This window comes from Phyllostomus hastatus, unplaced genomic scaffold (assembly GCF_019186645.2).
Source record: "Phyllostomus hastatus isolate PE091 unplaced genomic scaffold, TTU_PhHast_1.1 phas_contig_40, whole genome shotgun sequence".
In the NCBI taxonomy this organism is placed as follows: Eukaryota; Metazoa; Chordata; class Mammalia; order Chiroptera; family Phyllostomidae; genus Phyllostomus; species Phyllostomus hastatus.
Window position 1 is genome coordinate 41,502,856 of NW_025333872.1, and position 101,515 is coordinate 41,604,370.

Genomic DNA, 101,515 nt, shown 5'->3' on the forward strand with positions numbered 1-101,515 from the left:
TCTCTCCCTCTCCTTTTCCCTCCCTTCTCCTCTAGAATAAATTAAAAATATTTTTTAAAAATAAGGAAATAGGGAGTATTTGGAATGTCATTTTAGGTGGCATGTGAGGGAAATCCTTTCTGAGGAGGCAGCACTTGACAAAAGCCTTGAGTATTAAATGTAAGAGTGAGCCCTGCAGAGGTCCAGGGGAGAACATTACTGGCTGCAGTCTTGCAAAGGCAGAGCTCCTGAGGCCAGGCCAGCATGGCATGACCAAAGAAAAGCAAAGCTAGTGTGTGGGGCTAAGAGAGAGTGAGAGAAAATACAAGTGGTGAGAGAGGGAGTCAGAAGCCACAGTGAGCACTCGGGATTTTTCTCTGACAATATAGAAAGACATTAGAAGGTTTTGAGCAGGGCAGCAATAGGATCTGATCAATATTTTTAGTGATCATGTTGGTGCAATGTGGAGAATTAGAATGTAGAGGGAGGGACAGGGCACAGGGAGCCCAGTTAGGAGTCTACTGAAGTATCAGGTGAGAATTAAACTTGGGTGGTAACAATGAAGATGGGATACATGGTCAAATTTGAGAACACATATATCTCAGACAGGATTTGCTGATGAATTAGATATGAAATGGGAGAGAACAAGATGAAAGGATTGCACAAGGTTTTGGCCTGAGCCACTGGAAGAGAATCATTTAGTGAAATGGGGAACATACAAGGGATGAACCAATTTGGGGAAGGCAGTATTCAAATCTAGATCACCTAAGGAGTGGGATATAGACAGAGAAATCTGAGGATTGAACCCTGCAATGCTAAGGAAATGAAAAGGATTAGGCAAAAAATGACTAAGAGATGCTAGAGAGGCAAGACAAAGTGGGGAGCTGGAAACCAAAGGTGGGGGAAGGTGTTTAAGGAAAAGGGAGTGATCAGTTGTGTCCAACGGTGCTGAAAGGTCAAGTACAGTAGTCCCCCCTTACCCACAGCTTCACATTCTGTGGTTTCAGTTATCCACAGGCCGGGGAGGCTCAAAAATATTAAGTGGAAAATTCCAGAAATAATTCATAAATTTTAAATTGCATGCCTTTCTGAATAGCATGGTAAAATCTCTTGCCATGCCAATTGGAATGTGAATCATCCTTTGTTCAGCATCTCCATGCTTTAAATGCCACCCACCCCTTAGTCACTTACTGGCAGTCTGGGTTATCAGACTGACTATTGCAGTATCACAGTGCTTGTGCTCAAGTAACCATTGTTTCACTTTTTAAAAAAAGATTTTGTTTATTTTATTTTTAGAGAGACGGGAAGGGAAGAAAAAAGAGGATGAGAAATATCAATGTGTGGTTGCCTTCCGTGTGCCCCCCTACTGGGGACCTGGCCTATAACCCAGGTATGTGCCCTGACTGGGAATTGAACCTGCGACCCTTTGCTTCGCAGGCCCATGCTCAATCCACTGAGCTATACCAACCAGGCCTCACTTTTATAATAATGGCCCAAATGCACAAGAGTTATGATGCTGGAAATTCATATATGCCAAAGAGAAGCACCTTTAAGTGAAAAGGTGGGTACAGTACAATAAGAAATTGAGAGACTACATTCATATAACTTTCATTACAGTATATTGTTATAGTTGTTCTATTTTTATTAGTTATTATTTTTACTCTCTTACTTCTCCTATTTATAAGTTAAACTTTGTCGTAGATATATCTGTTTAGGAAAAAGCATTTGGTATTATTCATGGTTTCAGGCATCCACTGGGGGTCTTGGAATGTATCCCCTGCAGACAAAGATTGTACTAAAAATTGAAAAATGGAACTGAAAACTGATCATGGGATTTGGCAGTTGGGAAGTTATTGAAAATATAGTTTCAGTGGAGTGGTGGGTGGCCAGAAAGCCTGATGATAGCAGTTTTTAAATGAATCTGACAGACTTAGAATCAAGTAGTACTAATTACAGATCTTGGGTTAATAATTTAACCTCTCTGCCTGTCAGTTTCCTCATCTGCCAAAAGGGAATCAGAACTCCTTTCTCATAAAATGTGGTACTATTAAATAAGAATTAAAAAATTCTTAAACTACAGGGCAGGGCAAAATTAGGATTACAGTTGTTTGTATGGAAAATAATACAATAAACAATAAATAATAATACAGGAATGAACTGTGTTTCAGATATAAACCTACTTTTACCCTACTCTGTGTCTGTAAAATCTACAGAAATGTCTTTGATACTGAACAAAAGTAAGGTTCAGCTGCCCATCGCCACCACAGGCAAATTCCAGAGACAGAGGTTGGTGCGGAAGGAAAGAGGCCTTTATTAAAATGTTGAACAATTTGGGAGGATGGGGGACTCCTCATCTTCAGGCTCATCACTTCTGCAGAACACAAACAAAACCCAACTGTTCCCAAAACACCAAAGCCCAAAACAATGCCCAGAATTCCCACTCCATTCCATTGTAGCCTGAGGCGGCTAAGCTGGTAGCTGTCTAGCTTCAGGCTCCCTCCTGGAATTTGCATTTGTTGTTCGAGCTGCCATTCACCACTGGAGTTGGCTTCTAGGACGCCAACACTCCAGCTAGCACATCTGCCAGGTGGGTCCAAAAGAGTGCTTGTCTCCCTTCCCTTGGCTTTTGCGTCCCAGCCCAAACTTCTGAGCACTCTAGGAGAGTGCAGTCACCTCCCCCGCCCCCGACCAATCCATCTTTTTCCCAGGCTAGACTGACAGTTTTCTTCTCCCGCACAGCACCTGCACTTGCCGCCATCTTCACTTCTAAGGTACATGTGGATGCTCCTCTGGTCTCACCCCCACCCAGGAACCAAAAGGGAGCAGGAGGGCTTTTCCTTTAGCCCAACATTTCACTAGCCTTGTGCACACTCAGCACAGTGAATTCCTCCTGCAGCGTCTTTGTCCTGGGGGGTGGGGAATCTGCCGTCACATAACCTGCTGGCTTGGTTACCAGGGCAACATGGTGTGGCATCTGGAGCCCCTCTGTTCTGCTCCTGCTCACACTCAGGACACCAGCCAGGATACACTGGTATTATCTTAATATGTTATCGTGTTTAATAAAATACATTTTTAAAAGTAGAAAAGAAACAAATATGTATTAAAGGGCTATTGTAAGATACGTACTTTGCATATTTGATCTCATTTAATTTTGACTAGTCCAAATATAAACACTCTAAAGGGTTATCACCTTTTTAAAAAAGAGATAAAACCCAATATTACTTATTTAACTTTCCATATGTGATTCTGAACATTGCACTTCTGGTATTATTGACATTATCAGTGCTTAAAATCTGTCTGGAAGGATTTATGTCTGACTGCAATGTATACCTTAAATATTCATTTTAGAGAAAGTAAACACTCACTCTCTAACACATTCAGATAAGATGACCTTGTGGGGGGGCTTTCCTAAAATGTAAAAAAAAAAAAAAGGCTCTGGCCGGTGTGGCTCAGTGAATTGAGTGATGGCCTGCAAACCAAAGGGTCTCCGGTTTGATTCCGAATCAGAGCACACGCCTGGGTTGCAGGCCGGATCACCAATAGGGGACACTCAAGAGGCAGCTGCACACTGATGCTTCTCTCCCTCTCTCCTTCTCTTCTCCTCTCTCCAAAAATAAATAATATCTTTTTTTAAAAAAGGAAAAAAGAAGACCTGGTTTCTTTCAAAGACATGTTAACCAATCTAGCTAGCTATGTACACACACTACCCTGATATCAATTTGTGCAAGTCGTATAGTTGTTTCTGTGGTTCTGTAGGTTTTGGCATTTTAATTTATAATAGTGTTTTCTAGTAAACTCCTGGAGCATTTTCTCCCTTACATTTTTGAGAGGAAGTGGCCCACCAGCCCAAAGCAGATTTGCCCTTCGAAACTACCTCAGGGTTCAGAGGCTGTGCTTCATGTTTAAGGAACAGCCCTCTCTCACAGATGGGGAAGTAAGCTATCTCAAACTAGAAGGGGGATTTCCACCAAGAAGTGAGATCTAAAAAGCACTATTTTAAAACTGTATAATTTTGAGTACCATGGTATACTGTTGTTCCAGAATGTATACTTTTCAAGCACAAATGCTAAACCTTCTCCTCCTGCTGCTTCTGAACATCTCTCTTCCTTATTCAAGACCCTCCCAGGACTTGGCGTCTCTTTATTTTTAGAGACACTCCCCCAGATAAGGTGGTTTTAGAGGTGGAAGACCAGCTGTGCTGAGGATAGACTAAGCACCCAGGCTCGCAAAGTTGCGCAGTGTGGTGGGAAGTGTGCGGAAACAAGTGATCCAGTTTTTAATTCCATCTTCACTGGACTGACCTTCAGGGCCTCCAGTCAGCATGCCATGGGCTCATCCAGGGCTTTGTTGTCCCTGTGTGAACAATGTGGACTAGGAGTGCTGTCAAGTTCATGCTGTCCCTGAGGACACTAAAGCGTAGATATGCGGAACATACAATGATGCTGGGTTCCTCTGAGGATGTGTCAGAGGAGAAAAGGGTAGATATTGAGGATAATTCATTGTTTGATTTCTCTTGGGAAAGAAAATTATGCATGGTGCCTAAAACTCTACCTACTCATTGCGAACAAAAAGAGGAGCTGGGGCTATGTAATAAATCTGACAAGTCCAGTGACCAAAAGTAACCACAGAGTGATCTAATCAGAAATCACCAACTGGGCAGGTCACAGGGGGTCGTCTGACCCAGGTCCATAACAGGTTTACCTTTGCCTTAAACTAACTCTGTCCATTGTTCTTGTGTATCTATGTTAACACACCTTTGAAGTGCCAATACAATCTTTTCCTCCAGACCCCTCAAGGGAACAGTTAAGATTTTGTTTGCTGGCATATCATTGTTTTGACTCAAATAAACTCATAAAAATTCTTTACATGTTTGGACATTCTTACATTGACATAGTGTACAAATTCATACTAAGGCAGTCTAGGGAAAAGAATTAGTACCTTGATACCAATGAAGTTTTTCTTCCCATAAAACTTTTTTCATTAATTCCCACCCTTTCACCTCTCCTTTGGCAACCCTCAGCTTGTTTTGTTTACTTATGGGTTTTTTTCTATGTTGTTGTTTTTTTTAATTCTACTTAATAGTGAAATCATATGGCATTTGTCTTTCTCAGTCTGATTTATTTCACTTACCATAATGCCCTCTAGGTCCGTCCACTTTGTTGCAAATTGCATGATTTCATTCTTTTTACTGCTTAATAATATTCCATAGTGTATATATATCATATTTTCTTTATTCAATCATCTATTGATGGACATCTAGGTTGCTTACATGTCTTGAGCTAGTACTACTAATGGTGCAATGAACATAGGGGTGCATATACCTTTACAAATTAATGTTTTTGTTTTTTTCATATAAATACCCAGAAGTGGAATTGCTGGATTATATGGCATCTTCATTTTTATTTTTATTTTTTATTTATTGATTTTAGAGATCAACAGGAAGGGAGAGAGAGGGAGGGGGTGGGGAGAGAGAGAGAGAGAGATTGAGATTTGTTGTTCCACTTGTTTATGCATTCATTGGTCAGTTCTTGTATGTGCCATGACCAGAGATCAAAACCACAACCTTAGCATATCAGGACAACGCTCTAACAAACTGAGCTACTCAGCCAGGGTTAGTTGTAATTTTTCCTATACTATTTTCCACAGGGACTGCAGTAATTTACAATCCCACCAGAAGTGTCCTGTAGTCCACTTCCTTACCAACACTTGTTATTTGCTGATTTATTGATGATAGCCATTCTGACAGGTGGGAGATGATTTCTCATCGTAGTTTTAATTTGCATTTCTCTAGCTGATTAGTGATTGTATGAATTCCTTATATATTTTTTATATTAACCCCGTATCAAATGTGAGTATCTTCTTCCTTTCGGTTGTTTGTCTTTTCATTTTGTTGATGATTTCCTTCACCATGTAAAAACTTTTTTAGTTTGATGAAGTCCTATTTGTTTACTTTTTCTTTTGTTTCCCTTGCCCAAGGAGACATAACCAAAAAATGCTAAGGGCCTTAAAAAAGTTTACTGCCTATGTTTTTTCCCTTAGAGTTTTATGGTTCAGGCCTTACATTTAAATCTTTAATCCATTTTTAGTTTGTTTTTGCATATGGTATAAAAAAGTGATCTGATTTCATTTTTTGGCATGTATCTGTCCAGATTCCCCAGCATCACTATCGAGGAGACTGTCTTTAGCTCATTTTATGTCCTTGCCTTCTTTGGTGTACATTAATGGACCACGTAAGCTGGACTCCCTCTTATCTTCCATTGACCTACCCATCTGTTTTTATACCAGTGCCATATTGTTTTATTATTGTAGCTTTATAATATAGTGACATCTTTCTCATAAAACTGTTAAAAAAATTGAGTAAATTTGTCCACCCTGTTCTTTTTGCCATCTGACATCCCTTCTCTTTAACCTCCCGTCTCCATTTGACCAATTTCTAAACATAACATTTATATTTAGAAGGAAGGGTTTTATTGAGTCATTCTTTCCAGAGTTCCCTGCCTCAAAGGTTTCACACACAAGCCCAGTGACAATAAAATGTTAATGCAGCTAGGTTGGATACAACATCACTGACGTACAAAAGAAAATGTTGGAGGTGGAACTTGAAATGACTAATGAAAGTACCTCACTCTCCTAACTTAGGATAGTCTCGTTTGAGGTAGTAATGTCCAATTAGAGCTGTTTCCCTTTTTTCTTCTCAAGATGGTATTGGCAGGGTGGTGCTTAGGTGACCTCATGGTGGCTCAGAACACACCCCGCTCCCCCACCATGCTCGTCTCTGGATTGTCACCAACAAGCACTGCAAGTACACTAGTATGGTCTTGTCCTTAGCTGCCAGTCCCAAGGTGTGGTCTCCTGGCTCCCTTCCTCCCCCCACTCCCGTGGTTGGCAGGAATTTTACTTGCATCATATCTGCCTCCTTACCAGGGCAAAATTTGTGAACACTTACTTCCCAGAGGCCTACTGGCAGGTGGCAAATGGACAACATAATTTCTAGGATAAAGGAAAACACACATATACACACACACAATCTTTGTCACATTACTTTGCTTTCTTTTATCACTCTCCATTGTCAGAATATCAGCTTTGGAAACTTGTGGGGAAAGGAGCCTGGAATTTGGGGTTATTCATAGTAGAATGTCCAGGAATTTTCTTTTTGCTTACCACTGTAACCCTTGTGTCTAAAATAGTACATGGTTCAGGGCAGGTGCTCAATAAATACTTGTTGAGTGAGTGAGCGGCTGATCACATCTATGGTATATGGATTTATCCAGGTCAACTTTCAGAGACAATCTTGTTTCCTTTATCTATGGGCAGAGCAGCCCATAGAAGCTGACGTGCTGTTGACAGCAATCACCAACTTGGAGGTGGTCATGAAGCAATGGATCTTGGTGTGGTATCTCAGGAACAGCGAGAAAGAGAATAAATGGCCCAGTCAGTGTGGCTTAGTTGGTTGGAGCATCATCCTGTAAACCAAAAGGTCGTGGGTTCAATTCCCTGTCAGAGCATATGCCTGGATTGCAGGTTGGAGCGCATATGAGAGGCAACAGATCAATGTTTCTCTCCCTCTCTTTCTCCCTCCCTTCCCCCCTCTCTAAAAATCAGTTAAGTATGTCTTCAGGTGAGGATAAAAAAATAATTAAAAATAAAGAAAGAGAACAAATGGGGCCCAATAACAGATCTAGAGGAGTAGTCCTCAAACTTTTAAATATCAGAACCCCAGTATACTTTAAAAATTGTTGAGGACTCTAAGAAGCTCTCTTTATATGTATATGTCAACATTTACTGTGTTATAACTAAAACAAAACTTTTAAAATATTAATTTACTTAAAACTAACAGCAAATATATATGTTAGCATAAAAATATTTTTATCTAAAACATAGCCATATTTTCTAAAACAAAAGTTAATGAGAGGAGTGGTGTTGGCTTTTTTGCACATGTCTTGTGTCTGACTTAATAGAAAGCAGCTGGATTCACGTATCTGCTTCTGCATTCCATCTGCTGTGATATGTTTTGGTTGAAATTCAGTCTCACACAGACATGTATCTGGAAAAGAAAGAATTTGAGGGACTCCAAACATTCTCCGACCACATTCTTAAAACTGTGGTCCCGCAGCAACCGTTGTTATGGAAGCCCCAGCCCTCCAGGGACCCTGGACCCTGGTATTAGAACAGGGTCCTGGTTATCCATCCTTTCTTTTTCTTTTTTTAAATCCTCATCCTAGAATATTTTTATTGGTTTTAGAGAGAAAGGAAAGAAGAGAGAGAAATATTGATGTGAGAGAAATATGGATCAGTTGCCTACTGAACACGCCCCGACCGGGGATCAAACCGCAACCTAGGAGGTACACGCCCTGACCAGGGATGGAACCCACAACTTTTTGGTATATAGGAAGATGCTCCAACCAACTGAGGCACCTGGCCAGGACTGTTTCTCACTCTTCCTACCTCCAGCCTCTTTGCTTAGAATTGTACAACTCTTCAACAATGTAAAAACACCTGGTACTCCTGAGCAGGAAAATTGGGTAAGATGTGAGTTCCTGAGGGAGTGTGCTGGTCTTTTGGAGAAGGGAGTGGACTAGACATCCTAGAAAGGGGCTGAGGGAAGAAAACACATCATGCATTTTCAGTAAGGAGAAGAGGTTGTGAAGTTCAGGCACATTTATGAACAAATGTGTCTCAGTGTCTGGGCTGCAAAAAGGAAACAAACAGTGAAGCTCACCCTGCTGGGTGTGTGTCAAAGCAGCTGGTTCTCAAAGCGGGAGGAGCTGGTGTACGTAATTATATTCCTACCTACCTCTGTATCTCATTGGGCCTAACTGGCAGGATCACAGCTTTATCAACATTAATTGAGACACTGGTGGAAAGACAGCAGAATCTACCAGGTGCAGCTCTCAGACTCAGCAGGTTGTAGTGGCCTTGTCACCATGGTGGGAAGGCTTCAGGCAGACACTTGTTTGTAAGCCCTTCACCGTGGGCCAGCCTCACTGCTAACACCTTCACTCTGTACCTTGCCTATCTGATTTATAGAGGGAAGGTACAGGTAGCCAGCTGTCAGTAGCCCTGGCCTGGCCCCAGATACCACCCATCTTCCACCACAAGTGGCCGAGCTCTCCCTGAGAAGGCGTGTGTATATACAGGCCTGAGTGACCGTATGGGTGTGCGTGGACTGTGTGCTGCTACAACTAAAGGGAAGAGCCACACCTTGGAGTCTTTGGAGTCTTTTGATAAACTGATAAGAAGTCCAAACTTGTACCTGGGAATTTCCAAGGCTGTTTCTTTTTCTTTTTCTTTTTCTTTTTTTTTTAATCATTTTTTTAAAGATTTTATTTATTTATTTTTAGAGAGAGGGGGAGGGAGAAAGAGAGGGAGAGAAACATCAATGTGCAGTTGCTTCTCATGCATCCCCTACTGGGGACCTGGCCCACAACCCAGGCATCTGCCCTGACTGGGAATCGAACCAGCAACCCTTTGGTTCATAGGCCATCACTCAATGCACTGAGCTATACCAGCCAGGACTCCAAGGTTGTTTCTTAAATACAAAGGAATAACCTTACCATTTCTACTGCACTTAGTCCTATACTGACTTGTGACGTCTTTTGCATTATTGTTCTGCACTGCCATTTAGGTGCCTGGGACCACTATCTTGTTCGGCACAGTTATCTCCAAGCTTCAAATAGCATTTCTTACCTAGAAAGCATTTAAGTTTGTAGTGAATGCAAGTTAGGTGAATGAATTCTGGTGGTCTTATTTAATGTATACCCAGAGTATGTGCTTTTCATACATTACACTATTTAATTAAACTGCTTATGTAACACTTACCTCCCCCAGAAGGTATATACACTTTTTGAAAGCAGGAAATGTATATTTATGGTTGTTTTAGACATTCTACACAACACCCTATGTCTATGTATCTTATGGAAATTGTTCTTCAAATCCTTCTAAAAGACATATTTGATAGTATTAAAAGCTATATCTATTTATCATACTGCTACAAGGTGGGACCTGCTTACTTTTTTCTTTTAAGTCCCACTAATGGTTTTAGGATAGAGAAAGGTATCTGTTTATGCTCTAATAATGGTTTTTACTTTTCAGAAAAAGTCCCAGTTAAAAAGGTGTGTTTCACTATCTATTATGTAACGAAATTGGAAAGCATGTTAACATACCAGTTCCCCCACATCATTTCCAACCAGAGAAGCTCTGCTTTTATCTATTTGGAATTCAGGGGGTTCCATGAGCTTTTACCTGAATCAGGGCAGCAGCACCAGCTATAGAAGATGTGGTATTTCAACAGAAATTTTGACAGATGTTAAAATAGCAGATGAATGAATTAATGGAGAGCCAGACAGGAATTTTCCACTTGGAAACAGAAGATTTCTATGTCTTTCCAAGAACTCACTTTACCTATTAGCTCAAAGAAAAAGTTTAATACATGTTTTTAATATAAGAGCTTTATTGAGATGAATTCGCATACCATAAAATTGACACTCTGAGTTCACAATTCAGTGTTGTTGGGAACTGCCTTGCCTGGTTTCAGAAGCTGTAACCCCACCAAGGCTAAGGCTGAGGGAGCAACTTTGGACCATAAGCCACTAAAGAGACAAAAGCTTATCTCCCGGGCAGGAGCACCGCTTCTGCTCCTTTTACTTCATCCATATCTGGCCCCCAATGCTTAGTCAGTTAGCCAATGATGGGTAAGGTTCCCCAAGGGGGGAATGATCTAAGACAGGCACAATCATGTGGGAAGCCCTCAAGGAAGGACTTGGGGGGCTACAGCAAAAGGGGGTGATGGACCCTCACCCCTCGGCTTTGACAAAGCCTGAGTCCCCATTCTGTCTTCAAGAAGTCTCCTAATCTCTTGGCTGCCTTACTTCCCCTGCCTGACCTAAGCCTGGAACAATGACAGAGGGTGGTGCAGCCCTGTGCTAGAAAGGGTGGGTTCCCCAGGTGATCGGGCCTAAGAAAAAATATGTAAAATCCTGTGAAACCTGCTTTGTTTAGAATGCTCTCAATGAAATAAGGGTCCAAGCAAGAAGTAAGTTTGTTCCTTGAAGTTTTACAGCTCTTTAGCTAGCTGACCCTGACTCAAAATAGGCCCTCAGAGTCCTTTGTTATCTATTGTTTGATCCTTCCTGCCTGACAATGATTAATGAGCTTTATCTGTATTCCTGTGCAAATGAACCCAATAAAAGCCCATTGAGGACAGGCTCCTGGCCCTTCTCCTTTGAGAGATCAGCCACCTTTCCTCCCCAAGCAGATCATGTCTTGGTAGACTCATTCTCATTTGTGGGGGATGGGGGCGGGGGGCACACTGTGTATTTAGCATATTTATGTAATTATGTAACCATCACCACCATCTAATTTTAAAACATTTTATCAAAACAAAAACTTAGTTTTTATCCCAAAAAGAAACCCATGCTCATTAGTAGTCACTCTCTAGTCCCTCTTTTCCTTCCCAGCCCTTGGCAAGCACTAATCTTCTTTCTGCCGCTATGAATTTGCCTTTTCTGGACATTTAATATAAATGGAGTTGTACAATGTGTGGCATTTTATGTCTGGCTTCTTTCACTGAGCATAATGTTTTCAAGGTTCATCCATGTATAACATGTATCAGTATTTTATTCTCTCATATGGTGAAAGTGCTATTTCATTGTTTGGGCATGCCAAATTTTGTTTATCCATCTGATACTTGATGGACATTTGGGTTGTTTCCACCTTTTAATTATTACAAATAATGCTGCTATGAACATTTATGTATCAGTTTGTGTGCATACATATGTTTTCAATTCCCTTGGTTACATACTCAGGAGTGGTATCATTGGGTCACAAATAACTCCATGTTCAACATTTTGAGGAACTGATAAGCCGTTCTCCAAAGCAGTTGCACCATGTTATACCACTAGCAGTGGACAAGAGTTCTAATTTCTCTACATCCTCATCAATATCTGTCATTCTCTTATTTATTCTAGCAAGCCCAGTGAATGCAAAATGTTATCTCATGGTGATTTTATATTTGCACTTCACTAATAACTAACAATGTTGAACATCTTTTCATGTACACATTGACCTTTTGTATATCTCCTTTGGAGAAATGTCTATAAAATCCTGTGCCCATTTTTAAATTGGGGTTGTCTTTTCATTGTTAAGTTATAAGAGCTCTCCATATATTCTAAATACAAGTCCCTTTTCAGTATAATTCAATATAATTCACAAGTAATTTCTCCATTCTGTGCATTAGCTTCTATATTTAACTCTAAACCTTGGAAAATTATTTCACTTTTATCATTTGTAAAATGAGAGTGTTCAGAAGATCCCAGGATTTACAAATTAGGGTGCATATACACTGGGAGCAGACATCAGCAGCCCCAGAACAGAAGACACCAAGGGTTCATGTAGCTCATCTTCTAATATGTCAATATTATTGTACTGGCCAAAAAGTCTGTTTAGTTTTTCCCATAAAATAAAGGACACATTTTTTTATTTTCACTAATAACTTTATTGATTTGGATATTCTGAGTATGTCAACTATCTGCTCCATGGTATTATATTAATTATTCTCATTAATTGTCTTGATTTGATCACTATCAACTTCAATTGGTGTACCCAACCATGGAGCATCCTCTAGTGAGAAATCCCCAGCACTAAACTTTGCAAACCATTTTTTTAAAGATTTTGTTTGTTTGCTTGTTTTTAGAGAGAGGGGAAGAGAGGGAGAAAGAGAGGGAGAGAAACATCAATGTGTGGTTGCCTCTCACATGTCCCACACTGGACACCTGGCCTGCAACCCAGGCATGTGTCCTGACTGGGAATGGAACCAGCTACCCTTTGGTTCTCAGGCCGGCACTCAATCCACTGAGCTAAAAATACTGCCTATTTTCTTCTATCTTTAATATTAAAATGGCTACACAAATATTAACCAATTTTGATGTTTTTTTAAAAATGCACACTGATATGACAGCTGTCACAATACAATCTAACAAAATTGTTTCAAATGAAGTTAAAGACAACTAAGGTCTACTAGAGCCATCTAATGGAAAAAAAACAAAGAAACTTTTTGGCCAACCCAATATTTAAAGATTTTAGGGTAAGCAGAATCTTGCTTTTCCATCTGTGGAAGTCTAGAGAGAAGAAAAACTGTGCTAAGCAAACAGAAATTTTGACACTTTTGAAAACCAGGTGGCAATGGTATTGCAGTTGTATCAAAATACTCTGGGAGCGTGGACTTTAGAAAGATAACTGGGCCTAATCATTGGAACCTGTGAGCTGAGCATGTGACTTTGCAACAAGCCTTCAAGAGCTTTTTAGAAAGCTGTTTTATGGCATTTTAACTCCTAATCACTTAAAAATCAACACACAAATGAGCTTCACTTCCTGCTGCCATTATCTTTTTAAATTTTTATAATTATTATATTTACTAGATTGTGCTTAGTTCCACTTCCTAACATGGTCAGTTCCCTGAAAAATACAAATATGTCAAAGATCATGGTTTTCTTTATTGCTAGTGTCATTTTTTAAATGTACTTCTCAGGATATAATAATTTCGGAAAACTAAATTATCGACACCAAACATGGATAGGAACAGGAAGTTAAAGTGGAACCATAAAACAATTAAATGGAAAAAACAAAGGCAAAATAATAAGGGAATGTTAGAATAACCTTAAATCAGGGAGGGTTGAAGTCAACATGGCATTGATTGTTCCTGGGGCGCTCCTAGATAAATTTGAGAGGATAAAAGATAATAATTAGTACCTCTTCTACAGCCACAACTACTGGGTCATTAGAAAGGAGGATATATTCTTAGGCATTTATTTAAAATATGGGTTTTAACCTGCAGTTAATGGGAACAAAAGAAAACTTTCCTTTTTTTCCGTCATAATAGTTTAAATTTTTACTACCTTTTTTGTATTCTCTTCCTTTTTTATAGCACCTTGATTGTGGATACTCCTAATGCCCTGAGGCTATTGTTTAGAGGGGCTTTTTAAAACCTTTTTCCATTCTCTGTCACTGTGCCCTGCAAATTCTTTTTATTCCTGTTTATTTGGCTCCTCAGAAATCAGGTGATCCTTGCCTGGCTGCTAGTACTTTAGAGTATAACAGTAAGAAGCTGATTGTAAACATGTGTTATTGGCTAATCAGCATCAATACTGATTGCTATATCCAGGCTCTGTCTTAAAGAACCCCTGATGTCAGTATTTATCCTGATCACATTATATGCACTTGTACATTTGAAAAGTAACTGTAATGTGTTAACTTACTAGTTAGGCCAAAATATCACCCTCTTTTCTCCCCTGAAACTCAAAAATCCAATAACATCATTTTACATAGAGCATTTATAGCAATGAGTCATATTTGGCTGCAAGTCATAATCAACATCTCAGAGAAAACTTGGCCAAATATCAACATCACAACTTCATTCGGAGCTTCTCTGTGAAAGCAGTGGTGGTTGTTCCTCAGCTGTTCAATCCAAACATTCCTTTGGTCTTTCTCTCTGTGTTCAGGAATACTTTAAAGTGACATAATTCAGGGAATGTCAGTTTTATCTTCTTGTAAAATCTTAAATTTTTTAAGGATTAAATAGGGATGCAGTAAAGATAACTCAGGCAATGTTGATTTGTTCTGGACAAACCCTAAATCTGTCTGATGTTATAAGGACATGGAAATATTATTTCTTAAGAATTAACAGAAAATCATTGGCCAAATCTCACTTTTCTTTTTAAGTTCTGGGGTTTCAAACTACAAACAGAAAAAACCTCTACACAATTTCACTTTGGCTTGAAAATTATAATCATTTATTTCTCTAAAACAATTATTCTTTTTGTAACCTCCTACCATCATATATTTGAAGGAGCTCTAGTGTCTGAAATTGTACTTTATCATAACCCTAAGTTCAAATACTGTAAAAATTGGGGCACTGCAGTATTTTCTAAAAATGAAATATGCTGTTCTTCTTATGGAACTTTAGCTGACTAGAAAGATAGGATTAAATTGACTGTGCTGGGACCTGAACAAATAAAGGAGATTTGTCAGGATATGTTTCAATCCATTTTCCTCAATTTATTTTAAATTACTTAGAAGTAGTTTAAGTCTTATTTTCTTAAAATGTCAAATGACATAGCCAAAAGTAACCAGATTGATTGGAGGCAGTGGTTTCCATGGAGGCAAAAAGATTTCTATGTTTTTATACTAAACAATAGTGAGAATGCTTTTTCTATCAGGGGTTCATAGGCAAGTAAAAAGAGCTTAATTATTTGGGGGTTCTTTTGTTTTTAAGAGGCAAAACTAAACTTTCAGTTAATTTGACTTTAAAATTAAGAACCTCAAAAATAAAACCTTATTAAACCACAGAAATCAATTTTCTCTTCAAAGGGCCCCTTTTGGATTTTCATGTTCCTGTCAAGGCGATCTTGTCTCTCCAAATGAGCCATACTGGAAGTCCAGGAGCCATCTCTTTCACTTTCCCTGCTGCTTACCTCTCCTCACCCTCATACTTCCACCCTGTCTGTCTCCCCAATAGACTCATGTTGTCAGTCATCAAGTTTCAGGCTTTTATTCCCATGTCCATCATTCCATTTGCTCAGAATACCTTAGCCAGAGTCCTCAGGTGCCTCAAAGGTAAGTTATTGCCATTTGTCTCACTGCCTCTACTCGATGGAGGAGTTTCAAGCTTATTTGCCTAAAGAGTCAGGCAAGTAAAGGAGTGAAATGAACTGGATGAGCACAGGCATTATTTTTAAAACTCTCTACTCAGACAATTGTCTCTTCAGCAGGGATGATGAGACAGTGTTGCCAGAAATCCAGCTTTTCCAGAAAAGTCAGAATCCCCAGAGGTTCCATAGGTTATCTCACTTCTCTTGGATTCCTGGAATTCTAAGTACAAGAAGAAGGATGCTTTGTACTTGGGAGATAGGTTATACAACGTACTGAGTTGGCCATATTTCTCGAAGTGGTCACTGAAGTGGCCCTCAATGACTCCTGACAGGTGTCTTGTCAACCTGGCTAACCATCTGAGCCAGGATGATGATGATGATGAATCATCCAATCATCCAGTCTGGAGCAATCCAAATTCCACCAGTCAGTTGTGCTCTCTCTGGAGCCTAAATTTGAACTTTAGGTAAGCAGTGAGTTAATTGGTAGTAACAGTGGAAGTAGAAATATGCAGAAAACAAACAGAAACAGTGGTTGAGTCATAACAGTGGCAGGGCATTAGAGTAAGAATCAACAAACGTCTGAGTACTGGGGTTGCACTCGATCCTGAATTAATTTTGAGTTTCCAAAGTTCATTCAGGTCTGTTAGGTACTATACTGTAATTCCAGTTCCTCCAAAGAGTTTTGGGTATAAAAATTTTTCTGGAAAACAATATGGAATTTCCTCAGGATATTAAAAATGGAACTGCGTTTTGACCCAGCAATTCCACTGCTGGGAATATACTCTAAGAAACCCAAAACACCAATTTAAAAGAATATATGCACTCCTATGTTCATAGCAGCACTATTTATAATAGCCAAGATTTGGAAACACTAAGTGCCCATTAGAAGATGAGTGCATTAAAAAACTGTGGTACATTTACACAATGGAATTCTACATAGCAGTAAAAAAGAAGAAATTCTTACTTTTTGCAACAGCATGGATGGAATTGGAGACTATTATGCCAAGTAAAATAAACCAGTCAAAGAAAGACAAATATCATGGGATCTCACTTATCAATGGAATCTAATAAACAAAATAAACTCACATGCAAAATATAACCAGAGACATGGAAACATGGAACAGACTGACAGAGATCAGAGTGGAGTGGTGAGGAGGGGACTGGTTGAAAGAAGGTGAAAGGATTAGTCAAAGAACACATATTAAGGACCCATGGACATTGGTGTGGGGGTTGATTATAGGAATGGGGGGCGAGCTGGATGGAGGGGGAAAACAGGGGAAAAGTAGGACAACTGTAATAGCATAAACAATAAAACATTTGAATTACAAAAAAGAAGTTTTCCTAGGATGCTATGAGTCCTGGTATGTAGTCAGTCTTAGTGTTTTTGTTATGCTTGTGTGTTATTACTTTACGTAACCTGAGTGAATTCTTCCAATGGGGAAAAAAACCCTAACATTGTATACAATGCTTTTTTAAAAAACGTAATTTTACTCAACCTTGATAAATTGTAAAATGCTTGTCCAAACTACTTCTCTTCTGTGGTCCTCTGCCCCTGTCTATTTGTACTGTAGTAGAAAATTGTTCTGGAATAATTATCAAGAATACTATTTACTTAAGTAACATCAATAAGTCAATAAAAATGTGCTAGTATTCTACAGGGTGTATTCTGTCCCACATACTTACCCACACACACACACACACAGCATTAAGTTTTTGATGGCTTAATCCAGAGTTGTTATAAGTGGAGATGGACCACAATGTCCCAAGTTTTACAGGAGCTGGAAGCATGAGAAAGATAATAGCTCTCCACCAAATACTGTGGACCAGGAATTATGTTTCAGTTCTATTCTTTTAATATTTAAGGTAGGAGATGAAATAAAGATGATGATGAGAACAGTAGGAAAAATAAAAAAATAAAAAGGAGAGAAAGACATGAGAAACAAACTAGAAGTAATTAGATTGTCAAGGTTAATGATGTGATTACAAAAATGACAACTGGTTAGACATAAAAGGATATACTTGAGGGTACAACTGCAGTTTGGGTGAGGAGTCAAACATTTAAGATTCTGTTGGGAACAAAATGACTTTTTATAATGGAATAAATGTTTAAAATTATTTCATAGTGTTAGAATTAAATTATAATTTTTTATTTTAAGTACATTTTATTGATTATGCTATTACAATTGTCCCACCTTTTTCTCCCCTCTAACTCCACCACCCTGCACCTGCCCTCCCTCCAGCATTCCCCCCCTTTAGTTCATGTACATGGTTCATGCAAATAAGTTCTTTGACTTCTCCATTTCCTATACTATTCTTAACCTTAACCCTCTCTATTTTGTACCTACCAACTATGCTTCTTATTCCTTGTACTTTTTCCCCCACCCTCTATGTGATCTCCATTTCTGTGATTCTATTCCTGTTCTAGTTGTTTGCTTAGTTTTTGTTTTTGTATTTTTAGATTCCATTGTTGATAGTTGTGAGTTTGTTATCATTTTACTGTTCATAGTTTTGATCTTCTTTTTCTTAGGTAAGTCCCTTTAACATTTCACTTATTAAGGGCTTCATGATGATGAATCCTTAAATTTTACCTCATCTGGGAAGCATATTATCTGTCCTTCCATTCTAAATGTTAGCTTTTCTGGATAGAGTAATCTGGGATGTAGGTCCTTGCCTTTCTTGATTTTGAATACTTCTCTCTTCCCAGCCCTTTCTCACCTGCAAGGTTTCTTTTGAGGAATCAGCTGATAGTCTTATGGGAACTCCTTTATAGGTACTGTCTCCTTCTTTGGGAACTGTCTCCTTCTCTCTTGCTGCTTTTAAGATCTCTCCTTATCTTCAATCTTGGCTAATGCAATTATGATGTGCCTAGGTGTGTACTTCCTTGGATCCAACTGCTTTGGGACTCTCTCAGCTACCTGGACTTGCATGTCTAATTCCTTTGACAGATTGGGAAAGCTTTCCTTCATTATTTGTTCAAATAAGTTTTCAATTTCTTGCCCTTCCTCTTTTCCTTCTGGCACCCCTATGATTTGACTATTGGAATGTTTAAAGTTGTCCCAGAGGTTCTTCAGCTTCTCTTTATTTTGGATTCTTGTTTCTTCATTCTGTTCTGGTTGAATGTTTATTTCTTCCTTCTGTTCCAGATCGTTAATTTGAGTCCCAGTTTCCTTCCCTTCACTGTTCGTTCCCTGTATATTTTTCTTTATTTTGCTTCATATAGCCTTCACCTCTCCCTCTGCACTCAATCATTTATTGTCTGTACTCAATCATTTCTGTGAGCATTCTGATTACCAGTGTTTTGAGTTCTGCAACTGATAGGTTGGCTATCTCCTCATCACTTATTTTTTTCTGGAGTTTTGATCTGTTCTTTCATTTGGGCCATATTTCTTTGTCTTGGCACACCTGTTATATTGTAAGGGGCAGAGCCTTAGGTATTCACCAGGTGCTGGCAACTCACTTTGCTGCATTGTGGTGCTATATATGGGGGAGGGGTCAGAGAGGGAACAATGCTGCCTCCTTGGATCTCACCTCACTTTCATTCACTTCCTCTGCTTATCACAGGTGGATTGTGCACTTTGAGGTGCTGATTCCTGGGTGGGTGGGCTTGTGTACCTTCTAGGATCCCGTGTGCCCCTCTAATGAACTCTCCTGTGAGAATGAGATTTTCTCCCATGCCACAATCCCCTCAGGTTTTTACAGCCAGAAGTTTTGAGGCTTTCATTTCTTACACTGGAACCCTGGGTTGTGCAGTCTGTCTCGCTCCCCAGTTGTTCCTCTCGGCTTATCCGAATGCAAATGTGGGATTAGCCAGTTACCAGCTGCCACCTTGCCATGCCTCATCTCTGCCCCAGCTCCCTGTCTCTGCCCTTCCTACCAGTCTGGATGAATATTCCTTTCTTAACTCCTTAGTTGTCAGACTTCCATACCTTTCAATTTTCTGGCATCTCTGGTTGTTTTTTGTTTTTAAATTGTTATCCTTCTTTTGGTTTGCAAGAAAGCAAAGTATACCTACCTATGCCTCCATCTTGGCAAGAAACCTCAATTATAATTTTTTAAAACATCAGTGTAGACTCATGACACTAAAAAAAAACGTCTTCTACCCTGGCCAGGTTGGAGTGTTGTTCTGTGCACCAAAATGTTGCCAGTTAGATCCTAGTCAGGACACATACCTAGTTTGAGGTTTTGATCCCAGTTGGGTTAATGTCTCTCTCTCCCTTCCTTTCTCTCTAAAATCAATAAACATATCCTTGGATGAGAATTAAAAAAAGAAATGTCTTCCAATTTTGCCCAATAAATGGCCTACCAGTGATATTATCCTAATCACAATCTGTACTCATGCAGTGTTCCTTCCCCCCACACACCTGTTTATTTCAAACATAAATATTTCCTTTTGTGTAATGAACAGCAAATAGTTCAAATAATACTGAACACGAATCATTGACTAATACAAGGGCTTTAATGTGAAACAAATTTTTTTTAATTTTAAATTAAATGTATTGGTGACATTGGTTAATATTTTTCTAAAAAAGCAAATGAAAATAAAGGTTATATACAAAAGGGACCTGGAATCTATAAGGTGATTTCAGAAATTAAATCAGTTAAAAATCTATGGTGAAATCAGAACTTTCTACCTCTGCTTTGAGAAGGGCTATTTATTATACAACATTCAGTCAGTTGAAGATGGATTGGTAGAGAAGTACTCATGTGGTGTTCTGATATTCACCCCTGATGCCCAGATTTTGCCACTAATATATCTCTTCATTTAAAGGAACAAGGGTTTCTTATAAAATAGCTTATTCCATGTTTTGGTTCAAAAAAAGATCAAGATAATCTGGAACATCCTGTTGTTCATATAAAGCAAGAATGTTTTGCCCTGGTTAGGTAGCTCAGTTGGTTAGAGCATTAACCCAATACACCAAGGTTGTGGGTTTAATTTCAGGTCAGAGCACATACACAAATCAACCAATGAATGCAATAAGTGGAATAACAAATCAATGTTTTTTTCTCTCTCTCTCTCTCAAATCAATTAAAAAATAAAAAACACTCTAAAGCAAGAATGTTTTTAAAAATGTTTGGGAGAAATACTGAAGACTCCAAAGAACCATCTTTAAAAGTCTCTCACTGGGTCCTGGCTGTTGTGGCTCAGGGGACTGAGTGTTGGCCTGCTAACCAATGGGTTGCCAGTTAGATGCCCAGTCGGGGCACATGCCTGGGTTGTGAGCCAGTTCCCTAGTGGGGGGCACATGAGAGGTAGCCACACATTGATGTTTCTCTTCCTCCCTTCCCTCTATCTAAAAATAAATAAATAAAAATCTAAAAAAAGTCTTTCACCAGCCAAGCTGTAACAGTTTGAGCACAAAGGGAAAATAATTATAGATAACTGAAACTATGTAAATCTCTGAAAGTCCTTAGTGATTCTCCAAAGAAAAATGTTTATAATTTAGTAATAGGTAGTAGCTATAAAAGATAGTGAATGTGATAATACATATGTTAATTTTTTAGAAGTTTAATAAGTATAGAGTTATATATCTTGGGATTTTTTGAAATCTAAAGCCTATATTAGTTTATAAGACATGACTCTTCTCTAGTTGCAAAAGTGGGGAGGAATGAATAGAGGGAATTGGGAATCAGCCAACTAGTCCTTAACCAGAAATATTAAGTATACCAAGAACAGAAAGAAGTACTCCACATCATTGACAACAAAGTAAAAAGGAGATTCAACATAAAATCAACACTGGGTCCAAAATGACCTAGTAGAAAGAGAATTCAATACTGTGTTTCAAGATGATAGCATATCATATGTACTAAAATATAGCAACCGTCCATGCCTCATAAAAGATGAAATTTTTCAATGGTACTATTAATAGTAACAAATTAATGAGACGAATCAGTTTCTAAACAGTCTATGTAAATATATAATGATATTATATAAGGTGGCCAAATGAAACATTAAAAACACAACATTTGGGTACCCTGGTTGGTGTGTCTCATTGGATTGGGTGCTGGCCTGTAAACCAAAGGGTCGCCAGTTCAATTCCAGGTCCAGGGCACATGCCTGGGTTGCAGGCCAGGTCCCCAGTGGGGGGCCATGTGAGAGGCAACCACACATTGATGTTTCTCTCCCTCTCTTTCTCCCTCCCTTTCCCTCTCTAAAAATAAATAAAATCTTTAAAACACACACACACACACACACACACACCATTTTGGGAGAGGCATAGGGTTGCAGTCTGTAAGTGGCAAGGATTTGAAAAGTTTTATCAATATATAAAAGGAGAGCCAGCCAGAAGGCACTCCAGGCCTGTGATCCAACTATGATTCAATTGGTTAAAACCTCAACTGTTCTAAATAACATGCTTCTTCTTTTGGTTTTATAATATATAACATATCTCTAGTTATAAATAGATCCTACTTATAATAATATAACTAGAATTATGTATCTCTAATATATTATTGTACCCTGGGGCTGCCACTAGTCCTTTTTACACCTTTGTACCAGTAAGAAAAAGACACACCTCCAGTCCTCCGGGTGGTCCAGCTTCCAGTTAGATGACCTTAAGAGCAGAGTGAGAGCTGTCTTTCAGTTCCCCCTGCCTCTTCAGCCAGGCACTCCTATGCAAAGTATAACCTGCACAGGTCTGCTGATCCTCTTAGGAAGATCTAAGAAATAAACATATGGTAACACTGCTGCAAGCCCAGAAAAGTTTAAGTGTAGGCATAATGAAGATATTAATTTCAACCTATGGTAATAATACTTTAGAGGCAACTTAAGTGTCAGTGTAAATTTTGTCATTATTCTGAAAATTTGTGCACTTTTCTTGCTTTTAAATATAAACCTTATAATTTTAATTAAACTTTCCAGAGTATGTTGATGAAGTAAAGTTTGTAATCAATGCTTAAATGTCAGGGAAATGTGTATTTGTTAAGTTTAAATATTTTGATTTCCTGGTTGTGTTCACTGCTTAAATGTTAGGTCATAGATTTGAAAGATTAATAATTTGAGCACTGAGGAAAGTATAAATTGGAGTGTTTCTTTGTTCACACAGGTGTCACTTGAGGTTTAGGCATTTAAGGTCTAAGTCACAATAGGTAGAGGAGGTGAAAATAAAGTCACAGCAAGGGAGGGACAAAAGACATTCAGAGCAGGAGGAGAGAAAGATTGTGTTCAAGATAAAGAAAGGGAGAGTAGGAGGACTGAAGCAAAATGAAAGAGACAAAGAAGAGGGGACAGGAATTCAGAGGGTTCTGAAGTGCTTATGCTAATAAACTGCTTATTTCACACTCAGCCTTTACCTCTTTGTTTTTTTTAATTCTTTGTTATTTGTGGTATTTACCTCTTTTCCCCACTCTTGAATGTCAATTGTTTATTTAAAAAACAAACAAACTCCTCTAAAGAAACTGTTGAATTAACAAAAATAAAACCAAGGCATGCACTGGAACAAAAAGCTTCAAGAACCCTGAGAGACCACCCAAGATTTACTTTACCCTTGGAATGTCTTGTACCCCTACGATTAGCCCTTGGGGCCCAGACAAAAGCATCTAATATTTTCCTTTATATCATATAGCACAGATGAAACCAGGTTTGAGTATTAACATAAGACTTTAGAAATTATATACAAAGAGTAACATAAAATCCAATAATTTGTCTCATAAAACCTGGATTACTCTCTTCTGATGGGCCATTCTAGCTCACAGTCTCTTAGTGGAGGCCACCATTTTAGCACCATTCACCCACATGGCTACAGCTGCAAGGTTTCTTTTCCTTCCCTTCTCTTTCTTCCTTTAAAAAAAATTTTTTTATGAAAGACTTTTTGAGCCAAACCAAGGATATATGCTGGGAAGCAAGATGTCAAATGCTCTTGCAAGGTTACCTTTTTAAAAGTACAGAACCCAGGGTCTAACAGGAGGCCTACCATTCAGGCCTCAAAAGGAGAATCTAAGTACCACACAATAACTCACAGGCAATATAACAGGTGTATCTGACCAAGGGCTTCACTGAACTGACTGCCGATTCGAAGTCCCCTGGAAGACACATTATTCCCCATGATGATGTTATATTACCCTAAGATAAAGTCAGACTCTAGCCATGGATGTCCAACCTGCAGCCCACAGGTCACATGCATCCCAGGATGGCTATACATGGGGCCCAACACAAAATCGTAAATTTACTTAAAACATTATGAGACTTTTTTGTGATTACATGTCACAATGTATTTAATGTGTGGCCCAAGACAACTCTTCTTCCAGTGTGGCCCAGAGACACCAAAAGGTTGAACACCCCTGCTAGGCCTTGGGATATAGGAAAAAGAACACTGGATTAGGCATTGGGAATTCACATGATTTAGTCCCTGATTCATGGTGTAACCCTTAAGCAAGTTACTTTACCTTTAGAGGCTTTTAAACATCACATGTGAAATAGAACCTTTCTCAATCTACTTTATAGGGTTAGAGTAATCCTTTAAAGAATTAAAATAAAATGAGAACAGATGAAAAAGTAGAAGCTTTTAAAAAGAAAAGAACAGATTTACTCATTCCAAGGTTTTATAATATTTGCCTGATCTTCTCCACCAACTTTTGCCATGCCATGCTCCTCACCCAATCCTAAACCCAACTTCAATTTACAGGCCCAAAAATTCAAAGTAAAGGTTTTCTAAGATCTTTTACGGCTCTAAAAGTATGATTCCCTTTCATCCAATGAACAGGGGAGCTTACTATGTATTAAGTTTTGGAAAGAAAAAGCAAACAAAATCCAGCAAATATGATAAAAGTCAGTAATCATTAACGATAGAATGTAGCACTAAAAGTTTGTATAAAGTTATTGAAACCTTATTCTGCATATTCCCTGCAAAGTCCAACCTTGTCCCCAATCATAAGACACTTACTGAGTACTACAAAGCTGAAAAATATTGCTTAGAGACTGTGGTGGGTAGAGAAGTGTGAGGTTTTTGGGTTTTTTTTTTTAACTTTTTAGAATTTTGAGAGAGCTAGAGAAACATGTTTGTTGTTCTACTATTTATGTATTCTATGGTTGATTCTTGCATCTGCCCTGATCTGGGATGGAACCAGCAACCTTGGCTTATCCAGAAGAAGCTCTAACCAACTGAGCTAATTGGCAGAGAAATGTAAGATTACTGGGATGTTCTAAAAACTTACAATCTAGTTTGGCAGGCAGTATGGATGCTGAAACTTTTTTCTTGCCAAACATGGACTGGAGTTCAAATTATAATACTAATTTACTCTATTTCATAGGCACTTCTTACCTTTCTAAGCCTGTTTCCTCTCCTGTAAAATAAGGACCTAGTTGTTGGGGTAATTTTAAGTACATATGAGATAATTTACGTAAAGAACCGTTCCTTGTCCGTATGTGCTCATTAAACAGCCACAAGCGTTTTGTGTGTGTGTGTGTGTGTGTGTGTGTGTGTGTGTGTGAGAGAGAGAGAGAGAGAGAGAGAGAGAGAGAGAGAGAGAGAGAGAAAATATGCCGGGCCGAGAAATAAGCAGAGCGAGGTTCCTATCAACACACAGCTAGGAAAATACACTAGGTTGAAGAGCTACTTCGGTTTCTCCTTAGAGACGCAAGCCTCCTCCATTGCTTCTTATTCAGTGTCAGGCGCCTTTTTGCGATCCCAAAGTCTCACAGTTCCTTAAGTATGAAGGCAGAAACATTTCCAAAGCCCAATTACGGATTTATGGAGAACTTTTTATACATTAAGGGGCGAATTTCAATCAACTTCATTCCTTTAATTCTCACTCGGATTACCACGGCTAACGAGCATTTTTGCTCATCCGAGTAAATGAAAAAAACGTGAGCTACACTTGACCAAATATAAATGTGGACTGATTTCGTTCACGATTGCTAGGAGAGAAACCCCCAAAACGTACTTTGAAATAAATAAAACCGATAATGCAATTATGTTGGGTTTATGATAAAACAAAGCCCAGGGTCATTGGCCTATGTGATTCCGGATTCCTTCTCCCTCCCTCTCGCCCGCCAAACCCATTCCCAAACTCAATCTGACCCCTGCCTAGGCTGCGAGGTGCGGGAGCGTCGAAGGGGAAGGGAGGGGGAGGTGGGGCTGGAAAGGAACTTCATTGTTCGCGGGGCCGACTCTTCCCTAAAGAGCCCGTTGGCAGCGCCTGCGCATTGCGCGTTCTTTGTGCCCCTCTGCAGCAAGCTAGTTGTTTGTGTGTGTCTTTCAGAGGTGGTGGGGGCGGAGCCGCGGGGGTGGCATGCCCTGTCGCATTCTGATTGGGTTTTTGCGGGGAGGTGGGTGGTTGCAGGGAGGAGCTTCCGATAACAACACTTGGAGCTAGAGCTGAGGCTATTTGTTGCTGCGCCGCCACCGCCCGAGTCCCTGTCCGCGCTCTTCTCGGGCTCTCTTAGCAGCAGCCGCGCCGCCTTCATCTCTGGCTTCGCTTGCTCCTTCTCTTCCTGCGGAACCACTTTCTTCCTAGCGCCATGACTGTCGTCTCCGTCCCGCAGCGGGAGCCGCTTGTCTTGGGCGGCCGCCTTGCGCCCCTGGGCTTTTCCGCCCGCGGTTACTTCGGGGCCTTCCCGATGGTGCCGTCGGCTCCGCCGCCTTTACCCCGGATTCCGGACCCCCGAGCACTGCCCCCCACCCTGTTTCTCCCTCACTTCCTAGGGGGGGACGGCCCGTGTCTGACCCCTCAGCCTCGCGTCCCAGCACCTCTGCCCAACTGCAGCCTCGTCCCGGCGGGGGGCACCCCTCGGGCCGCTCCAAAGAAGCGGCGAAAGAAGAAGGTGCGGGCCAGCCCGGCGGGGCAGCTGCCCAACCGCTTCCACCAGTACCAACAGCACCGGCCGAGCCTGGAGAGCGGGCGGAGCTCAACGGGCCGGAACCGAGCGCAGGAAGTCCCGGACCAGGCTGCCGCCTCGGCCCCGGGTCCTGGGACTGCAACCGAAACTGAGGACGCGAGCCTTTTCCCTGGTCCGCTACCTCCTGCGGTGCCTGGCCAACCCTCATTTAGAAAAGAGGTGAGTTCATGGGGACTGTTGAAGAATTGTGGACCTTAAATGGCCACGGCCAGGCTGTGGGTTTAGGGGCCCCGCACAGAGGGGGGCCGGGATAAGGGGCGGCTGTTTACTCGGGAGGGAAGTTTCCGTGACGCCTGGTCCGTTCTTGCCGAGGGTATGAGGGGGAGGGGGAGGCGGAGGCATGCGGTGGCGTTAGTGATTGGCTCCCGAGGACCAGCCAATGAGAGGAGTGGCTGCGCCCCAGCAACAGCCCGGATTTAGAAGCCTGGCGTCGTTCCAAGGGGTTTCAGCTTTCTGGACGCGCAATGGGGTGGGGAGGGATGGGGGGCCGCGGGGCTGACGTCAGCGCGCGCTACGTGCGGAGCGCTTCGGCGCTCATGAAGGAGGCGAGGCCGGGTGGGGGTATTAGAGAAAGGGTCGGGCCAGCTTTTTGCTTCCTGACGGTGGGTAGCTCCAAGACTAGTGGGCGACTCGCATACACTCCCACCCCTAGCGAGGAATTAGGAGTGGGCTACACTGGCTGGATTTCTTTTGGCTTGGATTTTTGCTGAGCTGTTAGGGCGCCGATCCAACTGGGGCTCTGCCCTTCGCGTGGCCGACCTACTTAGCTGTAGTTAACTTTTCAAAGTTGACAGGAGTGGCGGCAGAATTCTTGCCTCTTTGAAACGATATATTTTGTGTCCTAGTTTCAGATGAACAGAATTTATTTAACAATTTTCACTATTCTGTACCGGATTTCTTAGTAGAAAATGGCTTAATTACTTGTGTTCGGACTGAAATTGTCGAAAGAAGAGTTATCAGCCGAATTGACCTCATGCTGTCCAATTGCCAAGCTGTTGGACTAGGGTAAAAATAACTGACTTGCCAAATCAGTTAACTAAATCAGAATAACTCTAACTCGAGTTAATCAGATGAACTCTATAATCAGATAACTGATTAGCTAAAATGATTTGAAATGAAAGTAATTTTTATGTCAAAAAACGTTTTGACTTAAAGCTTTAATAATGAAATGAAAATTAAGTTATTGCCATCTTTTGAAAATCTGTTGTACTGAGTTTTGCAGGTTATCAAGCTGTGCCCTTGGAAAAATTAAATTTCTTCAGCGTAATTCCTTATATTATTTTTTTAAGTTCCTTTCAAGTTTTAAAATCCCATGGTGGTTCTGAAATACTACAATAAAAGGGAGTTTTTGCACTTCTTGATTCCTGGTTAATAAGATTCCTTTTACCCCCAGAAATGTATTAAACCCAGGAAGCTTTGCTAGCATTTTCCCTTATGACGTGAAATGTTACCTCGTGTTCTTTGTTACTGTGTTCTGCTTCCCTACCACTTTATATACAAGTGTTGGAAGGGCCGTGTCATCTAATGGATGGTTACTTCATACTTTTCATCTGGCTGTACCTTCCTATAAGGATCACTTGAGTTAAGTGATTAGAATGTGTGGTCATGTTCTTGAAGCAGTTGTGAAACCAGAAAGTAGGGGCAGGCAGGAAACTCTCCCCGCCGGCCCCCGCGCCCCCCCCCCCCGTTTGTTTTAACTGGAAAAGATGATAAAAAGTGTTAAGTATTTCAGTACTTTGAGGTTTTAGTTTAGTATTTAAGTATCTGAAAAATTTTTAGAAGCTAGTTACTAACCATTACCAAAACAACTTCACCTAAAATCAAGCTCCTGCTAATTAAACTTTTATTTCAAAATAACTTTTTTTAAAGTATCTGTCTTAGAGGTAAATAATAGTTTTACTTTTCACGAGACTCAAACAACCAAAATTGAAAGCATTAGAAAATATTTCTTGGCAACATCCTATTGTAAAAACACTGACTTTTGTCAGAAACCAGTTGGCATTACTTTTCTTTAGAATTATAGAAACATGGACTTGGGGTTACTTTGGGTTTTTACTCTGACATTTTAGAACTGGCTTATACATTGCACACTGGTAGCAGTGGTAATTATATTTTTGGTGGTTTGTGCATATTTGGGCTTCCAGTGATAAGTGCAGCTAGCCTCTTAACGTTTTTAACCAAGACAGTGGACTGAAGTACAGGGTAACTTTTAAATATACATATGAGAGATATATTAGCTATATAGTTAGTGAGGTTAATGACTGGTTTTTATCATGAGACTGTATTCACTTTTATGTTCCTTGTCTTTGCAGGTTTTAATATCAAACATGGGAAAATCGGAGAAAATTACCATTCCCCACGGGCAGCTTGTTCATGGTATGCACTTGTGTGAACAACCAAAGATAAACAGACAGAAAAGCAAATATAACTTGCCACTAACCAAGATCACCTCTGCAAAAAGAAATGAAAATAACTTTTGGCAGGATTCTGTTTCATCTGATATAATTCAGAAGCAGGAAAAAAAGTCTTTTAAAAATACTGAGAACATTAAAAAAAAGCATTTGAAGAAATCTGCATTTTTAACTGAAGTGAGCCAAAAGGAAAATTATGCTGGGGCAAAGTTTAGTGATCCACCTTCTCCTAGTGTTCTTCCAAAGCCGCCCAGTCACTGGATGGGAAGCACTATTGAAAATTCCAACCAAAATAGGGAATTGATGGCGGTACACTTAAAAACTCTCCTAAAAGTTCAAACTTAGGTCTTGGATTTCAGTATCTATGTGAAACATAATTTTTCCAAAATTTCTGGACTCTTGAAAGAAAACTGGTACAAAAATGGCAATTTCCCTTGTTGCAGCCTACAAGTGCAAAAGATGAGTTTAAAAAATTACAAACAGCTTGTATTATATTTTATATTTTGTAAATACTGTATACCATGTATTATGTGTATATTGTTCATACTTGAGAGGTACTTATAGTTTTGTTATGAAAGTGTATTTTGCCCTGCCCAAATGGTAGGTGTTTTGTATATATACAATGGAGAAATTTTAAGTGTGTGCTAAGGCACATGGAAGACCAATTTGCACAAGGTACCAAGAGATTTTTCAAGAAACAGCTGTCAAATCTTAAGGTGAAGATCTAAATGTGAACAGTTTACTAATGCACTACTGAATTTTAAATCTGTGGCACAATCATTGTAAACATGAGGTTTGTCTATGTTTCTCTAAATTGATTTCTGCCTTCTGACCTATAATTACTGGAAAACTCCTATTCTCATGTTTACCAAACTTAATCTCTGATTTTTGGTTTGTCCACATTCAAATTTAAAATACCTCTAATGTTATTGCCAACAAAATTGGTTGTAATCAAATTTTTAAATAATAATTTGGCCCCTTTCTCCCCCCTTTTAAACTAGTCTGGACTCTTTGTGTGTGCCTGTTTTTCATGTTTGAATGTTTGACTAGGAGGTAGATTTTAACTTTCACTTTACTGGCTAAACGTCTTTAACTATACCTAATTGTCCCCTCTCACTCTGGAATTTAGAGGGGCCAGTAATTACACATATCACTTAAGGGAGAAATTCCCCGTCTTACAAACAGAAATGGTTGTGGTTAAAAGTAAACTTGATCAGTTTATAACTTAGAATATATTTATGTATGAACTTTTTCAGAAAGTAAGCATTTGACTTGGCTGCACCATACATTTTCAGTGAAAGAAATGATACTTGGTTTACTGAGTTTATATTGATAAAGAATGGTGGTAGTTGATCCAAGCATACTTGATGTTAAAATAAGTGGAGATTTGGATACTAAAGTTAGCTTGAAGATAAACACAACAGCTTATGTATTTAAAGTTCAAACTTTGTTCATTTACTCAGTAGTATATTTGTAAGGTCTATTCCAGTAAGAAACAATTTTCCCTATGTAATTTTTAGTTATAGAAAGCTAAAGTTAATCTTAAGTAGGAGAAAAGTTTTATTGAATGGGCAATATTTAGATATGAAAGGGGAAAGAGTGTTAAGAAGGTATATATAGGATTCTGTAAGATAGAATAAAGGTGCTGCTATCCTTTCTAGAAAAGTAAACAGGACAGTCTTAGGCTCTACCTTCCTGTGCCACTTGGTTCACATGGTAGGGGAGGAAGACATTTAACTTTCCTGCTCTACAGAGGTGAGTAGTGATGTGGGCACCTTACTTAGAATTACTGTCGAGCAGTACGAGGAGCATGGTAACTTGTGTTATAGCAGTCACAAAATCAGAAATAGATTTGCTGTCTTGTAGATGTAGCACACTCCTTTAAACTCAGCCAGCCATTATTGGCACTGGCTATATCTAACATGCTTTGTCCTTATATGTATGTATGTGGAGAGAGCTGTATTTCATTACATCTATGGGTGTGTATATATACATGAATGTGTGTATATACAGGTGGCTTTAAAATACGCAGTTATAGAAGAAACAAACTAGTAGAAACCATCTTTTTTTCCTAAAGAGGTGAGCTTTCAGTTTTCTAAAAGACTTTCTAAGTGTCAACTGATAATGGCTAAAAATTCTTAAAGTTTTAACATAAGGAAATAGATATAAAGTAGTAACAGGTTTTAATAGTTTGAAGAGTGAACAAAATTGGTTGAATCAGACTAGATAATGCCTAGTGAAAAGGTACGAACAAGTAGTTTTGGTGTTACAGTAAAATACTACTCAGCAGCCTTAGTCCCTTTGAGCTGCTGTAACAAAATACTAGAGACTGGGAATCTCTGGATTTGGTGTCTGGTGAGGGCCCACCTAATGGTGTCTTTTTTTTTTTTAAGATTTTATTCATTCACTTTTAGACTTTTAGAGGGGGGAAAGGGAGGGACATCGGTTGACTCTCACACCCCCCTCAACCAAGATCCTGGCCTGCAACCCAGACATATGCCTCAGGAATCTAACTGGCAACCCTTTGGTTTGCAAGACACTGCCCAACACACTGAGCCACACAGTCAGGGTTAGATGGTGTCTTCACTATGTCCTCACTTGGCAGAAGCATGAGGGTGCTTTGTGGGGCTCATTTTGCACAGGCACTAATCCACTGAGGGTTCTGCCCTCACGTCTTCCCAAAAGCTTCATTTCCTAATACCATTATCTTGTGGTTAGGTTTCTGCATTAGACCACAGTACAGTTCAATTTTTCAGTCACTTGTTTTTCTCCCATTGGAGACTTGTAAAACTCTTTCCCCAATATTCCTGTAGTGTGGTTTTGTAGCTTCAGGCCTAAATTTTAGTGGCCTGAAAAAGGGCTTGTAAAGAGGTGAAAGGTTTGTAAGTGGAGCATACAAGTGGGAAAAATTGTCACATCAAAGTGGCACTTCCACTAGAACAAATCAATATATGCTTAGTATTTCATACTGAAGTTGCTTTTAGAATCTATACAATTTGACACCAAGTGTATTAAACTTGTGCCATTGATGAAGTGGTACTATAGAAAGCTATGATTCGCATGAATCTTCATGCTAAGTATCAGCATGCCCCTTGTAAGCAGATAAAGGAAAAAGGGAATAGAAGGCCAAATTACACAAGGTTGACAGGAGCCATTCTTTCAAACTTAAAAGGGTGGTAAGTTAAAATGTAAATTTTAGGATGGTTGATAAAAAAGATATAGAATGTACTACGCAAGTAATTTTGTAAGGACTAGTGTTTGTTTCTAGGCCTAGTACTACATAGTCATCTCATCACAGTATTTTAATGGAAAGCTACTATGCTGTACAAATGCGGGGCTTGACTAAGCTAAAAGTTAACAGTATAGGCAGGTGAGCAAGAAATAACTAAAGTACAGGCTATTATCCCCCATAATCCACAATGAAATGCCTGAAGAAAAAACAAGTCATCTTTCTCTCTTGAAAGCTAGTGACTAATTTAAGCAATAGTCTAGTTGGGAATTGGACACCTTAGAAGGTGCATTGAGCTGGGCCTTAAAATATTCAACAGTATTTGACATGCAAAGAAGAGGAAAAGAATTGTCAGGAAAGTCTAAGCAGTGAGTGAAAAAATGTGGACTATCTAGTAGCTCAAAAGAAGTGCAAGGAAGACTATATTGAAAGATGTTGGGGTAGTAACATGAAGGGCCTTGAATGTCATGCTGAAGTTTCAACTTAATCTTGTAAGTATAGTAGAGCCATCAAAGGTTTATGAGCAAGGGAATGGGTCTCCTACTTCAAAAATAAAACATGAACACAGGATGGGGCAAAAGCGGGTTGAGTTTTGAGTATGAAAACAACTGTAAACTACTTTTGCCCCACCCTGTATAAACAGCTTGGAAAGGGCTTGAGACAAGACAACCACTTGGTATTTCAGTAGTTTAAAATTAGAGGAAAGAGCCCAAAGGATATCAGAGGGAACACAGAGGCATGGCCTTTGGGAGATGTTTAGGAAATAGAATTAAGAATTGAGCAGCGAGGAAGCTAAAACTAGCAATTGGAGAACTGGAGGGGGATCAGAATTACAGAGAAGATACTTTGGATTTGCATGTTGAACTTGGAGGTGCATGTAGGATATCCCCACTTGGAAATGCAAGTAGAAGATAGGTCAGGCCTAGAGGTATAGCTTTGTTATTGTGCACAGCAAATTAGAACATGAAAATGAAACTGAAATATTTTGTCTCCCTATAGCCTCTCATTTTTACTCATAAACCTTAACATATTTACTGGTATACTTAACCATTTCTTTCTGCATCCTATGGATTCTCAACATAGTAAATTAGTTGAATTAGAAAGCATTTCCTTTGAAACTGTTAAGTGGTGGGTGGTTCTCTACCTACCTGTAAAACCCTGTTAGTGGACAGTTCTAACTTAAGTTCTGATTTCTTACAGCAGAGGTCCAGCTGATGAAAAGGAGGAATAAAGCTTCCTTCCCTTTTCTTAGTCCAAGATTTGAAAATGGGTAAAACTGATTATTTATAATTATTTTTGTACATCTGCTTTCTCCTAATGACGCTCCCATTGTATTGCTGAATACATTATCCTTGAGGGTGGAAGGCCCTCCAACTCCCATATGCAATTGATAGCTGCTTCAGGTTGAAGGAATCATATTCTTATAGTTGGGTTTGAAAAGTATCATCCTCTACGTATTTAAATTTTTGAAGGACTTCGCTAAACTAAATGCATTTTTGAAGGACATTGGTAAACTAAAATCACAGATGCCTTAGCCTTGCTAAGCATCTGATTCCTGCACTAACTTCTCCAAGTTTTTTGTATTTCATTCCTTACACTCCTCAACTTATAAATCTTTCAAAAACTCCCAAATACAATGGGAAAGAGTATGTCTGAGGCAAAATTATCAGCACAAATCACATAATTCACAGACTAGTTTTTAAACCAAAAGGAAATTTGAAAGTACATTTTACAGAACACTAAACCAAAAAAATTAATCTTTGAAACTTTCTTGAAAGTTTTAGGTAGGATTCTCTGAAGGTTATGAGGCAGATGGTGTTTTTTTAGAGAGGAACATCGATTTGTTGTACCACCCATTTATGCATATGTTGGAACCCATGACCTTGGCATATCGGGATGATGCTGTAACCAACTGAGGCACCTGGCCAGGGCTCGAATTTTTTTTTAAAAAAAAGGCATCAAAGATTGGATTGCCCTTTTCCATCAGCTTTCCAAGGGTCCTAGTCACCGCATTCAGCCCAGTCTCCTTAGCCATCTATTACTAAGTTCCTGTATCTGATGCTTGAGACCAAATTCTGAATTTCAAAATCAAGAAGACAGAATTTTTTGTGGAAGGCACTCAGCCAAGGTTTTCTGATCATTCTTCAGCTAACTGGAATGCCCCATTATGAATATTCCAGTTTTCAAAGTTTTACTATGTTCAAAATAATTAGGGAAGAAATTAAGGGGTGGTATATATGTGTGATGAAGTATAATTTACTGTTAATTATAAAAACAAGGTAGTGAGTATGGAAGCGTTCACTGTAAAATTATTTTTGTTACTCAAGACTTATAACAATAGGGGGAAATTAAGACTGCTTTGCTAGTTCACTGCAACATTACCCAAGTGCCAATAATTCTATAAGCTTACATGTAGCATACAGCACAAATAGGTTAATCTGAGGTTGTAAACTTTCAATTTCTTGAATGACTTTCTTTGCACTTTCAAGTAAGCTGGTTAGTTTTGACACTTCTATACCAAAAGTAACTGTAAAGAACTGAAATTTTAGAGAAAGGATAATGTATTTAAGCATTGGCTTATTTGGGAAATATGAGTGGACATTTAATGTTAACAGATATTAATGCTTGAAGAAGCTTTAATTAGGGGAGGATAAAAGAAGTATGTGGAAACTATAAAGATTCTAAAGGGGATTTATAATAACTGCCCATGGTTTAAGAGGAAAGTTAAACTACTTAAGATGGAATAACTTGAACTTCAAGAAGTGAAAGGAAAGTGTGCGTGTGATTCCTGAGAGATGAGTGGGTGTCGCTGAAAGGCTGGTTAGCACTGACCAGCAGTGTTAAGGCTGTGTGCAGTCCTTAACACTTGGTTGGTTCCTACTCTTCAAAGCCTTTAATGCTGAATTAATACCAATGGAGCTAATGCAAAGCTAGAAGTATTTAAATTATTCCTTAAGTGATGTAGTTCCACTTTCCGTTATAGACGGAAACTACAAAAATACAAAAATACAAAACTACAGCCTCTGGTCAAAATAAATGAAGGTTGGACTAAGTGTGGTCACCAAAACCTCTCAAAGTATCAGTTATATTTGACTACTGACAGGCAGCTTAGAGCTCAGTATTAATTTTTCATCCATCATGTTTTTAAGTGATTTTTTTAAAAGAACCCATTTATAGATGACTCGGTAAGAGTAAGAATTTAAATAGTATAAAGTGCAAAAATAATGTTAATGCTTTTCCCTAAGGTTCTTATGAAATTATATAAATATTTCAGTGTTCAATTTAAATAACATCCCCCCTCATTTTTAAAATATAAGGTTACTCAGAAAGTTTGACCATCTATATAGCTTGTCAATTTTGAAAATGTCAACAGAGTACTTTTTCTCAAGGTGTGAAGTGTTACTACAAAGCAACCAGCCTCGCATATGTAACTGGAATGGTTTTTAACATGCATCCTCCCAGAAAAGTTTCCTTACTATTAAAAGACACAAGCTATCATTTAGATTTGGAGGACTATTTTATACTGATTTTTCTTGAAATTAAAATCAATACAGCATTGTAAATCCTAAGCTAAGGATTTTTCTTATAAGCTAAGAAAACTAGAATGTAGTTCTGTTTGGAAAACAGGTGTTAGAAGCAAAGAATTCTGGTTTTCCTCAACCTACTTCTAAGAAGCTATTTCTAAAAAGCATTAGTACTTAGGCATTTAGTTCATAGAATTATACTCCAAAACTACAGTAGTAATTTTGCTTGTTTCAATCACACTTTTTTGAGGAACACTCCTACACAAGCTGTAACACACATTAAGATCTAAGAGTAATGAAGTCTTAGAAGAGTCAGTCCATTTCTAGGACTGTCTAGGCATTCTCTCATCTGAAGAGACCAACCCTTTAAATTTTCTAAATGCATTCTGAAAGAACCTGATTTTATTTGAAATCTCTTTTATATACTGGTTTATACTGTAGCTTATAAACTAACATATAGGTTGAATATTGTTTTGAATTATGTTAACTAAATATACTAAAATCACACTTTAAAAAATGGTACCCAATCCATCCACTGAACATCCATCTACCTCCACAAATTATTTATTTTTATAAATTGAGTGGTGGTATATCCCTACAATATAAATTCAGGAAATATTAATCATAAAACTCTATAAAATTAGGAAAAATACTATCAAAATACTGTATTAACTTGAGAGAAGTTGAATCAACCTGGAATATCTAACACTTTATCACAGTATTATATTTCTAAAAAATCTTTTTGACTAAATTATACTTAATTTGTAAACATCCTTTGAAAGGTATACAAGATATAAATTTCCCAGAGGGCCTAAATCAACCCGGTAAGCCAATGCCAGCATTTAATGCTATGACCCTAAACACCGTATTTTTATCAAGGGAGTGATTTAGATGCTAAGGTGCATAATCCTCAATAACTTGAAAATGTTTTACATGTTTTTATATATGAGTTCTGACTCAAAACTTACACATCTCACTGAACCCCACTGGTCCTTAAATTCTTGGGAGTAATGAAATTGTTTGAAAATCCAGAGCCTAGACCTGAAGCTTAGGTTCCAGGATGGCAGGTTATGATCCTCTACACCACACCATGCTGCCATAAGTAGCATATTTTTAGCTATATGAGGTCCCAAATACTTTACCACCCTGTTTGGAAAGTAAATCTAATTTTTAACTAAGAAATCACAATTTTAATTTAGTTTAGAAGAATTATAAATTTATTTCTAAATACCTTTTTTGTTAAACTTTGACTAATTCTGCCTCTTGCAGTGGGATTAAAATAAAGACAAAACTCCTTATTAATCTAATAGAACAGTATGTCTTAGAATAGCTGTATCTCAAGTAAACACTACAAGTAATATCTTAAGTCCTGAAATTAAAAATTTATGTTTAAAAATAAATTAGCCCAGTGGCACCAGATTAAATCCTAGGCTCCAAATAAAAAACCTGGCATATGCCCCCATTATCTGTTTGCAGCTGTAAAATAACAGCTGCTATACAGAAATTGTTTATTATTCATGGGGAGAAAGAAAATAAGCCATTGCAGTGGCCATCTTTATTCTCATTAACTTTTCCTCTATGATTATGAACAAATGGAGGTAGGTGGTGCCCTACAGTAAAGTTGGGAAGTATCTGATTCAGTAAACATTATCTTTAAAGGAAATGATTGTATGTGTAAAGCATTTGCTGTATTTAACAATTTTGCCCTAAGTATCCTCTCTTAAATGGCCCAGGAAATAATTCTGTAACAAAAGTGAACCCAGAAGACAATTTTCCTGCATACCAGTAAAACTGCCAATTTCCACCACTGAGTCACAGAAACTACTTTCACTGAAGCTTATAATCACTTCTTTTCCTAATTGTACTCTTTTCCCTCTAAACATTATTTTAGTTTAGCACGTTTCTGTCAAAAACTATTCTATACCAAAGAGACATAGCACAGTAGTCAGGGAGAAGCAATCTGGAGCCCAGTCACCCTCCACCACCCGCCGCCCCCCCTCCAGCTCCAAAGTCTAACAGCTGTTGACCTTGTGCATGTCATTTAACCTCTTTGTTCCTCATTTCCCACATGTGCAGTGGAATTTATTTCATAAAGCTGTTATGATGATGAGTGAATGACGTAAAACTTACAGAGCAGTGCCAAGCACATAGTTATATGCTCAAAAAAGTCTGAATTATCATCATCCCAGTTTTTCCATCAAACAAAATATCTTCCTAAATAGCCTCGGCTCAGGGGGTGTCCAACCTTTTGGCATCTCTGGGCCACACTGAAAGAAGAGTAGCCTTAGGCCACACCTTAAATACACTGCAACACAATCACAAAAAACTCTCATAATATTTTAAGTAAATTTACAATTTTGTGTTGGGCCAAATTCATAGCTATTCTGAGCCGAATGCACCCATGGGCCACAGGCTGAACCCCCTGGCCCCAGGGATTACAATGGAAAACCAAATCAAAGGTAAGTCAAATGATTAATCATGTTCAGAAACACTGTCTTATTAACCTATTCCTAAAATAATGATTATATGCATAGTAAACACATTATTCAAATCATAGTATTTGGAATGAGTGCATATATGTGTGTGTAAACCCAAACATTTATTTAGAAAATATAAAAATTTACTATTAATAATTGTCTTGCTCTTTCTTCCATTTATCTTTTAAATTTTCACTAATGCCACATAATTTTATAACTAAATTTTATTATAGCTGAACACTTCAAAGAATTGTAATTTGTAAATAACTTCTGCTATGATTAATAGAGAAATTCTATTCAGGAAGTACAGTATACATGAATTTATGGTACTTGCCCAAATATTACAAGTACATAAATTATTTTGTTAAGTTGTTTCTTACACATGGGATTGAAAATGCAAAGAAAAATGGAATTTGTATTCAAAACAAATAGAAGCAATGCTGGTTCCTATATGTGAAAACTGTAAGACAGATTTTCTTAAGCACTATAGATACAAACATTAACTGTATGGGCGGAGAACTTTTTAATATAATTCAACAAGGTACACAAGTAGAACTCTATAAATATATCCCCTATAATAATCATAATTATCACAAATACTACCAAAACCCTCTGAAAAACATAAACTACAAACACATTTTAAAGAAATTCTCAGTCTTAACTACTACAAAAGCAATTAATAGCAGTAAAGTTATTTGGTTTAAAAACTGAAGGGCAGTGTAATGTAAATCCGAATACTGCAAAGGTGTTTTTTGAGGCTGCAGTCTTGAGTTTCTTAATACAAGGTACTAAACACTTTCAAAAGTAATAAGATGTATTCTGTACAATTTAAAGTCTTCACCTAGAACTTTAAAAAGAAAAAAATTAAGCAGTAGATGAAAAGTAGGTATGTAGAAATAATGGTATAAAATATGATTTTTATACAAAATGTACCACTCTTTAAATATATAAGGCTTAATATGAATATATTTGGACTATGAGTGTTGCACGTAATTTTTAGAGTAGTCTCAAACCATTCAAAATTCGGTGTTTTAGAACATTTTGCTATTTCTGAAGTGCATGAACATAGTACTGGATTCAATTTAATGTCAACTTACCTATGCTTTTCCATCTCATAAAAATAAAACCTTTTTTTTTAAGCTCAGGAGAGAATCTATCTTTTGAATGCTTAATCTCTATATAAATGCAACTTTTTAGGAATGTCAGAATTTTAGAATATTTATCCACCAGGAACTGGCCCAAGTTTAAACAGAAGACACAAAATAGACATAGGTGTCAAACAGTTTGCCTTATACAATTGTACAGTCATAACCACTTTTTACATGAAAGTGCTTTAAAGTGAAAAATATTTTGTAAAAGGTATTATTGATATTACGAATACAGTAGTCTCCCCCTTATCCATAGTTTCACTTTTCCATAGTCTCAATTACACATGATGAACTATGGTCCAAAAATACTAAATGGAAAGTTCCGGAAATAAACAATTTACAGCTTTTAAATTGCATGCCATTCTGATCACCTTGCTTTACCTCATTGTGTGGACACTATAATCATCTCACACCATCACAAGAAGGGTGAGGACAGTACAGTCTTTTGAGAGACCACATTCATGTAACTTTTATTAAAGTATATTATTATAAGTATTCTATTTTATCATTAGTTGTTACTTCTTACAGTGCCTAATTTATAAATCATTGTCACAGGTATGTATGTATAGGAAAAAACATAGTAATATATAGAGTTTGGTTCAGTCTCTGGTTTTAGGCATCGAACCAAAGCGGTCTTGAACATATCCCCATTGATAAGGTGAAAACTACTATACTTAATATCCAAGCAGAATTTTCTAAATTAGTTCAATTTCACCCATTTTTTTTGAAAAGTACCCTTCTGCCACAGTGTAAACAAAGAATGATCCATAAAGTGGTGACATCAGACACATAATTTGTGGTGTGGTTCCTTAAACTGAGATCAAATCTTGACCCTGGCCAGGTCGCTCAGTTGGTTAGAGCATCATCCCATACACCAAAAGGTTACAGGTTCAATCCCAGGTCAGGACACGAACCTAGCTTGTTGGTTCAATCCCCGGTCAGGGTGTATATGGCAGGCAACTTATCAATGTTTCTGACATTGATGTTTCTCTATCTCCCCTCCTCCCTCTCTCTCTAGAATCAATCAACATATCCTCAGGTGAGGACTGAAAAAAACAAATTTGAAAACAAATCTTTATTAACCCAAAGCTAGAGAGGTTTTATTCTTGCACATGCCCAAGGTAACTAATATTAACTCACATTTTCTGTAAGCCTTGAGGATTTTTATTTAACATAATGATAGGTTTAATAACTTATATTAAAGACTACCTAGCACTCTTCTCTTGTTCACCAACTGTTTTTATGTCGATAACTCCGAGATCTGGAATGTGATCGAAAATGAGAGTGTTTTGCTGTTTGTGCTTTAGTTTCAGAATTGGTATACCCTTTAGGAGATTTACATGGGGATCTTGCTATGGAGTCAGAATGTCTTCCATGTGATCTTGATTTTGTTCCTGAGCTAGTCTGCTTTTGAGGTGAACTTGATTGTGATTTTCCCATTGACTTGGACCTTTTTTCTAAGGACTTGGACCGTGACCGTCCTCTAGAACCAGAATTCCTTCTTGGAGTTCTTGACTGCCTTGCTGAGGTAGACCGCCTCGGTAGTGATTTGGAGCGAGATTTAGACTGGCTATAAGAAAATCGCCGGTGTCGAGACCTGCAAGCATCCACAATGTTAGAGTATACATTTCATACAAAAACAGTTAAGAGATTAGAAAAAATACTTTTAGGAAATTATATACTTTACATAATATTAGTTATGCTTTTATTGGCTAAGTTGAAAGAAATAACTCTGATTTTATTATGCATGCTTTGGTTTAAATATTAAAAGTTTGTAATGTTTATTATACTAGAACATATAACCAAAAGACTTTTACTTTACTAGATATATCTTATGACACGGATCAGTTCTGGAAAATGCCCTGCATATTTAGTTTGGGTTGCACAACTCCTAAGAGGTTTGAAAGTCTAAGGGAAGAAAGGTAAAAGAGAGAAAGGAAATAATTATGTAAAGTTTATCAAATAATGCTTGTAACAACCAATACCTAGAAGTAGGACATCTGAATTCTGCCATGATAAAAATAGCTTCTAACAGCTGTTTTCAGACTAACCTTCCCATAGAAAACAGCTATATGAAAAAGTCAGACAACATTCATAAAACAACTGTTTGAAGGCACCAATACAAGCAGAACTTGAGTGGTGATAAGCTGTAGCTCTTTTATTCATACCATTTTCCTAATGCCACCACCATGAGGGAATTGAGCCCACCCAGAAAATCTCTAATGAACAACCTGAAGAGACAGAAGTTAGAATTGATGGGTACCAAAGTGGCTGAGACTTGAGAGGCAAAATCCCAGAGATGAGAGAACTGCCAACAAACAAGCACAAAAAAGAAACCTAAAATCTGCCTATAAATTCTCAAGTCACTGGACATCTAAGCTATGCACGCACAGGATGAAAATCCCAAGAGGTAAGCAAAAAATGGCAGCTGAAAGATTCAATAACTGAGCTGAAATTTTATCAGACACAGTGCTGGGGACAGAGGCTGGAGTTCAAGTCCCCAAAAGGTCAAGAGCCTTAAGTAACCCAGGCTTCCAATTAAGAATCTGGAGGGGCTGTACCCTTCAGGTAAGAGCCATGCCCTATGAATAAACCGTAATGCTGAAATAGATCAGCCTTAACAATGCCACAAACCAAGCTTTGAAAGGACCAAGGTGATCTGCCAATACTCTGCATGCTAGAAGAAAATAACTTTCTTTGAAGAACGGTAGCACTTGAAAGCGTCTACAATTTTTCATCAACAATGTTCAACATCCACTAAAAAAATTATGAGGTATGTGTAAGATACATTAAAACGACTAAAAACTAGACCAAAAATAATTTGGATATTAGTGTTATTCAGACAGGAATTTTAAAAATTACTGGTATGTTTTAAAAAATAAGAGAAATAAAACACGAAAAAGCTGGAGAATTTCAAAAGAATTTTAGAATATAAAAAACAAATGGACATTTTGTAACCAAATATATATCAGAAATTAAAGTCACTAAATGAATTTAACAGTAGTCTAGACACAACAGAAGAAACAGTGAACTGAACTGAAAAGTTATTAGAAAAAGGCTATACTGAAACACAATAAGATAAAAAGAATTTTAAGAAATCCAGAACAGAGCATAGGAGATATTTAGAATATAGTCACATGGCCAAAAGGAAAAACTGAATAAGGCAGATGCAGAATCTGAACAGATAATGTCCTAGAATTTTCCAAACCTAATGAAAAGCATCAATCACAATTTCAAAAATCTCAGTAAACTCCAGGTTAAATAAGTACAAGGAAAACTACACAAGGCATATCACAGTGAAATTGCTGAAAAGCAAAGTCAAAGAAAAAAATTTGAAATCTGCTAGAGAAAAAGACATCATCTTCAAAGGGGCAACATTAACAATGCCAGCTGATGATGGATATTAAAACAATGGAATGGGCAAAATGGAGGCACAGGTATATAGGCTTTGCCTCCTTGCACAAACAAAAGAAACAACCAATTTAAAAACAAAAAACAACCAGGACTGCCAGAAAATTGAATTGTACGGAAGTCCAACAACCAAGGCGTTAAAGAAGAAACATTCATCCAGACCAGTAGAAGAGGCAGAGATGGCAGCCGGAGCAGAGGACAAACAGCAAGACAGCAGCAGGTAAGGTGGCAGCTGGTGGACTGGGCAGCCCCACATTCACATTAGGATAAACCAGGAGGAACTGGGAGTGAGACATACCAAGTAACCCAAGGTTCCAGCACAGGCAAAATAAAGCCTCAGAAACTCTGGCTGTAAAAACCTGTGGGGGTTGTGTTGGCAGGAGAAACTGCCAGTCTCTTGAAAGTGGGGTGCCAGCTGAACAAGCAGCATTGTTCCCTCTCTGGCCCTCCCTCACAAACAGTGCCACAATGAAGCAACCTAGGCTGTCCTGCCTAGGCTCCACCGCTTATAACATTAACAGGTGCACCAAGACAAAGAAATATGGCCCAAATGAAAAAACAGATCAAAACTCTAGAAAAAGAACTAAGTGACAAGGAGATAGCCAGCCTATCAGATGCAAAGGTCAAAAACACTGGTAATCAGGATGCTCACAGAAATGCTTGAGTACAACCGCAAAATAAAAAAAAAGTGTAGGCAATACAAAGTGAAATAAAAATATACTGGGAACCATCAGTGAAGGGAAGGAAACCAGGACTCAAATAAATGATCTAGAACAAAAGGAAGAAATAAATTCAACTGGAACAGAATGAAGAAACAAGAATTCAAAAACATGGAGAGGCTTAGGAACCTCTGGGACAACTTTAAATGTTTCAACATCTGAATCATAGGGGTGCCAGAGAGAGAAGAGAAAGAACAAGAAATTGAAAACTTACTGGAAAAAATAATGAAAGAAAACTTCCCCCATCTGGTGAAGGAAATAGACATACAAGTCCAGGAAGCTCAGAGAGTCCCAAAGAAGTTGGACCTAAGGAAGTACACACAACAGGACACATCATAATTACATTACCCAAGATTAAAAATAAGTAGAGAATCTGAAAAGTGGCAAAACAAAAGGAGACAGTTACCTACGAAGGAGTTCCCATTAGACTACCAGCTGATTTCTCAAAAGAAACCTTGCAGGCAAAAAGGGGCTGGAAGAAGTACTCAAAGTCATGAAAGGCAAAGATTTATGTCCAAGATTACCCTATCCAGCAAAGCTATCATTTAGAAAGGAAGGGCAGATAAAATGCTTCTCAGATAAGGTAAGGTTAAAGGAGTTTACCATCACTAAGCCCTTATACGAAATGTTAAAGGTGCTGATCTAAGAAAAAGATCAAAACTATGAACAGTAAAGTGACAACAAACTCATAACTATCAACAACTGAACCTCAAAGGAAAACAAAAATGAACAAAACAAACAACTAGAACAGGAACAGAATCACAGAAATGGAGATCACATGGAGGATTATCACTGGAGAGGTGGTGGGAGGAGAATGGGGGAAAAGGTACAGGGAATAAGAAGCTTGGTAAGTACAAAATAGGGGGAAATTAAGAATAGTACAGGAAATGGAGAAGCCAAAGAACTTATGTGTACCATCCTAAGGGGGGAGGGTAATGCTGGAGGGAAGGGGCTACAAAGCAGAGGTAGATAAAGGGGAGAAAAAAATGTGACAACTTTTAATAGAATAATCAATAAAGTATACTTAAAAAAGTAAAAACAATGGAGTGATGTTATTACAGAAAAAAGGCGGGGGAGTCCTTACCAACCTAGAAATCTATCCCCAGCAAAAATATATTCTTCAAAAATGATTATAAAATGAAGATGTTTCAGACAAGCAAAAGTTGAAACAATTCATCGCCAGCAGACCTACAGTATGTATAAGAATACTAGCACTGGCTGGGTGGTTCTGTTGGTTAAAGCATCATCCCATACACTAAAAGGCTGCAGGTTCAACCCCCCAGTCCGGGCACATGCTTACATTGCGGGCTTAATCCTCGGTTGGGGTGCACAGGGGAGGCAATCAATCAATGTCTCTCTCACATCAATGTTTCTGTTTCTTTCTCTCTCCCTCACCAATAAACATATCCTCAAGTGAGAATTAAAAAGACATACTAAAAGTTTTTAGGGTGAAGAAAAACAACCCCAGATAGAAGCATGGAGCTACAAGAAGGAATAAACAGCACTAGAATGTATAAATATATTAATCCATAATACATTCTGGAATAAAAGCAGTCCTTTAGAAATTATTAAATTTCAGCCTTAGCTTGGTATCTCAGTTGGTTAGAGGATTTTTTCCAACATGCCAAGGTTGCAGGTTCAATCTCCAGTCAGGGTATCTACAAGCAACAACTAATGAATTCATAAACAAGTGCAACAACAAATCAATGATTCTCTAGTTTTCCATTTTCTCTCTAGGAATCCATAAATAATATTTTAAAAAAGAAATTATTAAATCTCATTCTTATGGGACACAGTTATAGAAAAAAAGAAAATACTGTCCTTGAAAAAATCTTACATGGAAAATAATGGATGTTATTTAAACAAACTTTGAGCTGGAGACTACTGCTAAGTAGTAGGGATATAAACATGAATAACACAAAAATCTTTGCTTCTCAAAAAGCTCAGTCTAGTGATAGCAACAAACTAGTTTTCCATACCTACTGAAGGCAAAATAAGAGTCCTGTTTTTAGTCCAAGGTAATATCACATATACAGTATATATGTATAGTACATTATGTCAGGCTTATACATATTCTCTCTCTCTCACACATGCAGACACATACACACAAAATTTGATCCTTGTGAAAACCTTTAAAGTTAGGTAAGATTTACATTCTCTGTAATATAATTTTACAGATTAAAAAAACTGAAGTCAGTAAGGTTAAACAGTGATCTTATAAGTAGTACGAAGCAAAGCAGCATTGTCTTGCATGAAAATGTGGTTCTTTCTATTTTTGATACTCCATGATGATTAGGGACAACAGACTTTTTTTGTTTTTTCTCCAGCCAGGTATTATACTTTACTTGAACTAGAAGGCAGAAAATGATGTGAATAGCCACTTTTTTATATATTAACCAGGAGAAAAACTGGTTAACTAAGGCTATAATGCATTGGGAAACAATATATTCTTAAATAATCAAATGGGCAATTTCTTTTCTTTTTCCTTTTATAAACTGTTTTTCTACCAAGACCACTGGATTATTCAGTATGCTAAGACAGTGCTACTTTAGGCACAATATTACATCTCCTTTGATTTTTGATATATAAAACTGTCATGTTTATGTACTATCCATATCATTCTAAGTTTAGGTAAACTATACATATATAGTTTATACTATTTATAGTAACACATACAGTCTACACATGTATAGTATATAAATAGTAAACAGAGAGATATAAAATTCATAGCAATGTGAATGAACTATTGAACATCAATCCCTTAACACTATTTATGTCCTCTGTAAAGCCAGAAGCAACACCAATGGTATTGGTGTGGTCTGCCTATACACAAGGCATGTAAAATTTTTTTAAATCTTAATTTGCTCTTACCATATTTTAAGCCCTGTAAATATAATTTTGTATTTGAGTATGGAAACTGTATATCAGAGTCTAAATCTCAATCAATGAGAAAACTAACTGTGGGACAAGCTGGATGATTCTCCTAGATGCAAGGTCTATATTCTTATGTATATTCTTATATAAATCTCTCGAGTATAACTGTTCCTAAATATTTCTTCACCAATCTCAGAACCAGTCAATCCTGACCTGGATCCTCCTGGCTTTGAAAAGAAGCTTAACGCTTCCTCCTACCTTCATGCCTCCGAAACATAAGCCAAATTCAAATCTGGTTCATCCCCAAGGAGAGGTACTGATCTGACGTGTAGGAAATTCAATCTGCCTGGCTGGTGTAGCTCAGTGGATTGAGCACAGGCTGTGAACCAAAGCATCGCAGGTTCAATTCCCAGTCAGGGCACATGCCTGGGTTGCAGGCCACGGCCCCCAGCAACCACACATTGATATTTCTCCCTCTCTCTCTCTCTTTCTCCCTCCCTTCCCTCTCTAGAAATAAATAAATAAATAAATAAAAAGAAATTCGATCTGACTTGCAGGGCTCTGACTAGGCTGGCCACATTTTCTAGTAATAAGGATTCTTGGATTTTAAAAAGTCATAGAATGTGGATGTGGTTCTCTCTTCCTATTTTTTCCTTCCACTTAACTGGAGGCATTGGCAACAGGCCACTTCATACTCTTCTTTTTAGAACTAGGGACTCCAGCTCTAATACATGTATCTTCTTTTGAGCTTTTTCTTGTCTGGGCTCTTAAGAGTTGAGGAATGGAAGGACTGGAGCGAAAGTGAGCAGCCCTGATGATCAGCTTTGATTTGAAGCTAAGTGGGCCTACACAGCTTAAGTGCACTATATAGAGTACAGAAAAGCTAACTCTTTTATTACTCACAGAAAGAAGATACTAGTCTAAATGGTCTGATCATTCTTTAAGAATAGAATCCACCTTAAAATTCTACATGAAGTTCTCTATGAAAACATTTCAGCATTAAAACTCAAGACAAATAGTACAAATGTTTAAGAACTTATACATGATAACACAACTTGTTATTATTTCAGTAACTTCACCCAGCAATTAATTTCCATTGTGATTTACTACTCTAAGAGAAACAAATTCCTGGGTAGCAAAATAAGTAACTTGGAAATATCTTTTTCTGAAAAATCTACTATTTTTATGTCTTCTTCCTTCAATACCACCATACTTGGAATTTATTCTTGAAAATAACTTACTTTTTATAAATATACTGATTTACATTAATTTTAGTGCCAGCCTCCTTCCCTTTTTTCAGTCATTGGAACTCAACATTCTTAACTGCTGGATTTATTTAGGAAATTTTTATTTATTTAAAATTCCTCACTTTTATTTTCAAGTATACACTTTTTAATTTTTTTCAGTATACATTATCTTTTCATTAAAAAGGTTCAATCTGTCACGACATAAAAACACTGGAAGGTATTTAATAAACTCAAGTTAATCTTTCCTTTCTAAGTTAATCTTTCTACAAAAGATGATTCATTATGAGCATTTAACAAAATGATTCTGGTAGCCTGTTTTTCAAAACCCTTAAAAATGTTTTCCAGGAAAAGTATGAAATTAAGTTTTCAATCCTCTTGGTGTTTTGTACTCACTCTTTAAGGCTATCAGACCGCCTCCTATTTCTTCCCCACGAAGAACTTCGACTTCGAGTTCTCCGTTGGCTGGGGCTTCTAGACCTCCTATGATCACTTGGAGAACAAGGGTGACGTTCTTTTGATTTCATTTGGCCTGGTGCTAGAATGTGAAGTAGAAGATTTATAATTCATTACCTGAAAATGTCCATCACAGCCACTCAACTCATTTTGCTGAATAAACATGATGCAATGTTTAGTCACACTTACTTTTGCGATCACCTTGTGCAAACTGTATTTCAATTTGACGGCCACATACCCACTTTCTATTGAGGTTATAAAGAGCATCTTCAGCATCGCGAACATCTTCAAATATGACTAGCTGTTAAGGACACTTTGAATATCACATATCAAGTAAAAATGTTATTTTAAAAGAATTATTTATATGACATGAAATTAATAGAAAAAACAAGTTCAAGTTATTAAGCTCACATCTCCAATATGAATAATCAGAAAAAATTCACTTTTATTATGAAAATAAATGCTCACTATAATGTAAAAGAGTGAATCTAAAAATAAACAAACATGCAACTATACTCTTAATGTATACATTAGTGCAGCTGTAGTATGCATGTATAATTTCAAACATGTTATGAGAGAGGAAAAAAAAGTCCAACATTGACTAAAACTCACTCCCTTCTTTCAGGCAAAAAATTCACCAGGTTTTTCACTGAAAAAAAAAAAATCAGCATGCGAAGACTGTATTCTGAAGTTAAAATAACTTTCAATAAAAATCTTTTTAATTTTGACATTTCAGAACAATTACTTATAAACAAAACTGCACACACAACTGAGCTAAAACATATTTTAAAACTGATCCAGTCCTTTAAAATGATCATATTTACCTTTGAATCTACTACTTTAAAATACCTTCATGCTTTTATTACTTGGGGTGTAATTATAGAAGAAACATAAAAGCAATCTGTAAACATCAATTACATATATTGGTCTGTAGTAAGCCACTAAACTCCCTTATCTATATAAATTATATATTAAACCTAACTAAAATGGAAATAAGCTATATAAACTGAATAGCTATATTTCAGATTATTCACTGGTTTAAATTTTTAAAAATAGAAAACAGAAAAAGCTCAAGAAATGTAATACAAAATGAGACTTTGGCAATTACCTCAATGTCACTTGATCTTGAACCTTGACTTTTACTCTTTAAGGCGTGCAAGATGGACTTTATAAGAGACGAAGAACCAACAAAATCAGACTTGGCTTTGACTCTGGAACTCTGAGTAAATGTAGGAAAGCCGAAGTCTCAACCTGGTGTTGGCTTTGTCTTTTCCTTGATAAAGACTTCCCCTCTTCCAGGTCTTTATATTTGTGTCCACCCTCCCTCTTTACTCCTTGACGCTTGAACTTTAGGTGCCTTTTGTCTCGCCTGCTTGGTTTATGCTTGATTCTAGCTAACAGGTTGGTTCAAACTGGGGGGCGCTTGCCAGCTACTGTGGACTGCTTTAGATTTTCTGAGATAAAGAAATAAACACATTTAATTAGGCAATATTAATATCGTACCATATGCTCCTGAATACATACATGTAATATGCACATGTATGTAGTATATTCACATGCACACAGTAAAATAAAGGATATTGAACATAAGCAAATCCTCTTGGGCGGCGGGTGTAGAAGTCAAGTGGAATGTAAACGTCTACTATAGGGCCATACCGACCAAACTCACGACGCAAGTCCTCAGGCCTAAATTGTTTTAGAAATAAGGCAAAGAAATATGAATAGCTGAATTATAGTATCATGCCCACAGAAATCCAGTTGAAACCCTCAAAAGAAGTACATTATCTAGACTAGCATTATGTAAAATTATCTCTCATAAAACTCACCCAAAGTTTACAAATGAAGGAAAAAAAGAAAGAAGAAAAATTCTCAAGCCTCTGCTTTTGGAGACTCTGGTTCAAGAAGTCTGGATTAGGAGCCGGAAATCTATATTGCTACAAGCACTCCGGGCGGCCGTTATGCCTAATCAGGTTGGTGAAACACTGACCCAGCACATCCACCCTTGACAGTTATCCCTATTACAAGATTTTTCAACTGTTGATATAAAGTTCTAACTATGGACTATTTCATTAGGAACACATTGATTTGCTTCACAATTTTATGTTTACATTAATTTTGTTTTGCAAGCACAAGAATTACATTTTAAAGAAGTCCTAAACTCATTTCCCAGGCTTCAAAAAAATGGACGTTTTATTATTGAACATAAGGCAAAATAACTACTATATTATCAAATTTGACAAATATTCTTGAGCTTCCTATACACCTTCTACTGTGATAGGTATTAAAGAGGGAATATCAAAGAAATACATTGCCTACTTGTCTTTATGGGGCTATAATTTAATTGAAGAGACAAGATACTTAATATTGATAGCTTACAGTTACAGTGCATTTGTATGCTAGCTTCTGCTCACCCTAAGACCACTTAATTCTCACAACAACTCCATGGCTGTTTACAGATGAACTCACCTAAGATCACTGAGCCAACAAGTGACAGAGCTAGAATCAAACTCCCCTACTCTGACGCTAGTCTGTGTTCTTAACCACCATAGTGTACCATCTCATGGAGACCTTAAGAGATTCAGCATCAACCTATGGGCACAAAACATGGCTCAGAAGAAATAAGAGAACTTCAAAACACTGTACAGAAAAAAAAAACCAAAACCTTAAAAATGACTGCAAATGTCCTAGCTTGGATAAATGGAAGAAAGATGGTGTCAGTGACAAAAACTAGCTGGAAAACAGATCAAAGAGGGAGGAGAAAGGCAAGAGAAGTTTTCAGGTTTAGAAGTATAAAATTTGAGGTGATAGTGGAACACCAATTAGCATTCTATAAGCAACTGAAAATTGTGACTGTACAAATTATATTAATTAATTTTATTTTCATCTCAAGACTAGAAGTCAATGATTAAAGTTAGAGATGTGGACTTAGGAATTATTATATAAAGATTCAACTAACACTGACTATGTAGCCACTATATACCAAGCAACGCAGTCAATACTATGACACACTTTATTTTTATGATTTAGTATTTTTATTTCACTCAGTACCCATTATAACATGTTATCTGCCTTCCCTGAGAGACTAGAGACTACTGGCTTTAGAGGACAGTGACAATGTCTTTTTTTTTTTTTTTCCATTTATTCATTCAACAAATACTAAGCACTACGGGCCAGCCTCTAAAGTCTAAGGTATGGTGGAGAAAAGAAAAACACAATTCCTGCTCCCATAAAACATGGGCAACAGGGTAAAGATTCTCAACCACTCCTGAATATTGGAATCATTTGTGAAAAAGATGAAACAGGCACTCCAGCCTGATGCATTAACCCTGGACCTAATTAGTGCTCCCCATGATTAAGTCCCAATTATTATTAAATTTTTTAAGGGCTTCACAGGCAACTCTACAACTCAGAGTTGAGAATCACTTCTAATGCAGGTGTCTTCACCACTGTATTATCTCAGTACTTGGCATAGTTGCTTGGCACACAGTAGGCATTCAATATATATTTGCTATGTTAGTGAGTGAAGGATACCTTATTGTTACCATTTAATAGAGAGTAAGGGACGTTACTTTGCCAAGAGGTACACACAGTCAATAGCAAAGCTAGAACCCAAATTAACATCATCTAAGGCAGTCAATCCTAACCAAATGTAAGTGACTGACAGAAAAAGATTCTAGATGGTAAAAAGAAGGAGGCTGGAGCAATGTGTACCACAGAGGCCTGGAGTCCCAGAAGATAAGGGTGACAGAAGTCCAAAGGAACAAATCTTCTCAAAAGAGCTGGCTCCCTCCCATTCACTGTCTCCACTACCTCACCTGCTGGCTGTTGTTTTCTTTTATTTTTGTTTATTTTTTTGTATTGGTTGTAATCTATTTCAAAACAAACATCTATGTATCCACCAACAAGATTTATTATATCTCAATATGTGTCTATTTGTCATAATTTTTAGTGTTTTCTTTTAGAAATGAGATATTGGGTTGGTCAAAAAGTTCATTTGGTTTTTTCCATAAGGTGGCTCTAATAGCACTTAATTGTCTTTAACTTTCTTCAAAACAATTTTGTTAGATTGTATTGTAACAGCTGTCCTATCAGCATGCATTTTAAAAAAATGGGTGAATTTCAGTGTAGCCATTTTAATATGGAAGATGGAAAAAAATACACATTTTCAGCATATTATGCTTTATTATTTCAAGAAAGGTAAAAACGCAACTGAAATGCAAAAAAAGATTAGCACAGTGTATGGAGAAGGTGCTGTGACTGACTGAACATGTCAAAAGTGGTTTGTAAGTTTCATGCTGGAGACTTCTCATTCATTAGACAATGCTCTACGGTTGGGTAGACCAGTTGAAGTTGACAGTGATCAAATCAAGACATTAATTGAGAAGAATCAATGTGACACCATGCAGGAGATAGCCAACATACTCAAAATATCCAAATCAATAAAGTTATTGGTGAAAACAAAAAAATGTGTTTTATTTTATGGAAAAAAAACTACATGGACTTTTTGGCCAACCCAATATTAGCAACAATCATTGGTCTTCACCATTCCTCTGCATAACTTTGTATTTTTACTGCTAATGCATATATCTATAAGTACACTATTTTTAAATGTATCAAATTTTATGTAAATTGCCTCCAGCTATTTTTATTATTTTGCACCTTGCCTTTCCCTCCATTGAGACTTCTCCATGTAGCTCTAGTTCACTCATTTTAACTTTGTATTGACATTTTTGTGAATGAACTACAATTTATTCATCCATTTTTCTGTGCATGAACATTTAAGATGCTTCTTTTTTATTAAGTCGCAAACTATGGTACAGTATACATTACAATCTGTGTGCTTCCTAGAGCTCTGCTAGAGTTCTCCTGCCTGCCTTCAACTTCACATGTTCTCCAAAGTGGCCATATCAACTTATACTCCTCAAAATATGCATAAGAATTCCTACTGCTCCACCTCCTCATTAACAACTCTTAATCCTCACCATTCTGAAAGATGTAAAGTGAATGGGTGCCTCCTGGTTGTTTTAATTTTAATTTACCTAATGACCAAGGAGGTGGAACATCTTTTCAAGCTTATGGGTCATTAATTTTGTGTTAATACCTGGAAGTCGTGTTTCTGGATTAAAGAGGATGTATATGTTTAACTTTTATGAAACTGCCAAAAAGTTCTGCAAAGTGGTTATACCATTTTATAATTCCACCAGTAAGTATTAAGAGTTTCATCTGTGCCAATCTTTGTCAGCACTTCGTATTAAGTCTTTCTAATTTTAGCTGTTCAAGGGGCTAAGTAGAATCTTACTTTGGTTTCGATTTGCATTTCCCTTATGACAATGATGCTGAGCACCTTTTCTTGTGCTAACTGGACAATCAAATTTTTCTTTGTAATGTGCCTAAGGCTTTTGCCCATTTTAATAATAATGTTTTTTGTATCAGTTATAAAAGTTCTGCATATTTTCTGAAAAAGTCCTTTGTCAGATACAGTATTTTGCCACATATAATGTGTTCCTATGTTTAATGCACATCCTTGTTTTTGGCCCAAACTTTCAGAAAAAAATCTTTCATTTTAATTTTTTAATTCATTCATTTATTTATATTTAGATACTTGTTTTGTATTATAAAGGAATTTTAGCATTTATTTTTTAACATATTATGGCACAACGTATTTTATGTACCAGTAACAAATTTATAATATTTACGTATCATTAGTACTACACATGTATTAATGCACATCCTTATTTTCCCTTAAAAATTTGTACAAAAAAGTGTGCATTAGAGCCCTGGCTGGCATAGCTCAGTGGATTGAGCGTGGGCTGCAAACCAAAGTGTTGCAGGTTCGATTCCCAGTCAGGGTACATGCCTGGGTTGCAGGCCATGACCCCCAGCAACTGCACATTGATGTTTCTCTCTATCTCCCTCCCTTCCCTCTCTAAAAATAAATAAAATCTTTAAAAAAAAAAAAAAGGTGTGCATTATACACAGCAAAATATGGTATATGTTTTGTTACTATTTTCTCATTCTGCAGTTTGCCTATTTACTTTCTTAATGGTATGTTTAATAAACAGAAAGCTTAATTTTGATGAAATCTAATTTATTAACAGTCCTTCTCCTTTTATGGTAACTGCTTTCTTTGTTCTTCATGAAATCTTTGCCTATGCCCAGGTCACTAAATAATCTCCTACATTTTCTTCTAAAAGCTTCACAGATTTATCTTTTACATTTCAAATGATAATCCAGTTCAAATTATGATGTGAGCTAGAGGTTACAATTAATTTGTTTCCTCTATGGATATCCAGTTGTTATGGCATCATTTGTTGAAAATACTTTATGTTCTCCACTAAACTACTCTGGTGACTTTGTCAAAATTAATTGACTCCATAAGTGTGGATTATTTACCGACTTTACTCTGTTCTACTGATCTACTTGTCTACCCTTAGGCTAGTATCACACTGTCTTGATTACTCTATCTTTTTAGCAAGTCTTTGAGTCAGGTAGCATTAAGTCGTCCAGCTTCAATAACCTTTTTCAAGACGCCTTTGGCTATTCTAGATCCTTTACATTTTTAAAATAAACTTGTCAGTTCCCATTTTCTTTTAAATCCTTTGATCAAGAACGTTTTAAACTACTATATAATCAATTTGGGAGAGAACTGACACTAAGAAAAATGGAGTTTTCAAAAGAATTTTTATTTTCAATTGCTGCTTTTAATATATAGAAACAGAATTTCAGAAGTTTAACTTATATCTTGATAAGTTACTAAAACTCATTATTAATTACTGTAGTTTTATGTCACCTAAGAACAGGAACAGATTTTACTTCTACTTTAAAAATTTTTGTCTTTTATTTTTCTTGCCATGTTGCACTGGTTAGGACCTGCAATAAAATGCTGAATGGTGGTTGTGAGCATAGGAATCCTTGTCCTGTTCTGATCTTAGATAGAAAGCATTCAGTTTGTACCATAACTATGTTAGCTGTAACTTTTTCATAGGCTAAGCAAGTCCCCTTCTATTCCTAGTTTGCTGAGACATTTTAGCATTCTCAGTAAATTCTGTTTAATGTTTTTACATCATTACGAATGCTAACATCAATATAGTCTCATATATACTGTAACCAAAGAATACTAAGGACGTTCAAGAGAAATACTTGTTCATTGCTCCCAATGATAGATCAACACATGGTATTATTTATCAAAAAGGGATTGTTATGTTTAAGACTAGAAACTGTATCTGAGATTTTTTAAAATTACTCTCCTACACAGTAAAAAAGCAAATATATCAAAATTCATATTCTTCCTGATCCACCTCTTGTTTTACTAGTGAAAAGAAACATAACAAATTATAAAGTTGTAAAATGTATTTTTAAGTCTTTCTTTAGTAGTTGTGCTCAACTGCATTCCTAACAAATTTTATGCTAACCCACGTCTCTTAATGTCTTGTCCTTTATCATATATATTAAAATGGTCACTTCAAAGAAACGCTTTAAGTAAAATTTGACTTTATATAAACACTTTTACTAAAAAAAAATTTAAAAACAGGAAAGAGAAAAACCACTTAAATGAATTTCTTTCCAGGTTCATTTTTTTGTATAGTTTTTCCTTTCTTCATTTTACGTAATTGAAATCATACTGTATATCACTTTATACCCTTTTTGTTTTGTTTTCACATTTATCCCAATGATTTTCTTTATAAGCATCCTAAATGTTAAAGCTAACTTTAATGTCTAAGTATCATATTGCTAGTTAACTTACGCTGTATGTCACCTTGCACAAAAAGCTATTAATATAGGTGACATGTGTGATTCTACTTTCATACTACTATTCAGCAGCTGTGCAATGTTAGGCAAGATATGGAATCTCTCTAAGCCTGAGTTTATTATCTGTAAAATGGGATTATGAAAAAACATATATATACAGGATGACTGTAAAAATTTAGTAAGTTATTGTAATATGTGTAGTTTTTAGTATAGCACGTGGCACACAGTGAGTACTAAAAAATGTTAACAATTATTATTCTTTCATCAATACAATCCTCTGAGATTTTGATTGCCCCTAGTAGCAGAGTTAAGAAGTGGCGAAAAATGGAAAAGGAAATCAATAAATTTCAATTATCAGTCTTGATTACTCAGGGGCAGAAAATCTAGGTTAGAGGTCATGCGTCACCTGCATGCTGTGTCACCTGTATCAACTGCTTTATTTGGCCTGCACAATATTTTAACATTTTTTAAAAAGTATTGAAACTATCAGTATTTTACACCTTTTATTCTTTGAATTTTTATAAGAGTTTATTTCCACTAAACTAAAGACAACTGCCAGGAGGCAAGGTCTCAAATGCAATATTTTACAGCTTTCAAATCTATGAATTTCATATGATCAACTTAATAGATGCTAACATTTTGAAACAGCATTTACACACACAAAATAAGTTTCTGACTTCTTTGGAAAATCAGGAAGCTACAGCAACAAGGTCAAAAGTCTCCACAGTAGTTATCAGCCAGAGCTTAGTAGCAGCTGCTGACACCATTAGCACATATTCTTTTCCATTTGTCACAGCCCATACCATCCTATTGTGCTTTATAACCTGAGAGCTTCACTCATTCATGTTGCCCTGGCTGGCCCCTGTGACCATTAGAATTGGAAACCTCTCATTTTTTGCACACACACACCTCTGGAGCGGCATGATGCTTATTTGAGTATTCACGGGGTCTCTTTTAACTGTGGGTGTTTTTTTTAACCTTACCCAAATTATAAATTTAGGTTGTTTTTTATGTAATGAATTGATACACAAGTTTAGAGAAGAAATGTGATCACAGGCATTTTTTAGATGTTAATTAAGGTATATTAACTCAACAGTCTACAGTCGTGACATATATAAAAGGGATCAAATAAAAATACTTAACAGTAACTTTTCAAAAGCAAATTATGATTACAACAGATGGTTCTGGAGTGAAGGACTACAATATATTTGTAGCTATAAAGCCCCAGGGTAAGTCATTAAAACTCAGAGCTTTATCTTTCCGTTATGTACAGTAAGATAATATTGCATACCTATGAAGGCTGGGGAGGAGGGCTGTAAATTAAGTATAAAGCTCAGTGCAATGGAAATGTCTATTAATGATCCCGCCCCCTAGTCATTCCCTCTGGCTCCTACTAAGAGAGAAAGTGTTGTATGAAGTTTTTTCTTATGATCTATGTTTAGGCATTACGTGGACAAAAAACTCAATGGAGCAGGGACGGGTTTAGAGTGATAATATCAAAAATCACCCAGGAAAGTCTATGCAAACCATTATAATTGGAGTTTATACTGTATTCAGAACTTTAAAGAAAACCATATAAATCTCATTACTGAAGCTATCCTTTATGTAAAGAACTGAGTAATAAATAAAATTTAACCAGCACCACCTGTAAGTAGACTAGACTGAGGCCAAGAAAGGCCCAAGGTACGCATCATTTTGTAATACGTTCTCATCAACCCCAATTCCTCTTCATCTAGAAGGTTAAGACGCGCGGCTTTATTGGAACACGGCGACAAAAGGGCTGAAACGCAGGCACCCGCCCGAGCGAAAACACACACAACCAGAGGAGGCAGGGCCCTCAGCTCCGGGGAACGGGGCATCCTGCGCTCCACCGGGTCCCCTGGAGGGGGGACCCGCACCTACCCGGGCGGCAACGGGGGCGCGGACGCGCTCCTGCACGGCGCCGGGCGAAACGCCGGCCTGGAGGCGAAGGCGCGAGTCCCGCCCAGGCCCCGAGCAGCCGCCAGGCTCACACCGGCCCCGGGAACGGGGCCTGAGCGGGAAGCACCGACCGGGCCGGCCAAAAAGCGCGGGGCAGCCCTGGCGGGCCGCGGCCGGGCTCCGAGAAGCGGCCGTTACCCTGCCCCTCCCCCGCGCCCCGACCTGCGGGCGCTGCCGCTCACCTGGTGGCGTCCGCAACGTTCCTGACGAACAGGGAGGTGTTGGGGGGCCTCGTGTAACGAGACATGTTCGCTTCCTCGTTCCCTCCGAGCCTGCCCGCGGCCGCCGGGCTCACTCCGTCTCTCGCTGCCGCCGCCGCAGCTCCGCGGGCCCCCAGCGCGACCCCCTCCCCTCGGCCTCAGCCCCGCCAGCGCGCAGCCGCAGAGGCGGGTGTTGGGGGTGGGGGGTGCGGAACGACGAGTAGGTCCGAGCAGACCAAGCGGGGGTGGGGCCCGAGGCCCAGGGTACCTGGGCGATACAGCAGCCCTGGAGGCCCTGGACCCGGGGGATGAGGAGTGGGAAACACGGGGTCCGGGTCGGAGGAGATCTAAGAAAGGGGGCGAGGCGGAAGTCCGCGGTCCGTGGGGATGCAGGAGGAGGCGGTGCTGGAAGCGCGGGTCTGGAGAAGGGAGAGGGGGCCCTGCGGCTCCGGGAGTTAGGGGGCATCTGAGAAGGGGGCTGTTTAGGAGGCCCGGGTAGGAGTGGCCCTAGTCAGTGGGCTGTCCCAGTGTCCCGGGGTCCGACGGCCTCGGGGGGAGTGGGTAGGACCCGTTTCCCGGGAGCGGGCAGCGCCGGAGGCCTGGTCTTGAGGAGTCCGAGGTGCGGACAGTTGGTGTCAGAGGGTGCCAGGAGGTTGAAGGCCAGAGGCGTCCTAGGTGCTGAGGTCTGTGAGCCGGGTGTTACAGAGTATCCCGGGTGGGGGTGGGTAAATGTGAAGGGGGTGGTCAGCGGCACAACAGCCCCAGAGTACGGGGGCCTTCCTCCCTGCATCCTCATCCCTGGACTTTGGCAATTGTTCTGCTTCCAGCCCCTTTAATCTTGAGCTTTATTCGGCTTCCAAACTATAAGGATTTTTCCCCCAGTGTTTTGAATCTTCATCCATTGTAGAAGTCCTCCCTTCTGTGGGGAGGATACTTCCAAGAGCCCAGTGGATGCCCGGAACCTAGAGTAACACCAAGCCTTTTATATACCGCTTTTCCCTAATGTATTTATACCTATGATGTAAAGTTTAATTTATAAAGTAGGCACAGTGAGAGATTAACAATAGCTAATAATAAAATAGAGTATAATATACTGTAGTAAAAAGAAATGTGGATTCGGTTTCTCAAAATAGCTTAATGTATGGTACTCACTCTGATGATGTGAGATGATAAAATGCCTACTTAATTAAGTGATGTGAATGAGGTAGCATACAGCTGCTATTGACATTCTAACCATATGTCAGGAGGAGGATCATCTGCTGCTGGTGATTCTGGATCATCAGGTTATGAGGATGTCATGATTGGCTGTCAGGAGCAGATGATGTGGATGACTGGGGAAATTTAATATTTTAGAGCCATAGTTGACTTGGTAATTGAAATCGTGGAAAACAAAACTGTGAATAAGGGGGACTACTGTATTCCTTTAAGGGATGCTATTCAGCTGTTAGTACAAGTGAATTCAGATGTTTATTGAGCATCTACTATATACCAGGCACTGTTCTAGATGTGGGATATAGCAACGAACAAAAGAGGCCAAGGCCCAGCCCTCAAAGAAGGATGAACAATAAAGGAATAAACAAATGAATACATCATGTAAAAGAAAGCAATGAAAATGCAGTGGCAAGTAAGCAAATTTAAATTACCCTCTCCCTCTTGCTCCAAAATGTTGTAGCCCAACCCTTTCTAGTTATCTTTGGCTGCTGTGGTTGGCATAGCCTGTTACCCAGGACTGTAATCAACTAACTTGTAATTGTTAATGGCACCCCCTTTCATTCTCAGAAGTGGTCAGTTTTAGAGAAGAAATAATGTGGTCACCCTACTTAGCCCACAGTGGATTCAAAAACTGACAGTCCCAAGGTTTGCAAACACTTCTGTAAGAGTGACCCTTCATTAAAAAAAGAATTGCTATGCAAGCAGGCAAAGGGCTAGACTGGGGATAGAATGGGGGGGGGGGTGCAGGCACACATTCCTATTCTCATGGAACTTACAATTTGGTGAGGAGGCAGAATCTAATAATCACATTAATAAAGATATAAACAATGATAAGGGTTGTGCAAAGAGTCATATAATGCCAAGAGGGGACCTTATGTGGCTTGGCAAGCATGGCTTGAGAGGGTCACTGAACTTCTCCCTGTAGAGGTTTTGGAGATTTGAAGAATGGAGACGGACAATTCATGCACTGGAATAGCATGTGCAAAGGCAGTATAGGAAATCAAAAGAAGCAAACAGGAGCATAAAGCTGGAGAACAGGAAAATGAGCCTGGAGAACAGGCTGGGTTTATAGTAGGAAAAGTGTAGAACATTGCCTGTATTTTCTCCTAGGACTGGTGTAACAAACTACCACAAAATCAATGGTTTAAAATGGCAAATTCTCTCACAGCTCTGGAGGCCAGAAATCTGAAATCAAGCTGTTGGCAGGGCCATACTCCTGCTGAAGTCGCTAAGGGAGACTTCAGTCTCTGGTGCCTCCAGACACTCTGGCTTGTGGTTGCACACCTGTAATCTCTGCCTCCATCTGATATAAACTCTCTGTGTCTTATAAGGACACTTGTCATAGGATCTAGGGCCCACCCAGGTAATCCAGGATCTCATCTCAAGATCTGTAATTGTATCTGCAAAGACCCTTTTTTTCCAAACAAGGTCAAATAAGGGGGAGTTAGGACTTGGACATATCTTTTCTGAGACCACATCATTCAATCTACTACACCGATCTTGCTGAGAAAAGAGATTTGACTTAATAGGAGGTGGCAGTTATGAATACACCTATTCCCTGACATATTAAGTTTATATATATATATATATATATGCATGTTCATATATAAATATTTTTTAGTAGAAGCATTACACTCAGATATTTTCTTTCTTCATAACTTCAGTACTGGCAGATTATTTTTAAAATGCTTTTTATAATTGGAAAAACCCTGCAAAGCTCTTTACAATTTGAAAGAAAAAAAAGCTTTTACAAGAGTATGTGAAAAGACTTACTGTGGATTGGTAGTGAGTTTTTTTCTGTTCCTTTTGATGAAAGTGTCTGAGGAAAGGGTATTAAACTGGAGGGAGGCTTAATTGAAAACTTTAAAAGTATCTGGAATTCATTTAAAATAAGTTGTGGAAATAGTAACTGGGTGAAGAAATGGATGTGTTCATTAGCTTGACTGTAGTAATTTCGCTATATATCAAATCACGTTTTACACCTTAAATGTATACAATTTTTATTTAAAATAACAGGTAAAATATGTTGTTGAGCCAAAATATTTATGTTACATAAAAGGGTATGCCCTGTTTCCAAATCTGATTTGAAGCAGCCAAGTGCAAACAAGTGTAAGTAAACTGCTTTCTAGTTGGAAGACCTGAGGAAGGACATTGTCAGGCATAGGCAACAAAAGAATGTTATGCAGTGTCCTTAAACCAGCTGAGATGAGTAACTAATGAAGCTGTTTTTAGGTTTCCCTTGGCATTTAAAGAAGCAGGGAGATCTTCCCTTTTGCAGCCATCACAGAGGCACCAGTAGTCAAAGTGAAGTTCAATCCCTTTGTGACTTTGGACTGGTGCAGGAACTGTAAAAGGCATTTCAGTGTACCTTCCCACATTTGCAGGAAGATTATAATCTGTCTTCTCTTTCCAAAGAGCTGAGACAGAAGTACAATGTTCAATCCATGCCCAACCAAAAGGATGATGACATTCAGGTTGTGCGAGGACATTACAAAAGGCAGCAAATTGGCAAAGTAGTCAAGTTTACAGGAAGGAATGTGTCATCTACTTTGAATGAGTGCAACAGGAGAAAGCTAACGGTGCAACCATCCATGTGAGCATTCACCCCAGCAAGGTGGTCATCACTAGACTAAAGCTGCACAAAGACCGCAAAAAAATCCTTGATCATAAAGCCAGATTTCACCAAGCAGGAAAGGAAAAGGGCAAATACAAGGGAGAAACACTTGAGAAGATGCAGGAATAAAGTAATTTAATATATAACTTTCATTAAAATCTTAAAGTGAAAAAAAAAGAAAACAAATAGGGAAGAGACTGAGGTCAAGACAGAATACCCTGTTTGTCAGAGGACATAATCCCGTTTACCCTATTCACAAACATTCTTATTTATCCTAAGTCCTAGAATTTAGTGAGGTGCCATTTAGTAAACTGTCACTTTAATGGATCGTTGTTTGAAGGCACTAAAGGGTACCCACAGGCTTTGGAGAGTCTCTAATTTCTGGAAAATGGGTAAGGTTCTCATCAGAGACTATCACACTTCACCTCACTTTTCAAGAGTAAATAGATTTTAAAACTTTCATCAAAATTACAGTTCCATAAAGAATGCAGTAAAAGAAAATCAGAATCTTTGTCAACTTGTTAAAACGTGTCTTAGTGTACAAGTACTTTAAAATCAGTAGTCTATAAGTTATGTTGAAAAATAGAGGCACATATGCATCTGTTTCTAATGTTTGAACCTTTACTCCCGAGTCCTGTCTCTGGGGAAGGTGCTGATAGCTAACTTATCATTTAGCATCTGAGCACTTAGGCCTCACCGCCTCATTCTCTATTGTCCACTTTAAGCCAGCTTCCTCTTCTACCAGAGTGTGTGGACACTCTGGAGCATCTATTCCACATGGCAGAGAGAAGAAACACAGAGAAATTGGCTAGAATTTACATTTTACATGTTTTTTTTCATGATTTTTCTCATGATTACATGTCTATGAGACTTTTAAAATTAATATTGGTGATAAAGTTTTACATTTCATCAATAGATTTTGGAGAAAAAAGTTTAAAAGAAGAAAATCATTGTTTCTGGGTTATTAGTAAAGTTTAAAATTCAACAGTTCCTGGTGCATAGTAGACCATCATAACTAATACTAATTACCACAGATAATCAAGAGATGCCAAGGCTGGTTTGTAAGACTGAGCAACACATACTTGTTATTCTAAAGTAATCCTATAGTACATTTTCTTCCATTTTTTAAGTGGGTCAAAGTAGGCTGATTATCAAGTCTGTAATTAAGGAGTCAAACCATGAAAGACTAGTATATTTTAATCCAACTAATTAGTTTTGTTTTTGACTGTCATATTGGATAACTAGAACTGATTGGAAATTAAATTGTATTTGGGTATATATGAGCATCTTAAAATTTGTGTGATGAAAAGTGCTCTGAAGATATAAATTCAGGATTAATGAAGTCACCTGATAGTGAATATCATCTTATGCTGTGAACTCCCCAACAGATGGTGCTAGCTCTCCTCAAGTAAGAGCTGCTCCGGTCTACCCTTTCTTAAAGTGTTCCATGACCCTGAAGGTGAAGAGTGATGTGATTTGTATAGGATGTATTGTAAACACTCTTCCATTGCCTAGAAGACATCATTTAGACATCATTTCACACAATCCAGCTGGAGAATCTGTGATCGTATCCTTTTGTAAATTTGATTTCTCCCACTGTAACTCTAGGAAATAATTTAAAAGATCATCTGTATGGTAATAATGGATATTTATTACCATTATTACTAGTGTCATATTTAACTTTTTCAGAAAAGCCAGCTTAGAGATCGCTATCACTAAAAAAATGACACTGGGTCCTAAAAATTTGGAGGTGGAGGTTTCTTCTAACTTAATTTGACAACTGTTCAGTGATGTACTGTATGTTAAGCATAGGGCTAGGAACTGGCAAAGAAAAAAGAAGTTATGGCTCCTAATTCTGAAGGACCTATTTCCCAGACTTAAAGTCATTTCCATATATCCTACAAGATTTTTGCCATAATGATGTACTACCTTGCCCTAATATGCTTACTATTTTCCTTTAAATTTAGCTCACTTTTATTTTAAAAGAAAACTTTATCACCAATATTAATTTTTAAAAGTCTCATAGACATGTAATCATTAGAAAAATCATGAAAAAAACATGTAAAATGTAAATTGTAGCCAATTTCTTTGATCTAAAAAGTTTCAAAGCCTGAAAACTGCTCTCTCTTTTGAAAGGGAAATTAATTACACAGCAAAAAGCTATTAAAGACATACTAACACCAAACTAAAAACTTTCTTCCTAATGTAAAAGAGGAATATGCTTATAGTATACAATTCAATATTTAATACTGCATCAGGGTAACATGTGAAGCCATAGTACCATCATCAATAGTAAGCGTTCTACACTTTGGGAGACATTCTAGCTGGAGAGACACACATGTAAACAAACCACATTATACAGTTTTGTTAGTGCTACGTAAAGACATTTCAGAGTACTATGTAGGACATGATGGAAACAGATTAGTTCTCTATGGGAAAGTTATTTTAGAGACAACTAATATTTGCATTATTTATTGAAGGATGAATATAAATATCAAGGAATAAAAAAAAGCCAAGGCATTTCAGGGAAAGTGAATGAGAGGAGCAAAGGCACAGTGTGCTGGGACTAGTACCGTGTACTGACGTCTAGGGGAAAGAAGAACGAAGGCTAACAAGGTGGAAATAGAGATTAGGAGCTAAACTCTGAGAGGCTCTTGTATGTATACCATGCCAAGGAGCTTTGGCTTAATTCTTTTGGTAATGGGGCTCCATCGAAGGTTTTTAAGAAGGGGATTATGATCAGATCCGCATTTTATAAGGATGATTCTGACAGAAAGTTGAGGCTGTATTGGAGGAAGTACGATACAAGCAGAGACTGGTATGAGCAGATCAATTAAAAGGTTCTTGCAAGTGACATATTTTCTCTTTAAAATGTTTCTTGAGAAAGACAAATATTGTATAACCTCACTTATATCTGGAATCTTAAAAAAATCAAAGCTTATAGATACAGAGAACAGATTGGTGGTTGCCAGAGGTGGAGGTGGGGGTGGGCAAAATGGATGAAGCTGATTAAAAGGTACAAATTTCTAGTTATAAGAAAATAAATCCTGGGAATATAATGTACAGTATGGTAACTATAGTTAACAGTACTGTTTTGTATAATTTAAAGTTGCTATGAGAGTAAATCTTAAAAGTTCTCATCACTAGAAAACAAAAATTTATAACTATCTGTGTTGATACATGTTAACTATTGTAATCATTTTGCATTATATATATTTGATATATATATATCAAATTCTTATTTTATACAGTAAGTCCTCACTTAACATCCATAGGTTCTGTGACTTTAAGTGAAACAATGCACAACAAAACCAGTTTTACCATAGGCTACTTGACATATACAAGAGTTAAGTTCCTAGGGCATCTCATTAACATAACAAAACAAAGTTGATTGAAACAAGGAAATAATGCTATTCCAGGACCTGCTCTACATTTAAAATTAACACGTTATATATGTCAATTATAGCTCAATTAAAAAAAATTCTTACCTTTGTCTACTGAAAAGGCTTAGAAACAATGACTAGTCTAGTGCCATTTGGCACTCCTAGAGCCCAGGCTATAGTCTCCAAATATCACGTTTTCCCAAAAGTAATAATGACTTTGAAAGAATGTGAAATGCCCCATCTGGGACAGGAGACACATGGGATAAGCCTGGAATATCTTGTCATATCAGAAACAGGACTTCTGGCCAAGATGGAGTTATAGGTAGAGACGCTTTTCTTCCTCGCACAATCAAAAGAAGGACAGCAACAAGTTTAAAAACAAAAAAAACAACCATAACTGACAGAAAATCAAACTGTATGGAAATCGGATAACCAAGGGGTTAAAGAAGGAACATTCATCCAGACTGGTAGGAAAGGCGGAGACAGGCAGCAGAGGTGAAGAGAAAGCATGGTGCAGCGAGAGACCAGGCAGACAAAGCAGCAGCTGGCAGTCTGGGTAGTCCCACATTTGCATGCAGATAAACTAGGAAGAACAACTGGGGAGAGAGATGGAACCCAGGGTTCCAGTGTGGGGAAAGAAAGCCTCAAAACCTTTGGCTATAAAAAGCTGTGGAGGTTGCAGCAGCAGGAGAAACTCCCAGCCTCATAGGAGAGTTGGTTGGAGAGACCCACACCATCCTAGAACATAGCAAACCCACCCTCCTGGGAATCAGCACCAGAAGAGCCCAATTCGCTTGTGGGTAGCGGAGGAAGTGACTGAAGCCCAGCAGAGAGCAGAGCAAAATGCATTGTTCCCTCTCAGACCCCTCCCCCACATGCAGCATCAAAATGCTGTGACATGGGTTGCTCTGCCCTGGTGAATACCTAAAGCTCCACCCTTTACTATGTAACATGCAAGCTGAGACCAAAAAGGCCCAAGTGAAAGCACAGATCAAAGCTCCAGAAAAAATACAACTAAGCAACAAAGAGATAGCCAACCTGTTAGATGTACACTTCAAAACACTGGTAATCAGGATGCTCACAGAATTGGTTCAGTATGGTCACAAAATAGAGGAAAAGTGAAGGCTATGAAAAGTGAAATAAAGGAAAATGTACAGGGAACCAACAGTGATGGGAAGGAAACCAAGACTCAAATCAACGGTTTGGACCAGAAGGAACAAATAAACATTCAACCAAACAATCCAGAAGAGAATGAAGAAACAAGAATTCAAAATAATGAGTAGAGGCTTAGGAATCTCTGGGACAACTTAAATGTTCCATCTGAATCATATGGGTGCCAGAAGGTGAAGAGAAAGAGCAAGAAATTGAAAATTTATCTGAAAAAATAATGAAGGAGAACTTCTCCAATATGGCAAAGGAAATAAATAGGCTTCCAGGAAGTCCAGGAAGCTCAGAGAGACCCAAAGAAGTTGGACCTAAGGAAGCACACACAACAGGAGATATCATAATTACATTACCCAAGATTAAAAATAAGTAGAGAATCTGAAAAGCAGCAAGACAAAAGGAGACAGTTACCTACAAAGGAGTTCCCATTAAACTGTCAGCTGAATCCTCAAAAGAGATCTTACAGGCAAGAAGGGGCTGGAAAGAAGTACTCAGTCATGAAAGGCAAGGACCTACATCCAAGATTACTCTATCCAGCAAAGCTATCATTTAGAATGGAAGGGCAGATAAAGTGCTTCCCAAATAACGTCAAGTTAAAGGAGTTCATCATCACCAAACCCTTGTTATATGAAATGTTAAAGGCACTTATCTAAAAAAAAAAAGAAGATTAATATGAATAGTAAAATGACAACAAACTCATAACTATCAACAACAAAACCTAAAAACACAAAAGTAAAAATGAACTAAGCAAATAACTAGAACAGGAACAGAACCACAGAAATGGAGATCACATGGAAGGTTATCAGCAGTTTAGGAGATGGTGTGAATGGGGGAAAAGGTGCAGGGATTAAGAAGCATAAATAGTATGTACAAAATAGACAGGGAGAGGTTTAGAATAGTATAGGAAGTGGAGAAGCCAAAAAACTTATATGTACGACCCATGGCCATGAACTAAGGGGGAGAGGGGGATGCGGTTGGGAGGGGGATTCAGGGTAGAGGGGAATAAAAGGGGGAAAATGGGACAACTGTAATAACATAATCAATAAAGTATATTTTAAAAACTTCAATGAGATACTAAAAAAAGAAAAGACCAAGAAGTTTGAGAAATGAATCCACAGTGAAGGTCGTTATTAATCATGGTTAATAATGGTGTGCAATAGTCAAGGTGTACACATTGAGAGAGGAATCTCTTTAAAGACCCTCAAACACAGGATCAATTCCAAGATTAAAATGTTTTATCAATGAGGGTAGGGAAGCAATGAAAAGTCTCTTCATTTTCCTGAACCATACATAACCTTAGGAGAGAAATATTCTCATCCAGCACAAGCAGGGCTACCTCCTCACTGGGTTGTAATATACAAGCCCTAGGGAATCAGGGCAAAGGCGAGGCTTCTTCTCTGTAAGAACTTTACTGTCTTCATTTTCAGGAACAGCTGTGGTCAGCAGAGAAGCTAATGTCACTGCCAAGAGGGAGGGAAGCCAAAGGAAGCCTCAAGGAACTGAGTACCAGAACATTCCAAGCTTTAAAATAGCTGCTTTCACCTTGTTGGCCATTTAAAGGTATCCATACCAAAGTTAAAAATGAGTGTAATAAAACCTAACCCAAAAGGAACAAGTTTTTGTCAGACATTTTTCCTTAATCCTTTGTTTTTATTTTTGTTTTTTAACATATTTTAATTATAGTTGACATACAATATTATATTAGTTTCAAGTGTACAAATAGTGATTGGGATATTTATATAACTTATGAAGTTTTTACCCAGTAAGTCTACTACCTAGCTGACACCATACATAGTTTTGACAAGATTATTGACTATTTTTCCTATGCTGTACTTTCCATCACTGACTGTTTTTATAACTGGCAACTTATGCTTCTTAATCCCTTTCAACTTTTTGACCCATAACCCAATGCCCCTCCAGTCTGGTAACCATCAATTTGTTCTCCATATCTATGAATTTGTTTCTGTTTTGTTCATTTATTTTAAAATCATATGGTATTTGTCTTTCTCTGTCTGACCTATTTACAAAAGCCAACATAAGGAGGCAATCTAAGTGTCCATCAATAGATGAATGAATAAAGAAGATGTAGTACAAATATACATGCAATGGAATATTACTCAGCCACAAAAAAGAATGAAATCAATCCCTTTGTTTTTGTTTTCCAGAGTTTCTTCCTCATCTTAAATTTTTCCTCCCTAATCACTCGCTGAAGTGGTTTAATTCTCCTCTGGGTATAATCATTATGCATAACAGATAATGTAGAAATGTACTTTCCTTATCTCTCCCACTTTCTTTATCACCACCTCTAGTCTCTCAGATGGCAGGTGTCACCGCCTCTTGACATGACTATCACACATCCATCAACTTGCCCCAACTGTCCCATTGCCCCTATTTTGTTTAATGACTTTACCATCTACCCAGCTGTTCATACTACAAACCTCAGGTATCTTTCCTCCTCTTCTCCATCATGTCCCCCTCCCCCAAACACATTCATCACGCATAAAGTCTGGCTACCTCTGCCTGTGGGATTTCTGGAATCTTGGGACTTTGCAGGGAACTTCTACCATGTCTCATACCAAAATCTCTCTTTCCAATTCATCCTCCTTGTGGTCATTAATTATTCTTCCAGAAGAAAAACCTGGTTTTACCTCTCTGGTGGATATAATATTCAATGATTACCCATTGTCTAATGTTTAATTCCTTAATAATGTATACACAATTTCTCTATGTCCCTTCACCCCCAATCACAACTCACCTTTTGGCTAACCTACTCTCTTAGTTTGCAGCTTTCAGACAAATGACGGACAGTTGTTTGTTTGTTTTTCAAGACATTAACCCAGAAGCAATTTCTTAAACATGCTATCTAGTAGATGATATCTGTTAGAGAGATGTATGTCTGGAGATACTATTGAATATCTGGGGGTTGGGGGGACAGGTTAGGGGGATGCTGTTAAGGACTAGGAGGTACCTTAAAGTGACACTGTATTTGCCTTGCTCTGCATGCTGATGGTGGCAGCCCCAAAATCATGCAGTGCCAGGGAGTGGTTCTAGAGAAAATTGTTCAGGTTGCAAATATTTTTAAAATGGAAAGATAATAGGAAAGATTTGTGTGTACTTTTGGAAATTTTTTTTATTCTATGTTTTTGAAAGCTTTAATGTAAGGGTTTTGTTTTGTTTTCCAGTGAAATATCTACATTATCCATATGGATGAAATAATTTTAACGCTTTTTATTCCTTCCCCACCTCAGCACCTTCTGTTTGCCTTTGCTCTCTTTTAATTGTCTTCATTTTATTTTTCACTTCATTTCTTTTTCTGTGTTGTCAAAGAATTTTTTTCTTCTCATTTAGGTCATGCTTTGAAAATCTGTGTTGGGGATCTTATTTTATTATATTATTTTATCCTAATTAAAAATATAAACCATTAAAATGATTTTAAAAAGAAATACTGATCATGCAAACAGTTCTCCAAAAAATGAAATCCCAGACCTAAATAAATAAATAAATAAATACCATATCTATCTGTTGTCTTGCCAAAAGGACTTCTGTACCTGAAGTCCAAACTAATATCCAGTATCATCTCATAAATTTGGCTAGTATATCCATCACAAATCATGTTGTTTCCCCAGCGTAAAGAAAATCCTTGAGGTACTCTTCCCACCAAAGCACTCATTTGTCCTAAGTTTCCTCTTCTGAAAGCTGTTGAGTCCATTGTGATGGCAGCTGGTTATTTGAGCAGCAAAGGAGGTATCTTTATACCTTAAAACCAGTCCTCTAATGAAAACTATCTCTACCCACTGCCAACTCCACTCTGAAACAGAGATCAAAATTAACTTCTTAATACTCAATTCCAGGTATTGTGTTATTTTTTCAGATATAGCAGCAGCTAAAGGAAGGGACACATTCTAATTTTTGTGTTTCTAGTAAAAAAAGTTACAGTTTTTTTCTACAGCAGTACCTAGTTAGACAGTTTTTAATATAATGGGTAGAAATGAAGGTAATAGTAAGAAATACTGACCTGACCAGATTTAAGAAGGTCATATATCTAATACCAACAGCTTTCAGAAGCCAGTGTTTCTGCCCCTGAACTCCCACAGGTAAAGAACTGAGAAGTCTAAGGAGAAGCATAAAATTGTCTATAGGACAAAAGTATCTATAGGTAGTGAGCATAGTTGAGTGGTTAATTACTATTATTACTCAATCAGCTCCTGAGATTCAAGAAGAATAGTCAGCCAACAAATCTTTGTTGACAAGGAGGAAGGACTGTATTGCCACCATACGTGTTAGGTGCTGAGAAATGCAGGGGAAAACAAACAAGTTTAAAGACCAGAGAGTTCAAGACATATATTCAACAAATTGCCACCATTTGTTAAATAAATTAATTCAAGGGTGCAAAGAAATACAGTGGTCAACAGAAACCTAACACATACATATATGCATGTGCACACACATGGAACAGAGCTTGAAATGAAACTACCATCCCAAGTGACAGCTTTGCTAGTTCATAACAAGCAATATAAATAACAGCTTCTATGTGGAATTTACATGTACCCTTTCTCTATCTTTGTTTATAGCTGCTGAAAAGAATAAGCAAACATGGGTTCTACTGATGTCACAGATAGAGTTAGTTGTTGAAGAGACATGATTTAAAATGAGTGATTGTATATGTTCTGGTATGTGGCCACTGGAGCCAGATTGGCTTCTGTTCTATATTCAGTATTTTACTTACTAATCTGTCATCTTGGATGCTGCACCAGTAAAGCAAAGATGAACAACCACATTAACAACCACATAGGTAATTGTAAGGGTTGAATGAGTTAATACATGTAAAGCACTTAGCACATGTAAAGTGCCTGCCACGAGGTAAGTGCTCTACAAAGGTCACATACTGATTGGTTTTGTTTATTTGGGTCAACTAACTGAACACAATAGTATCAAATCTCAATATTATTTTTTGAGTAGGGGGTATTTCTGTCAGAAGTATACCAGAGTAAGATTTAATAAGTATAGATAAGGGGGCCCAGAAATTTACCACCACATTTGTTGCCTTTAAGGATAAATTTTAGTTAGAGTGTTTACTGAATGACAGTATTTTCAGATTTAGAATGTGACATTAACTCTGATATTGTTAGCAGTGAAAAACTGTAGTAGGTAGGCAGTCCTCATATATATTAGCTTCCTTTAGACTTATTTTCAGAAAATACATTTGTCTTATTATCTGAATATATTGTGTCCCATTTAACCTACTTGTGACAAATTAAGGAATAAGATAGTAGAATAGGAAAAGCTTGTGGAAGTTTTTAATATGTATGTTAGTACAAGAAGACCCTGGGAAAAGACCCAGGACTGAGAATCTGTCTCCTTCAGCAGTAGGGAAAGAGGTGGCCCCTTGCAGTGTGATAATTAGGAGAGTTTATTAAGGGAAACTTACATTGAGGTGGGTCTTGCGTGGCTTCAAGACAAAATGGATCCCTATCCCACTTGGCATGTGCCAGAGAATTACATAGGACAAGGTGAGATAGTCATGGATACCAGTGCATGGATGCTACCAGGTATGAAAATTACTTCACCTGCCTGACCAGGTCAGGACAATGGCCTGCTCCAGGAACCAGGATGTAGCAGGAGGCAGGAGAAGGGGTTCTGGTAAATCAGGATGAACATGGATTACAACCAGTCAGTGTCTAAAGGGGAGTTTGTGGTAAGAATCTCCTTTCTGGCCCCAGGGCTAGCTCATGCATCACACTGAAGTAATGCCATGGAATGGTCATCTCTCCTCCACACTGTGGAACACCTTAGAATATGAAGTTCTTCAGGGCTATTAATAGGCATGGCATCATGGACAGTTTTTCAGACTTTGTGCTTCACTCTGGGGAAAGAATTTGGCATCTTGAATTTCTTCACTGGGTAACTTAGAACCCAGTTGTGTGAACACCAGCTGCACATATCATGTTACCTGAGTTCAGCATCAAAGTTATAAATGAAACCAGTCACATGTTCTTTCAAAGCTACTGCTAGTCAAAACAAACATCCAAATAAAACAAAGTAGTATGAATAAGTATGACCATAAATCTTTTTATTAGCTCTCTGGTTTGGGCTTTTAAAAACCTCATTTAGCTCCGACTGGCATGGCTCAGTGGATTGGGTGTCACTCTCGCAAATAGAAAAGACCTGGTGGGATTCCCATGTGGATACATGCCTGAGTTGTGGGCCTGGAGTTAGAAGCCTGCAGGAGGCAGCAGATCTGTGTTTCTCTAGCACATCAGTGTTTCTCTCCCTCTCTATCTCCCCCACTTCCCCTCTCTCTAAAAACAAATAAATGAAATCTTTTTTTATTTGCCAGATGGCAGAATTTTATGGTTTTATCAACACAAATACAATGTGTACACAATCTGTGTATTCATTTTCTTCGCTGCACAGCCTGGCATTGGGATAGGTGATATGATGGCAGCTGGGCCGCTGATGGCAATGGGAAAGCATTGCCATTCTTTGAGGAGACGTTAGCAATCTCAGCACAGTAAGATTTGTTGCATATCAGCAGCACTTCAAGCTCCTTGACCTTGTGAACCAGGAACTTCTGAAAGCCACTGGGCAGTATGTGCTTTGTTTTCTTGTTGCTCCCATAACCAATGTTGGGCATCAAGATCTGGCCTTTGAATCTTCGGTGCATCCTACTGTCGATACCTCTGGGTTTTTGTCAGTTCTGCTTAATTTTAACATATCGGTCTGAGTAGTGCTGGAGGAACTTCTTTGTCTTCTGACAATCTTGGGTTTCACCAGGGGTCTGAGGGCAGCCATGGTGTTAAGTAAGAGATGCTTGCCACATCCGTATACAGCAGGGAGGAGGAGAGAAAGGTGGTGTGGGAGGCCTGATGGGACTAAAATCTTTACAAAAAAAACACAACCCAGTTTAAAAACTCATTTAAAATACTTAGTTTTACTCTACTCAGACTATACTGGTTAATGCATGTGTGCTTACTATATTCCAGATGCTATACTAGACACTTGCTATATTAATAAGTTTTTATTCTAATAAAAAAAACTATACTTACCACATGGACAAAAACTAGGGGGGCGTGGAAATGGGAGGGAGTTGGTGAGGGCTGGGGGGGTTTACTGGGATGGGAGTAAAAGACAGAAAATTGTACTTGAACAACAATTAAATAAAAAAATTAACTATACTTGCAGCTTTTAAATAATGCAGCAACCTCAAAGGGTCAGTACCAAAAACGTAAGTATATAGAGTCTACACACAAGTGTTCTTTGTAGTTTTATGAACTAAAAACCTTGTAGAATTTTTTATTACTGTTTCAGAAAAGCCACCGGTGTTTTTCAAGGGACTGTGTTCCACTTGGTTTGTCTCTAATCTCTATTAACCAATAAAACCGATCTCATTCCGCAGCTGTGGGAAATAAACAATAACGGAAAAGTACTAACTTTACAGCTTCATTCGGTTGCCTGAACAGCGAAGGAATAGGAAGAAGAGTTCCTCATCCCCCGGTACTTCCTATCGCTCTGCTCCCGGGCTTGGCCTCAGCCGCTTCAACCAGGCCGGAGCACCTGCACGCTGCAGAAGGGGTGGACCAAGTCTCCCGAGTGGCTGGAGGCGGGGTCCCGGGGTTGTGGGACCGGTCTCCGGCGAGACGTGCAGCCGGCCTGCGCGCACCCCAGGAGTTCTCGCGGCCTCTGGGAGCGTGCGCAGGCGCGAGCTGCGCTAGAAAGAACCGGTCTAGGTGGCATTCGAGTGGAGTGCTGACAGGTCACCGGCTTTGGGCACGATGGGTCCTGGAGAGGAGCTGCCTGTGGAGCTGGGCGCCTGCGGTGGTGCCTCTGAGTTGGAGCTGCTGAAACTGCGCGCTGCGGAGTGCATCGACGAGGCGGCCGGCCGCCTAGGGGCCCTGAGCCAGGCCATCTGGAGCCAACCCGAGCTGGCCTACGAGGAGCAACATGCCCACGGCGTGCTAACGCGCTTCTTCCAGTGCGAGCCACCGGCCGCCTCTTGGATGGTGCAGCCGCACTACCACCTGGCCACGGCCTTCCGCGCCGAGTGGGAGACACCGGGGGTCCATGTGTCACAGAACCCTCTGCACCTGGGCTTTCTGTGCGAATACGACGCACTGCCCAGCATCGGGCACGCATGCGGCCATAACCTAATCGCTGAAGTCGGGGCGGCGGCGGCGCTGGGCTTGAAAGGGGCTCTGGAGGCCTTCCACGGGCCGCCTCCGCCGGTAAAGGTGAGGGGGGGCCCGGGCGTGGAACTCTCATCACCTGGCCGGGCGGGTACCTACACGGGAATGGAAGGACCTGGCGCGCATTCCGTGCACACCTGTGTCCTCCTGCCCCAGGACTGGTACAGCACTAGGCTACCTAGCCTCGCCTGTGCCGGAAGGCAGAACCCTTGGATAAAACTTCAGGACTTTCGGATCTAGCGACGTTGCAGATTTTGGGGTTTCCTCTTATGTTGTTGTAAAGAATTGTGTGGGTTCTCCTTTATGAAAGAACTTAGAATCCAGCCTTTAAATACATATATTTGATTATGCTATTACAGTTCTCCCATTTCCCCCCTCTACCTGATGGCGCCATTCCCTCATGCAATTCATGTCCACCCTTAGTTCATATCCATATGTCATGCATGTAAGTTCTTGGGTTACTCCATTTCCTGTACTGTTCTTAACATCCCCCTGTCTATTCTGTACCTACCAAATGGTACTTCTTTTTTAAAATTTTATCCTTTTTTTATATTAATTGTTGTTGCAGTACAATTTTCTTTTACTCCCATCCCAACCCACCCACCCAGCCTTCCCCTCCTCCCTCCCATTTCCACCTGCCCCTAGTTTTTATCCATGTGTCCTTGATGCTTGTTCCTGTAAACCCTTTCCCCTTTTCCCCTGAAATTCCCTCTCCTCTCCCCTCTGAACACTGTTAGTATGTTCTCTATTTCAGTGTATTTGGTTATACTTTGCTTGTTTCTTTGTTTTGTTCTTTAGGTCCCTGTTAAAGGTGAGATCATATGGTACTTGTCTTTCACTGCCTGGCTTATTTCGCTCCAATTTGTACTTCTTAATCCCTGAACCTTTTTCCCCATTCTCCCCCTTCCCCCTCCCAGCTGATAACCCTCCAAATGATATCCATATCTATGATTCTGTTTCTGTTCTGCTTGTATGCTTAGGTTGTTTTTTCAATTCAATTGTTGATAGTTTTGAATTTATTGCCATTTTAATGTTCATAGTTCTTATCTTTTTTTTAAATATGTCCCTTTAACATTTCATATAATAGTGGTGTGGTGATAATGAACTCCTTTAGCTTTACCTTGTCTGGGAAGCACTTTATCTGTCCTTTGATTGTAGATGATAGCTTTGCTGGATAGAGTAATGTAGGTTGTAAGTCATTCCTTTTCATCACTTTGAATATTTCTGGCCAGTCCCTTCTAGCCTGAAAAGTTTCTTTTGAGAAATCAGCTGACAGTCTTATGGGAACTCTTTTGCAGGTAACTGTTTGCTTTTCTCTTGCTGCTTTTAAGATTCTCTCTTTGTCTTTAACCTTTGGCATTTTAATATGATGTGTCTTGGTGTGGTCCTCTTTGTGTCCATCTTGTTTGGGACTCTCTGTGCTTACTGGATTTGTATGTCTATTTCCTTCACCAAATTATGGAAATTTTCTTTCATTATAATTTCAAATAAGTTTTTGATTTCCTGCTCTTTCTCTTCTTCTCCACGCCCCTATGATTTGAATGTTGGTACATTTGATGTTGTCCCAGAGGCTTCTTAGCCTATCCACATTTTTTTGGATTTTTTTTCCTCTTGCTGTTCTGATTGAATGTTTCTTCTTCTTTTATATTTCAAATCATTGAGTTGATTTTTGGCTTCATCAGCTCCACTGTTGATTGCCTGTAAATTTTTCTTTATTTCATTAAAATGTCACTTTCATTTCTGCCTGGGTCTTTTTTCTGCTGTTGAAGTACCCAATGAGTTCCTTGAGCATCCTAATAACCAGTGTTTTGAACTCTGCATCTAATAAATTGCTTATCTCCATTTTGTTTAGCTGTTTTTCTGGAGTTTTGTTCTGTTCTTTCATTTGGGCCATATTTCTTTGCCTCATCATTTTGGCAGCCTCCATTTTTGACAGCCTCCCTGTGTTTGTTTCTGTGTATAAGGTAGAGCTGCTTTGACTCCCTGTCATAGTAGCATGGCTTATTGTAGAAAAAGCACCTGTAAGTTGGATGGGATGGAGCCTTAGGTAATTGCCTGGGCGGGGAAGCCTGTGTGAACCAGGTTCATGGAGCCTCCAATGTGGTGTCTCCCTCCTGCTCTGTGGCTGTGTGGGGGAGGGCTCTGAAAAGGGGACAGTGAGGCTGCCTGGCCTCTGGAATTTTGTCCAGGAGGAAGCTGTCCCCTGGCCCTCACCCTGATGCCAGACACTTCAGTTTTTCCCTGTTTGCAACTGGTGCCCTTCAAGCCTTGCCATGGTGTACCTTGGTGCTTGAGTCCAGAAGGAGCGAGTCTGCAGGCCCTAAGTTGTAAGTCCATTGTGGTCCCTTTTAGAGGAGATGCCTGAAAAATCCCAAAGTTTCTTCTGCTGCCCCAACCCCCACTGGTTTTTACAACCAGAAATTATGAGGACTTGACTTCTTAGCACTGGAACCTAAGGTTGGGTGGTCTGGTGTGGGGCTGGATCCCTCTATCCCCAGAGGTATCCCTCCCTATTTTTATCCACCACAGGTGGGTGCCCATTTTCTGGATAAATGTGGTTGTCAGACTTCCAAACAGCTTGATTCTCTGACAATTCTGGGTGATAGTTGTTTGTTTTTTAAAAAATTTATTTATTTATTTTTAGAGAGATGGGGAGGGAGAAGGAGAGGGAGAGAAATGTTAATGTGTGGTTACCTCTTGTGCACTCCCAACTGAAGACCTGGCCTGCAACCCAGGCATGTACCCTGACTGGGGATTGAACCAGCAACCCTTTGGTTCACAGGCCGGTGCTCAATCCACCGAGCCACACCAACCAGGGCAGGGTGATAGTTGTTTTGTAGTTTAGTTGTAATTTTTGCTGTGGTTGTGTGAGGAGGCAAGCCAAGTATACTTAGACCTCCATCTTGACTGGCCCAGCCTGGTTTTCCTTAGGGCTTATTTTTGGTAACATTTAATTTGCTGACTAGGTTGTGCAATTTCTAGTGGAAGTGCTTATTGTAGGGAAATTATACAGCCCCTCTTAACATTAGGTTCCCCAAAAATCTTTTGTTTGTGACAGACGTAGGGTATTATCAGTCATTAAAACTACCAAACCTCTAGAAATATACCAAAAACAGAGAAGTGAACAAACATTTACTGCGTAACTAATTGATCTTTCTGTTAATGTTTATTAAATGGTTTTAATAAATATCTCAGTTCTTTAAATAGGGAAATGTCATTTATGTTTGTCATGGAGCAAGTTTAATCTTGTGTTACTGTTTTCCCAGGTGGTAAATTCTTTATTCTGTGAGCTAAGATGCAATCATCACCATTCAGGTTAAAGGAAAGACTAATGTTTTATTTTATTCTTTAGCCGATTTTTTCAATACCAGTAACCTTTCACTGTTATCCTAACATTTCCATCTTTTGTGACTTTTTCTGTTTAGGTGCCTTCTCTTTTCTGCCCCTGGGGGTTTGTTTTTAAATCTGGTTAGGTTTTTGTTCTGTTTGGGATGGGGCATCCTTTGCCATTGCATGAAAGCCTGGAGAGATGTAGCTTTAACTGGGGTTATGATAAATTCAGAGAAGTCAGCAAGATTTAACTTGGAAGTCATCAGATACATGGTCTTGAAAGTATATTAGTTGTTTATAGATCATTTTTCTCTGCTTTAAAATTGTTTGAGGAGTTAAACGTAAATATCAAAGTAAAATGTTTATTCTGCAAAGTTTTGTTATTTAATTAGGTGTTTGGTGACCAATAAATCTGCCTGGTTGAACTATTGGAATCGAATTAGTAATTTTGTGTAATAGCTGGCTCTTTCTAACCATAGTCTTAATATTTATTTAATACTCTTCATAAAAGATTAATGAATTACGTTCTTTTAATGAGGTAGTTCAGTAAGAAACAGGTCTGAACATCTAGTCCCAGCTCTCCCTGAAAACCTGCTCTGTGACCAAGAGCAAGAGTAGACACTTCACCCTATGCCTCAGAACCACCCTCCCGAAAATAATGATACAGATTGCTCCCTACCTCTCACGGTTGTTGTGAGGAAAACTAATAAGGGAACTTCCTCACAAATAAAGTGCTTGTGAATAATTATGTACATGTACTAAAAGACTTTGTCAAGAAAAAGCTTTAAGAAATGAGTCAAAGAATGTTGAGGAACTTAGTATATAGTAATTATCTTTTTCATTTTTGTCAGTAGTTATATAAAATTGAGTTGTAAAATTAGGAAAAGTTTCCTGTAATAGCTTTAGTACATACTTCACACCAAACTGTATAATAATGTAAATTAAAACTTGTGATTACTTTAGCACCGTCGATGTATGCCCAGGCATTATTTAAGTGTCAGAGACCCAACACATCTCTACATAGTTTAAGCACTGTAATGTAGACTGTGAATACATGTGCAAGAGATGCAAGGGAACTTGTTTGATATTTGCCTACTAGAATTTTTTGTTGTTTTGTTCTGACACAGGTATTTCCTTCTAGGTAATTGTCCTGGGAACCCCTGCAGAAGAAGATGGTGGTGGCAAAATTGATTTAATTGAAGCAGGGGCTTTTAAAAATCTTGACGTTGTTTTTATGGCCCATCCATCCCAAGAGAATGCTGCCTATCTGCCTGATGTGGCTGAACATGAGTAAGTAATCAAATTGCAGTAAACTTCGTAGTGGAAAACAGACTATTAGAATACTTTAATGTCTTTTTTTTTTCTTTTAGAAGAACAGAACATTTATTGGCTTGTAGTTTGGAGATGTGAAGTCTGAAATCAGGTGACAGGGCCAAGGTCCACCTGGGACCCGTAGGGGAGGATCCTTCCCACCTCTTCTGGCTTCTGATAGCCTCAGACATGACTTGGCCTGTGTCAGCATAATTTTAATCTCTGTCTTCGCATGGCTTCCTCTCTCTCTTCACACCGTCTTTCCTCTATGTCTCGAGAATACTTTTATGTCTTAACTGGAGACTAAAACTCCATATTTATAGATTTAAAAAGTAAATTGAGCCCTGGCCAGGTGACTCAGTTGTCTGGAGCGTCATCCTGTACACCAAAAGGTTGCAGGTTCCGTCCCCAGTCAGGGCACATACCTAGGTTGTGGGTTCGATCCCTGCTCCAAGCATGTACCGAAGGCAAACCAATCAATGTTTCTCTCTCACATAGATGTTTCTCTCTCTCTCCCTCTCCAAAATCAAGTAAAAAGAAAAATATCCTCTAAAGGAGAATTTAAATAAATAAATAAGTAAATACATAAATAAAATGAATTGAAAGATAATGATACTATATCTTCATTTTCATTGAATCATCTGCTAAGCCTCTTCCAAATGAGATTTCATGTGATACTCATAATTGGGTTATTGAAATAGTGCCTAAAAAGTATAAGAATAGCAAATGATATGTTGACATTCATGTTCTATTTTGAACTGAGAGTTCTGGTTTCTGGAAAATAGCCTTTGATATGATTTGCAAAAGACAGCTTTATTAGACATGGGAAGAAAACACACTTCTCTAGTTTACTTATTTTAATTTGAATTTTTTGCAAAGATAAATTCCTGAGCAATAATAGAGAATCTGACTAGCCATGGATTTTAGTGGAATTTGACAATCTATGCTTTTCTGATGTGTCTGATGCTAAATCCTGTTTTAGATTGTTTGCTATGTAGAAAAGCTCACTTTTGGGGGTATCTAGGAGCATGCATTATTGAAATGATTTGAATTTTGTGGACCAGAACTTTCAGCCACTAGAGCTTGTTTTCAGAGGGTGCCTATTATACCTGTTCTGGTATCTTTGTTGTTATCCCTGGGAATTAGTGCTGTAACAGTAGGAAGAATCTTTCTGCTCTGGTTTCAAGAGTAGAGTACACTAGTATACCTCTGGAAAACCTTAGTGATCTGAAATTTCCTCCAGTGCCTCTGGCTAGAAGGGGCCTGAGGTGCAGGCAGGCTTCCCAGCCCATTAGCTTTCCAGGACTTAGGGTTAGGCTTCTTGGTCTTGATCCTGAACTCAGTCCAGTTGGCCTCAGGTCTTTTCTTAGTGTCTGGCTTCTTAGATTTTTTTTTTTATTGGCCATCTTTTCAGATAGAAAATAGAGGAAGAACAAAAATTAAAATTCAAAAAGTTACTTATCTGTTCATCCTAAAAATCTCTAACAATAAATAGATGTCCCTGCTGACCACCTTTCCCACATCTAGTCCCTTTTCTAGAGGTAGGTATCCTTCCAGGGCTTTTGGGTGTATTTATGGACATTAGTAGGTACATATATGAATTAAATTTTAAAGGAGGGTTTACACCCTGAAGTATTCTGCTAAACAAGTTGTTAGTCTGGTTATTGCTTGTTAAAATTAAGCAATATGTCTTGAAAATCATTCCATATCATTTTGTTTGAATATATGCTTTTAAAGCCAAAAATACTAGTACTGATACAAAACATTAACATTTATTTTCTTAAAGTTTATTGTGCTTTAATTCTGAACCATAGAAGAAATGTGCTAGAGTCATTTTCATAAAGGACATCCTTTTGCATTCTATAAATTTATCATTGTTCTGTTAAAATGCCAGTTTTAGGGTGATGGTGATAAGATGGAATTAACAAATACTGTAAAATCTTAAAAATATGTTTGGCTGCTCTCATGTGTTTTTGTTTTCCTGACAGAATGTTTGGAATCAGTCAGGAAATACTATAAGCACATGAGCATTGTACAGATTCCTGAATCTAGCCCATTTAAAAAAAATAGAGTCAGGAGTGGCTTTTTATCATTTAAATGTGGGTACTACTAAATCAGTTGGGCTTTAAAATATTTTCTAAGCAAGTCATCTTTGTAAATAACTAATATGCAGTCCTCTCACTAAACCTTTTTATTAAATTGTATCTGAGTAGTTAACACTGGTATGAGAGCAATCTGAAGGTATCAGTGATACAGGTATTTTGGAACATTAATAAAATGTTGGTCAGGAACAACTGACTTAATAACTGCAGTATCTTATCATGTTAGTATAATCTGATTTCCAGAGTTTGTCCTAATCCATTTCAAATGTCACTTGTCTCTTTTCTCAACCTTCCCCCACCCTTGAGACAGAATTATCTGAGCTTTCGCAGACCTTTGGTATAGAACCATCACAATAAAGTAACAGAGATAGGAGTCATCTTTTTTGTAATTCTAGCACCTAATACAATATTGTATATTCACTTGAATTGAGTTGTAAACAAATTTAATTTGAATAGCCAGTTGAATGATCACAGTTTCTCTTTTTCTCTCTTTTTTTGGAATGCCTTCTTTGTGCCAGTCACTCTATTTTGTAATAAAATGCTACAACAGAGCTATGTACGTTGCTATTATTGCTACAAATGATTTGCAACTAAAAATTCTAGCAGTGTGAATTAATTTGAATACTAGCTGGGTAATTCTTACTACTTGGATTTTCTTACTTTAGTGATTTTGAAAATAATTCCAGGTGCTGTTTTATTTCCTAGTGTGACTGTGAAATACCATGGAAAAGCATCTCATGCTGCTGCTTACCCCTGGGAGGGAGTAAACGCGGTCGACGCTGCTGTTCTCGCGTACAACAATCTGTCTGTGTTGAGACAGCAAATGAAACCAACCTGGAGAGCTCATGGTATGAAGGTCAAATATTTTGTGTAATAGATGGTGCTCCATACACTTTAATACAACGTAATTACTTAATATTTGATTTTTTAAAATTGAAAACATTTTATGTACTTAATATGAATATTCCAGAATATGTAGACATTGTCAGAAATTGCATAATAGGATACTAGGAAGTTTGTCTATCTGTGGGTAAAAAGACAAGAAAGACAAACAGAAATGGAGCCCTGACTGGGGTGGTTCAGTGGATTGGGCATCATCCTGCAAACTGAAAGGTCACCAATTTGATTCCCAGTCAGGGCACATACCTGGGTTGCAGGCCAGGTCCCTGGCTGGGGGCGTGTAAGAGGCAACCAATCAGTGTGTCTCTTGCACATCAATGTTTCTGTCTCTCTCCTTCTCCCTCCCTTCCCCTCTCTCTAAAAATAAATACATAAATCTTAAAAAAAAAATGGAATGGTCATTTTGAGTATTAGAAGTTAGTAGTTTTGTGTAAAGACCTGTGTTCTTTCTGCGGTCGTTTCAAAGTTGGAACTTGATTTTCCAGTTGTCCTGTTTCTGAATGATAACAAAATTTTGTCACTTCCTCAACTTAAAAAAGTTACAGTTACTGGTTTTATTTACTCAAGTGCTATTAATCCTAAGTAGCATCTTTTAAAAATTATGTGTATCACTTTAATATAAATACAGTAATAAAGTACTGTTTTGAAGGTACATACAAATTTATTTTTAGTTTATTTTCTTATGAGTTGGGAAATTATTATATATCAATACTTTAATACCTATTTTTTACCTGACTTTGCTATAAGCATAAATTTGTTTATAACCACACTTTTACCAATCTCCTACATTTCTTTAAAAGAAATGCAGGAATATGTAAAAAATTACTTTTTAAAACAGTTCATATAAAATTAGATTTTGCATATCTATTTTAGTTATAATTTTGATTGGATAAATCTTCCTTCTCTGTGTAAGCCCAAATAAATGCATTTGTTTTAACAGTTAATAGTACTTAGTGATCTTTGACACATTGTTTTCTTCCTGGCACAAAAATTATTTTCCCGGAGCCAAATGCCTTTTAAAATGCTCATGGGATTCTTGAAGCACAAGAGTAATTATAGAACTTTACACCATCAGGGTTTTTTATGTCAAAGGTTTATCAAAATGTACAATTGTCATATAAGTTACTGAAATAAAAGTATTTTCCAGAAGGCTTAATATAGTTGTAAACTTTCGTACATTTTTTTGTAGTCAGGAATCATAATTTCTTATAAATTCCTTAGAATAAAGTACATATAAACAGTTCTTTTCCTGTTAGCCAGAAAGTATCACCCTATGGTATGTAGAAACTTTTGTTGTACAGTGAAATCTTTGATTGATATGTGTGTGAAGCAAATAAATTTAAATGATTTTTATGCACATATTGGCTAAAAATGTTATGGGTGTATTTAAGCTTAAGGAAATGGTCTCCAAGCTCCAAGCTCAATTCCAGTAATTTGGTTCTTTTTATAGGGATAATAAAAAATGGTGGTGTAAAACCCAATATCATTCCCTGTTATTCTGAATTAATCTATTACTTCCGTGCACCCTCAATGAAAGAACTTACAGTTTTGACCGAAAAGGCAGAAGATTGCTTCAGAGCTGCAGCTTTGGCTACTGGGTGCACAGTAAGAACTTTTTAGAGTTATTCTATATTATAATTAGAGGTATATATGTGGGCTGGGATTGTTTATATTAAGTTAGATTAGCACCTTCATTGCTGCTTTTTCACCGGGTGATATCTTGAATATGTAGCCTCAGTCGTCTGAATGTCGACGTGAAAGCCTTCACTTACATTACTCAGTGTGTGCACAGGGCAGACTGTAGTCATCTTATCACACAGTAATGGGAATATCTGATACTGCTGAGTAGAATTCCTGCCTTTCTGCAAGTTATATCCTTCCTTATTGGTAGTTATGCTTTTAGAATTGCTCTACATAGTTTCTGTAAAGGAAATTTTGTGGCAAAATCAGCAAAAGCAATTTTTGGCAAAGTTCTAGATTTGTATATAGTAGAGATATAAATACTTAGGGCTTGCTGGAATGAGAGTTCACACAGACACAGACGTTAGTCAGAAAGTCGTGTTCACTTGCACCATGAAGTCAGGAACACTTGTGTACCAACTATGTGTGGCACACAGCATGATAAGTTACAGAGTGACGTAAGGTTTGCCCTGTGGGGAGCCAGCAGTCTAATTGGAGAGATAAGATCTGGATGCGTGCCTCTCAGCCTCACTGATTCTGTAACTTTTGGAAACGTTATTTAATATCTCTTGGCCTCTATTTCCTAGGTGAAAAATGGAGATAATATAATCTATTTTAGGGTTCTTCTGAGAATTAAATGAGGTAATGTTTCTGAAGAGTTAGGGTCTAACCCCCATGCATAACATAATACCTCATTTTTCTCTACCCTCATTAGACTGGAGATGTACGATTTATTCAGAGAAGCAGCAGTGTCTCAAACAGTAACAGTGATTCTCAGACAAGATACGTTAAGTGTCCAAAGAGTAAAAGATTAAGCATTTACCCCTTGTTTATTTATAATTATGGATATCTAAATATTTATAAAATAAATACTTGAACTGTTATCATTAGGTGGTATCTCAAAATAAATATTTCCTTAAGATAAGATTCATTGTTGTTGGATTTAAATTTATATTTTAAATAGTCTTTAGTAACTTTTTATATTTTGGCTGACTTGTAATATCTAATTAGGTTATCATGGTTTCTAATTTATAAGGTCTGTTCAGAAGGTATGTAGCCAAGTAATATGGAAAATAGAAACATTTGCCCTAGCTGGTGTTGCTCAGTGGATTGAGCACCAGCCTGCGAACCAAAAGGTCGCTGATTTGATTCTCAGTCAGGGCACATGCCTGGATTGTGAGCCAGGTACCTCGTAGGGGGCACGTGAGAGGCAGCCACATATTGATGTTTCTTTCTTTCTCTTTCTCCATCCCTTCCCCTCTCTCTAAAAATAAATAAAATCTTTAATAAAAAATTTATTGAAGAAGATACAAGAAACATTGTATATAGGACAATGACACCTCAGTCCTCTTCAAAGTAGGCACCTTGAGGCCTCACACAGTTCTCCCAATCACCGTCAGCTGCCCCATCGTATTTTCCTGAATCTCACTGATGGTCTGAAATCTCTTCCCTTTCAAAGGTCATTTAGTTTTGGGAAAAGCCAGACGTCCCAGGGTACCAAATCTGGGCTATGGGGGGACTGGGTCACCTGGGTGATTTGATGTTTCTCAAAAAAACTCTGCACTAGACATGATGCATGAGCTGGCATGTTATTGTAATGCAGCTGCCAATCACCAGTTGCCCATAGCTGCAGCCTTCTGAATTATCCAGATAGTTTCTGCAGAGGAATGTTAAGCTTAATGCAAAATTTGATGCAGATCCGTTGCTGTACTTGCTCAGGCATTTTGAATGCTACAGCCACACAGTACACATGCTCACTCAATGGATTCTACCCGCCCCCCGCCACTGACTAGTACAATGAAGTCATCATTGTTCACACATGCACATTTTAGTCCACTCTCTTTGGCCATCAGGTTACATCAATGTCAGACAAACTGTTCTCATTAACAATAACTGGACTTTTTTCAGACAAACTTTGTAGATGTTAAAAGAAATGTCATCTCTGCCATTTTATACGTGGCTTTTGCTAATTTAGTAGGTATTATCTTTAGTTTGAGGGAATAGTGTCCATTTTTATTTAATCAAAACTAAATTTGTAAATTGTGACTCTTCTTTTTCTCAGAGTACTTGTACTCCTTTCAGACCAGGCAGTGGTGTCAATATCAGTTTGTGTGTTGAATATTAGTAAAGTTTAATGTCTTTCTTGCAGAGGCTACAGCCTACAGCAGTGTTTGTCAGAGTGTGGTTTTTGGACCACCTGCATCAGAGTTACTTGGGAGTGCTGGTTGAATCGGAGATTCCTGACTACCCCCACACCCCACTTAGGTCACTGAAGTTGAGATCCACTGGCTAGCAGAGCTAGGGGACATCATGTGCTTTGGTGCATACATAACAAAGGAGACAGAGTCCTGGGAACTCTTGTTACAGAAAATGCATATTTTTATAAGATATTTGAGAGAGTTTATGTTCAGAGGGAAAGTGGACCCTCTTAACCCCTTTCTATTAAAAAAAAAAAGATTGCTGGTTTGAAATTTAGATAGTGAATTTGAGTTTTTTATTTCAAAATATGTTTCTAATTTTTTTACTAGGTGGAAATTAAAGGTGGAGCACATGACTATTACAATGTCCTTCCCAATAAAAGCCTAAGGAAAGCTTATATTGAAAACGGGGAAAAGCTGGGAATAGAATTCATTTCAGAAGATGATGCAGTTTTGAATAGCTCTTCAGGTAATTAAGTTCTTTACTGTGCTATTTGAGGAAGGGAAATATTATCTTTTATCGAATGGTTTTATTAAACAGCTTTGAAGGTAGGGAGGTATTGCTGGTGTTTTTAACTATTTTTCACAAATTTAATGGCTAGGGAAGGAAACTAGTAAACTCTGTAGTGAATATAGAATATCAAATGAGCAGATTTGTTTTTAGAAATAGCTAACATACTTTTTGCTTTATATTCTAAATACTTTTAGTGTTTAAATGTGCTCAGTTCTAATTTTTTATTTTTCAATTACAGTTGGCATACAATATTATATTAGTTTCAGGTGTATAACCCAGTGATTGGATATTATATAACTTAATAAATGATCACCCATTACAAAAACAACTTTAAATAAGCTACTAAAAGGGAAAATAGAATTTTAATTAATTCTTACTCATCAGTATGCAGTCCACTAAGTACTTTGTTAAATGGGATCATTTTCTATTTCTGGGAAGTAACAAGCAACTATTAAAATTTAAATAATCATAAGCGTATTAGGGGTTATTTTAGATTTTTCTTTTAAAAACATTACTAATACATTTGCATCTTAGAGATTTATCTCCTAAAATATAATAATAAATGTTGATGAAGTAGACTGAGAAAGACTTGATGATAAAAATGGGGTGCCACTGTCATTTATTAAGAGAAGGAGTTCAAGAGAATGAGCAGATTAGGGTGTGGAGGGCTGGTATAAATGATTAGAATGTTAAATTTGAGATGCTTACAGGATTTCTAAGGGGAGCTGTCCAGTAGCCTATTGAATCTGGAACTCTCGAAAGATGTTTAGGTAGGGGATTTAGGAGTTGTCAGTATCTGAAAGGTAATTGAAAACAGTTGGTGAGGTTGCCAAAGAGACCCTAGATGTCAGTCACTAACACTTAGGAAACAAGCAAAAGAAGGGATCTAGAGAAGGAGACAGACAGCAGTCACAGCAAGCCCGACAGTCAGGAGAGAGGGCAGTCGTGGAAGCCAAAGCAGTACAGAATTTCTAGAAAGGAAGGAGCCAAACATCATGGTAGGTACTAAAGAGAAAGAGATTGAAAAAGATAAGATCTAGTGTCTATCCGACTAGCAATTAGAAAATCACGGATTGTCTTACCTTCCCAAGGATCTACTGATTTTGGAAACGTTAGTTTTGTGGTTCCTGGGATTCATCCATATTTTTACATTGGATCTGATGCCTTGAATCATACAGAACAATACACTGAAGCTGCAGGTAAGTGTTACTAGAAGTGAATGTTTCAGCATGTGCTCTCTTTTCATAGAAGCCTTTCTGATTGTTTACTTTAGCCTATTATTATTATATTACCTAAAACCACCTAAGAAAGCACTATATTATGGGCAGTGGAGAGGCAATTTAAATATTGAGAGCTAACTTTAAAACTAATAAGTTAATTTATAATAAATATGGAAGTATTTTAATTTATTTACTGTACCTTTTAGGATCTCAAGAAGCTCAATTCTACACTTTGCGTACAGCCAAAGCTCTGGCAATGACTGCGTTGGATGTGATTTTTAAACCAGAGTTGCTAGAAAGAATCAGAGAGGACTTTAAATTGAAACTTCAAGAAGAAGAATTTTTAAATAGAGTAGAATAAAAGGAAGATTTAGGAGCCACTTGTGGATCATTAAGAAGTGGTAATGATTTTTTTCCTGTAATCTTTTTTGATGAATGAGGAGGGCATGCTTATTTTTCAGTCTTAAAAGAGTCAAATTTCTCTTAGCTGAAAAGTGAGGCCATAGTGTGGAGTTAAATACATTAACTTATAACTAAAATTAAAATTTTCCCAAATTTAGATTTGGTGGAATTGAGATCTTTCAGGAGCTGGTATATGGTGCTATTTCTTAAACAAGCTGGATACTACATGGTATATCAGTGATAATAGTTTATGAATTCATATGTTATATAACTATATTTCAAAAGATCTTGGAGATTTCAAGACATATTCAGAATCAGTGCAAGATTTTTTTCTGGTATAGGGTGGTAAAATTGTTTCACAAAGTAGTTTTAAAGTTCAAGTTCTGAATTTAGGGGAAGTTGAGTTTGACGTCTGACTATGTTTGTTTTGATTTAAAGAATCTTTTCATTGATGATAAAAGGAGGATTTAATCAGAAATGCTGTGGAAAACAACCTGAGACTCATGTACAAAGAATAAGCTTTAGTTGTACCATGTGAAGGAAGAATAAAATGTTCATTTTTTAATATAATTAACCCTGAAAAGTGGCATTAAAATGATATTCCTAATTCCATATAACTTCAATAGGAAAAAGTATAGATGCATAATACTGAACTCTTCTTATAAGGTGTCTGCTTGGTAGCCTAGTGTGCTTTAAGAGGACTTAATGAGAGAGGAACAATGCTTATTTATCTTCAATGTTAATGACATATCACCACTCAAGCTTCTATTCAACAGCCAGCGTGTGCAGCCTGGCTGGACAATATTATAGTTTACCGAGTTTGACAGATAGAATTCTAAGCTTCCTTAATCCCTATGCTGGCCCAATCTTAATTTTAAAGTATTATAAGTTTTTTCTGGTTCTTATTTTAGTGTGAATTTCTTGAACATGATAAAAGAATGTGAAAAAAAGTATCTGGTAAAGCAAATATTTTAAGCAGTGAATAGAGTAAAGCTGCAGAATATTTTATTTTAAAGGGAGTCCTCAAATTTGAGGGTAAATATTCCAACATAGAAGGCAGAGGAGAGAAAAGTGATCATTTGGCCTCTGCTGTGAGCAAGTCACTTGGGCCCCTCTGAGCCTTCGGTACTCCACTGGGGAAGTTAAAGCAAATCACTTACACTCACAGTCTTTTGCACCTCTAATTCCTAATAGTTTGGGAGTGTTGCTTCTTGGGAATTGTTTATCTTCTATGTCACGGGTCTGCAAACCACAATCTAGTTTCACAAGCGGTCTGATTTTATACAACAAGCATGGTAAAAATGATTTTTACATTTTTACATGGTTTGGTCGGGGGGAGTAGGGAAGGAATGGAGACCAGATGATGTGACCTCAAAACCTAAAAATACTTCCAGTCTGGCCCATTACAAAAAAAAATTTACCAGCTCCTGTCCTGTATAACAATAAAACAAAACCTGTTTCTCTTTCATTTACCTCATACAATCAGATGTCCTCCTGGGCTAAAACTTCAAGCCTCTACACTGAAAGCACCTGGAAAAGGGATGTAGATGGCAGCGCCCTGACTTGACCATACAGGGCAGCAGTTGGTCCTCCTGGGCGTCTTCAGAAGTTTGCTTTCTTTTCACAGTTACTTCTGGGACACCCTGCTACCTTACCACTTTGCCCTAGTAAGCCCATCTTCTAACTCTTCATCTCAGCTTTTGGAAATTGATCCTGCATGCCACCCTTTGTCTGATTATTTATAATCTCAAAAAGTCAGGGTTAGTACATATTTTATATACAGGAGAGGGATCAACAAAGGCCTCAGGTTGAAAATTAGAATGTCCGAGACCTCTGGTTTCCTAATGGTCAATTTTATAAATTTCTTAACTGTAAATTTTAAATTCTTCCACTCAGGAATGTGGTTTTATTTTTTAAAGCCTTCATGACATTGTAGAAAAGTGACTATTAACTGATATCCTAACACACTAACACTCTCCCATCTCTTGTGAAGTATCACAAGTTAATTGTTACTCATACAAAGTATTCATATTTTTCTTGTGATTTTTAAAATTACTTCTTAAAACAAATTAGAAAAAATTCAAGATTAGCATTCTAGAGACTTCAGGTCAAGATGGAGGCATAGGTAAACATGGACTGCCTCCTCACACAACCACAGCAAAAATTACAACTAGACTACAAAACAACTATCATCTAGAACCATCAGAAAATCGAGCTGTGTGGAAGTCCAACAACTAAGGAATTAAAGAAATCACATTCATCCAGACAAGTAGGAGGGATGGAGACACAAAATGGGTGGTCCCATATCCACGGGTGGTAGATAAAAATCTGGAGGGACACCTCAGGAGTGAGGGATTCCAGCCCCACACCAGACCACCCAGCCTAAGGTTCCAGTGACAGGAAGATAAGTCCCCATAACTTCTGGCTATAAAAACCAGTGGGGTTTGGGGTGGCAGGAGAAACTGCAGGATTCTCAGGCATCTCCTCTAAACGGGACCACAATGGACTGAGGGCCCACACACTCACTACCTCTGGGCTACAGCACCAGAGTAATAGCTTGAAGGACACCAGTGGCATACAGGGAAAAACTAAAGTGTCTGGCATCAGGGCAAGTGCCAGGGGACAGCTTCCTCCTGGACAAAACTCCAGAGGCCAGATAGTCACATTGTCCCCTTTCTAAGCCCTCCCCCACACAGAGACACAGAGTGCCACACTATATCTGAGACTCCATCAACCTGGTTCACACAGGTTGCCCTGCCCTGGTGATTACCTAAGGCTCTGCTCCAACTTACAGGTGTACTTTCCTGTAATAGGACATGCTACTAAGACAAGGAGAAATAGCCACTCTACCTGATACATAGAAACAAACACAGGGAGGCTGCCAAAATGATGAGGCAAGGAAATATGGCCCAAATGAAAGAACAGAACAAAACTCCAGAAAAACAGCTAAACAAAATGGAGATAAGCAATTTATTAGATGCAGAGTTCAAAACACTGGTTATTAGGATGCTCAAGGAACTCATTGGGTACTTCAACAGCAGAAAAAAGACCCAGGCAGAAATGAAAGTTACATTTTAATGAAATAAAGAAAAATTTACAGGCAATCAACAGTGGACTGATGAAGCCAAAAATCAGCTCAATGATTTGAAACATAAAGGAAGAAAAAACATTCAATCAGAACAGCAAGAGGAAAAAAGAATCCAAAAAAATGTGGATAGGCTAAGAAGCCTCTGGGACAACATCAAATGTACCAACATTCAAATCATAGGGGCGTGGAGAAGAAGAGAAAGAACAAGAAATCAAAAACTTATTTGACAATATAATGAAAGAAAACTTCCATAATTTGGTGAAGGAAATAGACATACAAATCCAGTAAGCACAGAGAGTCCCAAACAAGATGGACACAAAGAGGACCACACCAAGACACATCATATTAAAATGCCAAAGGTTAAAGACAAAGAGAGAGTCTTAAAAGCAGCAAGAGAAAAGCAAACAGTTACCTGCAAAGGAGTTCCCATAAGACTGTCAGGTGATTTCTCAAAAGAAACTGCAAGCTAGAAGCTACTGAGGAGAAGTGTTCAAAGTGATGAAAAGGAATGACTTACAACCTACATTACTCTATCCAGCAAAGCTATCATTTAGAATTGAAGGGCAGATAAAGTGCTTTCCAGACAAAGTAATGCTAAAGTTCATTATCACCAAGCCACTATTATACGAAATGTTAAAGGGACTTAAGAAAAAGCAGACCAAAACTATGAACATTAAAATGGCAATAAATTCACAGCTCTCAACAGTTGAATGTATAAAAGAAGCTAGGTGAACAAGCACAACTGAAACAAAATCATAAATATGGAGATCATTTGGAGAGTTATCAGTTAGGAGAGGGAAGGAGGAGAATGGCGGGGAAGTTCAGGGATTAAGAAGCACAAATTGGTAGGCCCAGAATAGAGGGATGTTAAGAACAGGAGAGGAAATGGAGTAGCCAAAGAACTTAGATGCACAACCCATGAACACAAATTAAGTGGGGGCTTTCCAGAAAGAATGGGTGTACTGGGTGGATGGGGGCATAGGAGGAAGATTGGAACAATTGCAATGGCATAATCAATAAAATATATTTTTAAAAGATTAGCATTCTTTTGCTTCCCTTGCATCTGATAATCTCCCTTGTGTGAGAGAGCACGTTGGGGCACTGCGGCTGGCATGCGGGAACTAGGAGAGCTGCACCAGTGCCTTGTGCCACAGCCTGGGGTGAGGAACTAATAGTGATGTACCACTAGGATTTGGGTCACTGTTGAGTTTCTGTAATATTTCTTTTTCAATTTTTGAAAAGTTCTGGTCCAAATAACGGTTTACTCATTGGAATATACCATGGAATTATCATGTTGGAAAAGAGATTGAGAACTGATGGTCTAGAGTCTATCTAGAGGTATAGCTTTTTTCAGATCTTGATGTTTTCCATTATTTTACATAACAGTTTTTTAATCTAATGCAGATTTAAAAATAGCTATTTACTTTCTACATACCAGTGAGTTAATTGAATTATATATTATACTATAAAGTATACATAAATACATAATAAATGCTGGAGTCAAATTCTCACGTCCAGAGCAACCGCCTATAACAAGTGTGATACACTGTTTGAATTCAGGAGAGTGCTTCCTTTCGTAGTGATAGTTTTCCTGTTGGAATTCAGTTCTTCTTTCCCCTCATACTCCAGTGGCATGTTTTCTAAATAATTGTGCTAAATTTTCTTATATGTTTATTCTTGGCTTAAATTATTAGTGTTGGTTGGTTGGTTGGTTAGTACATTTTCAATTAAATATCCAAAGATTTTGAAAGTTAAAGAGTTTTCAAAAGTTAGAGTATAGGTGAAATTAGAGTATAGGTGAACAGTGTCACTTTTAGAAGGGTTATATTTAGCTCTTTATACTTAAGAGATAAGTGCTTATTTTTAGAAGGTTGACAAATGAATAGGACTTCTAAAATTTTATAATTTTGTATCTTGTTCTTGAGGAAGGAGTCAACTAAGTTTTTCTCCCAGAATTAGTTAGATTCATGAATATATATATATTATGTTATTCTTTCACTGGATTATATATTTTTGAAGCCAGAGTCCTTTCTTTGTTTCAGGTACAGGAAAACCTGACTCATTTAGGGGAAAAGGGCCAAGATGACTTAGTACAAAGTTTAAAATTTCATGATTCTTAAAATACTGAATTAGTTTCTGACCTCAACTAGAGGTGTTGGTGGATATGCTTGAGGCCTTTGTTTTTATGGAAAAATGCTTTTATTACATACCTTTTGCAAAGCCTTTTTCTCAAATATCAACTTCTGGCTCTTGATGTTAAAAGGTATAACCCAAATGAATTATTTAAATTTAATTACAGGTTTAAAATATTTTCTCTTGAATGACTTAATTTTAAAATCAGTCTTGAATGTGGGCTTCTTCAAACAATCACATGGAACTATTAATAAATAAGTTGCTATTTATCAAATAAGATTAAGTATAGTGAATATTTAGCTTGCCTCCTAAAATTTTCAGTCTGCTTTTCAGTTTCAACGAACTATTCTTCTTATATGAAGTACTCAGGAAATTTTTCTCTTTTAATCACTTTTTCCTAAAACACTTATAAGAGCTGGGACATTGAGAATAAACTAGAACATTTTCCTGAATACTCGTATCATCTGAGTGTTTTGGTTCCCACAGTCCTCAAGGATCAAGGACTATTTGTTTATTATTATGCTGTATTGGTAGCTTAACTATTACTTTTAACAGTGGAGTTCAGTGAACATTTATTGAGGAGTGCCTGCGTCTCAGTGCTCCGGGCTAAAGGGAAGAGGAAGCCCTGACCCTTGCCTCGGAAGCTGGTGGTTGGTGGCACATTCTGGGATTCAAGGAGTGTTTGAAAGCTACTGTCCTGGAAATTTTGAGGAAGTGTTTAGAAGATATTTAAAAATACTTGCTTGGCCAGAAAAAAATTGATATAAAAAGCCTTTTTAAAGAATTATTGTCTTATTTTATAGTACGCTCTTTTAGAAAAAACCTTTTTGATGGTTTTTGTGTTTTATACATTTCTAACTTTTTTACCTGAAGCATCTCTTTAGTCTTTTGAAAAATGTCCTTCATAGTACTAACCTTCAAGCTATCAAAGCAAATTTTTATTGTAAAAGGAATCGATTATCTTTGTGCTAGCTAGCGATTCTATCAGGCTGTAAAGTGTGATAAACTTGCTTTATTTTTTACATACTCTAGCAAGTATTTTGTAATCTAGTTATATAATTGAGGGTGGTGCATTTTGATACGAATGAAGTTAGTATTTTCAAGTGATCAATTACTGTCAACTACCACCAGGTTGTAGTATTTTTTAAAATATTTTATTTATTTACTTTTAGAGAGAGGGGAAGGGAGGGAGAAAGAGAGAAACATCAGTGTGTGGTTGCCTCTCACACACCCCACACCGGGGACCTGGCCTGCAGCCCAGGCATGTGCCCTGACTCGAATAAAACCAGCGACCCTTTGGTTCACAGGCTTGCACTCAATCCACTGAGCCACACCAGTCAGGTCAGTTTGTAGTAGTTTTAAAAATATTTTTAAATGTATTAAAGTATGTGTAAAAATGTAGAATGTTAATAAAAATATTTTATCTATTAGCAATTGTCTCATTTTTTTTAACATCATTTCTATAATGAAAATATATGAAGATAAAACACAGTCACCCAAATACACTGTTTTATGCTTTATTCATCAGCACCATAGATGTTTGTATGTTTTTAAACTATAAATGTCATATTTTTCATAGAGTGAGAATTTTAAAGAACAATTCAGTCCTTTTGTTTAAGAATGAATGTTTTACTAGTGTCAGAAGCTTAAAAATACCAATACAAATTATACATAATAAGAGTTAGGTACATAACTATAGTATTGTGTTTTCTTTAAAATATTTTTCAACTTCAAAGTAATTTCATATAATAACTCAAATGCAAGAATAGTTTTTTAGATTCCAAAAATGCCTAAAGATTAAGTACCTCATATGAGAAACATTACAAGTATCCATTTTTTTTGTTTAAACTGTCTTCCAAAATAGAGTCCAAATCTATTATTTTTTCCAGTGATTAAAATGTAAGGTTAGCGTTGGTTAGGTAAGTGGATTAAAGCATCCAATCACCTTAAAAAATAAACCTCAAGAATATAAAATGGAAAAGAATATCAGATCAGGAATCTCAGATAGACAGGAATCTTGTTTAGGTTAAAAAAAAAAAAAAAAGAAACATTGCTCCACTGGGTGAACACTAAATTGTATTTGGGAGTTTGAATTTTGATGTATTTGTGCTGTCACTAATACCTGACCTAGGATTTTGTTTAGCTCAAGAAAATGGAAAACAGTTCAAAACTTTGTGTTTTCCCAATTGAGCTTACTTTATTCAAGGAATACCAAACTTGCTAAATCCAAGCATTGTGCTGCCCGTAGATCACACAGATTCAGGGTTAATAATTGCTTTGTGCCTTGTCATCTGACCTGACACATTCCTCACCGGAAGATCATGTGTTGTGGTAGGAGAACTTCAAAGAGTCTGATAGGCACCTAAGTAACCACTGACTATAAGTAAAGAGTTCAAGATTTCTTACTACTTGTTAGAGGGGTATGACGCTCTTTGAAGAAGTAGATTTAGATGCAATTGAAACCTAAAGCTTTAAATTATTGTCCAAGCCCCATTAATCTCTGAACTGGTAAGGGGCACTAAATGTTCAGCCATAACATTTCTTCAAAGATGGAACAGTTTCATAGTGACTGGAATGCCGTCCATAATCATTGGAAGGCTTTTAGCTCCTGCCCGTGCAAAACCCACTTGGGTGGGTTGTGTGTTCTTAAATAGAGATATGTTGTTAAAAAATTATATACTATATAATATATATAGAAGAAATGTGATTTCTATATTAGATATATATAATTTTCTTCTATACACACACACACGGAGATTGTAATAGAAAATCCCAAGTGGAGGTTGCAACCATATCTCTCTTTTACCTCTAGGAATCTCCAGTCAGAGTTTCATACATGTTCCTCAGCTTCTGATATTGCTCTTACCCCACCTGCCATCTGCCAACTCTTTTAAGTTCTCCTGGCCTGAATATAATTTGTTCCATCAATCCAAGGTTAGACAAAAAGAAGATAGGAAATAAAAGGGAAACAAAAGCTTAGAAATTAATTCATAAAACAAATTTGACTGCGAACCAAAGTGTCTCAGGTTCCATTCCCAGTCAGGGTACATGCCTGGGTTGCAGGCCATGTCCCCCAGCAACCTCACATTAATGTTTCTCTCTCTCTCTCTCTCTTTCTCCCTCCCTTCCCTCTCTAAAAATAAATAAGTAAAAATCTTAAAAAAAACAAATTTGTTCTGAGATGACAATAACAATTTTACTAACAAAATTTTTCTGTTTACCTCAGTATGTTACAACCATATTACCTTTTAACATACAGCCTAGTCTATCCATTCCTTTTGCCAAAGAAATAGTTTTTCTGCATATTCAAAAGCATGTCCTTCATGTTGAACCCATTGCTAAAGTTTGGGTTTGGGGTTTTGTTTGTATGTTTGTTTGATTAATAGTCTGAAGGATCCTTCTCACACTGGGTTCATTAGCAGACAGCCATAATTGAGTTCAAGTTTGGCTGAGCAGGAAAATCTTAATCTGGCTGTGGCTGCTAATTCCTTCTGTGCTTCCTAAAGGATCTGTTTACCCTCTTCTGGCTTCCCAGAAAACCCATACAATCTGAAATGGAACTCTGACAAGAGTCAGGAGACACTTGCATTAACTCTCCTGGGAAGTCAGAATTGAGACAGGTTAGATGAGGTTGAGCCCTGGAATTTTAAGGTCAATAAACCTGAGAGTGAATGTCAGGTATGAGCTGAGAAGGACAATCTTGATAGTGAATGAAGCAATCACCCAGCAAGCAGTAAAGAAAGGTACTATACTAAGTAACAAAGATGTCTGAAATCTTGCATGAGGCTGAGCTGTACTTCATTCTATTTTCTTTGTATCTGTGGGATTCCCCTATATGCTCCTGTTTCTTTCACTCTATTTCTTTCACAAACCAGTTTGAGTGTGTTACTCTCCCAAGACTTCAAATGTCACTAAATTGTAGTTTAATCCCATTTGTAATATTTAAAGTCTCAGAATTCCAGGTTCCTGAAGTAATTCGGGAATCTTGAATTACATGATGGTAACATAATAAAATAAAGAAGATTGATCTCCAATCACCTTCCATTCTATATTGTTAGTGTATGGAAGTTGTCTAGAGTGTACCAAAAATATTTATCACAGTATTATTTTTTATCCAACATTAGTGGAAAAATTGCCTTGTATATCTATAAAATGGAATGATTTCAATGGCTGCAAAATATAGGAAGTTTCTAGTAGGAATATTGTCATGCTATGTTAGAAAAAAATCAATTTGCATATAAAATATGATAGGAACCACATAAAAATGTATAGAAAAATATGTAAATAGTACTAGTTACCTTTGGCTAATAGGATTGTGAATACATTTTTTTCTGCTTTTTGAAACTTGATGAACTTTACAAATTATCCCGTCCTAAAAAAAAAGGAGGAAATAAATTCACCTCCCAAATGCACACTTAATCCCAGGTAAATCAGATTCATACTCCATTAGAATTGAACATTTTTTAAAACCCAGTTGAGCTGTGTGGTGGAGGAATGTTTTTCAAATATTTCCTCCTATTTTGAAGATGTACTTGTGGCCTTTAAGCTGAGTGTGGTGGTTGAAAGCTGTAAACTTTAGCAACATCTTTAATATCAGCAAACCAGGTAATAGCTCTTAATACATTGCTTAGCACATATAGTAAGCACTCAATTTATGTTGAGTTGTTGAAGGTATAAGTGTAGTGCATCACTTTTTATGAATGATAAAGATATATGGTTATGTGAACCTAGTGCAGGACTTTGCTAACTTGAATGTTCAAGACATATGAGTATCCTAGGGATCTTGTTAAAATACAGGTTCTAATTGAGCAGGTCTGGCTGGAATGGGGCCTGAGATTCTGCTTTTCTTCACTTTCCTAGGCAATGACAATGCTGTTTTGGGGATACTTTTAGTTGCAAAGACTAAATCGTATTTATCCAAGTAAAAATATGTGTAGTGATTACCCCAAAATGGAAATCTAGCTTGAGGAATACTGTAGTAACTATGGTGAATAATGTTAAGGAACAGCACTACAAAATGGGAAAATAGTTTTAATGTTGTATCTTCAATCTTTAGTTTTTAGGTAAAGCTACCAGATATATTTGAGTATAACCATGCTATATTTCATAACTTAAAACCGTTTTTCAAAGACTTAACTACTTGGAATGGCAGAGCCCATAACTATGTAGCTCAGTTTATATTAAGTTGTAGTGATGGTATTTGGGGCAGAAGCCAGAACATTAAAATTGATTTTTAAATAAGTATAGTTATGTGCAGATGCATAACATGAGAAAAATGGTGTCAGTTTTGAGTAAAAGTTGAACATTTTTAGGGGTTTTTTTCTTAAATCATAATTGAATTTTTCTGGGCATATCATTAGATTGGGCAATACTAAAGTTGACTGCTTTCTAATAGAAGTCTAAGAAACCTACTGGAAAATTCCAAGTGGAATCCTATTAAAACATGCCTGAATGAGACTTAAAACTTAGCCTTTGTACAAAGGAAATCTTGCTATTGTATCCAGTAAAAATCCCTCCCGCACCTTCTATACCTCTTTATTTAATCCTTATCAAATAATTCCATTGAAGTCTCACCCTACAAAAATTTCTGTTAACTTAGACTTCATCATTTTAGGGACACTGTTTTGGAATTACAATCATCATTTTGTCACTACATTGCAACAAAAAAGATTTAATTTAAGATTATAATTGTTGCCCAAACCTGTTTTATTGCTCTAGTGATTTTTTCCAGTATTAATATTACTCTTAGCAATAAATGTCAATTAAATTTTAAGCCTAAGGAAATGGTGTGAATCTGGGACAATTTACCATGTTTTTACATCATTGTTGTTCCCTCTCTTATTTTTAGTTTTCAGAATAAATTAGATCTATAAAAGGTTTAAAGGGCTTTTATATATTGGAGAATCACAAAGTTTAGGTAGGTAGAGGAGAGTTTAATCTATGGAATGCCAAAGCAATTGTTCAATTTAATAGACTAGTCAAACTGTTGGATGTTGTATAGATGTTGTATAAAACCAAGAGAGATTGTCTGACTTTTATCTTGCAGTCATTAGGGTTGTGTTTAACTTCTATTTGGCCTGAACCTGGAAGTGCTATTTGTTGTTGTTTTTTCCCTGCTAACTAGATATTAAATTTCATCAAAAGTTTAATCTTGCCCTGGCTGGTGTAGCTCAGTGGATTGAGCGCAGGCTGTGAACCAATGGGTCGCCAGTTCTATTCCCAGTCAGGGCACATGCTTGGGTTGTGGGCCAGGTCCCCAGTATGGGGCACATGAGAGACAACCCCACATCGATATTTCTCTCCTTCTGTAAAAATTAATAAATAAATCTTTAAAAAAAGTTTAATCTTGTTCTTTTCTTTCATTGACTTCTTAGGCTATGTTTCTCAGAATGAGATCTTTGGTGACTGATCATGAAATGAAAGGCTTCTGTACTTGAAACGTGGAGTCTTTACTACAATTATAGCTGACTCTTCAACAACACATGCATCGGTTAGGGGCACCAACACTCCCTCCTTCCCCCTCCTCACTCTACACAGTAAAAAATCATGTATAATTTTTGACTCTCCCAAAACTTAACTACTAATAGCCTACTGTTGACCAGAAGCCTTACCAATAATATAAATAGTTGATTAACATAATTATATGTATTATATACTGTATTCTTACAATAAAGTAAGCTAGAGAAAATATTTTAAGAAAATTATGTTTCATTTGCTAGTTTTTTAAAATTGTCACAAATCTCAAAAACATTTTACAATATATGGATTGAAGAAAATCTGTGTGTAACTGGACCCAAGGAGTTCAGACCAGTGTTGTTCCAAGGTCAAGTGTATGTCATTTTGAACAAAGTATTAAAACTTGCAAATCATGACAAATGAAAAAGGTAAAAGCTTCCTTCATTTCCCATTACAGATACAAGGTATAGTTGAATGGTTGGGCACCTCATATAAGTTACTCTCACTTAGCAAGGCGTAGACTTTATTCTCAAGGAGACACAGTTACCTTCATTCAATTTTCATGGTCAAGGCCAGCCAGGTGCCCTACAAATGCACATGATTTTTCACAATGGGGACTTGAGTGTGTATGTATAGAGCTATATGAGCTACTTGGAGAAACCCACTGACCTCACCAATGTACAAATTGTTCTTGAGGTAAACCAGAGGGCATTTATAAAATACTCTGGTCTCAAGAAAAATACAAGTGTTTCTTTCCACACAAAGGTACTAATACTAAAATGACTGAAAGAAAATAGATGAAAATTAAACTGAGAACATGGAATTAAAAAGTTAAAGTATCCATTTATTTTGAGAGTTGTAATAGTACTAAAGTGAGCTAAATAATATTACTCTAAAATTATTGATGTACATGGGATAATGTAATGTACTGCCTTATTACTGTAGGTACTGACATTTCCCATATATGACAATACCTGAAATTTAGTTGTAACACGGTTGTTCACAGCATCCAATGAAATTGCTCTCTCCATGTGTGTGTCACTGTGATCGTTGTGGTTTCATCCACACACAGTGCTAGGCTCCACGGTCAGACCAACGAGTCCACATTCCTAGAGGGTGGAATGCAGGCATAGGCCTGGGCTTTGTGAGGGATTCTCCACTTAAAAAAAATGTATCATACAAAAAGCTTATGGATCGGGAATTTGAAATTTGAAATAATGAAACAAACTGGTCCTTCACCACAGATGGTTTGAGAAATGCAGCTCTTGGACAGTATTTCTTTTGAATGAACAAATGGATGAGTGAATGAATGAATGAAAATGTACCTGTGATTAGTTAAAAAAAGTCCTCATATTAAATCCCCAGTAGGAGGCATGGAAGAGGCAACCACGCATCAATGTTTCTCTCCCTCTCTTCCCTCATTTTCCCTCTGTTAATAAATAAATAAAATAAATTATTCAATATGACCATATGGTACCTGCCTATTAACCAGACAATATTATTAACCAAATAATCCTACTTTCCACTCATGGCTGCAAAAGTTTATTAAGTGCTTATATGGTGAGGTTTTCTCCAAAATTACTTATCAGAAAAGAAGGTACTTTATATGTGGGTTTTCTCTCTCTTAATCACATAGCTTTGACAGCAAAGAACTGCCTTAAGAAAACATTAGCATGGAAATTACCTCACTCAGTGTTAGTTTTAACTGGTTGTGGAGATCACCTGAGAGATTCCCTAGAAAAGGCA

General features: G+C 37.8%; 3 protein-coding genes and 1 pseudogene across 5 annotated transcripts; 3 read left to right on the plus strand and 1 right to left on the minus strand.

Annotated features, from left to right (window-relative positions):
- The first annotated feature begins 25,925 nt into the window (after positions 1-25,925).
- Positions 25,926-29,865, plus strand: PNRC1 (proline rich nuclear receptor coactivator 1). Its single transcript, XM_045843414.1, has 2 exons — positions 25,926-26,616; positions 28,770-29,865. The coding sequence occupies exons 1-2, from the start codon at positions 26,080-26,082 to the stop codon at positions 29,211-29,213; spliced, it is 981 nt and encodes a 326-aa protein (XP_045699370.1). The 5' UTR covers positions 25,926-26,079; the 3' UTR covers positions 29,214-29,865.
- An 8,439-nt stretch (positions 29,866-38,304) lies between these two features.
- Positions 38,305-58,033, minus strand: SRSF12 (serine and arginine rich splicing factor 12). 2 transcript variants are annotated; one of them, XM_045844204.1, is made up of 5 exons: positions 57,862-58,033; positions 49,532-49,636; positions 48,140-48,243; positions 47,891-48,032; positions 38,305-40,843 (listed from the first exon to the last, which is right to left on the minus strand). In XM_045844204.1, the coding sequence occupies exons 1-5, from the start codon at positions 57,924-57,926 to the stop codon at positions 40,474-40,476; spliced, it is 786 nt and encodes a 261-aa protein (XP_045700160.1). In that variant the 5' UTR covers positions 57,927-58,033; the 3' UTR covers positions 38,305-40,473. The 2 variants fall into 2 exon arrangements, with proteins under 2 accessions (XP_045700160.1, XP_045700162.1); XM_045844206.1 differs by lacking the exon at positions 49,532-49,636 and adding an exon at positions 49,059-49,404 and having other exon boundaries at positions 48,140-48,263; positions 57,862-57,968.
- A 1,083-nt stretch (positions 58,034-59,116) lies between these two features.
- LOC123821822 lies at positions 59,117-61,834 on the plus strand (annotated as a pseudogene).
- Positions 61,835-74,013: 12,179 nt separating this feature from the next.
- Positions 74,014-100,010, plus strand: PM20D2 (peptidase M20 domain containing 2). 2 transcript variants are annotated; one of them, XM_045843242.1, is made up of 8 exons: positions 74,014-74,480; positions 78,907-79,055; positions 81,884-82,026; positions 83,529-83,683; positions 86,287-86,425; positions 87,562-87,669; positions 87,897-88,091; positions 99,688-100,010. In XM_045843242.1, the coding sequence occupies exons 1-7, from the start codon at positions 74,025-74,027 to the stop codon at positions 88,049-88,051; spliced, it is 1,305 nt and encodes a 434-aa protein (XP_045699198.1). In that variant the 5' UTR covers positions 74,014-74,024; the 3' UTR covers positions 88,052-88,091; positions 99,688-100,010. The 2 variants fall into 2 exon arrangements, with proteins under 2 accessions (XP_045699198.1, XP_045699197.1); XM_045843241.1 differs by lacking the exon at positions 99,688-100,010 and having other exon boundaries at positions 87,897-88,093.
- The last annotated feature ends 1,505 nt before the right edge of the window (positions 100,011-101,515 follow it).

Bases quoted from the DNA above. Each gene is read 5' to 3' on its own strand.
- PNRC1 (XM_045843414.1), top strand. From the start codon at position 26,080: ATGACTGTCGTCTCCGTCCCGCAGCGGGAGCCGCTTGTCTTGGGCGGC. The intron at 26,617-28,769 runs GTGAGTTCATGG...TTGTCTTTGCAG, and splicing joins AACCCTCATTTAGAAAAGAG to GTTTTAATATCAAACATGGG.
- SRSF12 (XM_045844204.1), bottom strand. From the start codon at position 57,926: ATGTCTCGTTACACGAGGCCCCCCAACACCTCCCTGTTCGTCAGGAAC. The intron at 48,244-49,531 runs ATATCCTTTATT...ACAGCTAGTCAT, and splicing joins AGAGGATTTGCTTATGTTCA to ATTTGAAGATGTTCGCGATG. The intron at 48,033-48,139 runs GTAAGTGTGACT...TTCACATTCTAG, and splicing joins TGCACAAGGTGATCGCAAAA to CACCAGGCCAAATGAAATCA.
- PM20D2 (XM_045843242.1), top strand. From the start codon at position 74,025: ATGGGTCCTGGAGAGGAGCTGCCTGTGGAGCTGGGCGCCTGCGGTGGT. The intron at 74,481-78,906 runs GTGAGGGGGGGC...ATTTCCTTCTAG, and splicing joins GGCCGCCTCCGCCGGTAAAG to GTAATTGTCCTGGGAACCCC. The intron at 82,027-83,528 runs GTATGAAGGTCA...TTCTTTTTATAG, and splicing joins ACCAACCTGGAGAGCTCATG to GGATAATAAAAAATGGTGGT.